Source organism: Myotis nattereri, assembly GCF_964212035.1.
Source record: "Myotis nattereri genome assembly, chromosome: 11".
Taxonomy (NCBI): domain Eukaryota; kingdom Metazoa; phylum Chordata; class Mammalia; order Chiroptera; family Vespertilionidae; genus Myotis; species Myotis nattereri.
The window spans coordinates 64,384,735-64,525,754 of NC_138086.1; the positions used below are offsets into that span (position 1 = coordinate 64,384,735).

The following is a 141,020-nucleotide window of genomic DNA, read 5'->3' on the forward strand; positions in this document are numbered from 1 at the left end:
GCCATGTGTGCTGAGTTCCTCTTTTTCGATAGTGTCTGTTCTGAGTTCAGCTTACACATGTGCCAGGATGGACATGCCATTCTCTCTCTTACCTAAATGTGACCTTTGGCTTCAGCCCTTTCCAGCTGACCAGTGTCTTCTCTTGCTGTTTTTTAGTCACATTTCAAAAAAAATCATTGGCTCAGGCCATCTTTTTGTGCCACTTCTGATCGTTATTCTTATTGTGCCACTTGTGATCGTTGTTCTTAGCTAAACTGTAAAGTGGCTTTCTTGGATCAGGTGTCAAGCCCCTTAAGGATGTCAGGGAGGGAGCAGGAGAGCAGCAGGGAAATAGCAAGGAACCATGGATGAGACAGGTCCCCTTGGTGAGTGAGGGGCAGGATAGAGCTGAATGCATCACACATTCTTTCTCAGTATACCGTTTGTTTTTTCAATAGAGTACTTCAGGTAAATACTTAGTAGTGCAGATTGAATAGCGTAGGAAACTAGCTAATATTTAGGTGTCCAGATTGCCTGAGAAGTATGCTGCTATTTTCTGTTCCCATTGTGACTTCAGTAGCATGGTGTGGCAGAAAGGCCACTATACTAGAGGCCAGCAGTCTTAGATTCTGGACCTGAGTTTGCTGTTCTGAAAGGCTGCACTTTCTTCACCAGATAAATCTTTAAAAGTAGAGTAGTTTCTAAGGTACTGCTAGGTCTAGCTAAAAAATCTGTGACTCAAATTGTTCTATACTGAGCTGGGGAAGGTAATTTCCACAGCACAGTTAGAATACAATCATAAGTTCAGGTTAATGTAAAAGAAAATGAGAAAGATATGAGAGGGATTGGGCCCTTAAATTAGAAAAAGATAGGGGAGTTTTGTAGTGAACCAAATTCTCCTCATTTGAACTTGTTTTATTGGAAATGGGATGATCTTCATAAACTGATTTAAGTTGGATATTACAGTCACAAACTGTAATATCCCAAGTTGTACATAAGTAGTATAATATTATAAGTGTAATATTGAAGTTTGAAATGCTCTTTATCTCCCATGCTTGTAAAAAAATCATAGTTGGATATTCAGAATAGTTAAGTAACATGGTTCTCTTTTACTTTTTAGGATTTAAGTGCCCTGTATGCTCAAAATTTGTACCCTCAGATGAAATGGATTTACATCTTGTGATGTGTTTAACAAAGCCAAGAATAACCTATAATGGTAAGTCCTGTGCTTTAATGTTTTAAATGAGGATTACTTAGATTTAATGAACTTCATGTTTCAGGTAACATTTAAAAGGACAGGAAGCACCACCATGAGCCTTGGAGGCCCACTGGTGCTCTAATTAGGCCTGGTGCTTTAAAGGGTTGTACCATTATTTTCTGACCACAATGTCTCTAGATATTCAAAACCCTGGAAGAGATTTTCCATGTGGTTTTGGTACATTTTGGAATAGACTTGGAAAAAAAAAATCAAATAGTTCACTCCTGACTTTAAATAAATGGGATAAAATAAAGGAAAAATGAGAGCTTTTCCCAAAATTTCATGAATAGAAGGACAAACTTCAAAAGTGTATGATAAATTTTAGATTTTTGAGATGTACAATTTGGTTTGAAATAGAATAAGTCGGAAGAGTTCCAGTAAACAGTGAATCCAATTGATAGGTTGACTTAATTCAACAAATGTTTTGTGAATACTCTCAAGGTATGGTGTTAGGAACTTGAGATGAAACTGACTAAAACAGAGATGGATCCTACAATCTGGGATCCATCCAAAGGTTGATCAATGTAGGAGCATTTAACAATCTGGGATTTCTACTCATTAAAAAAATAATGTTGGGAGAGGTAGAATTTAACACTGAAATGGTCATGTTACTTTGAGTAGCTTTTTTTTGTTGTTGTTTTTCAAATTGGTTTAGGAGCCTCTGATAAGATAGTGTTTCAGCCACACTGTTATAGTGGTGACAGTAGAGCACTTTGTCCCATTCATTTTCCGTGAGTAAGTAAAAAGTAGGGTTTAGTAAATGTACCTGTTGATTATATCCAGACCTTTTTATATTATAAAATTGAATTGGCTACTTTGCATAATCTAGTTGAATTTCAGTTACTTAAGAAATAAAAAGCATTTCCATTTTACCTCAAATTTGAGGTAAAAGTGATTGGGCTTGTTTCTTATCTTTACTCCATTATCTTATTGTTACTCTATTATTATGTTTATTATCGGTCTCTTTAAAGTAAATATCCTTAAATCTTAATACTCTGGCCTTGAACTTTAAAAGCACAAATGTATTTCTTTTGACCATGTGAAATAGTTGTACACAGTCTTAGTATTCTGTACATTTACTTTTTGTATAATATATTTAGAAAACAGTCTTTTATGTGTCAATATTTGGCTAAAGTCATTAAAGTTTCCTATATCACTTATTTGGTATCTTAACCAATAGGTAGTCTTCTACTTGGAGATACTGTAAACAAAAGATTTAGGTGAGTCAGAATCTTTGAAACAGACCCTTTTTAGTCACTTGGACTCCTCACAGCTTTATATTTGAATTCATAGAAGTTGATTCCTTAGAGAAATATGCATCTAAATTGTGTTGTTAAACAAAATTCAGCTGAATACATTTGAAGATCTAATTGACTTTATTCAGTGATTCAGGAATCAGGCAGCATCCCATCTAGCGGATACTGGGGCTGTACATAATGAAGGGCTTTTATAGGCAAAGGTGGGGCCAGATAAGGAAGTTGTTAGGAAAGAGCCAGTAGTTTCAGGCAAGGTCATCTTTCTTTGCAGCGGTTCTCAACCTGTGGGTCACGACCATCGGAACACACAGATAGCATATCAGATATTTACATTACGATTCATAACAGTAGCAAAATTACAGTTATGAAGTAGCAACGAAAATATTTTTATGGTTAGGGGTCACCACAACATGAGGAACTGTATTAAAGGGTCCGTGCATTAGGAAGGTAGAAAACCACTGCTTTAGGGGAAGATGGGTCTGTCTGACAGATTACCTCACTAGTGTTGATCAGCTAATTTCAGATTGACTGGTTATAGGTTACATTCCTGAGAGAGGCTGAAATTGCAATTACCGTGGGGCCTTGACTTACGAGTGTCCTGACTAACGAGTTTTTCGAGATACGAGCCATCTCTCGGCCGATTTTTTGCTTTGAGTTGCGAGCTAAAATTCGAGTTATGAGCCAGCTTCAGATACCCCACCCCTAGTTGGTGCAGCGAACATCAGTGAATGCCACAACATCAGCCCAGCATCATGTGTCTCACTCGTTCACTGTTAATTTGACATATGAGTAATTTGAGTTACGAGCTCGGTCACGGAACGAATTAAACTCGTAAGTCAAGGCCCGGCTGTACGTGAGGTTTTAAGCCTTGATTTGCTGACTTGGGACTTAACACAAGTGACTCCATCTTTGGCCTGTTGTCTCTTTTTTAACATCTCAAAAGAGAATTTTATTCAGCATAGTGCTTATTAATTTATACCTTTTGCAGCCTTATCTAAAGTAGCTAGATCTGAATTTTTTAATTTTATTTGTTATATGTATATTGACTTAACTATACAAACATTCACAGTTAGCAAGGAGAACTGGACTTGTTTTTCATGCTGGATATATTTATAGTCAAATTCCAGAAGAGGATGAATTATAGAAATTTGAATATAAGTTGGTAATATGGAGTTTCAAATTCATACTCACAGAGATGATAGTCTAAATGTTAGACTAGCCCACAACAACTTAAAAAAAAATCTGTGAATATATCAAAATACCAAGTCCAGTAACTGAAGAACAGAATTGACTGACTAGGTGGAAGCTCCTCAGGGTTTAGGCAGCTGGCTCAGCAGAGGTTCAGATAGGAGGTCCAAAGTGATCACAGTGGGAATGATTCAGAGTGTTGTGAGTGGTTATCTACTGCTGGTGGCATTTTGGCAGGATGGGAAAAATTTCAAAATGCCACAATGAGTGTCCGTATGTATAGGCTGCCCTTAAATCAGGGACTGCCTATCTCATATACCTTTCCCTCTTTCATGTTCTTCCGTTTATGCACCTAGTAATTCATTGTGTCGTCTGTGAGCATGATACAAATTTTATGAGCATACTCCCTCTTCATTTCCTTGTCCCCCATCTTCTGAAATGTTTAAGAACAAACCAAAAACATGAGATAAATATTGTCAGCAAATTCTTAGTCTTGGTTTTGTTGGTTTTTAAACTTCACTGGGTCTTAGCATGTTTTGTGTCTATTATAAAGTTCAGTTTTTATTTTAGAATTCTGTGATTGAGGGCAGTAAGATTTGTATTTAAGAAAACTTTGTTTTATTTTTAATTGGTATTATTTGTGTGTGTGCACTTGTGCCTGGAGGAGGGGTAGCTTGAAATAAGTTTGTCTTCTGAGAATTCATTATAAACTCATGTAGTGAATCAAAGCAGAGCCTTTTCAAGTCATCAGAAAGAAGTAAGATGTTAAATTGACATATTTGAAGAAATATGCATTGAGTCATTTGGAAGGGAACTTGTTCTGTAATGAAAGTGAGTTATAAGGATCCCACCTTGTGAGAAAGTGCTGTCACGCTCACTGGAATGTGGAGGTAGATTGCAGCGGGCGCTCTATTCCAGTGTGCTCCTGAGCCTTCAGGTGGCCTGGCTTTCCATGTGCGCTGGTGCAGGCAGGAACATGCTTTCTCCCTCTGTAAATACTGTCTGGCTTTTCAGCCAGTTGTGGTTCCCATTTTAAGTTATAAACTTGCTTTCTGCCTTATATACTACATTTTCTTGGGTTTAAGACACACATCCTTTACCCCCCCACACACACATTTTAATGTTTCTGAGTTCAGGATGTTTCCTGAATGGGCATGTCTCTTAACAAGTGAGGTTAAAAAAAAATTGCCAGCAACCTCCAAGCAGAATTTTAAATAAGGAGGTGATTATTGCCTGAGTTTCTGTGAACTTGCCCTTCTGTGGAAGATTTGTTATGTATTTTATTTTTTTTGTAAGAGAACATTTATTTGATAAATTATAGAGGTAGAAGAAGTAATTTCTAGAAGAAATGTGCTTAGGAAACAAGTTATAGAGGTAAAGGAAGGGCCAGTGGAGCTTAGGAGTGAGGAAGCTAATAATTACAGGCCTAGAGGGGTGGGGATTGGGGGGAGGTAAGGGAAAGGGAAAGGCAGGGATGTGTTCCCCGGAGAGAGAGTGCCAGACTTCTGTTATTTGATTTGGTGCCTGTGTGCATTTATTTGCATTGGTGATTTCTGTGGTTGAGTTTTAAGTGTGATTCCTGGTTGCAGTTTTAAATGACTTCATAGATTATAGGGCGTCATTGAAGTGAAGTGATTTTTTTTTTTTGTACTATAAATTGGCTGTCAAGCCATGAAGTAAAAAAATTAATTCAGTAGAAAGTGTCACATCTCTTATTCCATATTATGGAAATTTCAAAGTAGACAGTGTCCCAGAAGAGGTTAGAAAAACTATTCTAAAACCTACATGGGATTTCTATAGAAAAATAGTTACCTTCTGTCAATGTACCACAGCTGCTGCTGCTGCTTCTTTTTTTTTAAAAAAAAATATATTTTTATTGATTTCAGAGAGGAAGGGAGAGAGATAGAATCATCAATGATGAGAGGGAATCATTGATTGGCTGCTTCCTGCACACTCCCTATTAGGGATCGAGCCCGCAACCAGAGCATGTGCCCTGACCAGAATTGATCCTGGCATCCTGCAGTCCACAGGCCAATGCTCTATCCACTGAGCCAAACCGGATAGGGCTACCACGGCTTCTTTATCCACTCATCTGCTGATGGGCACTTGGGTTGCTGCTGATGGGCACTTGGGTTGCTTCCAAATATGGCCTATTGTAAATAATGCTGCAGTGAACATAGGTGTGTATATTCTTTTGAATTAGTGTTTTGGGCTTCCTCCATCAAATTCCCAGACATGGAATCTGTGAGGCAGAAGGCAGTTCCATTTTAAATTTTTTGAGGTAACTCCATACTGCTTTCCACAGTGGGTGCACCATACTGCATTCCCACCTGCAGTGCACGAGGGTGCCCTTTTCTCCACATTCTTGCCAACATTTGTTATTTGTGGATTTTATTGATGATAGCCATTCTGACAGGTGTGAGGTGATCTTACCTTTTGTGATAGTATGGATGGACCTGGAGAGTATTGTGCTAAAAGAAATAAGCCCGTCAGAGAAAGACAAATATCACATGATCTCACTTACTTGTGGAATCTAATGAACAAAAAAGTCCAGAGACATGGCTGCATGGAACAATCTCACAGATTTCAGAGGGAAGGGGAGAGGAGGGGAATTGGGAAGAGATTAACCAAATAATACACATGCATACTAGAGGCCCCGTGCACAGATTCGTGTACCAGTGGGGCCCTTCGGCCTGGCCTGTGCCCTCTCGCAATCCGGGACCCCTCGGGGGATGTCAGAGAGTTAGTTTCGGCCCAATCTCCGCAGGTGCACCGGTGGGGTCCCTTGGCCTGGCCTGTGGGGATTGGGCCGAAACTGGCATATTAGCCTTTTATATATATAGATATGCATAGCCCATGGACACAGACTGTAATGCCTTGAAGGCCTTGGCGGGGGCAGGTGCCGGAAGAAGGGGGAAAGTGGGGAACATCTGTAATACTGTCAATTATAAAAATAAATATAAAAAGTTTATTTACAGACCAGTTTGGAGAATAGTATGGTACTTTATGTGGGAAATGGTTATGATGTGCTGGGAGGAGGAAGTTATCACAGAAGCATAGGAAGAATTGGGTTTAGTGATTGCTGGACTTGGGGAGGGAGGAGTCACCAGGACCGGAGGATTGGTGGTGGAGTGACTCACTTTGTGGTAGAGAGCGTAGGAGAGCACCTAGCTGTTCTCTACAACATGCCAGGGATCGACCTTTCAGATGTAAAAATTAAAGGATTTTTCTCAAGGAGAGGAGTTAAGGATTTTACAGAGGGTCATTGAGTATTTTGTTCACTTCAAGAAAGATGTTTGAACTGTTAAAAGAAATGACTTGTGAATATTTTTTCAATGACCACTTATTGCTTGTATAACGTTTTTTTAAAAAATGCCTTTTCTCTCCTCCCCCTTCCCCCATAAGTCACTTTGGCCCTGATAATTCAGAACACTTCCTGGATTTGCCTAGAGTGGCCTTGAGAAGTATCTCCCCAGACACTCACTTAGGGCTTGGTTTCAGGGTAGGCTCTGCCTTTGGAGAATTGTATTTAACTCTTAACATCTTAACAGTGTATTAAGGTAATGTAAGATTAAAAGTAAAAAAGAAAAATATTCTAGATAGTCTTATTCCTTTGCCGTCTAAATATTTATAGTATTTTAAAAAAATATATTTATAGTATTTATGATTTACTTCATTTCTTTCATTTTCTGCTAAACTGATTTTGGGATCCCCAGTGTTCTTGATCCTTTAGCACCTCCTAGATCAGTGGTTCTCAACCTTCCTATGCCGTGACCCTTTAATACAGTTCTCATGTTGTGGTGACCCCCAACCACAAAATTATTTTCGTTGCTACTTCATAACTGTAATTTTGCTACTGTTATAATCGTAATGTAAATATCTGATATGCAGGATGTATTTAGGCGACCCCTGTGAAAGGGTCGTTCGACTTCCAAAGGGTTGCGACCCACAGGTTGAGAACCGCTGTCCTAGATTATAGTTACTTTTATCTTAACCCCTTTAAACTGTACTCCTTAGCATTCACCTCACTTCCTAGCACTTCCCTTGTAATGCTTTTTTACTGAAAAAATCTTTGACACCAGTTCTTGGTTTTGAAATACCATTCTCTGGTAGAGAGAACCAGGGCTCCTTGAAGAAAGGGTTCGTTCTAGGCTGGCGATCTGTATTGTCTGAAAGCCAGGAGTTGCTCAAAACCAAAAAGATGAGATTAGGTCCAGGGACACACAGAACAACCTGAAAGAGATCCCAGTGAACAATGTGAGCAACACAATTAATATGGCATGGTATTGGATTACAACCCAGAGTATGAAATAAATAAATGCGTGGATCAGCCCATCAATAAATCATACAGAAGTGTAAAAGTTTAACCCGAGGCTTAATCCTAAGAGGCAAGTCATTTATTTCTTCAATAAAAAAAAAGTTAACGTTCCCATTTGTTGTATGTATAAGATTTTTTTTCTTCCAAAATGTTCTAAAGTGCTTTCTAGAAAGATTTTTAAATATCCCCAGATCACACTAAAACATACTATATGTGGTACATGTATAATTTGAAGTACAAAATCTTAGTGTATTATCAACATTATAATAGTTGATGAAACGGATTTAGGGTGATGAGAGCCACTCTTAGAAGCCCCAGGTTTCAGAGGGAAAATGTGAGTTAATTTTGTTAGGTTTTATATTGTGGAATTCTCTTAGTGAGGGTTCCTATTCTTACTCTCCAGATATTTTATGTTAATTAAATACAGTGTACAGATGAGTGCACATAAAGTATAGTTTATTATTCATTAACATAAGACTCAACTGGACTGTGTGTTTTACCCTTTATTAAATCATAAATAACTATAAGGAAGATACACACAGTTTTATGCTCAGTGCTGCTTTTTTTTTAAAGTTTATGTCTGGTATTTTATAGTTTTGTTACTGATATGAATGGCATTTGTTTTTACCATTTGAATTTCAAACTGGTTTTGCGTAAGTTTTTTCAGGTATCTTTTGGTTAGCTGAAATTCATCCGCATATAAATCTTTTGAGAAGAGCTCATGGGAAATAATACCCTACTTACTGCATGTTTAATATTGCTTGTCTGTAATTTGTTTTTGAGTAACAGACTACCAAGTGCCCAGGTCACTGCAGCAGCAAACCCCTGGCTTTGGGGCATTTTCTTTGTCCATTGGCTGCTCATTGGTTGTTTTGTGTTTTCTCTAGTCTCCTGAGATCTTGTGTTTCATTAGCTGTTCAAAAAATATTTATTGTGAACTTACTGTGTGTAAAACACTGTGCTACTTGCTAGAATATGCAAAATCTAGGTTCTGTTCCCTCGTAGAATTTATTCTTATTTCTTTAATACAGAGGTTGCAAAGTATTGGCTACATCTGTTTCACAGACATTTTTTTGTTTGGCTTACACAGTATCAAACATGTTTTTTGAATCAGTATTTTGAAATTAAGAAATATCACCTAAAAACTTTGCAGCTAGCTCCTTTCGATACATAATGCCTCTTTAATAAGACTGTGTGTACCAATTTACCACGGTTACCTATTAATCCCTGAAACCAAAGCCAAATTCAGTTGACATTTATTGTCACAACTGGGCTGTTTATAAACATAGTTTTTTAAAGATGAGCTACTTTAATGTTTTCTGGCAACTCCCCTATAGGCATTTGAGTTTGTGATCCTTGTACAGTATTTATCACTCAGCCTGCTAATTTTCTTACAGATCAGGTGGAAGCAGAAGGGAAAGACTGCAACACTCTAGCCTCCATCAACAAAAGCAATAGGCATACACACTTGAGTTGACCTTTTTCACTTTACTTCAATAAGGTGATAGGTAAATTTTTTTATATTTAAATATTTTTATGTTCATTTGCTCTTTTATTTTTAATCATCAATATTGAAGACAGTGTCAGATGTAGGTATTATGACCTACAATTTATTTGAAGAAGATGAAGAAGTTGGTGCCAAGTTCAAGCGTGTTCTTTTTCCATGAGACTGCCTTTCATTTGCTTGTCTCATTACGGCCTCTCAGCAATCTTGAGAGACAGGTACAGCCTGCAGGTTTCATCGCTTGTTTAGATTGGAGAAAGCAAACTCAGAGGAAGAGTTCTTTCTTGCCATTAATCACGTAACTAGTCCTCAGAACAAACCTGCTCTTGCCAGGTACAGTGCTAGACATGTAACAGGTAGTACCCTATTTAAATCTTACCACTGCCGTATGAAGTAGGTATTGTTATCCCCATTATTTTCCTGAATAAGATGGAGAGTTGGAGTTTGAACCTAGAACTGTCTATAGTAACATATTATCCGATTGTTTGGTTCCTTTTTTGTTGCCATTAAGAGGCTACATTTGGTTTGGTGGAGTTTATTTTGGAATGTTGTTTTGCTCTGTAGTGATTCAAAACAAAAGGGGACCTGAAACTAAGTTTAGTTCAAAGTATACTTACTCTATTTTTTTATAGATTCAGCAGTTTCTTTTTATGTGGGCAGTACATTTAAAAATACTTGTTTAGGGTTTAGCAAATCAGTGTAGCAGTTGGTTTTAAATTTTGGTTTATTGTTGATTTTTGACAAAGGGCATATGAAAGTTAATTTGATTTGAAGATTAGGCAGTGTGATAATTTCTTAAGTGATTTGTATGACTTTTTGCAGCTTGTGAGATAATCTGTATATCTATAAAAGCCTAAGTGACCAAACCACCAGTTGCTATGATGCGCACTGACCACCAGGGGGCAGACACTCAATGCAGGAGCTGCCCCCTGGTGGTCAGTACACTCCCAGAGCCAACCTCCTGTGGTCCCTCCCTCCCCGCCCCCCGTGGGCCGGCCCCCATTGGGGCTGGCCGGCCAACCTCCCGTGTCCCTCCTCTCCACCCCCAGCCGGCCAACCACCCATGTCCCTTCCCCACCGCCGGTGGCCACGATTGGACCCTATCTCTGGCTGGCCAACCTCTGCAATACCAACTCCCCCACCCCCCGCCCACACACACCCACAGACAGCCCCAATGGCCCTAATCGGGACTGGGCAAGACAGCTCCAGTCGGCCAACTAGGCCGAGGGACCCCAGTGTGCATGAATTCATGCACCAGGCCTCTAGTTAATTTTATAAAGTACTTTATCCTGAGCTAGCTTTTTTAGGTAAGTTAAGAACAAAAAGGCCCAAGAAAGCTAAATATGTAAGTATCGAGTTAGTGTTCCTTTTGTATATTTTACTTTCAGTTTGGGTTCTATTTTATTTTACTTAAATTTTCTTGGAGAGGGTGCCCAATGGTGATTTTCAAAATATTCCCAAGAATGCATGTGTTTTTTCTTAAAAGTCATCAGAAGAGTTACAAGTTCTATTCCCTTTTGAGGAATTAGTCTTAATTTAAATATATATATATATACATATATATATATATATATCCATATCTATCTATCTATGTATTTTTTTTATTGATTTGAGAGAGGTAGGGAGAGGGAGAGAAATAACAGTTGGTTGCCTCCTGCATGCCCCCCACTGGGGATCAAGCTCCCAACCCGGCATGTGCACTGAATCCAACTGGCAGCCTCTTGGTCCAACCAAGTTGCACCAGCCAGGTCAGTCTTAGTTTTAAATTAAGTTTCTAACAATGCAGATGAAAAGTGGCTTATTTTTTTGGTCAATTCTCAGTTATATTTAAACCAAAGAAAGTGTTGATGCAGTAATTGTCAATGGCATCTAAGCAGAGGAAGCTAGTAATTCCTCCTGGAAACAGTAAGTTTTGTAAGAAGTTATAAAAACTGACACTGACTAGGAACTTTGAGTTTTAAATAGTTTAATGAAAGCTATCCCATGTTTTTATTGATATATTTGTCTTACACTAAAAAAGACAATTTCCTTTTGTTAAAATATCATTTCTAATTCTCCTGAGTATATTTGAGTATAGTATCAGCTCTTGGACCTATAATCTAGAATAATGTTAACTTCTTTTAAGTTCATTAGAGATAACTTTGTCACAAAGTACTTATTAATAAACCTTGCAAGCCCCAATTTTTCATACTTTGAGTAAATGCTTCTTACTAATGTTGTGAATTTTTTTTTAATTCTTGATTTTTCTAGGGATTATTTCACATTTCAGCTGCTTTTGTTTTCTACTGCTATCATTGAGGGTTCAAGAACAAAAAATAAGTCTTCAGGTAAAACGCCTGACCCATAATAGTGCTTGGCATTGTATTTTGCTGAAAAGATCATATACCTGTTTGGATGCTTGATCTGAAAATAGAGTTGTGATGATTATGAAATTTTCGCATGGAATTTCCTTGGCTGCCTTAAACAAATTTGGTTTTATTTGTTGTTTTTCTTTTCCTTTCCCCCCCCCCACCCCCCAAAAGGATATTGGCTGTCTGCTTTTATTCATGTGCCTCGATCTGCAATTTACTGTATGGATATGTGCTTGTACTTGCTAAATATTTTAATTTTATGTATTTGGCTGCTTGAATTTTAAATAATTTCTTTGGACAATGAAAATTAAGAGCTTGAGGCTACAAGTGAAATATCAATTTACGGAAGTTTTTAATTAGTTTATAAATGTATGCTCCTTCTCTATATTTTAAGGTTTCATATTTTATGAAAATAAAATAAAATTTAAAATGCAATTCCTCAGTTGCACTGGCCACATTTCAAGTGCTCCTTTTGGGCCATATGTGGCTTGTAGCTACCATTTGGGGCAGCACAGATGGGAGACTGTTTCTGTGGTCACAGAGAGTTCTGTGGACAGCACTGTTTTCCTGTCCAGTAGAAGGAAGTTAGCAGAAACATGTAAGCTCATTTCTCATACCAGTTTTTATAACAGTTTAGTAACTTTCGAAGATGAAGTATATGACTAGCCTTGAGCTGTTTTCTTTACATAGGGTAAGCCATCTCCATATTGAGTATTTCAAACTTAAAGTTGCCTAAAACAGTTCATTTGTGTAATTATGTTATTTCAAAGTGAAATTGTTTCTTGTAGCAAAATTCATGAAGTAGTAAAAAGGCCAAGTAATTAGTTTAAATTTGAATTCTGAGTCCAGGACTCACTAGTTGTAACTTTTCTGGTAAGTTACTTAACTTCTTTGAGCCTCAATTTGCTTATCAGTAAAATGGAGGTAACATTAGTTACCTTGTAAAATTAAAAAATTTAAAAGACTTAAATATATCTAAAAGCATGTAACAAAGTGGACATTTATAATACCTTTATCTATAGAATGAAGCCAAAACACTTAAATTAATTAGGCAGTATCATTTGAGGGGGTTGTTCCCAGCCTGTCTATTGTAATAGGTCTCTAGAAGTCGCTAGGTCAGGGAGTATTCCATAGAAGTTTCTGGTGGCCAAGGCATTATTTCTGACATTGTATAAAATTAAAACAACTAGAATACCAGAATGGGGAGGGGGAAAAATAGAAAAATGATAACTTTGTTATTGGAGAAGTCTGCAAAGTACTTTCTAATACTTTGTATAGTTTTACAACAAAGTTTTTCACATAATTCTTTAAAATTTCATCTCCATAATATGTGGAGTTAAAAAAGAGTGAAAGGAAATTCAAGGTTTACCAAGATTTTTCGGTTGCCTAGCTAACCAATAGTGAGAACGGAAATTGATATTATGTTTTCAACTTTAAGTCTTATGCTCTTTCTGCTTCAGTATGCTGTTTCCTTAATAGTAGTTGTGATTTCAGGTAGGTGTATATTTCAGAATCTCTGGGGATGGGTCCAGGTATATGTAATTTTTTTTCTTACGTTGAGACAGAATGCATACCCAAGTGATTCTGGTGTCCACCTCTGGCTAAAAATCATTGCTCTCTTCCAGGTTTAATTTTCTATTTCAGTACATCTAAATTAGTGCTTAGACCACACAAATAAGACAAAGAATGAAACTGATATTTAGGTAGATGAGCAACAACACTTGAAAAAGCAATTCAGTTTAGTTTCCTGTTCACAATCTTGATGGCCTGCCTCTCCATTTGATCAGTGCTGGTGGCGAGGAAGGTTCCAGAGTAGCCAGCTCTGGAAGTTGAGTCCATTAGTGCTCCCCCTTCCGCTTCCCTGAGATCAGTTTTGGCTCCTTAATACTAGTAGTCTGCTCTCATTGTGTCCAGGTCCTCGGGCATCGCCTCCTTATCACCATGGGTAATAAGTAGCCTCATGAATGTTTTCAGTTGTTTGACTGAAGTTTTTTTGTTTGTTGTTTTTTTTTAATCTTCATCCGAGGATATTTTTCCGTTGATTTTTAGGGAAAGTGGAAGAGAGAGAGAAAGACAGAGAGAAACATCCATATGAGAGAAACACATCGATTGGTTGCTTCCTGCACAAGCCCTGACCAGGGCCCAGGCCCAGGGGTCCTGCAACCAAGGTACGTGCCCTTGACCAGAATCAAACCCAGGACCCTTTGGTCCACAGGCCAATACTCTGTCCACTGAGCCAAACCGGCTAGGGCTTGGCTGAAGATTCTTAATAAACTTTCCTCAGCTGTCTTGAAGATGCTTCAGTGTCCTGGATTTAGTGGTATTTGCAGGCCGTTTTTAATGCTGAATGCATCACATTACTAATAAGCTCAAAATTGAATGAAAAGACCATGTCATGATGGGGTGGGATAGGTGCATACTCTAGCAAACCCTCAGGTAGGCGACAGTTAATCACATTGTGTAGTGGATTTTCAAAAAAAAACGTATTTTCAAAAATACAAAGACAGATTCTATTGGAAATTACTTTCAAATTTGAAAATTAAGCATTTGCTATTTGAGGCAGTAACTGAGGTTTTGCAATGAGTGAACTGTCTTAACTCAGAAATGCTTATCAAAACGCAGTTGAGCAGGAGCAATAATATGCTAACATTGGCTTTTAATTTTCTGAGCAGAGATCGTGCCACTAGAAACTATTTACAGTGAATAAACAGAGGGCTACTCCTGTGTTGAAATGAATGTGCTTGGAATGTTCTTCTATATAGGTGTACCTTTCTTAACATAAAAAATACAGCTCTGATAATTTTTCATTACTAAGATTTAGGGAGCCTATGATTAACATGACTGATTTTAATAATGGCATTCTAGATTAAACAAAAAGTTTTTAAACTTAATACCTACAAAGTATAACATAACATTCTTATTTTTCAAAATATATTGTTACGATAGATATATGCAGATTAGATTTATCCTTGTTGCACTGTAAATAAATGTTCTTATAAACAAGATAAAACCAAGGCCTTTTAAGATATTAAAGTTATCCCAAATCAAAGATTAATAAAAAAAAAAACTATTGCAATAAACAAATGAGACTTGACAATCATAGATCAACTTAAATGTATTGTAAGACAGTTACTTTTCTGTGAACAATGTATTCAGAAGCCTGTACTTAGTGGATTTCTACTTACTTTCATTTGGTGTTGAGAATCTGGTACATAGACTTCTATAGCAAAAATATGTTAATACTTTTTCTTCCTTTTTTTAATAAATATATATTTTTTTTATTTAAGATATTACATATGTGTCCTTATCCCCACGTTACCCCCTATCCCCCCGCTCCTGCCCTCACCCCCCTGTTGTCCGTGTCCATTGGTTAGGCCTATATGTTTGCATATAAGTCCTTTGGTCGACCCCGCCCCCCCTACCCCCACCTTCCCCTACCTTCCCTCTAAGGCCCGACAGTCCAATCAATGCCTCTCTGTCTCTGGATCTGTCCTTGTTCATCAGTTTATGTTGTTCATTATATTCCACAAATTAGTGAGATCATGTGGTATTTATGCTTCTCTGACTGGCTTATTTCACTTAGCATAAAGCTCTCCAGTTCCATCCATGCTGTGGCAAATGGTAAGAATTCCTTCTTTTTTACAGCAGCATAGTATTCCATTGTGTAGATGTACCACAGTTTTTTTAATCCATTCATCTGTTGATGGGCACTTAGGCTGTTTCCAAATCTTAGCTATGGTAAATTGTGCTGCTATGAACATAGGGATGCTTATATCCTTTCTGATTGGTGTTTCTGGTTTCTTGGGATGTATTCCTAGAAGTGGGATCACTGGGTCAAATGGGAGCTCCATTTTTAACTTTTTGAGGAAACTCCATACCAGGGGTCCTCATACTTTTTAAACAGGGGGCCAGTTCACTGTCCCTCAGACCGTTGGAGGGCCGGACTATAGTTAAAAAAAAAAAAACAGTGAACAAATGCCTATGCATACTGCACATATCTTATTTTGAAGTAAAAAAGCAAAACGGGAACAAATACAATATTTGTATTTGCATGTGGCCTGCGGGCCGTAGTTTGAGGACCCCTGCTCCATACTGTCTTCTATAGTGGCTGCACCAGTCTGCATTCCCACTAGCAGTGGAGGAGGGTTCCTTTTTCTCCGCATCCTCTCCAGCACTTGTTGTTTGTTGATTTGTTGATGATAGCCATTCTGACAGGTGTGAGATGGTACCTCATTGTTGTTTTGATTTGCATCTCTCAGATGATTAGTGACTTTGAGCATGTTTTCATGTCTCTTGGCTTTCTGAATGTCCTCTTTTGAAAAGTGTCTATTTAGGTCCTTTGCCCATTTATTTGATTGGATTGTTTATGTTCCTTTTGTTAAGTTGTATGAGTTCCCTATAAATGTTGGAGATTAACCCTTATCGGTGATAACATTGGCAATACTTTTCCTCTTTTAAAATCTGGTCCATCTCATTTTCTTAATTTATGACATTTTAGATTCTGTGGCTCTTTTAGACTTAAATCTAGATGCATTGTTAATGTATTCCAAATATAGAAAGTATGATACCCTATTTCATCAATTTTAAGACATGCTTCTTCTTCATACTTTGAAAAATGAGATGCATCTTAAAATTGATTTGTATCATAGTTTAATGGAGGCATTTTTCCCCTTGGTGGTATGTAAAACTAGTAGGTAATCATTGATGTTTTATACTTGATAAAAAGTGATGGTTCTTTTTAAAAAAATATATGATTTGTGGTATATCTTTGTGGTAAAAATCTAAGTGGTGAGAATATACTAGTATTATACTAGAGGCCCAATGCACGAAATTTGTGCAAGAGTGGGCCTTCCTTCCCCCAGCTGCCGGCACCAACTTCCCTCTGGCACCCAGCACCCAGCACCCGGGATCTGGGCTTCCCTCACAGCCCTGGCTTCGTCCGGAAGGTTGTCTGGTCTAATTAGCATATTACGCTTTTATTATTATAGATTATTTGGAATTATAGACTTCTAGTGTTTTCTTCAGATTTCTTTCTTTTTGTTCTCACTATCATATTCCTAGTGTCAAATCTAAAACAATTTTGTAATAAGTTTGATGTTCTTTATTCAGTGGAAAACAGTCCGGGGATTGTGGGTGTACATTGCCTACTAGCACTTTCTGAGGGATTTTGGGCAGGAGCAAGTTTTATAGAGTGTTCAAAGAGACAACAAGAAAGGGCACGTGTGGCGGGGAGCTCCATTAGCAGCTCCTACTTCCTAGGGTAGGGTAAGCTGGCTGGAACTGAGTTGGAGGACTGATTGGTGTTAGGTTCCTTTGACAGTGAGGTGTTCCCCTTAGTGCATGCTGCTTTTGGGTTAGGTTTGTGACATGGATGGGGCCACTAGGGTGGCCTTCATTTTGTGGGTCTCCATATACCAATTAACTTTATCACTGATTTCGTAGGTGTTTTACATTAAACTGGTTCCCTATCTGTGGAAAGCTATCCAGAATTTAAAAAAAAAAAGAAAAATGGAGATCAAGAGAAGGAGGCAAGACTTGGGGTTGGAGATGGGGTGGAGTTAAGGTAGTGGGTGGGATCTCCAGGATTAAGAAAAGAAAAATGGGGCAGGACACTTTAGGGGGCCATTACTAAGCATTTTTCACTTACCCAGCTTTACTTGTCTGGAAATCCTTTTCAGGTTGAGTCTCTGGTTGTGACATACTAGCTCATGCGCTACTCAGTAGTTATCTAGGGAATACTCACCTCAGCCTATTCCCTAGATTCCAAAAGCACAAATCCTCTGCCAAAGCCTTTTTTCTGCAGAAGTTGCCCTGGTACCCCCTCCAGCCTTTCGGGTAAATCATCTGCTGCTACCTTCTCTTTTATAGGCCACATGGAGTTGTGTTTCCTCATAATCTGCGGTCTCAAAATTAATAACTAAAAGGGGAATGCTTAGGGAATATACTTTTCTACAAGGAACTATTATATTTATGGGAACAATTAAATTTGTTGGTTTTTATAGTACAAATACTTAATTTTTGGAAACTTCCTTACCTTACTCTGTCTTTCAGCATTTAGGTAGAGATTGGTGCAGTCTTTCCGCTTTACTTCAAATATGAGTGCTGAGTTTTATATATTCCTGACAAAATATGCCAGTCATCACTCTTCATCAGTTAGCATTCACGTGGTTCTTTTTCTGCTTATTGTCCTGCCTTTGTTTCCTTTTTCCTCAGAGGATGTCCTGAGTAAAGATACTGGGGAATGTGCGATATGCCTGGAAGACTTGCAGCAAGGGGACACGATAGCACGGCTGCCTTGTCTGTGCATCTACCATAAAGGGTGAGTTTATCTCTGTGCTCACACAATGATTTTAGCGAAGATCTTCCTCAGAGTTTCAGACATTGTAGTGAGGGCGGAAAAGGTTTCTTCTTCACTGAAACTCCCTCCCCCCATTTCTTAACAAATAATGCCCCCTTTTTTTACTGCTAGAATTAAGATTTAAGCCCCTATCTGTTTGTACCCAAAAATCTATCATTTGTCCAGCATTTACTGTGACCCAGGTATTGTTCACAGCTTCTAAAATCGGTCGCTCATGTAAGCCTTGTATCAGCCTCATTTCACAATAGGAAATAAGCTGAGGGACAATAGTAAAAAAAATCTCTCCAAGGCCACCTGGCTAGTCAATGGAAGAGCCGAGGTTCTACCCATATCTGTTTGACTCCAGATTCTACCTGGTTTCTTCTAAAGTATTTGTGGTTTCAGAGCAACACAGGAAATATTTTAAACTAACTGCAAGAAGAATATTAGCCAAGCTGTCGTGTGTGTGTGTGTGTGTGTGTGTGGTCTGTGTTAATCCTCACCAAGGATATTTTTCCATTTTTTTAAAGAGAGTGGGAGATGGGGAGAGACAGAGAGAAACACTGATTGGTTGCCTCCTGCATGCGTCTCAACCAGGGCTGGGGGTCGTACCTGCAACCAAGGTATGTGCCCTTAACCAGAATTGAACCTGGGACCCCAGGCCAACCCTCTATCCACTGAGCCAAACCAGCAAGGGCCAAACCATCTTGGTTTATGGCATGTGCAGATTTGAAATGTGTCAATGGAGAGAATGTTAAATAGTTTGAATCCTGCTGGGGAAAATTCCTGGCTGTTGGGCAAGTTACTTAAGTTTATCATTTGCCACAGGGAGCTTTCTGTGGTGATAGAAGTGTTCTGTATCCGTACTGTTAGTAGAGGAGCCACCAGCCATGTGGCTGTTGAGTACTTAAAGTGTGGCTAGTGTGACTAAGGAACTGCATTTTTCTTTCATTTCACTTAATGAATTTAAGTTTAAACAGCCACATGTGGTACGTGGCTACTGCATTGAACAGTGCAGATCGACAGGATAATGGTGTGCACCCTAATATTTAACTTCCCAACAAAATCATCAAATACTTCATAAATGTGAGTGGATGATGATATACTTATTTGTGTATGTATATGTACTACAGGATGGAACAGAGTTAAAATAAGTATTTAATATTCACATATAAATATGGTCTTTTTAAATGTGATGCAGTATTGTCAAGAATTAAAATTTAAAAGCAGTTTTTGATTACATTGATAGGTGATATGAACAGGTTGATATTTATATAAATGAATATTTTGAAGCGAAACACAGCTTTTCAGATTTGTCATTTGATTTTGAATATTGGTAAAGTGGTAGTTCTTTTGATTCTTTTTATAATGATTGTTGCTTAAACTTCAAAGTATTTTATAGCATAATTTTACAAAGATTATTTCCTTAACTGCTTAGAATAAGCAAAATGTAATAAGCACATTTTTATCTTTTACTTATATGTATATGCCAAATATGATCACTTAAAAGTATTTCATTTTTCTTTTGCAAAGAGGTAAGCATTTTTTATTATGCCTGTCATGACATTAATAATTAAGCATAAATGTTTCACTTTTTCTGGTTTTATTATTTTCTAGCTGCATAGATGAATGGTTTGAAGTAAATAGATCTTGCCCTGAGCACCCTTCAGATTAAGCATCAGCTTCCTGTTTTATAGGTAATTCTCCCTTTTTGTTTTAATTGCCTTTTGAAGTGTTATTTGGATTATACATTCTTAACCATTTTCTTTGCTTATCCAAACTACTCCTCATCCGTTCAGGTGTTTCATGAAATTGCCACAAGTCAGTCCCACTTCGGGCTCTACTTCTAATCCTGGTTCTCTTGCTGTTTCCACCGCATCTGCAATTACTTCCTCCACTGAAGTCTAGACCCCTCAAAGTCATCTATGAGGGTTGGAATCAACTTCCTAACCCCTGTAGTGTTGATGTTTTGCCTTCTTCCCACAAAGCACTAATTTTTTTTAATGGTGTCTATAATACTGAATCCTTCCAGGGGGTTTTCAGAGGAATGACTGTCTGGCAAATACAGCTTTGCAAAATGTATTTCTTGAATAAGACTTGAAAATCAAAATTAGTCCTTGATTTCCTGGGCTTCAGAATGGATGTTGTGTTAGGCAAGAAAACAGAAGTCATCTCATTGTACATCCCCATCAGAGCTCTTGGGTGACCGGGTACATTGTCAATGAGCAGCACTGTTTTGAAAGGAATTTTTTTTCTGATCAGTACGTCTCAGCAGTGGCTTAAAATATTCAGTAACCATGTTGTAAACCATGGTTTACATGCTGTTCTCCAGGTTTTGTTTTTCTGTTTATGTAGCAGAGTAGATTGAGCATATTCTTCAGGGCCCTGGGACTTTCAAGTTGGAAAGGAGCATTGGCTTCAACTTAATTGCATTAGCCCCTGGCAAGAGTTAGCCCGTCATTTGAAGCTTCAAAGCCAGGCACTGACTGCTCCTCCCTGGCTATGGAAGTCCTAGATGACATCTAAGGCTGTGTTGTTTACATGCAAGTGTGTTGTGGAATGTAGCCACCTTCATCACCTTGGCTAGACTTTCTGAGTAACTTGCTGCAGCTTCTACATTAGCACTTGCTGCTTCACCTTGCACTTTTATGTTATGGGGACGGCTTCTTTCCTTAAACTTCATAAACCAACTTCTGCCAGCTTCACGCTTTTTCTTCTTCCTCCTCACCTCTCAGCCTCCATAGAATTGAAGAGAGTTGGGGCTTTGCTTTGGATTAGGCTTTGGCATAGAGGAATGTGGCTGGTTTGATCTTCTCTAGACCAGTAGAACTTTGCCCATATCAGCAATAAGGCTGTTTAGCTTTCTTACTCGTGCATTCAGTGGAGTAGCACTTTTAACTTCTTAAAAGAACTTGTCCTTTGGCCTGGCCAGCATGGCTAAGTGGTTGAGCATCAACCTATGAACCAGGAGGTCATGGCTTGATCCCCAGTGCAGGGCGTGCAGGAGAAAGCTAATCAGTGATCCTCTCATCATGGATGTTTCTGTCTCTCTCTCCCTCTTCCTTCCTCTCTGAAATCAGTAATTGAAAAGAAGAAGAAAAGCTTATCCTTTGTATTCACTATTTGGCTACCTGGTACAAGAGCCTGGCTTTTAGCCTGTCATCTTTCAACATGCCTTTCTCACTAAGCTTCCTCCTTTCTGGCTTCTGGCTTAAAGTGAGAGATGTGTGACTCTTCCTTCCACATGAACCCTTAGAGGTCATTGTAGAGTTATTAATTGGCCGTTGTTCAATATTGTTGTGTCTTGGGGAATAGGGAGGCCCAAGGAGAAGGATAGAAGACTGGGGAACGGGCAGTTGCTGGAGCAGTCAGAACACATACAACATTTATCTATTAAGTTTGTCTTATGTGGGCATGGTGTGTGGTGCTCCAAAACATTTACGATAGTAACATCAAAGATCACTGATCACTGATCACAGATCACCATAACAAGTAGAATAATGACAAAGTTGAAATGTTGACATAGTCTTTATTGTAGAGGAGAGATAACTATGTGGTGGTGATTTTTTGTGATATTTTAAGCTTTAATTGGTCCTTCTGTGTGTCCTTGATCTGTTCTTTTGAAGAACACTACTTTTATGAGTTTTTAGAATAGTAAGTGTGAAAATTTACGGTAACTAAATCAATGTTCATGGGGAAATGAATGTTTTGATTTGTATTACTAGTGTGGACCTTTGCTTAAATCAAAATGTGTCTACTTTTACACAGGTTTTCTTCTCTTCTCAAGATGCTTAAAAAAACAAGAGGAAATGGGGATCTGTCTCTGGAAAAACAAAAACAAAAAATGCAGGCATACTCAGCCAAAAATCTGAGTTCTGTGCGACTCAGTTGATGCAGAGGTGGACAATCATATAGGGAAAAACCCTGCTGGAGGGAGGACATTTGCCACAGAACTCAGTGCACCAAACATGACATAAGGACTCACAGGGATTTTGAAAATGCTGCACATCCCTTAATAGTCATCTACATAGGTAATGCTGATAAACATTTTGTATGCAGACGCCAAAGTTAACTGATTTAAAAGTTGATTTACTTCTTATTAAGCTCTCTAGAACTGCGCAACTAGTGTTTTGATTTGTTGTGTTTTTTAGTTTGGGGGTCTCTTTGTTTTCCCCAACATGATTCTGCATTCATCTATTTTAAAATTGAAGACCACATATACTCTTCTTCCTATAAATTAAAGTCTTAAATGTGAAACCAAGAAATGTAATCAAGCAGTGAAACGTTCTCTGAATGTAGACCATGATCTCAAGTTCTAATATTTTCTCCCCAAGAGTGGAAAATAGACTTCTACATAGGAAAGCTAAAATACTTTAACATTTTAAGTTAAAAGTTTAATGTTATCAGAATGCAGTCCAAAGAGTAAATCAGGTTACATAATTACATTTTAATGAATTAAATATTGGATTGTCTACTGAATTGTAATTTCTTAAGTATATTCTTTCCTCTTAAATAAAACTGCTCAACAGCTAATCAGCATTGAATCATCTTGCAGCTATGCAACTTTAAAAGAAATACAAATTACCAGTTTTAAGTGCTGCCAGGTACAGTAATGTTGTTTTAACGGGTATTTTCATTTGTTCTTTTCATGTAATTATTTAATTGTGCTTTGCATCTCCAGGCAGTTTTCCCACATTTGGGTAAATGTTTTAGCAGGTTGTAAGCTTCATAACTTATGAAAAGAGTAAAATAAAATTTTCTTGAGTGAAACTTGGAATAATTTGAGGGACTTTTATATACTTTTAAAAATCAGAAATCAATTAGGATGCCAGATTTATAGCAGTTTGCATCTTTAATTTTCCAGATAATCTGGAAGTTAGTGTTTGATAAATGATTTTTAAAGCAAATATGAAGATTTTGTTAATTTATAATTTATTAGTGTGTTGTTACTGTAATTGAAAATGTTATAGAACATTTAAATTCAGTCTTGTGTAGAAAGAAATGTATTAAGCAAAATTATGTGAATAAATATTCCCACAAAATACATCTGAATGGTTAAAAAATACTGGAAGAGAGTTACTAGGGCTGCAATACAGAAATGTCCTATTTTTTCTTTTTTTGTGTTTCAATATCAGAAATCCCAATAAGTAGATTCCTATTTTCAACCTGGGGAAATGTTATCAGTGAGCATTTAAGCAGTGCACTTTATTTGGCATAAGTGAAAGTTGCACAGAAACATTTCCTTGTTTTAAGCCTTCTTTCATGTATTTAAGTATTTGTCTTTCTACTTAATGCTGCTATTCTTTATTCTCTTTTTTTCTCTCTATTGTTTTTGTCCCCCCCCCCCCCCCTTTGAAGGGCATGTACAGGAGCAACTGCTGCTACTCAGCAAAATGTGTGTATTATAAACAATTAAAGAGTTCTTCATTGCTTTCTGTGTGATTCTAGACCGAATAACATTTTCCCTAAAGTCATGCTGTGAAATGCCTTTGTTATGCTGCACTTGATAAAGGAATCCCAAAACTCCAGTGTGACAGCCGACAGCACAGTTTCATAGGTGCTTTTTAAACCAGTTTTGGAAAATATTTTTCTCTCAAGGAAAATATTCTTTTCTTAAATTTTTTCTGTTATCACGAAATCTTAATATGAATCCACTTTATTCCACATTTTCAATTTTGTAAGCTTTCACACACACGCACACCGCAGGAAAAACCTGTTAGAATGTGAATAATTCATTTTTTTCTACCTCTGGTATAATGTTATTTTGTTGTCTTCCATTCTTGAAGGGAAAGATTTATTGTAGCTGTGGGGGTTCACTGCTCAAGTTCTTCTGGAAGTTGACTTTCTGATATGATTTACTCACTGACTTTTAGAGTGTATCGGCGTAGGTTCCCCTTGGTTCCCCTCTGCCTTGATCCTGGTCCGCACCTTCGTCGTCTTCTGTGAGGTCTGTGCTGCAGCTGCTCAGCGTCTGTCAGTGTCAAGCGCAACTTGTCACTGCGTTTGTCTGGAACAGTATTGACTTAACTTGTTTATAGCAATCCTTTTTTTATTAAAACTTACAAAAGTTAGCATTTTTACTTTAAATTCAGTCTCCATCAATACTTCCTAAAAAGAACTGAGAAATTGAAAAGAAAATGCTTTTCAAGCCCCGATGCTCCAAAGATGCTCAAAGTTGCTCTTCTGGAAAATGCTATAAGTAATATTCTACATAATGCCACATAATATTTGTAACCCTGTATGCAGACACTGAATAGTGTAAGTAGGACATAAAATGACGTTTGTTATTTAAATGTGTAGCTCAAAGTACTGGCAGGTGCATATTAGGGAAACAAAGTAAAGATTGAAAGCCTAGGTCATCAAGTCGGTGATAGCTTTCTAGAATCTTTGTAAACACTTGCAAATATAGGGAACAGTATCCTCTGAAATTTCACTTCAGTGTCACTCTTTTCTTCATGATGGATTTAACTGCCAGTTTTGACTCTTCGTCTTACTGAGATCTGACTTTTTTCCCCCTCAAGATGTGTAAGAGCAGAATTATTGTCTGACTTTCGGCTCTTTGCCAGAGAAAAAGACTAAGCAAGCACATTAACCTGTGTTTTTCAGAGATGGTTATAAATCAGATATAGATTGTGTTTTAAGAGCAGTGTTTATGATTGAAATATAAATAATGGTTTCTATAACTGATTTTTCTGTAGTAGCTGAAACATTTAAAAACGTACTGTTATCTGTTGCATACTATATAGGTTTTCTATTTCTTTTATAAGCCATAAAATTATTTCAGTTTTCACCCACTAAATTAGTAGAATATGTAGCCCAAATGCCTGAGGGGCACCCTCAGCATATTTGCAATATGTATTTCAGTTAATAAAAGTGGCAGATTCCATTTCAAAGCTTATTTTACTTTCAAAAGTTGGATCTAGTAACCTGTAAGAGCAATCATTTAAATTAACATAATTATAACAAGACATACGGGTCTTCCTTTAAATGAAACAGATTGTAAATTCAATGTAAATATTGCCTAATTTTTTTTACTGACTTGGAGAGTGGAAGAAGGGAAATTTCCTAACAATAAGCTACATTTGAACAAAGCATGAGATTCTTTTAATGAAAAACTCGTGATAATTGAATTTACCATCTGATTGACATCCATATTATGCTTTGATAATATCAAAATCATCTTACTCTTTGCAGAGGAAGTTTCCATATAAATTCGGTTATTGGGAACTTTATAAAACTACGTAGAGATAAGTGTTGCTTATTAAATATAGTACTGTTTGTTGCAGGAAGTCTTCTAGTTCATTTGGGCCATTTTCTTGCAATTTGATTTATTCTGAGGTGAGCTCAGTACGTATTGACAATGGGTGGTTAAATGTGATGTGTCCCTTGTTCTTGTACAGATATTTTCTAAGTTAAAAATTCTGGCATGCCAATATTTTGTGTTTGGCCCGTTCCCCCTTTTTTCCCTAAGGTATGTAACTTCTAATGTTTTCTTTGCTATGTTGTGAATAACAATAGTCCAGTTATCTTTTTTACTGGGATCTTTTCATCTCTACTGGGATCTTTCCATTCTGAAACTAAATTGCCACTTGTTTCTTCAGAGGAAGTAGCTACTTGTTGTGCTCCTAGTGGTGAGTTTTACTCAGGAACAGCTGGTGAAAGTTTTGTAATGATTTACCCAGAGAATACTTTGAGTGCCTACCGTATTCTGTGAATGCTGTGCTTAAGATAGGGAATTGAATGTTCTTTTTAAATCACAGAATTCCTGCATTGCATGGGGAATACCTGGTCTTTTAAGTCAGGTGATTCTCTGTGGAAAGTAAAAGGCATTGAAGAAAACCAGATGTGTTGATGTTGATGAAAATACAGCATTACTTTCTTTATGGAGTCGATACATTTTCAGGTATTTAAGCCATCATTAGTTTTATTTTTTTTAAAATATATTTTTTATTGATTTTTTACAGAGAGGAAGGGAGAGGAATAGAATTAGAAACATTGATGAGAGAGAAACATCGATCAGCTGTCTCCTGCACACCCCCTACTGGGGATGTGACCCCAACCAAGGTACATGCCCTTGATGGGAATCAAACCTGGGACCCTTCAGGCCACAGACTGACGCTCTACCCACTGATCCAAACCGGTTAGGGCGCCATCATTAGTTTTAGACCAGTGGCTAATAATAAGATAGGCTGTTGGTTGCTTACTTATACAGAGGCAAAGAGCAGCATGGTATAAACTTACACCCCAGCAATAAATGAAATTTTTTTAAAAAATATATTTTATTGATTTCTTACAGAGAGGAGGGGAGAGGAATAGAGAATCAGAAACATCGATGAGAGAGAAACATTGATCAGCTGCCTCCTGCACACTCCCCACTTGGTATGTGCCCGCAACCAAGGTACATGCCCTTGACCGGAATCGAACCCAGGACCCTTGAGTCCACAGGCCGACGCTCTATCCATTGAGCCAAACCGGTTAGGGCTATAAGTGAAATTTTTAAAAGTGGTATTGTACTGTTTAGCTCTGCCCTAGACTGTGGGGCACCTGTCAAGACCCCAAGTCTTAGAGTGACTGGTTTCTTTGATTCCTAGTTCTTAACTAAAATGGAACAATTCATTATTGATATTTTTAATAAATAAAGCTTCCAAATGATCTTGCCAAATTATCCTATAATTTAGAAGCAGAATATAAGAGAAGAATGCTTTCAAGAAAATCTGTCATTTCCACCTTTATGTCTACAAGTTGACAGTACATAACAGTAAAACTGAGAATTATCTGAATGCTGAAAGGTTACCATGAGTTAACTAATGTTACAGTTTCTCTACTTTTGTATAATCACCATCACAAAATTGAATCCAAAAGTATTGGTTAAAATTTTGTGGTAACGTAAGAAATGATTGTGGTGGTAGTGGAGAAAAAGCTCTTTCTTCATTACCTTAACCATATGTAGAGATATACTTTGAAAGTTCTAATGTAAAACCTATTTGTAAATTTTGTACTTGCAGCACAGTTTTCAGGATGAAAAGTATTGTTTGTAGCGTAGTGGGTAAGTGGTTAGGGGCATGGATTCTGTCTGGAATCAGACTACCTAGTTTGCCATCTCTGTGACATAGGGCGAGATACTGAGATACTTAAGCTTATCTGTGCCTCGCCTTTGCCTGTAGAAAGAGGTGATACTGCTGCCTACCTCAAGGTTGTTGTGAGGATTAAATGCACCAAACAATTAGAGCATCTAATAATGTTAAGTGGTTATGAACAGTAAAAATATGTGTGCCATCTATGAATAAATAAGTTTTGTTATTCTCTCCAGTCATGAGGTGTTGGAGCAATGCCTTAGACCTTAGCTGATGTGTTTAAGAAACCTAACTATAATAGAGGACATTGTGAGGTCTGATCTTCCCTCTTGCAAAAATCTAGAGATTTACTATTTCGGCAATTATATATTAAGTACTACTTGGTTCTATGGACTGTTGGGGACCAAGAATATTGAAATCAAAGATAGCCGACCTCTAGGAACTAATCTTTATTGGGTGAAGTAAAGGAGTGCAACTTAATAAAGAATAATAAATGTTGTGATAGGTCCACAGGGTGTTGTGCAGGTAGTAAGGAGGGTCATGATTAAACCAAGTCTTTATGAGCAAACAGATCCTGTCTAGGAGATATGGATAAAAGGACTTGTGGAGTGGGAAGTTTGGGAAGGGTATTCCCAAGGCAGAAAGCATAACTCAGCCAAACATGACATTCGTGGAATTGCTATATCTAGATAGTTAAGCAAGTGAAAACCCTGAAGGGATGTATGTGCCAAACTATTATTGAAGGATTTTAAACAGGAAAAAGACAAATCAGGAAGAAAGGGATGAGACTAGCGGTAGAAAATTTATAGTAATCCAGGCGAGATGATAGGGGCAAAGCTAAAGCAATGACAATAGGATGGAAGAACTTCGAGTGCTGTGGAAACAACTCACCTTGGTGGTCATTTAGTGTAAGGCATGAAAGACAATACCAGGACAACTCCCAGTTGTACTTTTATCACATCTTAATACATTGCGGACCAGTAGTTTTATTGCTAGCTTTACCCAGTGGCCAGATAAGTTTCTATTGAACGACTACAAAAAACGTGTTACATAAATGTTAAAGGCTCGCTTTAAATACTCATTGCATTTTGAAGTTATTTACTACATGGTCTTACAAGCTAATATCTATTTAAAGTATGATTGGCCACAAGCCTTAGAACAGAAAACACGAGAATTCTCATGATCCATCTGCAATGTGTTAAGGACAAGATCTCTGCCTGGGAAAAGCTGATTATGCCAGAAGTAGCTGCTGGAGAACCTGAGATAAAGAACACCAATTCCAACACCAAAGATTGGATCTTACATGGAAGGCAGAGCCTTAAGAAGCCAGTCAGGAATACTGGGCAAGTTGTGAGAAAGCAGGAGTGTGTGTGTGTGTGTGTGTGTCTGTTAGGGTTCAGGAGGTATTAGACACAATAGTTGTCAGCACCATTAGAGCTCTGAGGCGGTAAGTGCATGGTAAGTACACTGAGCGAGTGGAAGGTCTAGGCTGGCTGAACTGGACCTTTCCCGGCACCCTGCCCCCCTCTTACCCTCAGATGCCCGTTGGATAGGGCCGTGCTTCCCCGGGGTTGCTCAGTGCTGAGGTGCCTCCAATGAGCAACCCTAGGGTTTTCTCTCTGGTTCATCTGTCCCATATCTTTCCATCCTACCAGTGTCCTCAGACATTCACACCAGAAGAAAGCTGTTGTTGGAAGCAGAATTTGTGGAAGTAGACAGGAAGGGTGAATCCTGCTGCCCAAGGGATGCTCCTGTTGGGATGGCTGGGTCAGGTTGGCAAGAGGAGGACCAGGAAACATGGGTCAGCTCCTGGGGAAAATTATAATTCCAGGCAAAAGTTGGTAATGTGTATGGCATCGCAAATATATGACTAGCGTGGGTGTGCAAAGCCTACTTCCTGAATAAGCATTTGTGTCAGACCTTTTAAGGGGTAAGAGTAGTAAAGTCACTGGAAAATTCTTTATCTGACTGGTAAGTGTGAGTGCTGCTGAAACAAATGAAAACAGATGAAAGTATTGCAAACACAGATTGTGGTCGAGACAGCCAGACACAGATGTGGGAACTCATTTTCGTTTTTAGAGTCTTGTTTCCTCAACAAGAACGGTGTTCTATTTCTAACCAGTTTTCTTTCACAGCTTTTTAAAAACAACTCGAGTAAGTTCTAATTTTCATACAACAAAAACATCCATTGGAAGGGTGTGGTCTGATGAGTTTGGACACTTGTATACACCTGAGCAACCATCACCATGACAGGGAACATTCTTATCACCCCTCAAAAGTTACCACCAGCCTCTTTCCACTCGGATCCCACCCACCCATCCGTCCTCAGCCCTGGGCAGCACAGACCTGCTTCGTTTCGTGGCACTGTGGACTAGATGAAAACATTCAAAATGTCCTTTATTTGTGTAAGGCTTGTTTTGCTCATTGTGTCTGTGATAGGCATCAGTTTATTGCTTGAATCAGCTCTTTTTTATTGCTGAGTAGTATTCCATTGTATGAAGATACTACAATTCGTTACCCATTCTATTGCTGGACACCTGGGCTGTTTCTAATTTGGGCTATTATGAATAAAGTATCTGTAACATTTATATATAAATCTTATGTGAACATGTGATTTCATCTCTCTTGAATAAATACCTAGGAGTGGAATTACTGAGTTGTAAATATTTTTTTACCTTTGTAAGATGCTGCCAAACTGATTTGCCTATTTCTGCCCTCCCCTAATACTACACTGTCTTGATTATTATAACTTTGTGCTTTGCAGTAATCTTGAAATTAGGTACTGTAGGTCTTCCAACTTCCCTCCTTTTTCTTTTATTTTCAAAATGTTTGTTTTTCTAGTTCCTTTAGTCTTTCATGTAAAGTTTAGAACCAATCTGTCAGTTGCTACAAAAACTCCTGCTGGTACTTTGAGATTGTATTGAATCTACAGATCAGTTGTTTTAGTTACAACATGAACTCTTCCAGCCATTGAGCACATAATATCACCATTTATTTTGGTTTTTTAAATGTCTTCAACATTTTATAGTTTTCAGCATATGGATCTTGTAACGATGCTGTTCTTAAATTTTTAATTTCCAGTTGTTTACTCCTAGTACATGAAAAACAATTGAATTTTGTACATTGATTTTGTATCCTATTATCTTTAACTCACTTATTCTAGTAATTTTTTTGTATATCTTTTGAAATTTTCTACATAGTCATACTGTCTCTATAAATAGATCATTACTTTCTTTGTAATCTTTTATTTTCAGTCCTTTTTCCTTTATTTTTAGCTCCTGTCACTTCTTCCTTCTTTATTTCCCTTCCCCTTCTCTTTTTCTTTCTTCTCCTCCCCTCTTCTTCCCTCTTTTCCTTCCTTGCTTCCTCTTCCCTTCTCTCTTATTACACTGGCTAGATCTCCAGTGAGATCTGAATGAAAGTGCTAAAAGTTGAGAGCGTAAAGGGAACACATTCAGTCTTTCAGTATTAAATTTAACTGTAGGGTTGTTTTGTAGATGTCCTCTAAAAATTGAGGGATTATCTTCTGTTCCCGTTTCCTAAGAGGACTTATGAATAAATGTTGAATTTTGTCTAATGCTGCTTTATTTACTGAAATGATCATATGGTTTTTCCTCTTTTATTTGTTGATATAAATTTTGTTGATTTATTTTTATTTTTACTGTTGAACCAATTTTTTTAAATACATCTGGATTCAATTTGTTAATATTTAGTTAGGGTACCCCCACTCCCCAGTCTATATCCACGAGGGCTGTTGGTCGATAGTTTTTTTCTTGCAGTATTGTTGGTTTTGGTGTCAGGGTAATGGAGGGCTCATTAAAAGGGTTGTGAAGTGTTCGTCTTTTCTGAAAGCGTTTGTTCAGAATGCTATAGGTTTTCCTCTATGCCCTACTTTAGCCATATCCCACAAATCATGATATTGGTTGAAAAGAAGAATGAAAGCAACACTGGTTGAAAACAAGGATGGGGGTAGACTATATTAGAAGTGTAAATAACATTTATCACATTAGACATGAGCCAGCCATCTGTCCTTTGAGGCAGGCAGATTCCCTGAATGGAGGTAAAGAGTTCTTCCAAATCAGACTACAGCGTCCCACAGAGGACAGACTGGCCATTGCCACAGGGATAGTCCCAGTATTTGTTCCCCCTCCTAGTGAGCTTGTAATGTCTGTACTGTAATAATTTCAGCAGAAGTATTTACTTGATTTGAGGTTCAAATTTTTTTTTAAATATATTTTATTGATTTTTTACAGAGAGGAAGGGAGAGAGATAGAGAGTTAGAAACATCGATGAGAGAGAACCATCGATCAGCCGCCTCCTGCACATATCCTACCGGGGATGTGCCCGCAACCCAGGTACATGCCCTTGACCGGAATCGAACCTAGGACCTTTCAGTCCACAGGCCGACGCTCTATCCACTGAGCCAAACCGGTTTCGGCATGAGGTTCAAATTTTTAAAATACTGCAGGTTTGGTTTTAATCAGTGTGAAGAAAATGCAAATATCAGAAGGGACCTGTCTTTTGAGGCATATAAAGTAATAGCTGTTAATTTTTTGTCAGGAGGTAAGATAGGATGAAAATGATCCAGCAGTCAGATCTAGAGCAGTAGCGGTGGACTGGGAGAAACGAGAGAGCTTTGCCTTTGCTTGTATCAGGGAAGATAGGAGAGTGCAGTACCCCCTTGAGAATAGGCAAAAGCAGTCTGTGAGACCATTAGGTGACTGCTAGGGGGCACCAGAGGGTAATAACGTGAGATTTGCAGTAAAGCAGAAAGAGGACAATCTGAGTTATCAAAGGTTAATCTTGTTCCGTTGTGCTGGGTAGAAGCTGTCTCCTTTGTCCTCCTCTCTCCCACCTTCACCTGGTGGGATCTGTTCCAAGAGGACTTTCAAAACCCGTGAGCCAAAGAGCTCCTGGGAAGGTCTCGTTCATCAAGACTCAGGTAGTTTTTCTCTGATTTCCAGTCATTTTTTAAAATGTCTATTATGAGCCGAAACCGGTTTGGCTCAGTGGATAGAGCGTCGGCCTGAGGACTGGAGGGCCCCGGGTTTGATTCCGGTCAAGGGCATGTACCTTGGTTGCGGGCACATCCCCAGTAGGAGATGTGCAGGAGGCAGCTGATAGATAGATGTTTCTCTCTCATCGATGTTTCTAACTCTCTATCTTTCTCCCTTCCTCTCTGTAAAAAATCAATAAAATATATTTTTAAAAAAATGTCTATTATGACTTGTCAGGTTTTGTTCTCCTGGTCTATGTTTGGAAAACTAAAGAGCTCTCGTAATAGTTCCAAGTTAGTTAAAATTTGAAATACCTGCCCAGCTGGTGTGACCCAGTGGTTGAGCGTTGACCCATGAACCAGAAGGTCACCATTGGATTCCCAGTTAGGGCACATGCCCAGGTTTTGGGCTCAATCCCCAGTAGGGGACGTGCAGGAAGCAGCCAATCAATGGTTCTCTCTCATCATTGATGTTCCTATCTCCCTCTCCCTTCCTCTCTGAAATCAATGAAAATATATTTTTTAAAATTGGAAGTACCGAACAAATTTAGTTATTTCTATTCTTTCTTTTATAAGGTGAAGAGGCAAATCAAGGGTTACCTTGTAGTCATCCCAGGATACCCAAGAACATTTAGCTGTAAAAGACACGGCGGTTTTATTCTCAAATTGGGAAAGGCAAAATCAAGAGTTACAGAGACAAAATGGAAACATAAGAAATATCCAAATGCAAGAAACTTTTATGTTGATAATGTAAAAACAAGTAATGTTTAAAAGAAATTATTTCAAAATGAAGGAATTTTGTGTTAAAATAATTCAGGAGTATGCCAACAGTATATTTAACTGTTTATATAAGCAGTAGATACACTTTCTGTTGTATGTAAGCCATTATGTATTTAGGAGTCCCATTTATTACAGCAGTTAGCCTTCCTTAATTTTTTTGATACATTTCGATTATGCTTTGCTGGGTAACAAACCAACCCAAATTTAATGGCTCAGAACCACAGTTTTAATTAACTCATAATTCTGTGTCAGAAATGTAGGCTCTTGCCTGTACTTCTTCCTGCAGCTACAACAGCAGGTGGGTCCACTGGGGACCGATTGGTCTGGCGTTGCCTCCTCACTCAGGCTGGAGAGAATTGCTGGCTGCTGGCTGCTGCTGGGTCCCGTGTCCCCAGCAGGTTTTCCTGGGATCAGTCACATGATAGTTAGTGGGGGGGTTCTCGGCAGCAAGAGAGGGCAAGTCCTCCTGCAATGCCAAGGCTTCTGCGTGCGTGTTTGGCAGTGTACCATTATCCAGTGCAAGTCACAGAGGGAAATGTAATTATTGGGGAGCATTTACTGCAGCAATCTGCCGTACCTATTAACAGTACTCATGCGCAAATTAGGCAGGTCATTCACATATATCTAACATCTGAGTCACATTGGATGCATCCAGCTATGAGACTGTTTCTACAACTCCTGAATTAAGTTCTAGTATCAGCATTGGTTACAATGAAAATCATATTGGTTTTGTTTTTAAATTGTATTTCAGGTCTGCATATTGAAATATTTACCAGTACATCCTAAATTTAGGGTAGTGGAATTGACATTTAAAAAATGGAATCTTGCCCAGCTGGTGTGGCTCAATGGTTGAGCATCGACCTATGAACCATGAGGAGGTCACTGTTTGATTCCCAGTCGGGGCACATGCCCGAGTTTCAGGCTTGATCCCCAGTAGGGGGTAGGCAGGAGGCAGCAGATCAATGGCTCTCTCTCATCATTGATGTTTCTATCTCTCCCTCTCCTTTCCTCCCTGAAATCAATAAAAATGTATTTTAAAAAAGTAAAGAATGGATTCTTATTTTTTGAAACCACTGTAGCCATGACGTTTTAGCTTAAAGTCCAAATGAAGAGGCCTCTTTACCTGAGGTTTAATGGGTCCAATTTCCCAAAGCCCCATGGACTTGTGGCCAAATCCATACTTCAACTAAAGCAGTCTTTGAAAAGCTAGACTTAGACTTGCCCATATTTAAAGTGCCATTAAGTGAGTGATGACGTAACAGCGCCATAGGTCGCCCTGCATCCCCCTCCGCACAGGACGCGCTCTCCTCGCCGGCAGAGCTCTCGGTTTTCCCTGGGATGGCAGGGACTCGGAAGTGCTGTGGCGGCCAAAGGCCTGAGGTCACAAACTGTCACTTCTCATCAGTTATGTGACCCTGGGTCATTCTTCAGCACCTCTGCCTCTGCATCTGTACAATGGAGATAGTCACCACAACCTTCCTCAGAGGGTAGCTGTGAGGGTTAAATGAGATAAAATATCTAAAGCCTTTCATTCAGAGACTAGCCCAGCTTATAGGAAAAGTCATCCTGGTTTTCAATTTTTGTAAATTTCCATTCTATTGAGGTGTAATTGACAATTTTATTCAGTTACTCTTCGGACCTATATAAATGCGAATGGAATGTTTACCAGTATCTCCTAAATCAGGTTTTGTAGGAGATTACCTATTTAGTTAGGCAATACATGCTAAAATACTGAGTGAGATAAAGTTATGTGATATACCTTTTAAGTGTCATCACAAAAAGAATACATTGAAAATGTATGGTGAGAAAGATAAATATGGCAAAATGCTAATACTCATTAATATGTGTAGATATGAATGTTCGTTGTATTTTAAGTTTCCTGAGCATTTGAAATATTTCATAATAAAAATTTCAGGGAGGATGGAAATCGTTTCTTCATTTCTCTCACTCTCCTGTTTGTCTTTTCATTTTCCCCAAACTGGCGCCCAGATCTCCCCCTGCAGGGCCTCGAGTGAGGTGATCCCTCATTGTGGTTTTGGCTTGCATTTCCCTCATTAGTGATGCTGAGCATCTTTCCAAGTACCTGTTGGCCTCTTTCACACACCTGTATGTCTGTTTTGAGAAATGTTTATTAAGGTCCTCTGTCCATTTTTTAATCGGATTGTTAGGAATGTTTTGTGTTTTTTTTAGTTGTATAAGTTCTTTTTATAAATTGTAGGTATTCATCTCTTACTGGATTTATCAGTTGCAGACATCTCCCATTCAGCGGGCTGGTTAAGATTTGCAGGGATCAAACCCTTTCAGAAGAGCCAACCACGTGCTGGGATTGCTCTGGGATCGGAGGGAGGTGACAGGAGACAGAAGTTCCCCTGTTTGTGTGTCTACCTGGGGAAGGCTTTGATCAGCCAGCTCCTCTTCTGACGTGTGAGCTCTCCATCAGGGCAGTCCTGGCCCGCGGCCACATTAACTCTGAACCAGTGGATTGTCCTGATAGCTCGCTGAGCTCAGGAGCGGTTTGTGGTGAGGTGGGCAGAGGCCCGGGTTCTCTTTCAGAAGGGGATTCTGGCCATTCCCAGGCCTCTTGCAGGGGGGGTGAGGGTGAGGGAACCGGGAAGTGAGAAAGGGAAGTGGGGCAAGAGCAAAGGCGAATGTGGTCACCTCAGGTTCCGCCCGGAGCCCTGGTGGCAGTCGATACGTCAGGGAACTTGGTCTCTGAAGCCGCTGCCCCAATGTTTCAGACGGCAGCGGTGCAGCAGCGACTTCCCCTTCGCAGTCGGCGTTCTTACAGCATGAGCCACGCGCTTGCACACAGATCCCAGCTTCCAGGGCAGATGAAAGAGTGAGGAGGACGAATGAGAATGTTAAATGTGTAGCATTTACGAAGATTTGTGGAATTGGAAGCTGAACAGTAAATGTGTAAAAAGGCAGACAGCCCTTAGGGTGACGGGAGCTATCAAGCGTGTGCCTAGACCAAGCAGTCTCAGCAGGGCGATGTCACCCCTAAGGGGTGGAAGTTGGTTCTTGGGGGACAGGAAAGAACTTGGGTATTCAGTGGGTGCGGCCTTCCACAGAGCCCCAGTACATCAAATCCATAAATCCAGTTTGTGGTGTCAGAAGTTCATGGTGGGAGCAGGAGGATGGAAAACGTCTTAGGAAATCCTCAGGGGGCGGTCATGAGCACAAGGTTGAGCTGGGCCAGGTGATGCAAAGGGCAGGGCCTCCTGGGAAAGGGGAGTGAAGCACGCGCTGTCTCAGCACGAGGAAGCCCTGGCACGCTGCCTAATGGGCACCCCCGGGGGAATCTGGAGGCAGTGGTGGGCGGCCAGGCACCCGGCACAGCGCGAGAGCTGCCGGCTCCACTGGACTTCCACGTCCAGGAGGCAGGCTGATGGCCCAGACACGCGGGGCCGGTTCCCGGACACGGCGACAGCAGGGTGGAAGTTGGGGTTTCAGGAACTAGCCCATCCCCCTCCACCCTCCTGATTTGTTCTGTGTTGTCTGTCCTCGCCTGCTCGCTCTCAGGACGCCCCTCTTTCTCGTCTGCTTCAGGCAGAGCCACGGTAATGAGGGAGAGAAAGAAACGCTAGAACCCGGGAGCCACATGTTGACAGCAAAGAAAGCAATGCCCTTCGGCCACAGGGCACAGCCAGCTAGTGAAGTCAGATCGGGATACAAATGGTCTTGGCCTTTCCTGATCCAGCTTCTGAGCAGCCTGGACGTGTGCCCCTGTCGGGACTTTCCGGACCTGCTGGGGTCAGACCCCAGCAGGGACTGTCTGGTTCTCAGCCAACAGGTGTTCAGCCTGGGGCATGGCCTCCGGTCTCCGGGCTGCTGAGAAGTCTGGAGCTTGTGCTGTTTGAAAATATCGATGTTGTTTTGGGGGACTCTCAGGATGGGAAGGATGGCCCTGCTGGCCCTCTGCTCTCGCCTGGTCCCTGATCCTCGTTGAGGCCGTGCTGGAGGGAAAAGGTGCGGGGAGGTAACCAGAGTGCCTGTTACTGGAGCCCTACCACACGTCGGGTGTTAAGTGCTTTACATACACTAATTTACTTCATACAACAGCCCTGTGAGGAAACTCAGAACTTCTATGCGGAAACTCGGGCACAGAAAAGCTGAGTCACTTGTCCCAGGTCACACAGCTTGTGGGAGCCCTGGGATTTGAGCCCAGATCCTCAGCACCCCGAGAACAGTCTGTAACAGTGCTGTTCAGGGTGCCTCGGGCCAGCCCTCCCTACTTACCAGTGTCTCTGAAGTCAGATGAATGGGCTGAAGATGCAACTGCTTTTAACACCATGTACTTTGGACAGAGTCTTACTGAAATAAAACCCTCCTTCACCAGGCCCCTTGACTCCTCCCGGCCATGTGCGGAATGGGTCATCGCTAGGCATGTACTGCTCTCTGGTGATGAGAATCACCCAAATCTGACCTCCAGCTTTCCCTGCGCACCCACTTCCTGTGGTCAGTCCGGGGTTGGGAGTTGGAGGGTGTGTGGTCAGCGGGGAAGCTGCTGGCTCTGTGGTCAGACGCTTGCATCACCCGACACTGTCCAGGAGCTCCTGTCCTTGTGACTCTCAGACAGCGAGGCCTGTAAATGGGACTCTGGATCCTGTCACTTTTAGCACCATGGACCTAGGCTTAAAGACCAGGCTTCCCAACAAGTCCTAGGGCAGGGAGGTCATTGTTTAACCTGCCCTAATGGCTTGGACCAGGTTTATAGGCGTGGCAGAAAGGTCATTTGCAGAGTGAACCGAAGGTCACACAGTCTATCAGAACGGAGGGAAAGTAACACCAGCAGAAGGCCCATGTTCTAGTTCTTGCTCCGCTGGTAATAATGTGTGTGACCGTGGGCGTGCTTTTGCGCTCCAACACTGGCCATACTAAGGGGGCTCAAAATCTTAGACTTTGTCAACTTTCTACGTTTGCCAAGATCTCTTTTTCCTGAAAGGTTTTGCCTTTTATTCCATTTAAAAAAAATTTTTATAGAGAAGAGGGAGGGAAAGAAAGGGATTTGAGAGTCAAACATCATTTTTTTAAAAAATATATATTTTATTGATTTTTTACAGAGAGGAAGGGAGAGAGATAGCCAGAAACATTGATGAGAGAGAAACATCGATCAGCTGCCTCCTGCACATCTCCTACTGGGGATGTGCCCGTAACCCAGGCACACGCCCCGACCGGAATCGAACCTGGGACCTTTCAGTCCGCAGGCCAACGCTCTATCCACTGAGCCAAACCGGTTTCGGCAGAGAGTCAAACATCATTTGGCTGCCTTCTGCACAACTGCCCACCAGGGATTGAGCCAGGAACCAGGTCATGTGTCCTGACCAGGAATTGAACCCATGACCTCTTGGTGCATGGGACAGTGCTCAACCGAGCCACACTAGCCAGGGCTTGTTCCATTTTTACATGCATCCTGATTAGTATGACACGATACCTATCCACACTCACTAGGTCTGTTTCCTTATTCATGAGATCAATCCTACTTCATGGGGTTGCTGGGAGGAAGTTGCCATCAGACCCAGTGTGAATGGGTTCAGTTAGATTGGGTTTGTTTAGGCAAAGCAAGGGCACATTCATACATATGTATACTTTTATTTTTTGTAAATATATTTTTATTGATTTCAGAGAGGAAGGGAACGGGAGAGAGAGAAAAACATCAATGATGAGAGAGTATCATTGGCTGCCTCCTGCACCCCCCACCCCCTTACTGGGGATTGAGTCTGCAACCTGGGCATGTGCCCTTGATCGGAATCGAACTCAGAACCCTTCAGTCCACAGGCCAACGCTGTATCCACTGATAGAGCCATACATATGTATACTTTTATATCAAGGAAACCTGGTGTTGAAAATATAGCTGTCCTGTCCTACTAAGTGGTTCTAGCACAGTATCACCTTCAAAGAGATGCCAGCTTGTGGGTCTTTCATCTTCCCTGCAGCCCAGCTGTAGTTACTGCCTGTGCCCGTCTCAGCAATGATCTGTGTGGGGAAGTGGGGGGTGGGGGTGGGGGTGAGCCACCGGTTGGTGACTGCCGATCTAGGGCAAGCATGTCAAACTCGCGGGCCGCATGTAGCCCACAACGAATATTTTTGTGGCCCAGCCAGTATAACGGTGTGAGCAGTTGTTTACAATTATGAAAGGAAATAGGTCTCCTGTCAGATCCGGAAATACTGACATTTCACCTTGGGTCAGTTTTGAAAGTAATCACTGCGAACAAGATTTCCCCCGAAGTAGGAAAGATGGTAGCAGAGAAGAGATGCCAAGTGTCAGGAAGAAAACATTAATTTTGTCATTGCTCTTTATATATATATATATATATTGATTGTACTTTTCTAAATAAACCTACGTTTCTGTGAAAATTGAAGCTTTTGTTTTTTTGTGGCCCACATAAACTTAAACCTTGTTCATTTGGCCTGTGTTAGCCTTTGAGTTTGACATGCTTGATCTAGGGCAAGAGTCCAGGGCAGGAGTGTTGTTCCTATTCAAAGGAGACTGCTGGCTTCCTACTACTATTCTCTAACTCTGCCTGCTTCCAAACCACTGCTACACCCCTAAATTGCATGGGCTCACATAGGCTGGAAAAGAAATAAGCCAGACACAACAGATAAACACTGCATGACTCCCTGTATATAGGGTAATTAGAGAAATCCAATCATAGAAAGTAGAAGGCTTGTTGCCAGGGACATGGGGGTGGGGTTTGGGGGCAAGAGGATGTGGTGTTAATGAGGACAGAGTTTCGGTTTTGCAAGAACACAAGAGTCCTGGTGGTGGTGATGGTTGCACCGCAGTGTGAATGTATGTAATACCATTGAACTGTGCACTAAAAATGGGTAAGATGGAAAATTCTATGTTACATATTTTACCACAGTAAAAAAAAGCGGGGGTGGATGGGGGAAATGCCTCAAAGAAGGCAAAACCTGGGAAGATAATATGCAAAAAGTAAAATACCTGTGTTAGTATAATGTTATAAACAGTTTAAATTTTTCTTTCCATAGTGTGATATTGCTTTTATAATTAAAATAAAGCAATGAGACAGAAAAAAAAAATCAAGAAATAATTTGAGCTATTTTGATATTTGTTATTCCCCAAGAAAGCACCCAAGTCATTATGGGAAAACCAGAAACTTGTTTAGCATCCTAGCACTTACTTTATTTTATAATTTACTATTGTTTATTTTATGTTACAGATCCTTGGGGGCCCATGACCTTTTCAGTCTTAGTGCCACTAAAAGTTTTAAGCTGGTCTTGAGTGCAGCTGGTTCAGTTTAAGGCTGAGGGAATCGTGCTGGGATGGCCCCTGGGCCCCGCAGCTCTGCCTCGAGCCCATCTGTGGGGTAACTTGATTCAGGGCCTCCTCAGGAGCTAATTCCATTTTTATTAAAATTCTTACCCATGGGCCTCGGATAATGGTCATGGCTTTGCCTCTCAGCTCTACAGCAAGGTTGGTTGGTTGGTGGTTGTTTGAGTAATTACTGAAGTAGATGAGTGCCACCCCTGCACGTGGACCGAAATAGCAATGAGCCAACTGCTGCTTCCCAGTTCAGGAGCTGAAAATGCGCTTGGCAAAGGCTCCTGGGAGGCTCTGTGGTGGGGCTGGCTCCCTGCTGTGCCAGAAGACATGGGCCCGCCTCCCGTTCCGTGAGTGACACTTACATGGTAGGACTCATTGGTAACAATGACGGAAACTAATGCCTTGTGGTTCTAATTGCCCCGGACTCAGGCAATTAGAAATAGTGTGTTCAGTATTTATTAACAAATGGGTTGGCGAAAGGGCAGGTCGTCTGGTCCTATCGCCACCCTCCCCCATTAGCACCCACCATGTGCCCGTCACTGTGGTCGGGGTCTGACATGCTAGCGGGTCCTCGGAGCTGCCTGACTCTTGGCTCCAACTCCGTCACCCTCACAGCCACTGGGGCAGGAGACCTCCTGAGGAGGGCGGGGGAGAGGAGGCTCAGTGGGTGCCAGGACCACAAGCACTTTGTCAGAGCTTTTCACTGACAAAGCTAGGCTATTGCAGGAAACTCAATGCTGAATATTTTCGGAGACTTTGAGACCTTCCAGCCCCATGTTTGACCTTGTTGAGAAGTTCCCTAAGCCTGAGAGAGAGATGAGAACAACCTATGGTTTCCACTGTGAGCAGAAAAGAGAAACATCGGTTTAATAATAACCAGCGCATGTTGAGCAGAGGCCCTGTGCCGGTCTGTGCTGCTTTCCTCGCACCAGCTCCTTTCATCTTCAAACCGCCCTGTGAGGCAGGGCCCTCGCATTCCCATTTTCGAGGAGGAAATTGAGATTCCAGCAGCCTTAGGACCAGCCCGAAGCCGCCCAGTGACTTGCTGCCCAGTGACTTGACGTGGCTTTTCAGTAAGTTTGCTGTCAGCAGGAACGTGCCAGAAATGCACGTCTGAAAGGTGGGAGCCATGGCTTCTTTCCCAAAATCAACTGAGACGTCCTGTGAAGAGAAATAGCTATATCCGAGTTTGTGGAATTCTCTTTTCTTTTCCATTTCCAATTGTGTCTTTCTTGCCTAGGAACAGTCCCCACGTCTCTGCTCAGCAAGTTAAGGCCCTGATTCCACTTTTGTAAGAGAGAGAAAAATCTTTCCTTCTTCACCTAGAGGACCAAGGTATTTCCAAACAGAATTTAAGCCAACAGCACATAAATTTTGCTAGTCTCTAAAAGCCGTCATCTGTGGTAGTTTCTGAGTATATTGTAGGCTCGAAAAGTTGAGAGTGAGCGGTGTGATCAAATCCTGGTTTGTCGGCTGAGAAATGTGGTTCTCTGGCTCTGCATCCGGGGTGACTGTAGGTGAATATGCAGACCTGGGGGGAGGGGGAGGGGTGGGTAGGAACCCTCAAAGCAGCGCCTTAAGGGAATGGCCACCATGTGGCTGGATGACTGCACAGAATTTTCCCCGTAACTTCCAGGGGGACCTCTAGAACTGCGCCCTTCCAAACAGGGCAGCTGTACCCAGCAGGCTGCACCTCTGAACGCAAAGGTACTGCTGGGGGCCTTCGCCCCTTCCCCTCTCATGTTCGACCACTCAGCTCGGTGCCTCTTGCCACAGTGGGTGACGGCCCATCTGGGTCCTCCACTCAGTCTAATGGCCGAGGAACGTTGTGGACATCGGACCTGGCCTGCCAGGACCTCTCATGGCACAGCGGGGAGGCCATGAAATTTGGCCCAAGCCAGTATACCCTGGTCCCAGCCCCCTGCCTCAGTCAATTCCTCTGAGCAGCCACCTGTTTGGACTTGGTGGTCGGATGGAAAGGCCTATGAAGGACCAGAATGAAGATGCCTCTGTCCAGTGTGGGGATCAGGAAACAGCGAGCTTACAGATTTGGTCCCCTTAGAGCACCCTGGACTCAGGCAATTAGAAATAGTGTGTTCAGTATTTATTAACAAATGGGTTGGCGAAAGGGCAGGTCGTCTGGTCCTATCGCCACCCTCCCCCATTAGCACCCACCATGCGCCCGTCACTGTGGTCGGGGTCTGACATGCTAGCGAGTCCTCGGAGCTGCCTGACTCTTGGCTGCAACTCCGTCACCCTCACAGCGACTGGGGCAGGAGACCTCCTGAGGAGGGCAGGGGAGAGGAGGCTCAGTGGGTGCCAGGACCACAAGGTAAGCCACGCCTATTCCTCTGGGGGCAGGCAGTCTTCCTGGGGCAGAGCAGCTCTGCCCAGTGTTAGTCCCCGGAGGAGGTCAGCCTCGCGAGGGAAACCCCTGAGTGGAAAGGCAGCATCATGAAGGCATCGCCCTTGCTCTTAGCTAAGAGCGCAGCCAGTGGTCTCGGTTGGCAGTGAGGCCCCAGGATGAAAAAGCCTGTGCCGGGTCTTTTCCTTGGCACCCACTACCACCCCACACGGGACACCCCTCAGTATCTACAGCTGTGAAGTGGGAAGGACAGCAACACATGGGGAGGCACCGAGGAGGAAGATTTCAGGCAAAAAGCTTCTTGTTCATGGAGCACCTCTCTGCAAAAAACTCGGCACCAACTCTGCAGCACGTCCTCGACGGCTCAGTGAGGACAGCAGTGACCGCTCGCTCCCCCAGCCGCCAGGGCAGGCGCTGTACGAGCTCAGTCATTCCTCCTGGTGCAGGTCACAGCGATCGTGGGCACTCAGGAACGTCTCCATGGCATGTTTCCAGGAACCAACATGGCTCACAAAGCCCATGCTTCCCTGGGAAACTGCACCAGCCGTGCAGGGAGCTGGCCTATGGGAGCATCTGTGAAGGCCCTGGGCTCCCGGCAGGCCCCTTGCGAGACGACACCTCAGACAGGTGACCGCAGGGTGGCTGCTGCCGCTAGCGCCCTCCCAGGGCCAGATCCTCGGACAGGAAGGCGTCCTCTCAGGAAAGGACAAGCCGCTTCTCACCCTCAAAGCCTCCAGCCTCCTCGGGCTTCATTAAGTTCCCATTGAGGCTGTTGGAGAAAAAGAAAACGAGGAAAATGCAAATCTGATCACACCCTCCTTTGCTTCAAACCTTCAATGACTTCCCATTGCTTTTAGGACAAACACCCGCCTGTGCCACAGGACACACACATCTTTTGTGGTCTAGTTTCCCCGTCCTCCGCCCCTGTGGACCCTCCTCCACACTGTCTGCGCCCCGAGACACACAGCTCCTGGACATCACGCTCCTTCCTGCCTCTGAGCCTCTGCATATGCTGTTCCGCCTGCCTGGGACACCTTCCCTCGCACCTCCACGGACTAACTCCTAGTCATCTTTCACGGCTTAGTTTCCATGCCACTTCCTTAAGGAGACCATCCCCGGAACCTCACCTGTGTTAGGTTCTCTCCCTAGCTTTCCCCTTTATAGCACTCACCACGATTTAATTAATCACTTGAATGATTTTTTAAAAATTAATTTGTAATGTTTTCATTGATTTCAGAGAGAGGAAGGAAGAGCTAGAAACATCAATGATGAGAGAGAGTCATTGATCGGCTGCCTTCTGCACGCCCCCTACTGGGGATCAAGCCTTCAACCTGGGCATGTGCCCTGACTGGGAATCCAACCTCGACCTCCTGGTTCATGGGTCGCTGCTCAACCACTGAGCCACACCAGCTGGGTTTGAATGATTTTTTTTCACTGTGTCACCCTTAATAGATGGTAAACCTATGAGGGCAGGTCCATTTCATTCGCTACTGGATTTTCAGTGCCAACACAGTGCCTGGCACGCAAGCACTTGGTTATTCAACAAACGAATGAGGAGCAGCACTAGTTCCTGGGGACACAGCGGTGACCAGGACGCAGGCCCTACCTCACAGTCTGGCGGAGACGGCCACACAGGAAGCTGTTGCAATGCAGTGTGGTGACTGCTAGCAACAGAACCCGCAGGAAGGGACTGGTTCTAGGAAAGGGATCACGGTGTGAGGGTGGCTGGGAAGATGGAATTACCCTCCGGGGTACCTGGCACACAGCCATTGGTGCTGAGTACGCACTGCCATCACCACAAGGGGTGGGCGGGTCTTACCAAATCTCCTTGATGCCAGTGTTCTTCTGTAAGGCGTCTGCCAGCTGGGCGACCCCCTTGGCTGTGATCTGGTTCTGGATAAGCCTGAAAGAAGAACGTGTGTCATTTATACCAGGTGCACAGTGCCGGGTCAAACCTGCCCCCTTCATCGGGGTAACTGTAACAGGCTGGTGGGGGAAGAGAAAGGGTCGGGAAGAACTGAATCCACGTGACTTTTAATCTGGCTAAGATCATGTACATCCAATCCACCAGAATAAAGGAAAGTCTTTTAAATGCTTGATTTCTCTGTAGTTTTTATAGTGAGCATCCTATATCTGTGTTCCCATAGAGACAGTTTAATGCGTGAACATACATGAGCATGTGTGCTTGGCACATTTCCCTGCAGAGGAGCCCAATCGGAAATGTTTGGAGACCCCAACAGATTCCAAGACGCGCACCAGGGAATAGGCAGCCAGGTCTCCTTCCGGATGGTGAGGGAAAGGCAGGGCAGTTTTTAAAGTTTAAGTAGCAACCAGCTGGCCATTCTCTTCTTTGGGGGAAACAAAGGCTTCTAAGAGGGGGCCATGCCCTCCCCGACATCTGAGAGGGAGAGAGGAGCAACAGTCCTGATGCCGCTCGGGGCCCCAGTGGGAAAGCAGTGATAATGGGGCCTCGAGGAGCAGCCCCATCACGTCGGGCAGCAGCGATCCAAAGGGAGCCAAGGGTGCAGACCATTGGGAAGCCCGGCAGCCCCTGAAATGCTCCCCTGGGCAGCTCCTCCGCACCCACTGGGGAACGGGTGCAGCGCGAGGCAGTGATGTGTCCGCCTCCATCGCAGGCTCGCCCCTCCCTCCTGGTTATCTGCAGTGAGAGGCTGCTGCGGAATCTGACCCTGAGACGTCCGGGGCTTGGACCCAAGCACGCAGCCCTACCTAAGTGTGAAGGGGCCAACCCCTTAGAGAGGCAGCAGACCACACACACACTCCCCACTTCCCAGCTATGTATGGGCCCTTGAAGAAATAAGCAGGCTCTCTGTGCCTCGGTTGCCTGATCTGTAAAATGGGAGTAACTGTAAGAGAACCTCCTACCCGCAGTGTGTGAGGTTTGAATGGGACGACGTGTTTGAAGCAGTTCTCGCAACTGTGCTACGGTGCCCAAGGGGAGGGGAGCCCTTGTCCCCATCACTGCCCACGCACACAGGACAGTGGCAGCAGCCTGCAGCTGGGACCCGGTGTTCCAGCCACCTCTCCCCAAAGCTGGGACCCCGGGCCCCGTGCAGAGGTGATGACCTAATAAGCATGACTACATGTAACTTGACATTTTTTGCCAAAAGAGCAGAACTAGCCCCTGGCAGTGGGTGCAGAGTTCTGCGTTCAGTCCAACAGCGTTCAGTTCAGCTCTGCCGCGTTCTAGTGACTTCCTTCACGGCAGCCACCACTGGCCTTGCTGGGGCGGGTGAGCTGCTTCCAGCCCAGACTTGGCAAGAGGCGAGCTGTCTGGCTGTGCTCAGGCACACACGCCCTCCAGGCTGCCTTCACCAGGGCCCTAGGGTTGTGCTCGCTCCATGCAGCACAGAGTCCCTCTCCAGTCCTGGCCAGCTCGCTCCCGCTGGGGGCTGGCCTGACCTCGGGAAGGGTTTAAGAGGCAATCTACAGGCCAGGAAAATAAAGGAAACCAACCAATCCAACAAAATTATGTACACAAAGCACAGTCCGGCTGTTTTTACCGACACTGACATGGTGATCTAAAGTTCATAAGGAAATGCGAGGGACCCAGAATGGCCAAGACAACCTTGAGGGCGAAGAACACAGCCAGAGGACTCCCAATTCCCGAGTTCAAAACTTACCAGAAAGTGACACTAATCAGCACAGTGCTGCTGGCACAGGATGAACATGTGCATCCGTGGACTAGAGGGAACACCCAGAAATAACCAAGAAGCGCTACATTTGTGGTCGACTGATTTCTGGCAAAAGTGCCAGGGCCATTGGAAAGGGGGAGATCATCCTTTCAGCGAGTGGTGCTGGGACAACCACGTGCAAGAGGACGAAGCTACACCTTGTCACCTCATTCCGTACGCAAAGATTAGCTTCACGTGGATCAAAGAGCAAAACTACCACCCTCAAGGAAAAGCTAGGGGTACATCCCTGGGACCCGGGATCAGAAAACGATTCCTTAGTAAGATACCTAAGGCACAAGCAGCCAAGGGGGAAAACAGACACACCGGACTTCCTCAAAATTAAAAACGTCTGCTTCAGGTCACCCTCCAGAAAGTGAAAAACCAGAAGCAGCCCTGGGTCTCTTCCCGTTTGCGGCCATGGCAGAAGCGCCCTCCCGCGGTCAAAATGAAGCTCAATCTCTGTGACTTCTGACGGGAGCCAGAACCGTCCAGGGCGTGTCCATGCTCCTTCCCGCATTCGCATTATCCTCTTCCCAAGGAGCTGAGAGAGGTGTGGAGTTCGACCCACGCCCGTCCGAAAGGGTGATGAAGTTCAAGTGTGTGAGGACACTGCGAAGGGCCACAGAGTGGCAGGAAGTGTAGGTTTCCAGGGAGAAATATGTGGTCTCCGCTGGAGGAGTGGGCGGGAGAAAGCTCACGGTACAGCTGTTCACAGGGGCATCCCCAGCACGCGGTTATCACCGCTAAAGCTGGACAGAGACCACAGAGAGGTCCTCGAACAAAAAGCCAAATTGCACCAAGTAGGAAGAAATAAGGCAAATACAAGGAAGAAACTATTGAGATGATGCAGGAATAACCTTCTCTACAACTTTCATTAAAAACAAAATAAAAAAGCGAGAAATCCCACAGAGAGGAAATATTTGCAAATCATATCGATAATAATAAAAGCATAATATGCTAATTAGACTGGATGGCCGAATAGCAGAATGACCGTCCAGACGACCTTCTGGAGGAAGCCGGGGCTGCGAGGGCCGAGTCCCTTGCATGAATTTCGTGCACCGGGCCTCTAGTATCTAATAAATGTCTGGTACCCAGAATATATCAAGAACTCTTAGAACTCAGCGATAAAAAGGCAAATAATCTGATATAAAAATGGGTAAAGGATGTAGAGACATTTCTCCAAAGAAGATACACCAACGGCCAACAGCAACATGAAAAGACACCCAACACTTTTAGTCATCAAGGAAGTGCAGATCAAAACCACAATGAGACACCACTTCACACCCAGGAGGAGGGCAAGATTCAGAAAGAGGGTTGGAGAGAATTTGGAGAAAGGGGAACCCTCCTACATTGCTGATGGGAATGCAAAGTAGAACAATGCTTTGGAAAGCAGTTTGGCAATTCCTCAAAAGTTAATTGTGATCGCGTGACCCAGCAATTCCCTTGCTAAGTAGACACCCAAGAGGAATGAAAATGTGTGATCACACACAGGCATGTACATGAATGTTCACAGCAGCATCTACACTAATAAAAGAGAAACATGGTAATTGGCGTACGACCGCTACCCTTTTCATTGGCTAATCAGCAAGATATGCAAATTAACTGTCAGCCAATATGGCGGCCGGCAGCCAGGCAGCTTGAAACTAACATGAGGCTTGCTTGCCTCAGTGACGGAGGAAACCAACGTTCCCCGCCTGCGGCTACAGGCCTCTAAGCCTGCAGTTTAAGAAACAATGTAACAAATACCTCCCGACTTCAGCCAGCAGATTCGCAACATTGTAAGCAAAGGCCAGAAACCTACTTTCAGCCGCGGAGGTCTAAGAGCTGGAGCCAAGCCTCAAAGCTAAAGCTGGCCCAGAATAAAAAAGAAAAAAAAAGAAAAAAGGAGCAGTTGGGAGCTTCAGTCACCCCCAGCCTGAAAACAGCCCTCAGCCCCTCACCCAGACTGGCCAGGCACCCCAGTGGGGACCCCCACCCTGAATGGTGTGTGACCAGCTGCAAACAGCCATCATCCCCTCACCCAGGCTGGCCAGGCACCCCAGTGGGGAACCGCACCCTGATCCAGGACACCCTTCAGGGCAAACCAGCTGGCCCCACCCATGCACCAGGCCTCCATCCTATATAGTAAAAGGGTAATATGCCTCCCAGCACCAGGATCAGTGGAGCCATGAGGCCTCCCGGCACCGGGATCAGCGTGACAGGGGGCAGCGCCCAAACCCCCTGATTGCCCTGCGTGACAGGGGGCGGGGCCACAACCTCCCTATCTGCCCTGCTCTGTTTGTGACAGGGGAAGGCTCCCCAACCCCCTGATCAGCCCTGCTCTGTGCCTGATAGGGGGGAGCTCCCCAACCCTCCCCCCCTTGGGCCCTGCTCTGTGTGTGATGGGGTAGAGCCATAACCTCCCCATTGGCCCTGCCCTGAGTGTGAGAGTGGCGGCGCCCCAACCCCCTGATCGGCCCTGCTCTGTGGGTGATAGAGGGCGGTGCCCCAACCCCCTGATGGGCCCTGCTCTGTGAGTGACAGGGGGCAGTGCCCCAACCCCCTGATTGGCCCTGCTCTGTGCATGACAGGGGGTGGCGCCGCAACCTCCCCATCGACCCTGCCTTGAGTGTGACAGGGGACGGTGCCCCAACCCCCCAATCGGCCCTACCCTGATCATGACTGGGGGTGGCATCACAACCTCCCAATCTCCCTGCTCTGTGCATGACAGGGGGCAGTGCCCCAACTCCCCAATCGGCCCTGCTCTGAGCCCGACCAGGGGCTGCACCTAGGGATTGGGCCTGCCCTCTGCCACCCAGGAGCAAGCCTAAGCCAGCAGGGCGTTATCTCCCGAGGGGTCCCAGACTGCGAGAGGGCACAGGCCGGGCTGAGGGACCCCCCAACCCCCCGAGTGCACAAATTTTTGTGCACCGGGCCTCTAGTTATTCATAATAGTAAAAAAGGAGAAGCAACCCAACTGTCCAGCAGCTCACGAATGGACATATAAAATGTGGACTAGCCATACAGTGGAATATCACCCCTCCATAAAAAGCAATGAAGTATTGATACATGCTAGAATGTAGGTGAACCTTGAAAACTTACACCATGAAAGAACAGAGACAAAAGGCCACACACTGTGGTTCCATGTCCATGAAATGCCCAGAAGAGGCAAAGTATAGTAGTGGTTACAGGACCAGCGGGGGAAGGGAGGGTGTGGGGGAGGGGCAGGGCGGGGAGAATGAGTGTCTAATGCATACAGGTATTGGGGGGTGCGTAGGTAAAACTGTCCTAGAATTAGACCAGTGATGGCGAACCTTTTGAGCTCGGCGTGTCAGCATTTTGAAAAACCCTAACTTAACTCTGGTGCCGTGTCACATATGGAAATTTTTTGATATTTGCAACCATAGTAAAACAAAGATTTATATTTTTGATATTTATTTTATATATTTAAATGCCATTTAACAAAGAAAAATCAACCAAAAAAATGAGTTCGCGTGTCACCTCTGACGCGCATGCCATAGGTTTGCCATCACTGAATTAGACAGTAGTGATGATGGCACAACCTTGCGAATATACTAAATATTACAGAGGTGAATTAAAGGGGTGAATTGTATGGCATATGCAGTTTAAATCGAAAGTTCTAAAAAGCAGCACAGTGTGGAATTCCAGGGTTCTGAGTTACCATAAATGTGTCAGCGTCTGGTTGACTTTCAACATCTCTGCCATGCTCTCTGCCACTTCGTCGTTGAGTTCATTCTGGGTGAGCCTGGAGAGGAAAGGGGTGTTTACTCGGAGAGCCCTCCCTGGCACATGTTTCTAAAGGGGTTCTCAGCCTTTCCAAAGGACTCTGGCAATTACCAGAATATTCTCAGCGACGTGTTCCAGTGCAAGGCCTGCGCGAGGCTCTTTCCTCCTTCTGTGGAAATGCCGTTGGAAGCCAGACTAGGAAGGAAGACACGTGGGGAGGATTATTACACGAGGCTTTGGCTTCAGCAGCCAGAACAGCCAGGAGACTCTGGCTGGTGGCCCGGCTGCCTGGAGGCCGGAAGCCTCGCAGGCAGCCACCCAGGCGCTGCTGCTCCAGGGCACAGGCACAGAGCATGAGGTCAGGTGGGGACACTGGACATGGGGGAGACCGGGTCACCGGGCAGACCGGAGGCTGAGGCCTGGCCAGCTCTGCTTCAGGGGCTGACATCCTCGTGAGCGCTGGAGAAGCCTCCTGTCCTCCCAGAGCAGGGACTGCCATTGTCCTGCCGTCTCAGATTCACTCCAGTGGCAGGAAGGACGCGAGCAGCGGGGGACGCCGAGGCTCTGAGGTTTGGCCAGAAGGACAAAGGGTCCCCTCTGTCCCAGCACCCGCCTTGAGAATGAGGAAGGGGCAGGAATCCGCTGCCCAGTGTCCCTCTCAGTTGTATCTGGACTTAAGAATTCCTCCCACCCCCACGGGGCATGGGGTCACGGCCGAGGGGCTGGCAGTGTCCTCTGTCTCGACCTGGGGGGTGGTTATATGGGTGGGTGCCTGTGTCAAATCACCGAGCTGAACAGAGTCGTGGACTTTACTCATTTAATGTGATGTCTCCTATATGTCCATAGAAACGTTTAAAAAGAAAAAAAAATCATACACACACACACACACACACACATACACACACACACACATACCTCTCTCAGTAGGAAAGCCAGCCGCCCTCTAACCCTCAGCTCCCCCCCTGCAACCCCAGGGACACACGAGTGACAGGCTGGCCCCTGGAGTCCACAGTGTCAGACACAGCAGTTACCTCAGGTTGGTCAAGCTGGGGTGGTTCCTCAGAGCCTCTGCGAAGGCCTTTGCTCCTTCATCGCCAATTTGATTGCCCCACATCCTGAGGGCAGAGGCAAGACAATGAAAGGGAGCGCCTGCTCCCCCTGGCCTGTTGGTGGGGGCCACAGCGAGGCTGTCCACTTGCAGGCCGGCGTTGCTGCTCCATCCCTGGAGCTGTGGTCTGGAGGCAAGTCCTACGCCAGCCCCTAGTGAGCTGTCATCCTGTAGTGAGCTGTCAGTCCCGTAGTGAGCTGTCAGCCCCTGGTGAGCCGTCAGCCTGTAGTGAGCTGTCAGTCCCGTAGTGAGCTGTCAGCCCCTGGTGAGCCGTCAGCCTGTAGTGAGCTGTCAGTCCCGTAGTGAGCTGTCAGCCCCTGGTGAGCCGTCAGCCTGTAGTGAGCTGTCAGCCTGTAGTGAGCCGTCAGCCCCTGGTGAGCTGTCAGCCCCTAGTGAGCTGTCAGTCTATAGTGAGCTGTCAGTCCCGTAGTGAGCTGTCAGCCCCTGGTGAGCTGTCAGCCCCTAGTGAGCTGTCAGCCCCTAGTGAGCTGTCAGCCTGTAGTGAGCTGTCAGTCCGTAGTGAGCTGTCAGCCTGTAGTGAGCTGTCAGCCCCTGGTGAGCCGTCAGCCCCTAGTGAGCTGTCAGCCCCTAGTGAGCTGTCAGCCTGTAGTGAGCTGTCAGCCTGGTAATGAGCTGCTTGGGGTTTCAGAGTCAAAGGGACCCGTCAGGATAAAGAGCGTTTCCCAGGCAGAAGCCAGTGGGGCCCCTGAGGGCCCCTGAGGGCTCCTGTGCCTCCCCACGGCTTGCCCAGCGGCCCTGTCGGTGTATTACGAACAAGAAGACCAGCAGGTGCTCACGGACAGCCCAGGCTGGGTTACGCACACACGTGTGCAGTTGTCTTTACTCACCCGATTTCCAAGATGGATTTGCTGTTCTTCACAGCCAGGGCGAGACACTTTCCTCCCTTGCTGGTTATCTGGTTTTTCCCCAGTCTGCAGAGAGAGTTGAGCCCATGTCAGCCTCCTGCTGGGAGGGGACTCAGTCACCCTCATCCCCAGCACAGAGCCCCTCTGGTCCCTCTTGGGGGTGTGGCCTTTCTCTGGGACCCACAGCAGCTATGCCTCACACTCCCACTCGGAAGGACCCAAAGGCCGGAGGAGACCAGTCAGGATTCCGCTCCAGGTGATGGTAACAATCTGCAGAAGCTCAGCGACCGGAGCGGTCCCCGGGGTTCTTTAAATGACCGCCGAGCGTCACTCATTTCCATCAGCAGAGTAAGGAGGTGCTGGCGTCAGCCACAAATGGCCAAGGTGAGTGTCCCATCACCAGGGCTCCTCCAAGCCTGCTGCTCTGTCACCAGGAAAGGCAAGCTCTTCCTGGCAGCTAGATGGGTGCTGTGGTCTGAATGTGTGTGTCCTCCCAAAAGGCATGTTCCAAAATCCCCACCCCCAGGGTGATGGCATTAGGAGGTGGGCCTTTGGGAGGTGCTTAGGTCATGAGGATGGAGCCCTCAGGATTGGGGTTAGTGGCTTATAAAAGAGGCCCCTCTCCCCCTTTTCCACCAGGTGAGGACACAGCGAGGCCCCATCTATGGACTAGGAATCGGGCCCTCACCAGACACGTAATCTGCCACCACTTTGGTCTTGGACTCCCCAGCCTCCAGAACTGTAAGAAATGAATTTCGGGTGTTTATAAGCAGCCTAGCTTATGGTAAACTGTAAGAAATGAATTTAGGGTGTTTATAAGCAACGTAGCTTATGGTATTTTGTAATAGAAGCCTGAAGGGCCAGGCTGGTGTGGCTCAGTGGTTGAGTATCAACCAGGAAGTCAGTTTGATTCCTGGTCAAGGCACATGTCCGGGTTGTGGGCTCAATCCCGTGTGGGGCGTGCAGGAGGCAGCCGATCAATGATTCTCTCTCATGATTAATGGTTTCATCTTTCTCCCTCTCTCTTCCTCTCTGAAATCAACTAATATCTATCTATCTATCAAATATATCTAAATATGTATACATATAGGTATATATAGATATAGATAGATATAAACATATAGATATTTATTAAAAAGCCCAAAGGGAAAAGGAACTTCAAAAATGGTGATAGCTGCAGCCTTTCTTCCTGTTATTAATTAATGTCATTAAAATGCCAAGCTTTCTAGCCACCAATTGTAGGAGGTCCCTCCAAACTCCGAGCCTCACCCACAGTTGATAAATCCTGCACGTGGCCCGTTCACCTGCCACACACACGTCTCCTAATTCACCAGTAAGGCCCCCGTGGAAGCAGAAGAAGGCTTTGGGGTGAGAGTCTTCATGGTGACATTTACGTTTTTGAATAAAGAGCCTGCCACGCCCGCCCCACTTACTTAAGATGTGTGAGGCCTTTGCACTCATCCACGATGCTGGCGATGTACCCGGCTCCGACATCAGTGATCTGGTTGTTGTATAAGCTTCGAGAGAAAGCACAGTCAGAAAACATGAGGAGACCCGATGTCATCTTAATGAGCCCAGTTGTAAAAGCTGAGTATGTGCCGTCTGGGTTGAAAGAAGAAAGAAAGGGCACGTGGGGACCAGAGTTTGGGGCTCTGGGGCCTCACAGGCTGGGTTCAGAGCCGCTCTGCCGCTCTCCAGCTTTATGACCTGCGGCAAGTTCCTTAACACCTCTGTGCCTCAGTTTCTCCCTCTGTGATACTGGGGTGAGAATGATAGCTCCCCAACAGGGTTGTCATGAGGACCATGTGAGATCACTCCAAGCCCTCGCACGTCACATAAGTGCTCAAGAAATGTCAGGCGACGGGTATTTTTAGATGAAGATACTGATGAGCATCTTGACGGGGGAAGCTTCTGAGTATCGGGACCTCCTCGGTGTCTGCCTTTTTGTCATTTTGCCACTTGATACCAATTCAACAAGTCGCCCCAAGAAGTGGGAAGTGGGAACTGCATGGACGCACAGAGCTCCGAGCTGAAGGGCAGCAGCGTGTCTGTGCTCCCATGTCCTCGCTTCTCAGCTTTGGGAACCGAGGCCCAAAGAAGCTCATGGGCATCAACAGTGGCTGTGGGGCTGGCTGTGCGGGCCCACAGTCTCTTATCTCAAGCTCCAAAATGCCAAACTCTGAAAAACCAGTTTTTCGTCACTACTTTGGCAACTGATATGGAGCTGTTCACAGTCCGCATCCAGCTGGCTTGAATAGTCATACGCTTGGCTGCAGAAATATGAAAGGATTTAAAAAGGGGTTCCCGCCCAAGACCCCACTGGCCATGTCACCACTACTCAGCATGTGCATTGGATTCTGACCGCTGTCTTGCTTCCAGGGTTCTGGACATGGGATCATGGGCCAGAGCAGTGAAGCCTGATGAATAAACAGTATTCTAATGTTTAGAAAACGAGCCCTAGATACCTTCTCATTGCATCCCCCGGCCACCACTCGTAAAGCCACATGCCTATATTATTAGGATCCCAATGATACAGCCAGTGAGGCTGAGGCCCAGCGTGATTTCTCCAGCGACTTGCTCCAAGAGTGGGCTGCTGGCTGGATCCAAAGCAGAACCCGGACTCCTGGTTCCCCGTCCAGCGCTCTTCCTGTGCCCTTGGCCATCAGTCCCAACCATCTGATCACTCACGGGAATGGCAGTCTCCTGCTGCTCTGTATTTTTACAAGAACCCTGTAGCCAGCCCAGGGCTCTTCAGAAATACGTACCCTAAATACGTCAGAATTTTGTACTTGGTCAGCTCTTCATATAGCACCTTGACCCCACTGTCAGTGACTTGGTTTACGCTGAGTCTGAAACAAAACAGCAGAGAAAGTTACACATCTGAGCAGCTGCTCGCTAGGAGGGAGCATTCACTCCACCAGGATGCAGAAGCCTCCAGGTCCTGGCCTTTTCCAGCCGTAAATGCTCCGAGAGAATGGCCAGAACAGTGAGCCACACAGCCCCCAAAGCCCCTGGTCATTGTGGGGCCGGCGGACCCACCCAGAGCCAGCCCATCGGCGAGGGGACACGTGAAGGCCACGTGCGGACAGCCTCCTCTGATATCCTGCGTTTGGGGACAGCCTGGTGAGAAGGAGCCAATATGTAAACAAATGGTTGCGGCTGTGTTCCAGTAACACTTCACCTACAAACACAGCCACACTGGGCCACAAGTTGACCTTTTTATACACCTTGTAATAAGTAAAAGGCTGAGGAGGTAAAAGCTTGATTTTTAGGCCTCATCCAAATGACCAGGTCAGACACTCTGGGCCTCTCCCCCAGTGGTACCCACCTTGGTGCTGGGGCACAGTGTGCACCCACTTGCATTGCCATCCCATATCTATGCTTTCTTAGAAACATACTCCCCCCCCCTTTTTTTTTAGCTAGGCACATGTGATCAAGTTATGCCCAATGAAATCTAAGCAGAAGAACTCATTAGCAATAGCCGAGGAGACTTCTTCAAACAATGAGGTGTGTCCTTCTTTGCCCTTCTTTCTTCCTGGTGGTTAGGATGTTGACTGAATGGCTGGAGCTTGTGCAGCCACCTTGGGCCAGGAGGTGGAAGTCAGGTAGTGGGGGGGCAGGTAGTGAGGGAGCAGGGTAGCAGGCAGAAGAGCCTGGGCTCCTGAGGCCATGGAAGCTCCCAAGCAGCCCAGAACTGCCCTCTGCTAGACTTCTGCATGAGAGACAAGTAAGCTTGCAAATTATTTAAACCACCACTATTTTGAGTTTTCCTCTCAGCATAAATTAACCCTAACTGATGCCCTCAGGGAGCTCAAAATGCTTCCCTGGGGTAACCCATTTCCTCCTGCTTTCCCCTTCACTGGTGGAGTTTTCATCTGATGAGAGGAGCACAGGGTGGCACTGAGTGTAAGACGCCTGAGGCTGCGGACGGAGAGATGCTGGCTGAGCGTAGAGAAAAGACACAAGGCCTCCCAATTCCCAGGCCAGGGCAGCTTTGGGCTCCCTATATCGCACTGTCCCCACACAGTTTATACTGTGGTACTGGTGTAACGGGCGCCCAGAAGCAATTCAAATCCCCTAGGCTCTCCAGAAATGCATGAGCCAAGTAAAGGAGAACTACCCCGCCCCCAGGAAAGATTCACAAGGTGTATACAGGAAGTGCTATTAGAAGAAAGCAGGCTGGCCTCCCTTTTCTACAGATATAAAAGCCTAAGAAACTGAATGACTGAACAACTGGTCGACAGGTCGCTATGACGCGCACCGACAACCAGGGGGCAGACGTTCAATGCAGGAGCTGCCCCCTGGTGGTCAGTGCACTTCCACAGCCAACCTCCCCCTGGCCAGCCTGCCCAGATCGGCCCAATAGCCGACCCGGCCGAGGGACCCCAACTGTGCACAAATTCATGCACTGGGCCTCTAGTCTTTAAATAATCAAACAGGAAGCTAACCAAGAGTCAACAATAAGAGTCATTGTTTTTTACTGAGATCCCTGGAAGCTCAGGGCTGCTGGCTTTGATCATGGGAAGCAACTAATGCTAACTAGCAAAAAGTCTGCCTTTTCTGCAATCACAAACATGGGCTATCTTGGAGCCTCACATAAATCGTAAAGGGCAGGTTCTTTTTCATTCTGGCTCCGCCATGGCCCAGCTGTGTGACCTTGAACAACTTACTAATTTCTCTGTGCTTCTACCTCCTCCTTTGCCAAAATAAAGACGATAACAGTATCTACCTTACAAAATTGTGTTTCAGATTTTTTTAAAAAATTAAATGTATTTTATTTGTTTATTGTTTTTGAATTTATTGGGGTGTGTTAAGAGGATTAAATTAGGTAACATTTGTAATGACTTCATCTACTCAATAAATGCTTGATTGATCTTACAGTTGACCTTTGAACAACATGGGTTTGAACTGTGCAGGTCCACTTATATGTGGATTGTTTTCAATAAACATATTGAAAAAATTGGGGGCATTTACAAAAATTTGAAAAACTCACAAACGTTATAGCCTAGAAATATTGAAAAAATTAAGAGAAAGATATATCATGAATGCATAAAATATATGTATTTTCTCTTATGACTTTAATAACATTTTTGTTTCTCTAGCTTACTTTAAGTATACAGTGTCTAATACATGTAACATACATAATATGTACAGGGGTGAGCAAAAGTAGATTTACCATTGATCATATGGAAAATAATACAATAATTAATAACAATACAATTATAAACTGTGTTTCGCATATGCACTACTGTAAACCTACTTCTGCCACATGCTGTGTTGATCAATTGTTTATGTTCTCGGTGAGGCTGCCAGGCTATTAGTAGTTAAGTGTTTGGGGAGTCAAAAGTTATATTATGTGGACTTTTGGCTGCAGGATTTTTGTCAGCATCCCTAACCCCTGCGTTGTTCAAGGGTCAACTGTACTGCAGTTGCTAGGATACGAGCATCTCCTTTTCCAGATGAGGACACTGAAGCTCAGAGAGATTAAGCAACTTGTTCAAGGACACCCAGCCGATGCGGGTCTGCCTGACTTCAAAGCTTTGTTCCTTGGCCAAAGTCACCCCAATCAATTTAATAATAATAATTAATTAATAAATAAATAAAAGCTTTGTTCCTTGCTCTCAGCCACCTGAGATAGAGAAGGTCTGGAAGTTCCAAGACCGGTGCCAGGAGACCCCACCCCATGACATTAGTCCTGGTGTCGCCTGGCCCGCCCCACCCCGGCCCGCCAGTGCGCCCGGCGGCCTCACCTGATGACCGTGAGGCGGCTGAAGCAGGGCTGCAGCTCCCGCACGCCGTAGTCGTTGAGATTGTTGTTGTCCAGATCCAGGGCCAGCCGCTTGCGGAAGTGGTGCAGGACGAAGGAGAGGGCGCTGCAGTCGGCCGAGTAGGCGTTGCAGTAGGTCAGCTTGAGGTAGTTGGCGCAGATGCCCTTGGCCGCCAGCTGCCCCACCTTCTCGCTCTGCGTCTCGTAGATGCAGCGCAGCATCCAGATGAAGGTGGGCATGGCCTGCACCTGGTTGAAGCCCCCAGACCGAGTGCGGGGCAGGTTCTTCAGGTAGGTCCGCAGGCTGGCGAACAGGTGCGCCCACAGGGCCTTGCGCTTTCTCCTCAGGGCCGCGGCCGGCACCAGGTGTCGCAGGAGTTTCTGTTTGGCTTTGGACAACAGCCCGCACAGGAAGAGGTTGGTGAACCGAATGTGGTCCTTGTTCCTGAAGGGATTGTCCCCCGCCGGGTCGCGGGCCCCCAGGCACAGGAAGGGGAGGAAGGGGGCCGAGCAGGCCGCCACTGCTGCCTCCGCCGGAGGCACCCACTCCTGGAAGAACCTGAGCAGCGCCCGCGTGCCCACCTTGGCGTCCACCACGAGGGAGAAGGCGGTGAAGAAGGCCTGGAGGGTGGTGTGGAAAAACTCATAGGACAGCTGGTCCTCTCCGAGGCCCGGCTCGGGCACGGCCCGCAGGAAGCCCAGCTGCAGGTCAGCCTCCCGCATGGCGGCGGCCTGGACCTCCTCCTGGCTGAAGACAAACAGGTCCCTCTCCATGCCCCAGCGGGCCAGCTGCCCCAGCGCGCGCAGCGTGGCCAGGCCGGCGCGGAGGGCCTCCGTCTGGCTCTGCGTGTTCCTCTGCACCAGGCTGGTGGGCTGCGTCCTGTTCAGGTGGACCTCGGTGACCAGCAGGAACACGTCGGTCAGGGTCACCGTGCAGTCGGGCAGCTCTGGGGGGCTGTCGAAGGCGCCGTGGAAGTGCTGGAAGCAGCGGAAGATGATCCAGCAGAAGAGGGGCACGGCGCACAGGCTGCAGAGGTTGGGGTTGGCCTCCAGCTGGTCCAGCAGGCGGTCCTGCGTGGCCCGGTCGGGGAACATCCTCCTGGCGTAGGTCCGCAGGTGGCTGCGGGAGAAGCCCCGCAGCAGCACCTTCTTCCGAAGGAGCTGGCGCGGGACCTCGATGCCCGTGCGGGCCGTGAGCAGCTTGGTGGCCCCCTTGAGCAGCACCCCGCTGAGCAGGTTGGCCAGCAGGACCAGGGGGTGGGCCGGCTCCCAGGGCGACGAGGTGTCGGGCACGCGGCTCAGGTCGAAGTCCGAGTGGAGCTCGTCCAGGCCGTCGAAGGTGAAGAGGGCGGCGTGGGGGAAGCGCACCAGGAAGGCGAACACCTCCTCGGGGTCCTGCTCCGGGTAGCAGCAGTGCTTGAAGAGCAGGTCCTGCAGACTCAGCATGGCGCCCTCCTTGAAGCAGCTGAACATGCGGCAGCGGAAGTGGAAGGAGAACTTGAGCCGCGCGTCCAGCTGGCCGGCGGCCCAGAGGCTCTGCAGCCGCTGCAGCAGCATGGACTTGCCCACGCCCGCGTCGCCCGAGACGAAGATGGTCTCGCCCTGCTCGTTGAGGACGCCCGTGGAGTGGTCCAGGAGGTGGGCCAGGCTGCCCGGGCTGCCCAGGCTCTCGTTGCTGAAGCTGACCAGCTCCATGATGGTGTCCGTGTACACCTCCTCCAGCAGCACCTCCTCCTTCTGCGAGTAGCACAGGATGAACTTGGAGTCGCGGCCCAGCTGGTGTCGCAGCTTCTGGATGTACCTGCTCACTGGAGGGGGGTGGGGTGGATGGGGAACCCGCATCCGGGGGTAGGGGTGGGGGTGAGGGAGCCCAGGAGAGGGGGAGGCAGAGAGAGAGAGAGAGAGAGAGAGAGAGAGAGAGAGAGAGAGAGAGAGAAGCAGAGACCAAGCAATCAACCAGGGAGGCTGCAGGAGAAACAAGCACACAGATAACCCCACAGCCTGGACCCTGAAGCCACAGGCCAAGATGCTGCAAATGCAGGCCCTGAAGACACTCGGGGAACCAGAGCTCCAGGATCTGTAGGTCGTCAGCCTGAACAGCTCTGCCTGACCTCAGACTTAGCCAGCCAGAGTGTGACAGCTTCAACTGGGCCCAGAGTCTGGGACAGGCTCCCTGGTCCTCTGCACAAGTGGTCATTTTTAAAACTCCAGCTAAAAACTGAAGCTCCCTCACATTCCAGGGCCAGGCCACGCCCCCCCCCCCCCCCCCCCCCGCCCACCACCCCATCCCCAGGACCCTGTTTGACTAGCCAGACCAGCTGTGGGCAAACTACGGCCCGCGGGCCGGATCCGGCCAGTTTGAAATGAATAAAACAAAACAAAAAAAGACCATACCCTTTTATGTAATGATGTTTACTTTGAATTTATATTAGCTCACACAAACACTCCATCCATGCTTTTGTTCCGGCCCTCCGGTCCAGTTTAAGAACCCATTGTGGCCCTCGAGTCAAAAAGTTTGCCCACCCCTGAGCTAGACTCTAACAGCGGTTCTCAATGTGTGGGTCGTGACCATCGGAAAACACATATAGCATATCAGATATTTACATTACGATTCACAACAGTAGCAAAATTACAGTTATGAAGTAGCAACGAAAATAATTTTATGGTTGGGGGTCACCACAACATGAGGAACTGTATTAAAGGGTCGCAGCATTAGGATGGCTGAGAACCACTGAGCTAGAGCCAGACCCCATGGAAACCCGTGCTGTTGAGAAATTGCCCTGACCTTCCTATGGCTTACTGTGCTGCTCTGGAGGCAACTCGTAGTCTCACAAAATCACATGCCAAGACTTTTGGTGATGAAATGAGCACTGGATGTTACTCTGGGTGACAAAGGAGCTGCGTCTCCTCTGAATCACCCCCAGAGAGTAAAGGAAGATGAAAGCAGCCTTCTCACCCTAGGAAGGGCACACCAGCCCTGTTCCCAGAGGAGACCTGGGCCACACTGATGTTTAGCATGTGCCCCAGGGTGACCCCTCTGCCTGCCCCAGGGGCGTAGACGCAGTGACATGCTTATATGGCGCCATGCCCGCAGCAAACCAGAGCTCAGAAATGGGGCTCACACCAGAAGGGAGGTAGTCCTTCCCCACACTCAAGGTGTCCTGGGCCCTGGCATCCAGCACCCCGCCCTGGCACATTAACAGCTGTTGCCTAAGGGGGTGCCACGGTGCTTTGCAAATAAGGACTGGCAGTCAGGGGTGACAAAAGAATACGTTGCCTAGAATCAAACCTGGAAAGATTTTTAAAAAGGAAAAAAATGCAACCTTAAACTTGTGCAACTATGAGAATAGGAAGAGAGCAAGAGGCCAGAACAGAGGCATTCCCCACTTCCACAGGCCCCTGCACAGAGCAGACCAGCTGCCTGTGGTCACTTCCATGACAGGCCCCCTGGGCTGCATGTGGGCGACAGGGACAGCTCTCCTTTGCTACAAGGAGCACAGCACCCGGGCAGGAAGGCAGGGCTGGCCGTGGTGGACCAGCTTCGTGTCCTCTTGAGCCTACAGCCTTTCCAAACCTTGGGCTATGTGCTTGGTGTCTGCAGTCCACAGACACCGCCCCCCCCCCCGCCCCCCAATATACACACACACACACCCTGTCCCAGCTGACTCATACCTGGATCAGTGTTGACAACAGTTTTGCTCTGAATGAGCTTGGAAGGGGAGAAGCCGATCTCCATCAGCCAGGGCCTGAGGTCCACGTAAGCATCTGCGAGTCGCTGGAGCACGAAGAGGAGGAACTCGGACACCTCCTCGCCTTTGCTCTGTACCAGGTCCAGAATCTTGCGCACCTGGTGGTGGCACAAGCATGAGAGTGTGAGCGTGGCCCTAAGGGTGCGCGCCCATCGGAAAGGCCCACAGCTCTTACTACAGCCTGGGGCTTGACCATCCAGTCAGCCAGAGGAGATGCTACGCATCGAAGGCCTAGAATCTGTGGATTGGGCCACCTTAGCTGGAAATAAAGCCACGCAGCTCTACAAAACCAGGAGGCTCCCGTGGGCCTAAAAGTAAGGTTAGACTCACAGCTAGAGCTGTGCCCACCTCTGCACTGTGCTCCGTGTCTCCTTTTCTCTCTTAAACTAACACCACTGCTCTCTAGGAATGCATCTCAGGGGAGAAAGTCACCCCTTCGGCATATGAGGTGGGCACTGGGCCAACCCGCCAGGGTACAGTAGACCCCCATGTAAGTTATACCATTAGAAAGGCTTTTTATATTATTAAAACCTAGAGGCCCGATGCATGAAACTTCACGCACTGAGGGGGGTCCCTCAGCCCAGCCTGCCCCCTCTCACAGTCCAGGAGCCCTCAGGGGCGGGAGGCGACCCAGCGATCAGGGGAAGGCGACGCCCCCATCACACCTCTGCTGCTGCCACTGCTGGCAGCGCAAGCCTCGGCCAGCCCTGGTTACCTGCACCTCGGGTGGCCCTGGGTGGCTGGGGGGCTGAGGAGACCGGGGGACTTTGGAGGTAGGCATGCAGAGTAGCTGAGGGGACTGGGCACCACCATCTTGTGGCTGTGGGCACCGCCATCTTTGAGGGCAGGGCAGTCAATTAGCATATTCCCTCCTTATTGGCTGTAGGTGCCGCCATCTTCAAGGATGGGGCAGCAATTAGCATATTCCCTCCTTATTGGCAGTGGGCACTGCCATCTTTGAGGAGTGGGATAGTCAATTAGCATATTCCCTCCTTATTGGCTGATCTCTGCGACAGCATGAGGGTAAATGAGCATATTCCCTCTTCATTAGATAGGGTGAAGGGGGGAAATTACAACAGTGAGCTACTGTGCTTTCCCAGAAACCCTTCAGGTCTCTTCTGAGTCCAGCAGGCTCGCGTGTCAAACAGGTCTGTCACTCCTCTAAGCAGGGAGGGGTGTGGGGTCTTGCCAGTTTTATTTTTCAGGTGACACAAGGCTGGAGTGAAACGAAGGGCTGTTCAGACTTCCCACAGGGGAGTGGGGAGAATTCTTTACTGTGGACCCGGCTTCGAATGCAGTCATCCGGACCAGAGGGCCATGCTGAGTCTCAGCAGCGAGCAGCTTCCCGCGTTTAAAGGCCCTGATCAGGGGTGGGGAACGTCCGCCCACAGGCCGTATGAGGCCCATGGAGTCATTTGGTCTGGCCCTGCCCAGGCAGTAGGGGCGAGTTAATTAAATGTTTGACCAAATAGAGCAGACTGATTTTTAAGTTGATAATTCTATATTATCAGCCATGATCAGCGAATGATGCTATAACTATCCAAGTGGCCCCTGGCAGAAATAGGTTCCCCGCCCTGCAACGTGCAGCTGGTGCTCTATGCTTGTTTTCTTTCTCCCTTCTACTCAAAGTGAAGTTAAGAATGGGCTGGTGGGGGGCCAATGCGCACGGCCAGGAGAGGGATGGGCGGCTGCACTTGACATGAGCACAGAGATACAACACGTAGTTGTGTAACAAGCCCATCAGACAAGGCCTTATGTTCTAGAAATGACTGCGATGGGCAATTCTGCCCAACGTACTTGGCATCCTGCCAAGGCCACCCCCCCCCCCAGTCCCCATCCCCACCCAGCACCTTGTCGGGCTGCGTGGGGCAGGCGCCCACGATCTCCGCATCTTCGGCTGAGAAGTACTCATTCTCCAGCAGGTTGTCCACCAGACACTGCGTGCTGCGGATGTGAGTGACCAGCAGCTCACGGTTGGTTTTCAACAACTTAATGTGGGAGTGAAGAGGCTCCGACGGGGCTGTGTCCATCTCACCGCGGTCCCGCGTCTCCATGGTTAAAGCAGCAAGTGGCCCCGGGTCCCAGGTTCATCCTGGCTGCACGTGTCTTCCCGGCGGAGGACAATCGGGACCCAGGGCCCCTGCCTCTCAGTGCGGCCCCTGAAGGGACGAACGCAATCACCAAGGAGGCCTGGGCCAAAGGGTCCCTCCCTCTCTTCTGGTCCCGGACCACGTCTACCCAGAGCAGGCGGGAGTCATGCTCACACAGCGACCTGAGGCCACGGCAGAAAACATCCTCACTGACTGGGGGTGCCATTGCTAAGGTGGGTGATCAGAGGTAAACAGGCCTTTCTGTTGGCTTGTCTTAGCAAAACTTTTAAACGGTTATTTTTATTTTAAAGTGTGCCTCAATCCTAGACGAGAATAGAGATGAAAAAGTATATTATTTTCCATAAAAAGGTGAACTGGGACTGGGGACTGGGAGCCTCTTCAATACCATACAGAGTCGGTTCACACATATTTTGTATGTTACATGTATTATATACTATGTTCTTACAAAGTAAGTGAGAGAAAAGAAAATACTGTTAAGAAAATCATAAGGAAGAGAAAATACACTTACAGTATTTACTGAAAAAAAAATCTGTCTATAAGTGGACCGGCGCAGCTCAAGCCCATGTTGCTCAAGGGCCCTTGGTACCTGTGTTTCCTGTACCTTTCCCATCATGGCGTGTTTCTTGGAACCACCGAGACCCCCTTCTGCGCTGCAGAAGCTGGTTTCTGACAGATGCTCTGCTCACCTGGTGTTCAGTTTATCAGGAAGAGTGAGACCCACCCACCAGCCCTTGCTCTGTGAAAGCCCCGCACCTGGGAAATCCCATATGCCAAACGGAGGATCAAATGATGCTCAATGGGAGCACCTTCCTTGGCCAGGCCCTGCCTGCCTGAGCCACCAAGGCAAACCTGAGAGCCTCCGCCAGCTGCCAATCACATGACAAGATGCTGTCACCAGGGGGACCGAGGCAGGCGGGCCTGGGTGCTGGGGAGCCTCCAGGAGGTGGCGGGCCCTGCCACCCTCTCCTGAGGGCTGTGTTGCTAGGGGACCCCAGCAGGGCACAGAGTGATCAGAGCTCACACCGAGTAAGCGTGCTGCTGGGCCCAGCACGAGTCTAATGCTCTCCTCTCGCTGGGAGAGGCAGGTTAACACTGGTCTCTACATCGGCCCGGCTCATCAGCCAGTTAACCATCCTCCCCGTGCCTCAGTTTCCTCACAATGAGAATCCCTACCTCCAAGGGTTCCTGTAAGGACTAAGTTAATATTCACCAGGTGCCTAGATCAGGGCTGGCCTACAGCAAATACTCAGTAACTATCACCTCATTTAATCTTCAATCACTCCGTCCTTAGGATAGCCGTAGGTGGCCACTGGTCCTGTTGGTTTACAAACCAGGAAACTGAGGCACACAGAGGTTAAGGCGCTCCCTCCCTGCACTCACAGGGTTTGCAATCCGGCAGGGCAGACTGTGGTGAGCATCGGGGATGGATGAGAAATGGACGGAGAGGGCCAGGGCATCCATAGCTCTACCTCGGCTGCCTTGTCCCCCTGGAGCCCTCTGTAGTGGAAGGGAGAGGTGGGTAGAGCCCTTGTTTTTAGGGAACTTGAACTTGAGACATCCAGAGAGTCCCAATAGCCCCTAACACACGAGTGGTGGGTCAAGGTCGCCCACTGCTGAGGGACATAGTCTCCAGGTCACCCAGACCTGCCAACCCTTCTCCCGGATGTCAAGGGTCGTTTCCGACTCTCCTCACAGCCTCCTCAGACCGTTTGCCATGAAGAAGATAGTGACACCATGTGTGTTGCCAGGAACCACTTGGATATTCAAGGACAAAGTGGTGATGGGAACAGCACGGCCTCCCCGCTTGCCAGCTGCCCCCCGGCAATCGACCAGGAAGCTAGCCGCGGGCACACACCACGCAGCACGGACAGAGCTGCACACAGGACACGTCGCACCGGGGGCCACCTCGAGTGGGTCCTGCTTTCCCTGCTGCACAGCCCACCCCAACATCAGCTCACTTACGCTCCCAGGCTCCAGAAACCCAACAAACTCGAGCCACCATTCTTCAGGGAACCCTGTCTCTCCTGGTTGGCTTTTGTCTTTTGTGGGATTTTCTTTTTTTAATCTATTCCTTTTCCTTGTTTGGTTTTCCATCTCTTCACCTGGAACACAAGTCCAGGCCCGTATGCCTCTGCCATACCAGAAACGAAGAGCGCCCTCCGGAGAAAAGTTAGCAGGTGGATGAGGCTACAGTTATTATTTGAAGCTTTTAAGCTCCATTAACACTCATTTTCTTGAAGTATCTGAAAGCACTTAATTCCTCAGAATTTCCAAGCAGATTCGAAGTCTCTCTCAATCTCTCTTCTCCTTTTTGCTCTGCCTCCCCGCTCTCTCCCTCCATCTGTCTGTCTCCTTTTCTCTCTCTCTTCTTAACGTACCCGACAGCCTGCACTCCGGACACAGACGCTGTCACCCTGACTACAAAGAAAGGCACACAGAGCCGACGGGGCCAGACACTGACAGAACACAGACAGCCTTTCCCCGCTGCCGGGCCTTCTGGGAAGCCACGTGCCTGGCTCATTTCTCAGAGCCAAGCATGTCTTTCTGGTCAATAAACTCTGCTGAGTGCATGCAGAGCCAGCCCCGCCCTCGTCTGCCGAAACCACAGACTTCTGGAATGGAACAGAGTGCTGTCCAACCCCCCCATTTTAGAGACGAGGAAACAGGCCTGGGAAGGGCCGAGGATTGTCTGGATCAACTAGAACTGGAGCCCAGGTCTCAAGTGCGTCTTCTGCTTCCCTCTGGTTAGAGGGGCTCCCTCAGCAGCTGAGGGTGTCATACCCCCCTCCCTCACCCCCAGCAGAGAGCCAATCGGAAGCAGGCACGGACAGGGGTTCTACCTCACCCTGTGCCTCCCTCAGCCTCTCTCTCCCGCTGGAAGCTCCCAGGACACTTTATCCCCCCCTTCTCAGAGGACGTGGTACTTTCTTTCCTAAATTCCCCCTTCTCACCGATGGGTGGTGGCAGTGAGGACAAAGACTCTAGGACCAGGAGACCTGGTTCCAATTACCTGCTGAGTGATTTGCACAAATGACAGCACCCTCCTGGGCTTCAGTGCTCTTACCCGCAAAATGCAGAGAATAACAGCGCCTACCTCGTGGGACCCCGTGGGGATTGATTCATGAGTGAATACACACACGGCCCTCAGAACAGCGCGGTCACATTGCATGCACTTAGCACGAGCGAGGAGCAGGTGGTCTAGGCCAGGACGTCCATCTGCTTCATTGTTGGGGCCCAACGTTTGACTATGAGGGACAGTGTCCAGCTGGCTAGTCACTGTACCTCCAGCAGAGATGCGGAGGAAGCCAGATAAAAAAGGGTCAACTGAACGAACCTGGCACAGGGCACTGCCACAGCAGGTGCCTCGTCGGTGCCCGCCAAGGAATCTGTAGGTTTCCAGAGCTCGTAGGCTCTCAGGGAGGGTTTACTTAATTTACTGAGTTTACTCCTGGATAATTTCCGATGTGCAGGCCCCAGTCGTTTCACTGCTCCAAGTTTAACAAGTTTGCCCAGAGCCCAGCTCTCAGCTTCCAGAGCACCGTCCTGGCACGGAAGGCCCTCCTGCTCTGGGACGGTGGCTCACACAGTGCCTTCCGGGGCTGCTATGTCTTTGTTGGCTGCCATTTTCCTGGGGTTGTCAGGTTTTGAAAACCAAAGCTCCAAAAACACCCGGCTTGGTACTCATCTCTGAGGGGCCGGAGAATGCAGACACCTTAATGAAGACAGACGGCCGCGCCTGGAACCAGACCCGGTCTGGAGCTCTGTAAGTGGATGTAAGTGCTTCTGCGGAGGAAAGGGCTGCACGGCCACAGGCCCGGAAGCCAGGGGACATCCGGAGATGGCACTGAGGACCGACACAGAGGGTGTCTGGGGTTTCTCAAGTGAAAGGCACTCGGCAAGAACAACATACATTAGTCACCTCAGAGGCCGGCGGTGAACTTGGCCTTGGGCACATAAACAAACACTCTGCTGATTGCTGGCCGAGACACTGAGCCCGAAACTGATTCTCCCCACTTGGGTGTGTGTCCGCACTCAGCAACGGTCTCGGACACAGAGGACCCCGCAGCTTGGCCGGAGGGTACCTGCGGCGTGCCGGGGCGGCTCCAAGGGGCACTGAGAGGTTGGGAAGATGCCAAGTTCTCCCGAGGTGGCACACCCTGGGCCTGGACCGCCCCGTGGGGTGCTGTGGTAGGAGCAGGCCGCCCAGCCAGCCGAGACACACCTGACCTGCCGCTGCCTCTCACTCTGTGACCTGACAACAACTTCCCAGGAGCGAGGGGGAACGGGGCGTGTGGGCCCCTCCACACCAGCGGGCACGCACCGTGGGTTCTCGGCCCCTCGCCATTCGGAGGCTTTTTCTGTGCCCTGAAAGCCCCAAATAAACAATTTTTTCCTCTAAACCCTGTACCTTTCAAGTGTATGCAAGTTCCCCGGTGAGCACTGGGGTGTAAGGAAGAGGGTGATGAGCAAGGGACTTTTTAAAAGGTGGTGAGTGTGCGTGGAAAAGTCCCCCGCACCTCTGATGGGATGGTGTTTAAATGCTGTTGTGCCCATCTGAGCCCCATCCTGGGAACTGCCAACCCCGGTTTCTGTCTTCCCAAATACCCCACACACCTTTCTGGGGGAAGGTATGTTTTATTTCAGATGACATTTATCTGAAAATAAACATCATAATCCACTTTCATAACATCAGTTGATGCCAGTATCAGGTTCCCCCACCCTACCCCACCCAGCGGCTATTAGCTCATCCAGTGTAAGCAACGGCTGAGGTTAAAAGTTGCAAATCTGGGTGGATTCATAAACAGGAAGCTCTTTGGAAGTGGGGCCCTGTGTCCAGAAACACAGCTCTACAAAGAGCATCAATAAGCACGCCTGCCAGTCAGTGACAGGAGCTGAGCGTAGAGGCTGGGGGACTCCCTGAGCGCTGCTTCAGTGCCTAGCAAATGGGAGCCTGTTTCAAATCCTGGGTGCAGCACTTGCTGTCCGGTGACTTGGGGCTAGTTAGTTAGCCTCGTTGTGCCTCAGTTGTCCCATCTGTAAAATGGGGAAAATGATAGCTACTGCATAGGATTGTTGGAAAGATTAAATGAGAGAGAGAGAAAAAAAAACCCCCAAACCTAAAGCCTTTGGAGCAATGCTGTACACAGTAAGTCGTGTAAGTGTTGGCCATTATTATCCAGGGTCTACCAGGTCAGCTGCATCATCATTTACTTCCTTTCAAGCCTCACACCAACTTTCCAGATGGGTCGAGTTAGCCCCATTTTACAGATAGAAACCGGGGCGCATGAGGACTAAGTACCTTATTTAAAAGCAACATAACCAGGAGATGGCAAGACGAGCCCCTGAACCCAAGGAGTCATCATAACCATTATTAACATAATAATGGCCATTTACTGAAAGCCAGTTGGTGTGCTAAACACTTTACACCGATTATTTCATTAAATACTCAAAACTGCTCTAAGGAAAGAATTAGTGTAACTATTTTACAAAGGAGGACATGGGGCTGGAACAGTGAAATATGTTGGCTGAGGTCACACCGTAATTTAGGGACTAAAGCAGGGGCTTGGTCCCAGTTCTGACACCAAAACCCATGGTTTCTTCCACGAAAGGCCTGCCTGTCTGGTATTTTGTTATAGATCTTTCATCTCCACTTGAAATCATCAATGTGCCTGAGTTCACATGACATGTAAGACCCTGGCCTTGTTCAATAAAATCCAGGAATGGCCCTCTCCATCCGGGGACCCATCTATTGTCCTGGATTGTAAGGCGTCAAGCTCTCCCCCCATAAAAGCCTAGTTTTCTATCCATTTCCTTCTAGAAAGTTTGGGTTGAGGATCTGAGATAGCAATTGGGAAGTGGGCTAAAACAAATCACAGGAAGTTCTGAGTCACTAGACTTTTATCTTTTGGGAATTAGAACAACCCAAATATTTTCTCAAGTAAATCATCATCTGCTCACAGATCTTCTTCTTCCATGGAAGGATTTCCCTCAGCAATATGTGACTGCCCTACCCAGTTACACGTGGCTCTGAAAACACCTACCAGTCACTACATCTTTACCGCCCCAACCTCTATGGTGGTGCGAACACATGGACGGGCCAGGGATATCTGCATCCCGAAACAAAGGTATCACAGTGGCGACTTCATGTTTTATCAAAACATGAACCAACCAAAACCTGGTGCTATCCGGGTGCTCCCTTTGCAATTATGTGGGCCTTCATGCTGACCTACTTATTAGCTCTTTAAACTACAGTTTTCTATAACTTACTAGAAGCCTGGTGCACAGATTCGTGCACCACTGGGGTCCTTCAGCCTGGCCTGCACGATGGGGCCGAAATCGGCTCTCTGACATCCCCCCAGGGGTCCTGGATTGCGAGAGGGCGCAGGCCAGGCCAAGGGACCCCACCGGTGCACGATTGGGGCCGGGGGGGGGAGGGACACAGGAGGTTGGCCAGCCAGGGAGGGATCACAGGAGGGCTCCAGGGCATGCCCGGCCCATCTAGCTCAGTCCGATTGGCTGTACTCTAGCCACAAGCTAACCTACAGGTTGGAGTGTCTGCCCCCTGGTGGTCAGTGCATGTCACAGCAACTGGTCGACCCGTCAACTGTCTTCCCCCTAGTGGTCAGTGCAAGTCATAGCGAGTGGTTGAGCATCTTAGCACATCATTAGCATATTATGCTTTGATTGGCTGAACAGCCGAACAGTTGACTGGACACTTAGCATATTAGGCTTTTATTATACAGGATAGGAACATTACTATTTAGGAAAACAAATTCCAAAGTGGCAGTCTACTCAGTTTACTAAAGATACCCTATTGGTTTTAATGACGTGTAACACAAAACAGCCTTGCTGACGCTAAAGAAGCACATTTCTTGCTAGGGCACTCTGCCCCATCAGAGGGCCAGGCCACCCTCGGAGTGACAGCATCCCCCGTCCGGCTGGCTCCCTGGCTCCAGAGGCTGGAAGGATGGCAAAAGGGAGGGGGGGTGGCAGCAAGTTTGCCTTGGCCGATTCGGCTCTGTAATCTCGGCCCACAGTCTGGTCTGGGGCAGTCCTGGATAAAACACAAGACTAAGAATTCAAGCCAGGAAGTCTTGCTTCCTAGCACTGGGTGAAAACCACCAATTAATGGAAATGCCAGTGACTACTCACTCCTCAGTACAAGAGTCAGGTTTGGGAAAAACACTTGCCCTCAGTGAGCATTTGATGTGCCAGAGTTTTCCCCCAAAGCAGTTCAGACTCTGCGTGTGGGTGAAAGGAGGCCCTTGGTGTGAGACACAACTGACTTTGCCCAGAAGATAAAGGAAAACAGGACTTCCAGAAGCCTGCAAAATACTTACAGCTTCTGCACGACAAAAGTTAGTACAGGTAAAAATTTTAGTTTTTCTAATTTCATCTTGCCTAAAATCCTCCCCAAAAAGAAGAATCGTAAGGAAACTGGTAACTTAAACCTCTAATCCCAGGCTTATGTCTTAGATTTTGAAGAAATATTGAACTCATTTATTTGGATAAAAAGAGACAAGAATTTGATATTCTTCAATTAAATATCGTGATTGCACATATACTGTAAAAACACTTGGACTTATACCTATATTATGTCACTGTATGTCTAATGACTTAACAGGGCTGCTGTTACTATCCAAGTGATCATCAGTGGCAGATGGAGTGGATACCAGGGTGAAATACTCAGCTGGAATGCCGTCATTGACAATTGTCGGATGTGGGTCCCCTCCTCCCCAAATTCCTGACTGTTTTTGGTCTTCCAAGAATTCATTGTTCCTAGGCCCAGAGTCAGGAGCAAAACACCAACAGCCTGGATGTGGTCTAAGGACGCTGCCAGCACATCTGAGACCCTGCAGGCAGCTCATGTGACATTTGATACACAGTTTCTCATTTAACTATGTAAGCGCCGGGACAGGTACAATGTTAACCCTCACTGTTCAGGTAAGAAAACAGGGGCTCTGAGAGTCAGATAACTTGCCCATGGTCACATGTCACATGTGGCAGATTCTGAATCTGGGTTCAAATTTGATGCGCTCCAAAGCTTAAACGTATTTCTCCTTTCCACAAAAATAAAACCTACTTCACAGACCCTTTGGAAGCCCACGCTTCTCCTAGGTCTCAGGTGTTGTTTGTTTTCAATCCACCTTTCTTATCTGCCCCGCATGTTCGGTAGAAGCCTGTCTCTTGTCCAGAGGCCCTGCTTGGTGGGATCACAGCTATGTGCCCCCAGGACCTACCCCAGGGTGAGGCGGGTCCATCCTGTGCGCTCCTAAAATCCATGGTAGATCATGGTTTCCTGGACACGGTAAATCTTAGGTGTACTTTTAGCCGGACGGACCTGTGGCAAGCTTCATCCCTAAAGCAGGAAACCTAGAAGTTGTCAGGCCACGGGTTTACTGGTTTCCCCAGCTAAATGTGAAATGCCAACAACTGAGGCATTTCCCAGAAGGCAGAGCAAGTGGGCAACGTAACCGCATTCCTCCTGTTTTTCACAAAGTGCGCAAAGGCTGAATAGCTGGAGCTCTTTGGAACACACCCCTTCTTTTCTGCGCAGGAAGCCGGAGGGAAGCCCTGCCTGGCTGCACGTTGGAATCACCCGGGGAGTTTCAACGACGCCAAGGCTGGAGTGCGGCCCTGGCATCTGGATCTTCAAAGCGCCCAGGAGATTCTAAGGTGCAGGCAGGGCTGAGCAGCCCCGGCCGGACCAGCGTGGGACAAACCACTCCGCTGAGGCTCCGGTTCATGCCTCCGGACTTTCCCCGCGTTCCTCACTCCCGGTTTCCCGGCCCTGTGCCCTGGGAGCTCTCCCGGAGCCGCTCTGCGTTCCGCCCGCATGCGGGACCCCGCCGCCCCGCGCTCAGGACCCCGGAGACGTCTGCCCGCGAACACCCGCCCCCGCGCTGGGACTTACGTGGCCGCCAGGTTTGCAGAGCGGGCGCGCGGGCCGGGCGCGGAGGACCGGGCGAGGCCGGCAGCGGAGGGGAGCAGGGCGGGAGCCGCCGCCCGCCGCCCAGACCGGGAAGTGGGGGAGGCAGCGGCGGCCGCGCCCCCTGGCAGCTGCGGGAGGGGCCGGCCGCGCGGGGGCGGGCCTGGCGAGGCTGCGGGGCGGGGGCGCAGGAAAGCGGGCGGCGCAGAAGGTGGCCTCGGGCAGCTCCTGGGGCGCTCCCCTGCGGAGCCCGGGTGGTCAGGCCGGCAGGGGCGAGGGGCGAGGGGCGGGGGGCGGGGGGCAGGCCCGAGAGCCCGCCTAGGGGGGACAGGGGGACTGTCGCTCCAGCTAGGCCAAGGCCGCCGCGAGCCCAGGGCCGTCACCCTAAAAGTGCCAACCCAGCAGCTGCAACTAGAGGCAACGCCTGGGCACGACAGTGAAACTTTTTTTCCCTAATTGAATTTAGTGGGGTGACATGGGTGAATAAAACCACAGTTTTCAAGTGTACACCTCTACAAGTGTTCACCTGCACACTGCATCGTGCCATCACCACCCACAGTCAAGCCCTTTCCTCCACGGGTTACCCCCCTGCGCCCTCTTCCAGCTGCCTCCAGACGGCGAAACTTGTTAAAATGTGACACATGCTCTCTGATGAATCCGAGCTCAAAGTAAGCAAACTTTTAAAAGACAGAGCACAGACTTGGAGTTACACTTTTTAAAATCTAAGCTTTTCTTCCTGTCCTTAAATCAGCTCGTGGTGGTGTACATTTTATATTCTGTACGTTATGCTGTAATGACTTGTAAAGGAATCCTTAACATAATAAATTTCCCCATAAAAATATTGTAAACTTTTGAAATGGGGAAAGTCTACATCAGGCATAGGGATGCTGTAAAAAATTGTCACTTATTCACACAAAAATGCATTCAATTATGGGACCACGCATGCTCATGAATACTGGCATTCCCATCAAAGGCTGCCTTCTGGGAAAGAATGTTCATAACTCAGAAATGAAACTTGGCAAAAGTAAAATTGATAGGATACATTGTGCAAACTTCTAAGCACTAAAAAGATGCTAAAGATACTAATTCCTTCAGTTTACCCTTGTTTGAATCTCTAGGATTCTGCATTTTATTTTCCAGGTCTTTTTAACTCTCATTTTTCCCCCCATATCCTGTTTTATTGCATTCTGAGTAAATTCTTCTGTTCTGTTTTTCATTAATTATTTTGTAACCATTTGAATTTGCTGTTTAACCTGCCTGGGATATAGTCCCTCCACCTCCTCCATGAGGTCTACCTCCTATACCTGGAACCTGTGAATGTGGCAACGGAGAAGTAAGGTAGCAGGTGGGATGAGGAAGGGCGCTAACCGGCTGACTTTGAGATGGGAAGATGATCATGGATTGTTTGTATGTGGGCTGAATGTAATCACAAAACTCTTATAAGGGGAAGAGGGAGACAGAACCAGCGATGGCAGCCTGAGCAGGATGTGGCCTGATGTTGCTGGCTTTGATGAAGGAGGAATGGGGCTATGAGCCAAGGAATGAGTGTGGCTTCTGAAAGCTAGAAATGTAGAGGAAACAGATTCTCCCACAGAGCCTCCAGAAGGAGCACCGTCCTGCTGGCACTTTGATTTTAGCCCTAGGCTAGGGAGACCCTTTTAGACTTCTGACCTCCAGAACTGGAAGATAATAAATTTGTTTTGTCTTAAGTTACTAAATTTGTGGCAACTTGTTACAGCAGCAATAGGAAATCAATATACCATTCATTTGAGTATTTAACTTCAACAATAATATATTTGCTTTCTAAGAATCTTTTGGTTCTATTTCTAGTTTTCTTGGTCATTTTTAAATAAGTCTCCTGTTCTTTGCTGGTTCCATCATTTTAAAAAAATGCATATGTAGTTAATTTTTGTAGTTAAACTTTGAGATAATTATAAATTGGCATGCAGCTTTCAGAAATAATGCAGAGATCCATGCACCCTTACTGGTAACATCTTGCAATATCACATCCAGCATGTGAGATGCTGACACAGTTAGGATACAGAATATTTGCATCACTACAAAGATCCCTCATGTTCTCCTTTTAAACCACACCACCCCCTCTTCAACCACGGGCAGCCACTAATCTGTTCTCCATGTCTATAACTTGTCATTTCAAGAATGTTATGTAAATGGAAGCATACAGTATGTAACATTTGGGGATTGTTTTTTTATTCACTCAGTGTAATTCTCTGGAGATTCATCCAGATCACTGCATGGATCAATAGTCCTTCCCTTTTTATTGATGAACAAGTAGCATTTCACAGTATTACCACACAGATCGCTTCACTGTTCACATGTTGAAGGACATCTGGGTTATTTCCAGTTTGGGGCTATTATGAATAAAGCTGCTATAGACATTCATGTACAGGTTTTTATGTGAACGTAAGTTTTCATTTCTCTAGGAATGAAAATACCCAGGAGTCCAACTGGGTAGTTGCATGTTTAGTTTCTTAAAACTGTCAAACTATTTTCCAGAGTAGCTGTACCATTTTATATTCCCACCTTCAAACATATAAGTGATCAATAGTTGGATGGATAAATTGTAGTGTACTCATACAATGAATACAACCATAAAAAAGAATGAAGTGTTGCCTGGCCAGCGTGGCTCAGTGGAGGCTTCGGTTTGATTCCTGGTCAGGGCACCTGCCTGAGTTGCAGACTAGATCCTCAGTGTGGGGCATGCAGGAGGCAGCCAATCAATGATTCTCTCTCATCATTGATGTTTCTCTCTCTCCCTCTCCCTCTCTGAAATCAATAAAAATATACTTTAAAAAAAAAGAATGAAGTGATTTATGCTAAATGTTGGTGAACCTCAAGGACATTAAGTGAAAGAAGCCAGACACCAAGTATCAAAAGAAGTTAAATGATTCACATATTGAATGATTCCTTTTATATGAAATAGCCATTGATGTTTGTATGTTTATCTTGTATGGTGTGTGTGACCTTGCTGAACTCATTTATTGGTTCTAAGAGATACTTTTGGTAGATTCTTAGGTATTTCCTACATAGACAATCATGTCATCTATAAATAGGGACTGTTTCATTTATTGCTTTCCAACCTGTATGCCTTTCATTTTCTTTTCTTGCCTTATTGCACTGGCTAAAACTTCCAGCACTATGTTGAAGAAGTCATTATGGGGAGGAGGGGTGGGAGGTGGGACTCATTACTGCTGGTGGCTTCTCTGACACCACCCTGGTAGTGGTGGCCAGGGACTGGTGAGGGTACCTTGATACAGCCTGGTGAGGGTAGAATTCTAGGTTCCCTCTTGACCTTTGCTGGCTAGAGGTCAGGGGGTCCACAATTTTTCTGGGGTTTGCTTGGAGTAAAGTATTTATTCTCTAAAAGTTTTGTCTTGCTAGATTGTTTCCTACTCATTTTGCTAGACACAGCAGGTTTTATTATTACTGTTGTCATTTTTTGTTTGTGCTCATTTGTGCTTTGGCGTTACTGGCTTCTTCGGCTACAAGTCTCAGTGAGATGTGTGAAGCAAAAGAAAACCCAGGGAATTCAGTATCATGTCATGCCTTGGGTCCTGAGGTCCCTGGCTAGTCTGCCTTCTCTCTAGCTTTCAGTCTTCTGTTTGTTTTATATAGAATGTTCAGGGATTTTAGCGGTATGTAACTAAAGGATTAGGAAAGAGTATGTCTACTCTATCTTCCAAGAAGTCAAAGTCACCATATATATATTTCTAGTGTTTTAAATTTTTTTCAAAAGTTACAATTTTAGGTGAGCTAGATCATTTAGAATAATATTTAATTTTTAGTATCTAAGCAAAACTGAGCTCTGCTCACTGTTATTACCATAACTGTATTAGCAGGTCAGTGACAAACTTCTTTGGAGGAGTTGAGAACTGGAGGAAACAAGAATATTGGAGGGTATATTTGAAACTAGTGAGGTATTAACAGCTACGAAACATGGTCTCACCTGCAGGCTATGGCTCAGTGTCACTGTAGAATCATAGCTGTAGCTGAAAGTCCTTTGGTCATTTTTCCCAGGAGAACACACTGAATCTTTATTTTATGCTCCTGCAGCTAGTTCACTCACATTCCAGGAACCTGTTTGGAGGTCCAGCTCCCTACATTTCTGAGACAGAGGATAGCTTTTTATAACCAGGATTGCTTTATTCATGACTCTTCTTTTCTCCATCTATTCAGTTAATAAATGTTAAGAAGGTGACCATTTCTTTCTAAGCCAAGAACTAATTGTATCTTCGAGAAAACACTTTTTCCTCCTGATCTTGCTTCTTCTACTTTAAAATCCCATTCCAAGGGTAGTCCTGTACAAGCTTAATTCTTCAATAAGAACCAGAATGATGCTAATACTTATTATATGCCAGGTTCTATTCTAAGCTCATTACATATATTTACTCCTCAAAACAATCCTAAGACATAAGTGTTTTGGCTGTCCCCACTCTACAGGCAAGGAAACCGAGGCACAGGGTCAAATAACCCAAAGTCTCCCAGTTGGAGAGTGATGTCTGGTTCCAGAGTCTGTGCAATAATCCTCTAACCACAGAGACTGCATATGGCCAAGGGCAGACCTACTATGTGTGATGATTGGAATCTCTAACAAAATGAAATGCAGTACTTTAGTGGGGAATGTAGGATAAACCACACATGCATGTATTCCTTGAGGAAGAGTGTGGCAGCTTTTAAATTTTAAAAAAAATTATTATCAACTGTTTTTGCAGCTTGCTTGCTCTTATGAAGCTGATAAAACAAAAACATTTCCAGAACAAAGCAATTCACCAGCACCGTCATTAAGTTGAAAATCTATTCTTTGTCACAGAGCAAGAATACACTTCAGATCCACTCAAGAAAATAACTTCACAGAAAAGTGTTTACAGAAAGACCCACATCCATTTATCATGCATTCCAGTGCCTCATGGGCCCCTTTGCAACTGCCTAACTCCTAACCCAGTTTCTTTTTATAGTCCAAAAACAAGGAACCACTCAGAGATATCCCCTCAGAGCACTGTTGAAAATATATTAAACGTAGAGGTATCCCAGATCCCTGTTCCAAATATTAAAAATATATTAAATGAGCACATAGAGAAAATATCCATAGGTATAGTCTATTTATGTTCTAATGAGTGTTTGTTTCCTTGCTTTTGATAATGTCTTCAATTTCTTCCGAGACCTTTCCTCTGTAGTCATTTGGCTCTATTGCATTTAACTTCTTTTGATACTCCAGGGGCAAACCATTCTCTTTGGCGCCCATGCAAATGACCTAGAAATAGTAAAATAAATAAAAATACCTCTTTTAGTATTTAACTTAGTATACCACAGCTTTATCTGCAGTATCAAAGCATGAAATATTAGCTTTCAGATAATTTTAGAGTAACTCTAGAATAAATAATTCTAGAACAAAATGGAGATATGGTCACTTCTTTCACAATAAGGATGAAAGTGCAGGGAATTTTCAAAGCCACCTGCTAGGCCCTAATGGAATATCAACTCTACTCAGTAGTATGACAAAGTACTTTTATATTAAGACAAAAAACTTATTTATAGACTATAATCTTTTAAGAAAGAGTAATCTTTTAAGAAAAAACTCTTCTTAAAAAAAATTAAAGTTTACAGGGAGCAGTTTTCATTGAATCCCAGAGCCTAGTCTACCGATGAATTAGACATGAGGAAGTAGAGGACAACCGTATTCAGTGGTACTTTTCAGATCCACACCAGGCTAATCTGCTAGGTTCCTTACTGGGAAATTCCAGAGCTGGCCTGGGACTGGGCCACCCCTCTGGGTGCCGTGTCCTGACTGGGCCTGCTAACAATTCCTAACTTAGGGTTTCTGAAAAGGGATGTGGAGGTGTCTACCCACATTTTTTTTCCTGTGCTTGTGGGGAGTGGTTTCCTGAAAGGCAGTGTGACTTTTTTTTTTTCTTCTATCTAGGGATGGAAAACATTTCAGCAGTAGGAAATATATATTTTTCCCAATGCATATTGGTGTTCATGTTTTGTGGCGAGAAAATCGATTACAAAAGCCCACATATAGGAAGAAAATACGTGTCTAGAATTATGAATCATATAGATTTCTAACAGCGTTTTAAAATAAAGTTTTAGGAATATAGTTCTATCATTACAAATAAATCTGAATATTGTATTTTAGGTAAATAACTATCATTTCTGTATTTAAAATTTTTTATTAAAATGAATTGTTCATGTAGAATTTAAAACACATAAAGTTTTTAAAAAACAAGATATTCTTTAGATTAGTTCAGTGAAAATTAAGAATCACCCAAACTTAGTAAGTAGCTTACCTTTTTATACTGGGGTGAAGGGGGAGCGCTCTCATAATTTCTCATCTGGTAACTTCGACAGGTTATTTTTTTTCCTTCTTGAGTGTAAACATTAATTTCCATTGGGGCATATGTTCCACTATTAACCCCTTCTTGCCTGAAACCAGAACAGCCAAGTTTTAATCATACTTGACTTAGCCAAATTAGTTTACTGGATTAAGAATTTAACTATCTATGGATGTATTTGCTCCCTCTGTATTTTGGGATATAGTAGAACATATTATATAATCCTACCACATCCGAAGTAAACTCGGCATTTTCATTAGAAAACCCTAGGTTTACTATTATTTGTTATACTTCTAACAGATCTCTATATTTATTTTATGTAAAAACATGCTTCAATGTAGCTATTTTCATCTGTATATCCCCGAGACATCAGTCTCTCGGCTACACAAAGTGGACTGTGTGCTGACAGCAGGAGGGTATCCAGCCAGAGCAGAGCAGTTGATGGCTTCCTCGTTCACAGGTGAGTGAAGCACAACGTGGGTCAGATAATCTGCTCTTTGCAAATCTACTCATTTCTGCCAACTTCCTCTGTACTAAATGCTCTGCCTCTCAACTCATGGGAATTCTAGTTATAAAAAGTATTAAAGCGCCCTGACTGGTTTGGCTCAGTGGATAGAGCGTCGGCCTGCGGACTCAAGGGTCCCAGGTTCGATTCCAGTCAAGGGCATGTACCTTGGTTGCGGGCACATCCCCAGTAGGGGGCGTGCAGGAGGCAGCTGATCCATGTTTCTCTCTCATCAATGTTTCTAACTCTCTATCCCTCTCCCTTCCTCTCTGTAAAAAATCAATAAAAATATATATATAAGTATTAAAGCATTCCTAGTATGTTAGACGTTTTCACAAATTTTTCTTTCTTTTTACTGATTCAACTGCTGCTGTAAAGAATTAGTTTTTAAAAAATGGCTCTAAAACGACTACTTCCGAAATCAATAAATATGTGTGACAATTTAAAAAATCTTCATGCTTTTTCACCATATGAAACTACGAAGATTTATATAAGCAAACAGAATGAAAATAAGAACTTCCATCTTTTACAGAAGGGTTTACACATGTCACCCCCAAATCTCAATCAGAAAGTGTGACCTTCTAGGCTTTTCTTTTTAGGAAATGCACATTATACCTTTTCTATTAACTCTGAAGTGTAAAGAATATGTCTGAAGTATATGGTTTTGAAAAACCAACACATAAAGATACACATCCTTGCATATGATCCATTTTTAGAATTTGTAATTATTTTAATTTATAATTAAAGCCACCTACTTATCCAGAGAACTTAAATTGCTTTTGTTCATTTTCCATACTACTCCCCACACTTCATCGCCAGGACTTTGAAAAATGGTGGCTATACCTCCATGCCAAGTTTCACTTGTTTTGCCTTGGAAATTGCCAAAGTCAAGCTTAAAATCCTACAAAGAAAACCAAAGTGACATGATCAATATTCTCTTGAACCAAAATTTCCTCAAGAAAGAAAAAAAAGATTTACCTTGAACTTACTGCAATTAAAATATAAACTTTGAGTTCCTTCTATGTGTAAGAAGCTGTGGAAAATAGAAAGATAAACAAAAATCCAGATCTCAAGGACTGTATGTATTTTTCATATTCTTCTTTAAAAATGAAATGTATACTGAATAGGTACAGTATCTTACCATAAACAAAAGGTTTAAGAGGGAAGAAAAATCCCATAATCCCAATGCCTTAACAACTATTTTCATTTTTGAAAATTACTTACCAGCCTACTTACAGATAGATTTTTAACTTAGAAGCAATCACAGTGTACATAATTATTGAAACTGGGTAAAAGCTACATAGGGGTTATAATATTATCTCTACTTTTATGGATGTAAGGAGCATTGACTAGTATATATCACTATGTTTGCCCTAAGGGAGCTGGCATTTGAGGGTAATTTGTATACATATGAACACTAATCTAATATTCATAAACTGTACTAATATATCTATAATTATCATAAAAGCAACTAACACACTGGAAAATTACTGGGCTCTATATACGTACCGTGCTATGAGCTTTATATGGACTCTCATTTGTATCTTGCCTAATAACCTTATTATACCCATTTCACAGCAAGAAAAACTGTGGCTTACAAAGATTAAGCAACTTGCCTAAGGTCTCATGACTAATAAGTAATGGAGCCAGGTTTCCAGTTTAGCTTCTTCCCTGACAGAGAAGGCACAGTCCTGGGGAAGATGAAAAATCCTTACTTGGCTGTTTGATCTAGGAAGATTGCTTTCCATCTTTCCAGAAATTAGTTCCCTTAATGATAAAGTGAAAAAGGATGGGCTCAATAATAAGTCTACGGTTTATATTTTATCCTTTATTTTCTTAAAAACCTTCTCAGACATTTTAGGAAAAAGGTTTTTTCAGTGACCAGTACCTTCAACTGGTATCCTGGAACAGGGGTGGGCAAACTTTTTGACTCGAGGGCCACAATGGGTTCTTAAACTGGACCGGAGGGCCAGAACAAAAGCATGGATGGAGTGTTTGTGTGAACTAATATAAATTCAAAGTAAACATCATTACATAAAAGGGTACGGTCTTTTTTTTTTTTAGTTTTATTCATTTCAAACGGGCCGGATCCGGCCCGCGGGCCGTAGTTTGCCCACGGCTGTAGATTCTAGGACCAAGTGTCCCATCAAAAGATCTGATAAAAATTACCACCACACTAGCAACTGGTTGTCTATTGCTAAACGCAAGAGACAATTTTCATGCTTCATCTTGTTCCAGTTCTTAGCTGCTTCTGACACAGTTAACCAACCCTGTCTTGATCTGCTTCCTTCCTGACTTTCAGGTTGTTCCTTGATCTCAATTACCTTTGCCAACTCCTCCTCGACTACCTGGTCTTTAAACGTTGGGGTGCCTAAGGGTTCAGTTTAGGCCCTTTTCTCTGTTCATTCAGTAGTCTGCTCAAGACAATCTCAACCCTCCAATAACTTCAAATATCATCTAATATTCCAATCATCTTTTAATCCAACCCATATCTCTCTCTGGGCTTTAAAAGTGCTTAAAGCAAGCCTAGTACATTCCGAGTACTTAATAAATGTTCATTAATATTGTTCTGCTCACTTGGATGTAAAACTAGCATCTCAAATTTAGTACGTGCAAACCGAGCTTGATTTCCCCTCCCAAACCTGATTCTCCTCTTTAAAAACATCACCCACCCTGTTATTGCACCAACAACCTTAGTCATCCCTATTATCTCTTCCTGCCTTCATCATCAATCACTGTTGACACTGTTACCTCCTAAATATCCCGCAAACAAGGTGTTTCTGCTGTCCTTGGGCAGATGATGCCACTGTTACTCCCTAAATATCCCCCAGACCCACCTACCCCCCACTGCTCCCACTCAAGGTGCCATCATCTTTAGTATGGAGCTTTTTAACTGGGCTCCCCACACCCGCTATTGCCACCCCTACCCCTTCCAGTCCATCTCCCACAGCAACCAGAAGAGGTAAATTAAAGATGTAAATCTGATCGTTCCTTTGCTTAAATTCCACGGTGGGTCTTCTCCTGCTCTCAGGATAAAACCAGTCTTCTTTGACCTGTGGTCCTGCAACATGGCCCTTCCCTACCTCTGCAGCCCTCATGCTGTATCTCCTTCACACACTCAGCTCCAGCCTCACCAGCTGGGGGACCCAGCTTCTCTCCTGAGTGAGGTCTTTTGCACACACCATTCCTTGTTTGTTTCTTCCCTCCCCTGATCATTCAGGTCTTGGCTTAAGCAATCACATTTTCAAGAAGAGCTTTACTGAGCATTTCGGTTAGGTCAGGTCTCCATGTCATACACTCTTATAGCACCTTGTATGTCTCCTTAATAATAATTTTTTTAAAAGGCCACTTTTTTAGAGTAGTTTTAGGTTCACAGCAAAAATGAGACGAGGGTAAAACTCGTCTCCGTTTTAAGACTAACAACACCTGTAACTGGATAATCATTTTCTTGACAGCTCCCCTCGTCATCTCAACTACAAAGTATCTGAACTTCTTTCCCACATTTGGGGGACTCCCTACCTTATGCACGTAGGGGGGCGGGTAGAGAGTGCCAGAGCTCAACTCCCAGTTTTGAAGCTTTGAACGCCAGAAGTTGGTTCTCCCAGCTTTGCTTGGGCACGTGACCAAGATTTAGCCAACCTGGACAGCATCCCAACCCCTCCTTCCCCGAATCTTAATTATGCCCAAGGACAGCAGAAACTCCACCCTGGTGGTGGCGGCCACATCTGGGTTTCAGGATCTGCAGGGGCGTAGTGACAGCGGCAGGCAGGGTCCAGCACAGATGGTGCTGGCACTGCATGAGGCAGTGCCCACGTCTACCCAGTGCAGCAGGGGTGCAGCCCTGGCCTCCCCGGCTGCTCCTGTCTGTGACACTGGCTGTGTTACCACTGCCATGCCTCCCTTTACGCCTGCCTGTTTTGTAAGCTTTGTGGTCCCAACTTCCTGGTCACTCTGTAAGCTCTCCAACAGCCTTTCAATGCACTCTTTTTCCTGCCTAAATCAGCCACTTTCTGTTGCTTGCAACTAAGAACCCTGATGATGACGGCAGAGGCCCTGTTTGTCGAGCTCAACAAGCAAAATGGTTTTGTGACATAATTTGTCTGTGTGCTTCTCCTATAGCCTGGAAGGTCCCCAAAGCAGCCAGCGCTACTCAATCATCTCTGTGTCTCCAGGTTAAGTGCGGGGAAAACATGCAACTAAGAACCCAGATCACAGCAGAGGCCGTGTTTGTCGAGTTCAACACGCCAAAAGGTTTCGTAACAATCTGTCCGCGTGCTTCTCCCATAGCCTGGAAGGTCCTCAAAGCAGCCAGCTCTATGCAATCATCTCTGTGTCTCCAGGTTAAGTGCTGGGAAAACATGCAACTAAGAACCCTGATGATTGAGTTCAACACGCCAAAAGGTTTCGTAACATAATTTGTCCGCGTGCTTCTCCCATAGCCTGGAAGGTCCTCAAAGCAGCCAGCTCTATGCAATCATCTCTGTGTCTCCAGGTAAGTAAGTGCTGGGAAAAAAGGAATGAATGGACTGAGCTGAAGAGCATGAGTTTTACCCAGGTGGGCACCGGTTCATCCAGCCACTTGACGGAGCACAGCCCTTAGGAGGAATAAGACATGGTTCCAGCGTTCAGGACCTCTCCGGTTTGGGGGGCGGGGGGGGGGGGCGGTGAGGGATGACGAAAGACAGGAACACGCATTTTTTACAACACCAGGTGTCAAGTCCGGTAGCAAAGATACCCACAGAACAGAAGGCAGCGGATTCCCTGACCTGGGTCAGAGACAGCTGCTCCGAGGTCTGAACGGAGTGGGTTCTGTGAGGATGCCCCTAAGTCAGTGGGCGAGAGGCGGCCGGAGCTGGGCAGAACGAGCACCTTGTGGGAAGGATAGGAGGACAGGACGGAGCCACGGCGGCCTGGGGGCAGGTTCCCTGGGGGCACCGTTGCTGGGGTGGCAGCGCTCAGTAGGGGGCCAGCACGGGGCCGCGAGGGCGAGGAGGACTTGCTCAGGAGGCACGTCGTAAAGATAAGCCGCAATCTTACGGGTTAGAACTGCGTGCCCGGCCCCCTGGTCCGTGGGGTGGTCACGTCGCAGGGGCCGGGCGGGGAGCACTGACCTGCAGGCGGGCCACGCAGCAGAACGCGGCCGAGGGGTTTCGGAGTTGGATCCGCTCGGTCAGCAGGTTGCTGCCATAGGCGAAGTACAGAAAGCTCTCCTCCTCCTGGCCCCGCAGGTCCTCGCAGCCCGAGCTCGCCATGACCCGCCAGGCGCCCCGCGTCCGCAGCAGGGGTCGGAGGAGAGGACGCGACAGCAGCGCGGCCCCGGGCGACCCCAGCTCAGCGGCCGCCCGCCCCCGGAGTTAGGGAGAAAGGTGGGAAGTGTGGGCCGGGCGATTCGGGAGCGAGCGCTCTTCTGATTGGCTGTCGGTCCCAACGATGCCAGTCGCCCCTGCTGATTGGCCAGACCCACCGCCCGCGATCCACTTTCCTCTTGGACTCGGAAATGCTCAGTCCGGCGGCGACCGGGGTCTGGTTCCTCATTGGACACGCCTTCTCTTGTCCCGCCTCCGTGGTCAAGGCCGCCTCTGATTGGCGAGCGGTCGGGCGCTACGCGGAGTCAGGTCAGGTCGCGTGGGCTCGGTTCGGCGGTCGCGGCGCGGGTCAGCACCAGGTTTCTCCCTCTCGGGCGTGGGCCGGGGCGGGGGGCGCGCGTGTGGGTGGAGGCAGTGTGTGCGCCCCAGGGAGTTCCGGGCAGGTCTGGGGCGAAACAGCGGCCCTGGTACGGCAGTTTCCTCACCCGCCGCTCGCCTCCGGCCCGGTTTGGATGAGTCGGTCAGGGCGGGTCTGTTCACCCCGCGCCGTTCCCCGCACCCCCAGCCCTGATGGTCTTCCCGATGCCTCTTCTAGGGACCCTCTGCCTCCGGGAGGAGTCCTCCTGAGCGTCCCGGGCTCCCTTCCCTGGCGGAAGTGCTGTGCCGGTTACAATTCCGACGCTGCCGGTCGGCGTAAGTATTGCCATTAAGTGCACAAACCCGCCGGGTACAATAAGATATAAAAGTATTGAAACAATGGACTAAAACCCTATCTCGCTAACTCTGAAGTGAAGGGATTACTATGACCTCCGGGCCTAGAAGCGAGTCTTCGGCACCCAGATTTGGACCCCTAAATGCCATTCTCCGCCAAAAGGTACCGGGGCGCCATGGAGAAGGGGCTGGGGCCCGGTCAGGATCTGGGAGTGAGTTCTTGGACTGTCTCCTGACAGGAAGTCGGGAAGTATCCAAGAAGAAAGAGGTTCTTTTATTATTTTCATTTAAAATATATCTTTATTGATTTCAGAGAGGAAGGAAGAGGGAGAGGGAGATAGAAACATCAGTGATGAGAGAGGATCATTGATGGCTGCCCCCTGCAGGTTCCCTACTGGGGATCGAGCCCGCAACCCGGCCATGTGCCCTTGACCAGAATCAAACCTGGGACCCTTCAGTCTGCAGCCTGGTGCTCTATCCACTGAGCCACACCAGCCAGGGCGAAAAAGAGGTTCTTTTAAAAGGACTCGGGAGCCAGCTTGACGGAATGAATGCCCACTGGCCACAGTTACAACAATTTTTAAAAAATATATATTTTATTGATTTTTTACAGAGAGGAAGGGAGAGGGATAGAGAGTTAGAAACATCAATGGGAGAGAAACATCGATCAGCTGCCTCCTGCACACCCCCTATTGGGGATGTGTCCGCAACCAAGGTACATGCCCTTGACTGGAGTGGAACCTGGGACCCTTGAGTCCGCAGGCCGACGCTCTTTCTGCTGAGTCAAACCGGTTAGGGCCAGTTAGAACAATTTGAGGGTCAAAAAGAATGACTGCAGTTGGTTGAAAATGTCAAACGTGTGAAAGTCATTTCCTGGAAAGAGTGAGCCAAATCTAAAAAAAAAAACCCCAATAATTTCTAGAAACCCCTGTTTGCTGTGTTACGTGTGGTGACTATTACACCAGCTCTTTCCTCTGAAAAGCGGTAAGTGGAGAAAATAAACATTTATCCTGCCTTTCTAGTTGCAGGTGAATTTCAGAGTCATCAGACAGCCCCAGTTGATGTGCAAAGCGCTGTTAATGAAACCATTTGGTGCAAGGGTGATAGGGAACAGAATGTTAACCTGTGCACGATTATTCCCCAGGGATTACTTGCTGGTCATCAGGAGGAAAACAAGGACAGTGGGAAAATGTGGCCTCTCCCATCTTAGCCTAGATGAATCTTACTGCCATGAAACGTGGGCCGTGACATTGTTGTGTCTCCAGCATCACCTGTGAGTATTGTTCCCCCAAATCTTTAACTTCATACTAAAGCAGGAACTACAGGATTGAAGGGGGGAAAAAAATGACACCAAGAGGAAAAATCTAAAGCAAACGATCGGACATACTGCAGAGCAAAGAGCTTAGTCTCTCACATTAAGCCGGTGTCATTTAATAAAAGTAAGTCCTTCGCTGCTGGTCCAGAACCATGGTGCCCTCGCTGTGGAAGGGGCTGGTGGGCGTCGGCCTCTTCGCTCTAGCCCACGCAGCCTTCTCCGCTGCGCAGCATCGTTCTTACATGCGGTTGACAGAAAAGGAAGACGATTCCCTGCCGATAGATATAGTTCTTCAGATACTTCTGGCTTTTGCAGTTACCTGTTACGGCATAGTTCATATTGCAGGGGAGTTTAAAGACATGGATGCTACTTCAGAACTAAAAAATAAGACATTCGACACTTTAAGGAATCACCCATCGTTTTATGTCTTCAATCATCGTGGTAGAGTCCTGTTCCAGCCTTCGGATATAGCAAATTCTTCGAACCAAGATGCGTTGTCTTCTAACACATCCTTGAAGTTACGAAAACTTGAATCCCTGCATCGTTGAGATTTTTACAAATCATAACAGCAGGACAGGACACGGAGCTGGAATATTGGCGTTTGGGGTATATAAACCCCCCCCCCCCCCCACCGATATGTATCTTGATCTTTCAGACCTAATTTTTTAAAAGTTTATGCCCCTGTTTTTATACTGTTAAATCATTGATGCAGTATAAAATATCTGTGAAATGAGTCTTCGATCTTTCATAGAGTTCTTTCTTTTTTTCATTTAAAAGAAATTGGCATCTTTTGTAAAAGTCACTGTTTTGAACACATTTCTTCGAGAGAAAAGAAAAGCTGATGTTTTTGTAATTGTTTTCACAGATTTCTTTTCCTTTGCACTACAGTTTTTAGGACCCTTTTGGAAACAGCGTGACTGCTGCATTTTGCTGCATGAATGATAATAAAACGGTCTTCAGTTCTTAACAAGTGGACTTCTCTGCAGAGATTTAAAAAGGTGACATCAGTTTTTCGTAGGCCCTCTAAAAAGGGGCTCTGCTTCAGGAGTTACTTGCCAGATTTTAATTTATCCCTCACTTCTCACCCCACCCAACTCCCATATACCTTCTAACATCAGCTATCTCGTGGCATCACTTCTCTGGAGTTCTGTGTGTAGTGAGCAATTTTTGTATCAGAAATTCTTTGTCATAACAAATATACTTAACAGATTCAACTTGCTGTAAAGCCACTTGTATTCTCTTTGTTTATCTGTAAAAAATTTCCCTAATTGGTTATGTGGTGTAAGAATGTTGAAGATACACCAAAAGACCCTTTGGGATTTAATTATTCTGCTTATGTAGAAGAAGAATCACTGAGGAAAACTGATTATTTGTCATTAGCCAGTTTAATTTATTCAAATTCTGTTATTTTATTGCGTACTATACTAGTGAATTAGTAAAAATAAACTCATTAAAGGAATTGGGCCAAAAATGTTCTAAATACTTGGAACTACTATCTTTAATTGTTTTTTCATTAATATCATTTAAGAAATTGTTTTGTGGCTTCTGACTTGTAGCAGGCTTACAGTTTTCCATCTTCATTGTATATTGCTGAAGATGATATGGAGTAGTACTTTTTTAGGAACAGTAATTTTAGTTTTAGGGAAATTTGGCTAGCCCTTTGATCTGCAGAAAACTTAACATTCCTTATTAGAGAACATTTTATTGAATTCTCAGGTATGAAAATATTGCTTATGTGGAATTGTATAGATGTAGAGGGAATAACTATGCAGATTTGAAAAGGAAATGAGCTTCAGGCAAGAGTCTCCTGATGCCCTTACACTTGATGGCTTTTTTTCCACTAGAAATTAACCTCAGCGCTTCTGTTCTGCCTGGAAACGCACAGCCCCAAAGCAGGAGATTATTTTGTCATTGGGCATTTATTTTGTTTTGTTTTGCCAACCTAGTCTACCTGTGGAATACTAGCTCTGCTCTCTAAGGACAAAGTTGGAAATCTTCTGATAACCTAGAGTAATTTAGAAGTGAGTTAAAGATGTGAAGTCGGGGGTTAAAAGTGGTGATGATAAAATCAAAACCGTGTGAGAAACAACTCCTTACATAGGTTGTATACCGTCTCCTTGGGGATGACTAGGTTCCCAAGGGCCTCTTGTTTTCTTCTCTTGGGGCTGTCTTCCTTTCCTAATATGCTTTCAGAACAACTTTATGAAGCTATAACTCACATTCCTTATAACTCACCCACTTAAAAGGTACAGTTCAGTGGTTTTGTAATATAGTCACTAGTTGTGCAGCTATGACCACAGTCAATCTGAGAACACCCAAAAGAAACTAACCCTTTAGCAGTCATCTCTCATTTCCCTCGATGCTTCCCAGCCCCAAGCAACCACTAAACTACTTTCTCCCTCTCTGATTTGCCTATTCTGGTCCTTTAAATGGATTCATTCAATATCTGGTCTTTCATAACTGGCTTCTTAAAATAATTTTGTTCTATGGAGCGTGAGAACTTCTCATCTTGAGAACTGTGACTGCTGTGAAAGGAAGTGGTTGGTGAAACCAGTAGACGTAAGACGGAGGGTCAAATTTTATTTATAATGCTATGAGACAGTCCATGACTACCTAGGGTAGTCCCAAAAATGTGATGCAAGCTAGCTCAGTCTGCAGTTGACTATTGAAGGCGCTCTAGAATATGGGAAGACTCACTTCTTAATAACCAGGGAACCAGCTACATGCGATGGGCTAACAGCCCAGCTGCACAAGTGCAGATCAGTGAGTCAGGCCATAGTGCCCTGTAACTCCATTTTTCACACGTCCTCCATCCAAAAATGGCTTCTGTGGTCCAAGCTGGGAAAGACTATGTTGTTCACTTTCTCTTGGAGAGTCCCAGGGTCCATGACCACAGGAAGGAATCTGAGAATACCTGTCATGAAGAAACCTGCTGAGCTCGGTTCAGTCCTGACTTTCCCAAGCCTTTGGTGTTGGGAAGCATGTTACCGAGCATGTGGGAAAAGCCTTGGTTTTTGAAGGATGATTGTTCAGTTCTTGAAGAACCATATTAACTAAACTCTTAAATTATCCAGAAAATTGAAGACAAGCAATGGTGTTAGCTAGATGTTATTTATTGGTTTAATATGATTTCAGAGCCATTTGTTTATGACTTAAATGAAGAAGTTGTTTTAATCCACCTGTTTATGACAAAGACAACACAAAAGTTGTCTTCAGAAGTGACGCTGTTTTAATACAAGAATGGAGCAGGCTGTGTCCGGAAGTCATCATCTCCTCTGTTGATATGCTGTCAGCAGCTCATCTGCTAGGGACCCCGCTGGGGCTTATCAATAACATGTGGAGAAGCAACTATAGCTATATTGGGTTTATCTATAGTCTTTGTTTTATATAGAGTATTTAGATGGTAAATACTGACAATATGAGAGGACTATTGAAGAGTCAGTCTGGGCAAGGCGCACTTTGCTGAGCTAACTCTCTGGAGACCTTGGGGCATTAGCACCTGTCTTGGTGAGGTGTTGCCTCGCAGACAGTGGTGATAAACCTTGCAGCACCCCTTTGAGGAATCATCCTGCCCACTAACACGTTCCTTAGCAACGTGCTCTGGCAGCAATGGACTTCTCATTTTGTGCTGGCAGCTGGAAGTCAGCTCCAGGTTGGTTAAGGGTGGCCCGCCCCAGTGCCTACTTGTAGAACAGGTCCACTTCAGCTAAATTTGGGCATTATTTCTTTCACGTCCCCTTGCCTGAATAATAGTATAATTAATCTAGCATTGCTTTGGCATATGTTATTTATTATCTTTTTAAGAGACATTATCCTGGATGCTATTCGCTTGTGACATTCCCTCAATGAACCAGTGTTAAATAAATGGCTGGCAAAGACAAAATTAGTCTCTGAGCATAATTTTACCGCCAAAACAAAACACTAGAGAGAGAAGAGTTCCAAATCTTTGTACTGTTCTGGTGAGTGCTATAATCTTTTATCACAAATCCAGTCATTGAAATGTTACCAGGCCGGGAACCTGGCCCTGAGCAGGTCTGCCTAGGGCCAGTGGGTAGTGTGTGGGTTCTTGGCTTCATGTAGAAAGAATTCACAATACAAGCCCAGGTCGCTATGAGTGTATGTTTATTAAAGCTGGGGACAGTGAAACAAGGGAAGGCCTGGACTAGAAGAAGCAATAGGGGAGCCCAGGCTGGGCTGCTTTAGTTCACTGGGAAGTCAGAGAAAAGAGGCCTTGGAGACACATTCAGGGGATTAGCCTGGGATGAGCTGCCGCTGCCTGTTGCTCCCCTGGTTGCAAGTCTTCATGGGGTCTCAGAGTTTAGGAGGTGCATGCCTGTGGGGGGAAGCAGAGGGGGCAGGGGAAGGCACAGAGGGTACTTTGTCTTGAGGGGTTTTTTCTTCTCGGGAGGGTTTCAGCAGAACATTCATCAATTTTCCATGTGTGCTCTTTCAGGGTTGAGGTCTCTGGTGATTGGTTAGTGCCAGGGCAGGGGACTGTTAGTCATTGCAGCTGCTCCTGCTGCTGCTCCTTGGTCTAGGCCTGGAGCTAAAATACAACTGGCGCCTAGATGTTATCTCTAGGGAGGTGACCTGTGTCTGCTTAAGTAAGTTGCTAGGCCAGTTTGCTCAGCTGCCTGTCTCAGTTTTCCCATTCCACTTGTCCTGGCTTCCTGGCCTGTTCGAGAAATGTTGCTTGCCTTTGCTGGTTCAATTCCTGATAATCAGGTTGAAACTGCAGTTATGTATAAAAACACCCATCAACCTCTATTAAATGCAATAATGGTTACAAGCTGGTGAAAATAAGGATTTGATTGCAAGGCTGAGTGAGAAACAAGTGTGATGGAGTCTAAAATTCTCAAACTGGAAAAGGTTTGGCTCCTTGGTCCTTAGTTTTTCCCATCCTTCCTTTGCTCCTTGTTTCCTTGAAGGCTGTCACAGCAGTTGACAGGGTTGTAGAGCGGGTTAGACGGCTTCATGGAAATGTACCTCATTAGCAGCATTGGTAGCAGTGGCGGCTCTTGTTAGGCTAGTAGTTTCTTAAAATGTTTCAACTTGCTCATTAAAACATTTTCATGTCAGTTTCGATTCATGTTTCCCACTACAAATGATAAATCTTTCCAAATTCCAATTTGGAGGAATTGGTTGGCTTAGCAAGTTCTACTCGCGTGTAATAGGATTTTCCATGCTGTCATGAAATTAAAAATCGCCTCAGTATACACTGAGTGGCCAGATTATTATGACCACGTCATCATTACAATGAAGTGAATTAGTTATGCAAATAATAATAAAACCTTGAGAGTATTTGCTTAGGAAGTTTTCAATATTCAGTATTTTTGGAAGTGTCAATGAAGTACCGATGGGGTGGTCATTTACATGAATATCGTTACATGAACTGATAAGGACAAAGTAGATGACTGCCAGTCTGGTTTAGAGTGCACAATATCTGATGGTCTCGAACTAATTCCAGTGAGCAAATAGTAGTCCATATCTATTGTGGAAGCAGGGGTGTTTTCTGGCTTTTCGGCCAGGTGTCAGAGAGGAAGGTTTAGAGGTAACAGGGAGATCATTGAAAAAATATATTTATTTATTAAGTTGATTGGGGTGACATTGGTCAACATGGACATATAGGCTTCAGGTGTGGGTTTCTACGTTACAAGATCTGTATATTGCACCGTGTGCCCACCCTCCAAAGTCAAATCTTCTGTTACCTTATATTAGGACTCCCTCTGAGGGAGATCATTTTTAGGAAGAATTTCTTCCATCTGGCTTAGAAATTATGAGGAATTAAAATATTTCTTAGGATGAAACTGAGAACACATCCTCTTTTTTTCTTGAAATAATTTCATCCACTCTCAAAAATTATCTGTTCTGTAGAGTTGTTTTGCACATAACTTTGCCGACCTCATTACCTAGGGAACAAAAGTAAAGATAAACTCAAAAGACTGAAACCCAGCAATAGTTGTTAATATTTATATCAGCAAATTAGGACTAGACTAGAGTGGGAGGAATCCTGCTAGAAATAGGAACTGTGAGTAGTTTTGGTCTGCCTGTAAAGACTTTTCCTTCTTAACTTTCCTAGAAAATTCTTATTTGAAATTAAATAAATGTTACCTCCTCTGTCAAACCACCCCTAACTTCCAGGTAAATACAGTCTTCTATATTTATAATACTTGATCGATTCCTTTACTATTTCATTAAAACAATTTTATTTATTTGTTGACATGCTTCCTTCCCCTACTAGACCAGGATGATCACAGAGGGCAGGACTTATCATTCATTCAACAAGTATTTATTGGGTGTTTACCACGCGTCAGCTGGCCATTTTGCTACTGCTCAAGACTGAGGAATAGTCATCTTTTTCTTCCCAGCACATAGTACATACCTGTCCCATTACTGAGCAGGCATTCAGTAATGAGTCGATAAATAATTGCATAACTGAGTGAAAGGATGAATAGATGAATGGCCTCTATTGTGTAAGGTAGAAAAGGTACCCATATTGCAGTGCGGTTTCAGTTTTCCCAAATGGAAAACAGAGTTAGTGCAGAGAGAAGGTAAGCTCCACAGGGACTCAATTCCTGGTGGGCCTTCGGAGAGCCCAGGGCGGTGCTAGGCTGTGCGTTTCCCCTTTTTGCAATATGCTTGTTGCAGAATACATATAAGGCTTATTGATTTTTCTCTTAACATACGCTCCTCTGATAGTGTGCCCCTCTTCCTCAGTAATGTGCTGGTCTCTATATAGTTGTTGCAAATCATTTTGACAGCAGGGCATCCTTTTCCAAGGTGAGCCTGAGCCATCCTCAGCTCTGCACTCTCATCAGCAGTTTGCCCACGTGGGCAGTGTCAGGCTGGCCCGGATTTCATACTCGAGATGAAGGCTCATTACATGGAGTCTGATCTAGCTGTAATAGCAAGTGTGATTTCTGTGGTTGAGTCTGACGTAAAGGAAGAGAGGCACAAAAGAAAACCACCGATTTTCCTTGTTTATTCACGGCGACTAGTGAATGCACACATTTACTAGACTTATTCAGTATAAACTTAAAATTACAGCAATACAGCCCTAACCGGTTTGGCTCAGTGGATAGAGCGTTGGCCTGTGGACTCAAGGGTCCCAGGTTTGATCCCGGTCAAGGGCATGTACCTTGGTTGCGGGCACATACCCAGTGGGGAGTGTGTAGGGGGCAGCTGATCGATGTTTCTCTCTCATCGATGTTTCTAGCTCTCTGTCCCTCTCCCTTCCTCTCTGTAAAATTCAATAAAATATATTTTAAAAAGTTACAGCAATACATATAAAAAACTTCTGTGAAATTAAACTTTTCTACAGACTTAATTTTAATTACACAAGCCTGTCTTCATAAGTAAAAACAGGCAAACTAATTTGCCAATTTTTTAACATATGCATATGGAAAACCTATTTTATTATATAATGGACTTTCAGCTTTAACGGACACCCCCTCCCCGAATTAGCCTGAGATCGAGGTTTTACCTATATGAGTATAAAAGAAAACATTCTTGTAAGTATAGGAAAATATACATAACCTAGTTTTTCCAGCCTTTACCAGGATGTGGGGAGAATTCGGGAGTCTTGTAGCAGTTATAACTCTTGTCCCTACCTGAGAATGCAAGACTTACAAATGCTTACAAATTTCTTTCCAAATAATCTCTCCTTCCATCCCAGGGAATGTCTGTCTGGGAGCTGATCTTGATGGACACAGTGTCCTAAATCATTATTTCCACCAGGTGGCAGCAGTAAACCAACAGCCTTCATGAAGATCACTGAGCCCTCAGAGTGTGACCAAGAATTCTTTCCTCCCCTTTACATTACTATTAAAGAGTTCTCAATGAGACAAAGGTTTTTTGTTCCTCTTAGACCAGCGGTCGCCAACCGGTGGTCCGTGAGGTCCGAAAGGTTGGCGGCCGCTGCCTTAGACTGTCGAGTTGGTTTTAGGCAGGTTTCCAGAAAGCATTTCACCTGAACTCCACATCACTCATGGCAGGAGGGTATATGGATGGGGTCATTAAGTCAGGATAAAATCTTTTTAATAGCCAAACAAAGACCCAAGGGCTAGAAGGACCTAGAGTATATGAATAGATGGTAAAAAAGGAATAGACATTTCCAGAGATGGATCATATTTTAATTTGAAACCCGTGGTGGACAGGGTGGCTGCGTTTCCCATGATAAGGAGTGCAGGGTTAACAGTGCTTACACTGAGCTGTGCTATCATTTGGTTCCTTTGATCTTCAAGTTGAGTGTGACGCTTCAGCAAAGAGCTGGTCCGGGAAAAACGCCACTCACTCAAAGGTAAGTCATCAGAAAGGAAGCCTCAAAGGATCTCTAAAGTATAAGGATCTCTCTTACATATAGTAGTAAATATATAAGCTTAGGAAAGGGACAGGCAAAGCATGTGGCAGGTGCAGAATCATCACCAGGAAAATGCTGCTGTACAATGTCACCCCAAGAAATTTAATTTAAAAAAGGAATTGCATAGCCCAGCCCACGTGGCTCAGTGGTTGAGCATGGACCTATGAACCAGGAAGTCAGGGATCAATTTCCCGTGAGGCACATGCCCAGGTTGTGGACTTGATCCCCATCGTGGGGCATGCAGGAGGCAGCCAATCAATGATTCTCTTTCATCGATGTTTCTCTCTCTCCTCTCTGAAATCAAATATGTGTGTGTGTGTGTGTGTGTGTGTGTGTGTATGGCATAAAAATATTTTAAAAAGGAAAATGCTGCCAAAGAGCAGATGAAAACTGTCACCAAACAATTGCCAGGCATTTCAAAACAATAAAATGCCTCCTAGAAGAGAGAGTACAGGAAAAACTGGAAAAATAAAATGAAGAAAAATCAAAATTAGCCCAACACATTACTTTTGTAGTCCCTCTATGCAGAGGAAATTCAGCTTTCCTGGCTGGCCAGCCCACCCCTGGGGCAGGAGGACGGGAGCGAGGCATCGCAGGGCAGTGGCCGAATCGCGGGCGGCAGGTCAGCCGATGCCAGGCCACGCAGGCGTCCCGCGCTCCCGAATGCTCATCGCCACACCCCTGCGTGGTCCTGTTCCCCAGCCTGTTATCACCTCTCTGCCCCTCGCCTTTCCTCATCTGTGCTGGTTCCAATCCTGCTCGCGCTGAAGAGTGCCGACCTCCCCAAAGCCCGCCGCTCCTCCTCCCTCTCCCCCGGCGTTGTCTTGACATGGGCGAGGCATGGGTGTGCGACGTTGGGCGAATCACCTACCTCTCTAGCCTGCTTCCTCCTCTGAGCTCGGGCAGCACTGAATCTAAGTCCCTACGTGACTTGATGTTTGACGACCCTGGAAAGCCCAGGGGTGAGAGAGGAGACGCAGCGTGTGTTTTCCCGCGGGTCAGCGCGAGTGCCAATGCCGGTGTGCACGCGGGACTTTCCTTCTGCGCGTCTCGGACGGACTGCGTCCTCGCGTGTCCACCCTCTTGGGGTGGCCTGACGCATCCCTGGGCACATATGTTCGCCGGGGGCTACCGAGTCCTCCCGGCTCTCCCGACACCCCGAGTGGACCCCAGCCCGCTCGGGGCTGAAGGATCCCGGGTCCTTCCGGGCTGCTGTGTCGAATCTGCCGGCGGCGACCCGGCGCCGCGCCTGCGTGTGGAAAGTGCGGCTGCGCGCGCCGCGGCGTTTACGCGGCGATTTCATCATGCTCCCGGCCCCGCCGCGCGCGCCGCTTCCGCCGCCGCGCCCAGGCCCGCCGGCCCATGCACTCTCCGCGCCCGGCGCTGCTTAGAGCCGCCCGCGCCGCTCTGCTGCTGCTGCTGCCGCCCCGGCTCCCGGCCCGGCCCCCGCCCCCGCCCCGCCGGCCCCTCGGCACGCGCGCCCCCGGCCTGCCCTCGCTCCCCGCGGCCGCCTCCCGGAGCAGCATGGACGGCGCCGGGGATGAGGAGGTGCTGGCACCTCTCCGGCTAGCCGTGCGCCAGCAGGTACCGGCATTCCGCGCCTTCCCCGCAGCCCCCCGCGCTCTCTCCCCTTCCCTCCCGGCTCTCTCCTCCCCGGGCATCCGTGCCCCACGCCGGTTACCCGTCTCTGGAAACCCTGGGTTTCCTGGCACCTCCTTCGCCTCCCCCTCTTTGGACCAGATCCCCGCGTGCGTCGGCCACCTTCCCTCCCGAGGACCTCCGTCCTTCCCTCCTCTTGGTCCCCGCGGACCTTCTGCGTCCCTCCGCCCGCGATCTGGCCCCCTTCCCCAGTCCCTGTCACTGCCCGCGCCTCCTCTCTCTCCGGCGGGGCTGGATCCGTGACCCTGGGCTCCCCTCCTGTCCTAGCTCAGGACCCTCAGCTTCAGTTTTCCGATCTCGCCTGTGTCCTTCGTGCACCCGGGTGGCGAGCTGCCTGGTCAGCTAGAGCTGCCGGTCCTGTCTTCCTACGGCCGGACTCTGTTTTTTAATCTCCAGCATGCTTCGGGTAGTGTCTCCCCCGTGACATCTCCTGCATTCATTGCTGGCAGGCTGAGAAAATAAAATAATAATTTTAAAAAAACAACAGTTGAAACGCGGGTGTGGGGAGATGTTGAACGGGCCCCTTTCTAATAACGATGTGAGTTCTTCGTCCTTCACTTTCCTGCCCTCTTTTCTGGGTCCCGAAAGGGCCATGTGGAATGAGCGGGCCCCTGCCGACCGTGAAGCTGGGGAACTAAATGTTGCTGAGTGACTGGGTGAAGCCAGCCCTCCGAATGGAACATTTGAAACCTGATTTTGCCAGAGGGAGGGGGGTTTCGTGCGCTGGAGGACTTGGCGATCTGTACAGGCCTGCGTGTCCTCGGCAGTGCATGGACGTTGGAACTTAGAGAAGACAAGGAAGAGGTTATTTCAGATGCATTCGCACACCCAGTCAGGTAGAGCCCAAAGCTTGGGATCGATGACCTTGTAGTAAACAACAGACACGGGCTTGTCCTGCACGAGCGGCGCCTGATGCAATCACTTGCCTTAGCTGTGGAGGGTGGCACCCTCGCCCTGAAATAATTCACTGGGGGCAGAGCTGCTACAAATTCAGCAAATCCTGCCACTGGACAATCTCTACTTCTTGCCAGTGTGAGCCTGACTCATTCAGTAGTGTTTTATGTTGCAGTTCCACTATGCGCTTAATTTTTCTCTCCTTCATTATTGGTATCAGAATCGTTATTTTCCATCTCCCTGTACCCACTGTCCCAGATCATATTAGGTGTGGTTCCTTTGTCATTCCAGTAACTCTCAATTTTTGTTTCATATCCTTCACTTTAGAAGGGAGAATGCATCTAAATTTAAAAAAAAAAACAACACGTTCCCAAACCCCTCCCTCTGCCACGTTAGCCTGGAACTGCAGTGCAAATTGTCTGTCTGCAGTAAGACTGGAAGCAGTTAAGTACACTTTGATGGGTTCCCATGCCATTACTATACTATCGCATATTGTTTATGTTGGCTTGGTTCATTCTTTTGTTTAAGGTATTTTTTGATATGTAAGTTAGTTTGTGTAAGTTAGGTTAGATTCTTTATCTAGTTTTCCAGGACCACACCATGAGTTAACTACCTGAAACTTTGAATCACACTAATTCTAGTGTCGTGTCAGTTGGAAGGGGATTTAAAGATCATATACTCACTACCCCCTCCCCCCCCCCTTTTTTTTGCTTATGATGAAATGAGGCACACATCACATCTCTATATTGTACATTGTGAAGTTTGTGCAATTGGAGACATCCTTGGGGATTTCAAGGTGCTTAAACAGCTAGTCTTGTTAGTGGGATGTGTTTCATATAATTACATGTTTCATATAAACTTGCAAATCTGCTAGGCTATGTGGATGCTGTTGCTTTTTGGAGGTTAGGTTTGTTTGACCGAATGCATTTTCCTGTGTCATATTCTTAGTTGCTTATTGGAGAATTAGTTCTGGAACTCCTAAGAGGGTTTCAGAACACCAAGAAAAATGCATTTGTTTTTTTAATGAAGGGTGCCCAATTGAATATTTTTTTAAATTAAGAATTAGCATAGGGTGGCCTAGTTTTTATTTCGCCAAATAAGGACATTAAGAAAACTAATACAATCACTAAACTGCCATCCGAATTTTGGTTTCATTTAATAAAAGAAAGGATATTTTAATACAAAAATGACAAACCATAGCTCATCTTTTATATTTAGTAGGTTTAACTTTGAAAAAATATCTAATACATTTAAAAAAATATATATTTTATTGATTTTTTACAGAGAGGAAGAGAGAGGGATAGAGAGTTAGAAACATCGATGAGAGAGAATCATTGCTCAGCTGCCTCCTGCACACTCCCTGCTAGGGATGTGCCCGCAACCCAGGCACATGCCCTTGACCAGAATCGAACCTGAGACCCTTCAGTCTGCAGGCCAATGCTCTATCCACTGAGCCAAACCGGTTAGGGCAATACCTTTTTTTTTAACCATGTATTATGAAAACTCTGTCCTGGAGTGTCTTGTTTGGGATCAGAATAGATGTGTGAATAACAGTAATTGTATTTCAGTGTTTCATATTTTTCTTTTATTGTAATTGGGAGGACAGCTAAAATCCAGATCTTAGCAGTAGTAAGAAGACTTAGGATGAAGAGCCCTCGGCCTTTTGGTTTTCTGAACCAAGAGTGCCCATTAAAAGCTCTTGCTTGAGCCGCAGTGGGCACATGAAAAGTTTATGACATCGTTGTCAATAGCTGGAGAACATTTGGAAATCTGAGACGAACTCATTAATCTTAACAAGAACCCTCCTGTGTAAAACCAAACACCTTACAAAGGTGAGGTTTTTGTTGTTGTTTTCTTGGCCAGCTGAATATGCATCATGATATATTGATCCTGTGGTATGATTTCTCATCTAATAACTACTTTGCTTTATAATCACAGGCTGTTATTTCAAATATATGTCTTTAGGTAAGAATTTACTCAGGAACTAAGCTTCTACTTGATGTTTCTTAAGGTTAATGTAGATGACGTTTCACATCAGTTTCATTCAACACACATACACACACACACACAGAGTTGGGTTGTGAAGATGAGAAGAAAAATAATTAGAAATTAGGAATCCTTAAGTACTTTCATTCATATTTAGATCACCTCCAATTCTTTTGTTTTCAGGATTGGATCATTATAAATCATGATTTTAAAAGTGATTCAGGAAGTTAATTTTAAATACTTCCTGCCTTTACCTTCACTTGTGGTGGTCCTTTCCCTTTGCCCTCTCTCCAGCCACGAAGCTCCAAAGGAAAAAGGTGGAATGTGTGGGAGCGGCAGTACTTGACACAGAGTGGGAGATACTTTACCAAGTTCAAGGCATTCGATGAGAATTACTACTTCCCAGCCTCTTTTCAGAACAAAGTTCTTATCCCCATCCAAAAGCACTGTTAGTGAGCATTTACGAGACAGCTGCTCTACAAGTAGAGGAAGGAAAAAGGACACCGAATAAAGAATAAATCAATGATATTTACTGAATTTTAAGTGCTTGGCACTGTGCTAGGTTTAGGTTGTGATATCAGTCAACAAATATTTGAGTGCCAGAATTGATGCGCTAAAATTCCTCTCTTGAGACAGGGACAGATAAAATGCATGTATGTAAGTAAGCCACTGCATGATAGGGTGACTTCAGATATTGTATGTATAATAAAGAAGCTGAGATAACGTGAGAAGGTGGCTAGAGAGGTCAGGGTGGAGCTAGTTCAACGGCTCTGAACTTTGAGACCCCGCGCCCCCTTTTACACCGGATACTTTGGAATTCCATTACTATCCTGCAAGGGACGAAGACAGTCATTTTTTTGTAAGTAGAGAGGAGAGAGATTCAAGGAGGGAATGGCCTATTTTTTCGTTCTTCTGTGTTCTCTATACTAATCTTGCTCTTTCCTTCCTTTTATCAATGCTTTTCTCTCCTCGCTCTCCACCTGTATTTTTTCTTTCCCCTAAAACAATAGTAATATCCACTGTAAACCCCGTTGGTATATTCTGCTGGGTTATAAATGCCGAGGGCAAAGACTTTCAATTATTCTTAATGACCTCTCACATACTAGACATTTGAATGGCCTTATTCATATACAGATACTTTTAAAAGGCATGCTCAAAAACACATTCCTAACTTCTCTTGATTTCTGAAACCAATCCTGAATGTGAATTCTCTCTGTTGGCTAGGGAGATCTTGTGCGAAAACTGAAAGAAGATAAAGCACCCCAAGTTGATGTTGACAAAGCGGTCGCTGAGCTCAAAGCCCGGAAGAGGGTTCTGGAAGCAAAGGTGAGCCATGAGACTCTAAAACAGGAACGTAAGTAGGTATAGGATTGTTCATCTTTATTTAATCTCTGTGGGTAGGAAAGACCTAGAAAAGTTTCATAGCAAGTCCCATTTGCTTTATCTCTATTTACCTGGGTGCCTTCCTCTCCTCCTCTACCCCATCTCATCCTTTCAGGGTGCAACTCAAAATCTCACCTTCTCTTTGAAGCCCTCTGAGCCCTGACCTACCCCTTCCCCCATATCCTAGACCAGGGGTGGGCAAACTTTTTGACTCGAGGGCCACAATGGGTTCTTAAACTGGACCGGAGGGCCGGAACAAAAGCATGGATGGAGTGTTTGTGTGAACTAATATAAATTCAAAGTAAACATCATTACATAAAAGGGTACGGTCTTTTTTTTTTTTTTTTTTTAGTTTTATTCATTTCAAACGGGCCGGATCCGGCCAGTGGGCCGTAGTTTGCCCACGGCTGTTCTAGACGCAACATGCCCAGTGACTTTCCCTGGAAGGCATAGTGCTTCTCTTCCTTATGGGATCTCCCATGCCTGGGAAGATGGTTTTGTGTTGACATTTCTGTTTTTTCTTTTAAGGAAAGGGTCTCTCTATCTGATACCTGCTCCCAAATCTTTCTAACGATAAATCTCCCATCACCAAACAGAAGTAGTGTGGAGTTTGAAGTCACTATTTTGCTACTGTGAGCCACTACAAATTTAGATATTATTTATCAGTATTTGCACCTAAGTAAGCTTAGTCTTGTAACTTGGAAATGATCACATATTCTCCTAAATAATTAAGTAAAGGTATCTTTTCTGTAACTTAAAGGGGGGGGGGGAAACCCCAAGGTTTCTTATTTTTTAAGGGTATCAAAATCTTGTCTGATAAATTTTATATTGAATTTTGCTGAGGAATAAACCAAATTCACATGTGTAAATTCATATTACTACGCATCCCTCTCTCTAATCACGTTTTCTATTAAAAATCCCTATAGGAGCTGGCATTACAGCCCAAAGATGACATTGTAGACAGAGCAAAAATGGAAGATACCCTGAAGAGGAGGTTTTTCTACGATCAAGCTTTTGCTATTTATGGAGGTAGGGGACTAGTGATAGAAAGAACAGGTGTGCTGTTCGTGGCTTTAATATTGTTCTTAAATAAAAACTGGCTTGCCAGTTGACACCTACTTGTATGAGGTCACCTAAAGCAAAGGATATTTTGCTTTCGTTTGTTTAGCGTCAACCATTTGATGTAAAACCTGTTTTTATTTCCCTCTGCCCTCCTTATTCTTGAAGACTAGATTCAAGTTTGGCTAAACAGATCTCTATTTTTTTTTTTTAAATATATTTTATTGATTTTTTACAGAGAGGAAGGGAGAGAGATGGAGTTAGAAACATCGATGAGAGAGAAACATCGATCAGCTGCCTCCTGCACATCTCCCACTGGGGATATGCCCGCAACCCAGGCACATGCCCTTGACCGGAATCGAACCTGGGACCCTTCAGTCCGCAGGCCGACGCTCCATCCACTGAGCCAAACCGGTTTCGGCAGATCTCTAAATGTTTAACTTCGTGAGGTTTATATAGTGGCTCAGATTCCTAAGAATAAATTAGAGAATTGGGTGCTAAAATTATTATTATCAGTTGAAACAAGAACTTATTGTCTAATTTCTGTGGCAGAAAACTATAATTTTTTTTCATTCTGCTCTTGAATGTGGACGAATTTCTTTTGCTTTTAGTGTTTTTGCTAATTCTACTTGAAATTCTTAATTTGAAAATAGTAAATGAGTAGGAGCTTTTTAATTTTACCTCTGTCCGCTAGTGGAGGGAAGGATCTTGGTACTGAGGAGTTCGAATGTGGACTTGAACACATTTCTAGGGCGTGTGTGAAGTCTGACAGGTCTCCGTGTCCCCTGTCTCCTTGCCTTCCCTTGTTCAGAGTGACCGTGTTTCCCTTGTTCATCTTTTGCAGGTGTGAGTGGCCTGTATGACTTTGGGCCAGTTGGCTGTGCTTTGAAGAACAACATTATTCAGACCTGGAGGCAGCACTTTATCCAAGAGGAACAGATCCTAGAAATTGACTGTACCATGCTCACCCCTGAGCCAGTTCTAAAGTAAGTTTGATAGTTTGAGGGCTGAAATTCTTTAATATGCCTAATTAAAAACTTTTTCTGCTTATAAAAAGCTACCCCATGTTCATTATAAAAATCTAGGAAAAACCCCCCAGAAAATATTCACCTGCTATTTACAGATAGTCATGTTAAGATCATTGTAGTTATCCTTTCTGTCTTTTTCCTCTTAAGTCTCTATATAGTGTATCCGTGTTGGTAGTGCACTGCTGTTTTCATGTAACATAGATGAACATTGACTTCTGTCATTAGTTTTCTAAAGCATTTCTTTTTTTTTTTAATATATTTTTATTGATTTTTTACAGAGAGGAAGGGAGAGAGATAGAGAGTTAGAAACATCGATGAGAGAGAAACATCAATCAGCTGCCTCCTGCACATCCCCCACTGGGGAAGTGCCCGCAACCCAGGCACATGCCCTTGACCGGAATTGAACCTGGGACCCTTCAGTCCGAAGACCGACGCTCTCTCCACTGAGCCAAACCGGTTTCAGCGTAAAGCATTTCTAATAACAGCATAGTATGCTGTTTTATGGGTGTGCCATGCTCTATTTAGCTAGTCCACATTGTAGGCAATTAAGTGGTTTCTAATTTTTTACTGCATTAAACATGCTGATAGATGAATTTTTGTGTATATCCCTGATTATTTCCTTAGTATAAATTCTTAGAAATTCTGGGCAAAGGTATATATACATTTTTAATCAAATACTACTATTTGTATTGAAGTTTCAATGCAGAAATTTAGATTATTCCTACCAGTATTTTTGTAAGTAGAGCAGGATGTTTTGAATATAAAACTGAAAGAGGAATTCTTACCATTTTGTATATCACTTCATTTAATTTTGCCGTTTGCATCCCTTAGGCTTTCTCTTTTTATTTTTTTAATTTATCTTTATTGTTGAAAGATTACAGATGTCCCCCTTTTTCCCCCATTGACACCCCTCCTCCCCACTTCTGACCCCTGCTTTCTCTTAATAATTTCAGCCAATTAAGACAAGATGATGGATCTAAAAGATCAGGAGAACGTATACTTTAATAGGTTGAGCTACTTGCTCCACTAATGGGAACTGTGTAGAGATAATACCTGTCCATGCAGTTTTCAGGGGCAGAGAACCAAGGTTCATTATCTATAACTAGAGGCCCAGTGCACGAAATTTTTGCATCAGTAGGGTCCCTAGTGGCTGCCTGCTGCTGGCCGGGTACTACTCCCTGCCTTCCCCTGGCTGGCCCCACCCCCTGGTCAAACTCCCAGACAAACTCCAGGTCGAGGGGCCAATTTGCATACTACTCTTTTATTATGTAGGATGAGATAAGAGTTCTTGGCTAGCCATGTTTGCCGTGGTTTGGCCTTTGCTTGTATTACTACTAATAATAGGATAGGTGTGGGTTAATTGGTTCTGCAAAGTAGCACAGATGTTCTGACAACTTGTGAACAAGTGTAATCTAGGTGATGTCTTTTTTCCTGCCGGAAGAAAGAATTTTCTCTGGCATACATTATCATCTACCATGGATGCATCACTATAGATGTGGCAGCGTCCATCTATCAGATTCACAGATACAAACTATGGATAAACATCTGGAAGGGGGATTGTCTTGCAGGTAAAAGCTATGTGTTAATTTGTATGAAAATGACAAATGGGCTTGGCATTTGTTACTTTAGGACTTCTGGCCATGTAGACAAATTTGCTGACTTCATGGTGAAAGATGTAAAAAATGGAGAGTGTTTTCGTGCTGACCATCTATTAAAAGGTATGGTTCTTCATCTCAAGTAGGATTGATCAAAACAAAGGGTTTAGATGAAACCTTTCTCATTTTTTTCTATTAAAATTTGGGGGGCGTGCATAATATACAAAGGCTAAAGTACAAGGATAAAATAAGGATAAAATCCCTTATTTTAAAAATATGTATACAGATAATTAGAAATTCTCTAAGTCAGCAAAAGGGTCAGGACAGTATCATGACTCCCTGTTAAATCAACCAAGGGATTCATATGAAGAACATTATCATTGGATTCATTCTTTTTACCTATCCAGCATTGGAACTCAAAAATACACTGTCCCCCAAAAAAGAAAAAAAAATACACTGTCCCCTTTTCTCCATTGATTGAAAATTGACGTGTATCAACATGTCTAATAGCTCATTTACAGAAGTTGATGTCTGATAAGAAGTGTTCTGCTGAGAAGAAATCAGAGATGGAAAGTGTCTTGGCTCAGGTGAGTTCTTGAGAGACGCTATCACCACCTCAGGTAGGTGCTGTCTTTCTTCCGGCATTTGATGACTGTTGAATTCCACATGTGCTGACCCTGGCTGAGGTGGTAAACAAGCCAAATTTACCTCTGCTCTCATAGCATCTCCAATTACGTTTTTATTTTCTTCTATCTACCTTTTGTGGCTAACCCTTTATTTTAGCCGAAACCAGCAAGTTTGTTTAAATAGGCATAAAATTTGTTCTCTCTCCTTGGACAGAAAAAAGTCTATTCTGACTTTTCCCAAGTGGGGGAATACCGTCCATATCAGAAGTAGTTCTTACCCTTTGTGTGGGTCACAGATCACTTGAGAATATAACCCTTTCCTTTTTTTCTCATGCGAATTTACTGGGTATTTTCCCACTGTTGCCCTAACTGTTTTTTAATGAGCTAATTTTTCTCTGTGCTATCTAGCTTTCCAACATTAGCTGAGAAATTTTCTCCTTCCTCATTTAAATTAAAAAATCTTAATCTGGCCATTTATTTTAGGTCCTCATGAAGTATATCTTATTCCTTGCTTGAAGCTCATTGTTAGTTCTTGCATTTTGACATTGTTATAGCTACACATTTATTTCTTATTTCCTTTTTTCCCCTCAAAGGCATGAACTTTATTATTCTTATTATTATTAGGAAAAAGATATGAAACACATGTCTAATTACCCCTAAATTACTGTTTCCTAATCTGAATGCTAGAGTTACTAAGGTTTTGTGTGCATGTCTTTGATCATAACAGTTTCATTTATTTCCAAGTAACTTAACAGAAGCAGGAAGTAATTAGTTGGTTTGTTAAGTCATATTTTATAGTTTGAGCACTGACTTCCTGTTTCTTCCCAGATCCACGTTCTAGGGGAGCAGTCTGTTTTCTGACTTGTCATGTCAGATATATATACAGCTGCCAGTGTAATTTTCAGTGAGAAGTTGGGGACCCGTGGGAAGTGGCCTAGTCCTTAGACATGGCCCTGTGGATGCCCAGCTGGAGGCCCATCCTTTGCGTGAGCCCATGTTAGTGCCTGTGACTCCTTCTCAGCTTTGCAAAGCATGACAGTTTCTTTAAAGGCACTGACTTACCTTTGCTGGTAGGAAGAGCTCTATTCCTATTATGTGGATTCAGCAACCAGATTTAATTCTCTTATTTCTCCTCTGTGTCCATTTTTTGTTGACCCAAAAAAATGAACATCACTGGTGAATGTTGAGTTTTAGATCATTCCCAGAAAGATACTTCATTTTTCTGTTGGTAAATGAAATCTGTGTAAATTGGTTATGGTTTTATGTGGATATCTGGAGGTTATTTTGGATGAGTTTTAATGGTGGATGGGGTTTAATATATAATACTTTATCTTATGCCTTGGTTTTTCCTCAGTCTTATATACTAATTTTTTTTTTTTTTGCATGTTCTTTAGCTTGATAACTATGGACAGCAAGAGCTTGGGGATCTTTTTGTGAACTATAATGTAAAATCCCCCATTACTGGAAATGATCTCTCCCCTCCAGTAGCTTTTAACTTAATGTTCAAGACCTACATTGGGCCTGGAGGAAACATGCCTGGGTACGTATCATTTGTTGTTTATTTATCAAAGTTATTAACATTGCTTATCATAAAAGGTAAATATCAGTATTAGCCACGAGGGAAAAATGATGAGAAGTGATATATAAAAAGTGCAGGTAAATATATTAAGGAAAAATTATGACAGACAAATTTGATTTCGTCTGATTCTTTAATATATATGTTGATTTTTTTGGCCTAGAAAATAAACATAAAAGGTATGATCATCATACCTTCTAGTTATAGCTACATAGTACAGGAAAGACAGTTGAATGATTTTGGAAGTCATTGAACTTATTGCTGAAGGAGATGAGAAACCATTCAGTCCAGATCTGCACTGTCCAGCAGACCTGCCTGCAGTGATGGGAATGTTTGTAATCTGTGCTGTCCAGTATGGTGGTCATATGGCACTGATGGGCACTTAAGTGGGCTAGTGATTCTGAGGAAAGAAATTTTAAGATTTATTAAATTTTAATTAATGTAAATTTAAATAGATATGACTAGTGGCCTACTACATTGGACAGCACAAGTTTAGATTTGATTTGAAAGATGTGATTTTCACAGAGTAGAGAAAACCTGGACCATTTATAGTATGACCCAGAGATAGACTCTGTATTTCCAGATTCCTTGTCCATTTCCATTTCATAGCTCCAAATATTTTCCTAATGGTCTCATTTTATTATATATATATATATTTTTTTTGTTATTTATTTAATGGTCTCATTTTAAAGGGCAAGAGAAGGGTAGGTTTTTGCTAGATGAAGCTAAATAGATCATGTTTTCTGGAGTAGAAACTAAAGAGTAATAAAAATTAATTGAGATAGAATGTTACTAGAATAACTTTAATAAGACACAGGGTTGACTTGGGATTTTGTGGAAAGAGGCCAGAGGTAAGCCTTTCATTTTGGCAATACATACACAGAGTCATAAAATGGGCCATATCGTCCGACCTGTCATCCCACTCCTAGGAATTTATCTAAGAAAGTAATTCAAACGGAAAGGAAGCGATACTTGTCAAGAGTGTATAAATTAAAAGTGGAACTAACCTATTTATCCTATAATTTGAGGATGGTGAAATAAATGACACAAAGTAGAACATTTCGGTAGAATACTCTGCAGCTGTTGAATATAAGGCGTTTTCAGTTATTTAGAAACTGGAGAAGTATAAAATAAATGAAAGAATGCATAATTTTTTACATCCTGCTTAAAAACATGCACATAAACTGTAGCTGTACTGCTGTTTGGGTGAAATGTGGGAAGGAGGACAAAAATCAAAAGAGCTGGGTATGTGAGAGTGAGATGAGGGTAGCATTCTATTGTTTTTGTCTTCATTGTAAAGTTGTTTCCATAAAATATGTATTGTGAAGCAAGCTGTTGAGAATGCTTTCTTAGTTGTTTTGCACAGAATATTCTCTGTGAAATTCAAAAGAGGGACGGGGCTCTACTGGTATATTTGCTTGGCTCTATCTCTAGCATATGGAGAAATATGAGAAGCCTCTGGCTGAAAATGTAAAGTACCACAAAGAAGAACATGACACGAGAAACCTCGAAAGCTTCCTGGCTCAATGTGATGCTGTGATGAGGGGGCTTTAGTGTGAAAGGGTGCCCACATGGGCTGGTTTTTCGCCCCATGGTTACGCTTTAGTATGTGGGTATACTGAGGCATGGGTTTCAGAAGGATCTGAAATGGTCATCTGCCTTCATGTAAATGATTGGCCAGGAAGAATAGCAGATGTTTTAGGGACACTATGAGAGAGGTGGCATTTGATTCACTGGAGTAGTTACATAAAATGGCATTTCTAGCAGTAGTATTGCCATACCAGTTACCTGATACATTCTCTCACACTTGCTTGGTAATGTTTGCTACCGAGGAAAAGATCTATTTCTAAAACTTTGTTTTAGGGCTCATACAGCTTTGTGTGCAAATAGTATACTTAGGACTTTTAGGATTTGCATCTAGAATTTCAGATTTGTTGGAAAACTTAATTTCTTTATAACCGACTGATTGATTTACCTTTATAGGTACTTGAGACCAGAAACTGCACAGGGGATTTTCCTGAATTTCAAACGACTTTTGGAATTCAACCAAGGAAAGTTGCCATTTGCTGCTGCCCAGATTGGAAATTCTTTTAGAAATGAGATCTCCCCTCGGTCGGGACTAATCAGAGTCAGGTACTGCCCACATTGTTCTTCTGGTAAAATTAGTAAGTGACCTTGGCATTGAATTGGACATGAAAACTGGCTATTCTGCTTCGTTCTTTCATGATTATGTAATTATTTTTATGCTATAAAAAAGCATGTCTTACATTTGTATCTCCAGATGTAACCTCTGGGGTGACTGGCAGCTGTGAGTAACTAAAGTGAACTTGAAGGGAAAGGCAGGGAGGGTGAGGAACTTAAGTCTTAAGTGTCTTTCTTGCTCCAAAATGACCTTTTCCCCTTGTTCATCATGTGTTTGTGATTAAACAAATTTAAAAAAAAATTTTTAAATTGATTTCAGAGAGAGGAAGGGAGAGGGAGAAAGGGATAGAAACATCAGTGATGAGAGAGAATCATTGATCGCCTGCCTCCTGCACACCCCCTACTGGGGATTGAGCCAGAAACCCGGGCACGTAACCTGACCAGGAATCGAACCGTGACCTCCTGGTTCATGGGTTCAGTGCTCAACTACTGAGCCACACTGGCCGGGACATCACGTGGTTTGAGGATGGCAAGATGTTGATTATCTAACCCAGGGGTCCTCAAACTTTTTAAACAGGGGGGCCAAATCACTGTCCCTCAGACCGTTGGAGGGCCGGACTATAGTTAAAAAAAAAAAGATGAACAAATTCCTGTGCATACTGCACATATCTTATTTTGAAGTAAAAAAACAAAACGGGAACAAATACAATATTTTTATTTGCATGTGGCCTGCGGGCCATAGTTTGAGGACCCCTGGTAACCCAAGGCATTTTCTGGCGGTGGTGATGCAAATGAGAGTAGTGTGAGGTAGGGATGGGTGATGGTTATGACAGGAAGATCACTCCAGGACAGCATTGTGGGGTTAGGAGTGTTTCAGTAACCAGTTGGTGTTCTTCCAGATGTTTGGGGGGGACGCCTATCTGACGGAGAGGCCAGCTAGCAAGTTTACTCCTGTCTGCTCTTGGGTAGACATCCACTGGGCTCTGTTCTAATGGCCTCCCTTTGTCAGGTGTCCGGGAATGTGTGGGAAGGCGAGCAGGCACTAGTCAGTTACATTTTCTTTTGGAAACTTACTCTGACTTATCTGTTTATGACTTAAGCTTTTTGTGATTTTGATGTATTTTCTCGCTGATGTCATCTCTTAGGGCAGTAAATTCCGTATAAAAATTAGGCTATGTAGGTAAACCCAACTTTCTTAGGCTCCGAAACATTTTCTGCGGTCCCACTGCCCCACCCATTTCCGCTCTTCTTTTCTTCCTTGCTGTAATTACAGATTTAGTCACAGCATATCCCAGCCACAGACTCTACATCAAAGCACCCCAGCCATCTGCCTGATCTCATTAGTCCCCCTGACTCCCTCTGAGGAAATGCGCCTGTGTTCTGACCAAACTTACCTTCAGGCCTGTAATCCCTTAGCCCAGTGGTCGGCAAACTGCGGCTCTTTGGCCCCTTGAGTGTGGCTCCTCCACAAAATGCCACGTGCGGGTGCGCACATACAGTGCGATTGAAACTTCGTGGCCCATGCGCAGAAGTCCGTTTTCGGCCTGGGCGAGCCTATTTTGAAGAAGTACTGTTGATATTTGGCTCTGTTGACTAATGAGTTTGCTGACCACTGCCTTAGCCTTATTATCTAGAAAGGGGAGACCTCATGGAGGAAAGAGCCTGCACAAAGTAGCAGTGACTCCAGTGTGGACCTGTATGTATTTTAGTTTCCATGGCCCCAGGTACATTCTCTGTACTCAAGACAGGAGGCAGCTGGTAACATCGGCGTTGTGTTGATTTCCGTCTCCCGTCTGTGAATGGGATGATCTGACAGCACAGAGGCAAAGACTTTGGCAGCAGATTGTTTTGGGAATCTGGGCAAGGCCCTTATTTTGGTCTGCCCTGCATTTTAGGTGTTCTGTTTCTCAGCCCAGTTCTAAGCTCTGTGAGGTCAGACACTGTGCTTCTCTCTCTTATGTTTCTGTGCACACAGACGATATTTCATAGTTGTTGAAAGACAATCTAGACATAGGTGCTGCATGACTAAATAAGAGATACCATTAAATTTAAAAATAAAGTTCTTTTGCAGTGCATTTCATGTATTTTTAGACCCATTTAAGCAATTTTTCATTACTTCTAAAACATCTGAGATAATCATGAAAGTGCACAAATGTGTGTTTTAAAGAAGAAAGATTTGATTTTACTCATAAAATTATCGTAAAACACTTTTCCCTTCAGTAGCTACTAAATTGACGTTCAGAGGAATCTCTCTGGGAAACCATTGCTATGTGCATATTTATTTCATCATGAAGCAATTAGCTTGATGTTGGCTTGTTCAACTCAAGTCTTACGTCATCTGCCTTGAATAACACTATTTAAGAAGCTGTTACTCCAAAGAAACCAGCTGTATGGTGCCATTATCAGTCACTTACTTATTCAGAGCAATAAAAAAGAAGAAATCAAACTACTCTAAAAGCTAAAGAACAATTTAAATTCACTATTAATTTCCCATTATTTGAAAAGTAAATATTGGGAGCTTGTAAATATCAGACTTAGTAATGCCTTAAGGAAAACTATTTTATTTGGAAGTCCGTTCCGTATTACACTTCTCTTTGTGTCTGATTTTGCTTAAATTTTCCTAATTTTTAAAACTGTTGATCTGTTCTTTAAAAGTTGCTTTTCATTAAATGTACTTATAGTTGCGTCTAGTGTCAAAGAAAAAACAGAAATAGATAGTACTTAAAGTGGTAAAAACAAGATTTTTATTCCGGACTCTTGCAATAGGAAAAAAGAGACCACAGTATAGAACAGGGCTCAATTCTGAGAACAGCAGTCTACCAATATTATCCATAGGAGATACGTCCCCAGACACCAGTGGATGTCTGAAACCAGATAGCACTGAACCCTGTATACACTATGTACATACTTATCTATGATAAGTTTAATTTATGAATTAGAGTAAGAGATTAACAACAGCTCATATACAACAATTATAACAATATCTATATATATAAAAGGCTAATATGCTAAGTATCCCTCCGCCTGTCCGACCGGTCTCTATGATGCGCACTGACCACCAGGGGGCAGATGCTCAATGCAGGATCTGCCCTGACACACACTGGCCATTTACAAAGAAACGGCACCTCGGACCTGGTGCCAACAAAGCAACACTTGGCTTCTCCCGAGTGGGACACAGGCCCCACCACCACCCCGGTGCAACAGCCCACCAAATCACAGCCAATGCTACCGAGACCCCATGGTGCAAAATGTGGCCCACAGCCCATCCCTACCCAGAAACAGTGGCTGTGGGTGCCGGGTAATGACGTCATGTAGCAATGCCCAGCTTCCTCTCCCTAGCCACTAGCCTCCTTGGAGTTTCTTCAGCCCAGGAACATGACTTGCTTTATAGCCAGGTGCAAACATTTTACACTTTAACCAAATATCTGGGAAGCATTTTTCCATGCCTCATCTCATTTGATCCTCACACAAGTCCTGGAGTAGGTAGATAGGAGACTCGGTGGAATCCTATTTTCTTCTCATTAGCCGGAAAATGGGGATTTAGAAAGTTTAGAAACTGAAAGAAGTAAGAAATGGTGGAACTTGAAAATGACTTCAGGTTTTCTCACTGTGCAGAATATAGTCAAACACTACTGCAGTTAAATATTTTACCCTCTGTTCTCCCTGCGTGATCTACAATAATAATCTGCTTCATGTTGATATTTACTGCTGTGTTGTTGACAGTTACCTGAAAGAGAAGTTGGGGTGCTTCACTGGGCTGGAAAAAGTTTAGCCATTGAAAGCAGGTCTAATTAAGCAAGTTTATCTATATATATAAAGCTCTTGCTGGAACCAATCGCACACATGTGTTTCCATCTGTTATTGTTGATCATGAATTTGGTTGACACTTCTATTATAGAGAAAGGGTGAATAGTGATATTAAAATATTTCTTCTAATTTCCTTTCAATGTGCACCAATTCGTAAACTGGGCCTCTAGTACTGTAATAAAAGTTATGTGAATGTGGTTTCTCACTGAAAATACCTTATTGTACTGTCCTCACTCTTCTTGTGATGATGAGAGATGATAGAATGCCTGTGTGACGGGATGAGGTGAGGTGAGTGACAGAGACATTGTTATGGGACATTAGGCTACTGTAAGGGTGACTTGAACACAAGCACTGCGATACCGTGACAGTCGATTTGATAACCAAGAGGCTACAAAGTGACTTGGCAGTAGCATATGCAGTGTGGCTACGCTGGAAAGCGGGATGCTTCAGATCCTGGCCAGGAGAGAGTGGGACGTGTGAGATTGCATCTCAGTACTCAGAGTGGCACGCAATTTAAAACTGATGTTATTTATTTCTGGAATTTTCCATTTCATAATTTTAGACAACACTTAACTGAGGGTAACTAAAACCTTAGAAAGCAAAACCAAGGATAAGGGGAGACCACTGTACAGCAAGGGCAAGTGGGGATTTATAGCCAAGGAGCAGGGTGGCGGTCAGGGGTGGGGATTACTAAGAGGGAACAGCAGGGATAAGGGGATTCTGGCTGAACTGCCCTGACAGGACTCTTGCTGAAGACAGGCCAAGGCATCAGACATCGCCTGGGGGATGGTGGAGGAGGAGGTGATCAGATAGCAAGCGGGAATGGTTCTGATTAAACTATCTCAGGAGGATTCTTGCTAAAACTGGATTTTACAAGGAACTGCACAGATGGGCCTAGGTCTAGGAGAAGGTTCCAGAGCCTGACTAAAGCTGGGTGAAGTAAAGAATCTTTGTCACTAGACAGAAGGAATTAATATCTGAGAGAAGTTTGATTGTGTTTATTTATTTAAAATACTAAGTGAGTAGTAAAGTTTTCATGAATGTGATTAAAATTAACAACCACCTAGACCAGCGGTTCTCAACCTGTGGGTCGTGACCCCTTTGGGGGTCGAACGACCCTTTCACAGGGGTCGCCTAAGACCATCGGAAAACACATACATAATTACGTATTGTTTTTGTGGTTAATCACTGTGCTTTAATTATGTTCAATTTGTAACAGTGAAATTGGGGGTCACCACAACATAAGGAACTGTACTAAAGGGTCGCGGCATTAGGAAGGTTGAGAACCACTGACCTAGACAAACCTAATCCAACTTTTTCTTTTGCCATTCCCTTAGGAAATAATTTTCTGTTTAGTGATGAGATTCCTGTAGTGTGAGGGCATATCATTGTAGAATGAAGTTGAAAATAAGGGCCTTGTTTGTTGTTTTTTTATAGTTAAGCATGCAACTTTTGTCCCTTATATTTTTCTTTCAGAGAGTTCACAATGGCAGAAATCGAGCACTTTGTAGACCCCAGTGAGAAAAACCATCCCAAGTTCCAGAACGTGGCAGACCTCCACCTTTATTTGTATTCGGCAAAAGCCCAAGTTAGCGGACAGTCTGCTCGGAAAATGCGCCTCGGGGATGCTGTTGAGCAGGTAAGATTCCATAGGTGACTTAATTTGCCTTATATCTACTCAGGGTTTGTAGCACTTAGCAAATTCTGTGTACTGGATGACAAAGCGTTTTATCTTAGCAGTCACTTTATTGTTTTTATACAGTCTGACTGTACACTGTTATTACAGTGGGAGCAAATTACCTGAACATGACCATTTGTGGACGACTGGGCTAACATGAAAAAGAATGTTTAGGAGACCCCTTGGAAAAGAGATCCTGGATTGAACTGTGCCTTCTCAGTCCGACTTCTAGCAATATGTACTTCTAGCTACTTTTGGGGAGGCATTTTCACCCACAGAGAGCAAGCCCTCTGGTTTTTAAACTCTTCTCTATTACCCATAGCAATTGGGAGAGTCTTACATATAATAGAATTTCTCTAATTATTTGCTTAGAGAAATTCATGAGTGAGAACTTTTCTAACAGTAGTGGCTTCCTGATAGTGGAGTGAATTACCCCAGGGAACAATAAGATTCCTGCCTCTGAAAATATTCAAGTAGAAGCTGGGTGATAACCCCTTGGCCACTTTGCTGAGAAGAGTCCTTCAGTGGGTAGGAGATGGGGCCCGATGACTTCTAAGATCCTTCCAGTACTAAAATGGTGAGATTACATATGCTGTATGGGGCTCACAGATTTCAGTAGCTAAGAATACATTAAAATCCCCTCAACATGTCCTATTACTTTTGTTAATTCAGAAGGAATATATATGTCATTCCTAGGTCATTACTGTGAATGTCATTTTTAGCATTGTAGATCTAGAAGGTATAGGTATTAGGCTGAATTTTTGCTAACTCAGGATGGTAGAAAGATTGTGAATAACCCCATTATTATCATTTTGTTAAGTTGACATTAACCCCTTTAAAAATAGCCACCTACTGGGTTTTGAGATTATTCTGAAAGCTAGATAAATGAGCTTACCTTGTATTTCAAATATTTTTCAGTAGATCATGAACAACTCAATGGAAAATGGCATTCCAAAGTGCTAACGTGTTTTTTCCATCCTCTCTGCTTGCTTCCATAGTTATTTACTCACTTGTTGATTCATTTATTTTAGGGGGTGATTAACAACTCAGTATTAGGCTATTTCATTGGCCGCATCTACCTCTACCTCACGAAGGTTGGAGTATCTCCAGATAAACTCCGCTTCCGTCAGCACATGGAGAACGAGATGGCGCATTATGCCTGTGACTGTTGGGACGCTGAATCCAAAACATCCTATGTAAGTAGTGTGGGATGGCTTTGAGTATGTGATTTTCACACTGTTATCTTAGAAGCATGGATTCAAAATCGCCTTTTGTGTGCTTTATGTCAGAAAGTGAAAGTTCCAATTGTATGCCTCTCCCCCAAAACGTTTCATGTTTCTTCTCTAAATCAAACATTTTCTGTAGTAAATCTTTCTGGCTTTGAGGATCTCTGTTGCCAGTCTTCTTTGGTGGTGGTGGTGGGTGTTGTTGTTTTTTTTTTTTTAACCCTTTAAAAATGTAGAAGCCATTCTCAGCCCCATGGGCCTGGGGTTGTCAGCCCCTGATCCAGATGTCGTTATATGCATTTCAAATGTGTAATGACATGCATATATTATTAGTGGCTGTTATTGATGTTGTTTTTAATATATTCTTTTTCTTTGTGGCGTTAAGAGAGACTTTCTGTAACCTGTTAGGTTTTTCTTGTTACTTTATTTTCTTCGCAAGCTTGTTTGACATATGTTTGCCAAAAGGACAGCAGCAATTAGTTTTGGATTACAGGTGATCATTCCTTTCTTTAAATGTTTTAGATTTTCTGGAACTTTTTTCTTTTCAAATCAAACCAAGGAAATATTTTCTGTTTTGTGTGGGGAAAGTTTACTTCTTTTCTCTTGTCCCATACTAGTTCCCTTTCTTAGTTTGCTTTGACTCTAAGTTCAAGTTAAACCAGACGCAGGTTCTTGCTGCCTCTATTCAGATCCTGAATCTGGCCTGGATTTAATCTTACTTAGTGTTTGTTTGTTCATTCAACATTTGTAATTGTTAAGAGCTATATGTCATTCTAAGGGCTTCTTCACCTGTTATCTATGCAATCCTCACAATAATCTGAGGGAACCGAAGTGCTGAGAAGTTAAGTAGTTTGCTCCCCTCTATAGCTAGTGAGTGGTGGAACTGGGACAGGAGCCAGGCTGTTTGACACCGCCCCACACTCTTAACCATTGTGCTACGTTACTTTAGTAAACCCTTCTGCATTCTTGCTCATCCTCTTCTGAGTGCCACCTGAGCTGTGGCCGCACCTTTAAGGATTGGGGATCAGAAAATGTGGGCCTAATAAGTCCTGGGGATGTAAAAGGTACAGCATGGTGACTACAGTTAATAATACTGTAGTGCATCGTTGAGATTTGCTAAGAGAGTAGATCTTAAATGTTCTCGTCACAAGAAAAAAATTCTGTAACTATTAATGGTGATGGATGTTAATTAGGCTTACCGTATATACTAGAGGCTCAGTGCATGAATCTGTGCACCAGGTCTCTAGTATGCATATAAGATCTTTGGTCAATCTCTTCCTGCCTTTCCCCCTTCCCCCTTGCCTCTGAGATTCATCAGTCTGTTTCATGTTTCCATGCCTGTGCGTTGAGTGTCTGCCCCCCGGTAGTCAGTGAGCATCATCGCTAATAGTTGAATGGTTGAATGGTTGCTTAGGATTTTATATATATAGATTGAAAAATTGTGATCATTTTGCAATATATAAAAATAGTAAATCATTACATTGTATAACTGAAACTAATATAACATATGTAAATTATTCCTAAATTTTAAAAAATTAAAGAAAAAATAAATTAAGAAAATGATGTTGGCCTAGGATTGAGATCAGGCTACAGTGTTTTGTGTAAGGTCATTGGAAGACAGGACAAACAAACCAGAAGCTCCAAGGTAACAGAATCTAGAAGAGGGGAGAACGCCTCTGAAAACTTTAATACTTTCTTTCTGTGCCGTTAATATTTATGTTCTTAAAATAAAAAATAGTTACTGATACTGCTTCTGCTCCATCTTCTCTTCTTCCTTCTCAGAGGCAACCACTGCCCCAAAGTTGCTTACCTTTGCCAGGCATGATTTTGTAATTTTACCTCTTAGTACATAAGTAGGTTAATTCGCATCTTTGGTAAATGATAACCACCAAGTTTATACAGTTAAGCATGTACATTTAAGTTGACATATTAGTGAATATCATGTTACATGTTTTCAGGTTTTGTTCTTTAATTCCTGTTTTGTTGTTTTGTGTTGCGGTTTCTGAGCTTATATGAGTTTTATATTTGCTCTCTTTATTTCAAGCACCCCATGTGGTAACATGCACTTAGGAAGCTCATGATGGTTGACTTTTCCCAAACTCTTCAAATCAAAGGCAAAAAATAAATATTCATGAGGACTAACTAGATACTTAACTAAAATAAGGCTTTTACCTCTTTTGTTCTTATTCAAATAACAAGTTCTTAAGAGTCTTTGAAAACAATTTAGATTGTGCTTTTGAAAAGTATCTTAGGTTTTAACAAGAAATGGAACCTGGCACCCATGCTGTTATTAAACTTTCCTCTGTGACCTAAACATTGCCTGCTCTTAACTGAGTGTTCTTCTGGTGGGTGGGAAGCAGCCAGCTGATGCCAAGTGGTGAGAGCTATAGACACTTCATCCGAAGAGCGGAGGAGTTTTTGCCAGATTTATTTTAAATCCTGCTCACAAATTTGAAACACACCTGTTTTTTTTCTAGGTTCACATTTTATAACCACAATTAAACCCTAGAATTTGTTAGTTTAGCCCACATTCACAGCATGGCAAAATAAATCTGTCCAGAAAATAACAGATTTACTTTGTGTACATCTGTGATTTATGTTTGATAGGGTTGTTAGCCGCCTGGTGTGTAAGAGAATCCCCATTTCAAACATTTGTAAGTTAGGAGGAGAGATTCTATAATTGAGTCATCCTTGAGTATGTGAAAGAGTTAGTTACAATCTGCATGGGTTTGTGAATGAACCTAAAGTAAAGAATAAATGTTTTTATCTATTCCGTCTTCTTAGGGCTGGATTGAGATAGTCGGATGTGCTGATCGGTCCTGTTATGACCTTTCTTGTCATGCGCGAGCCACCAAAGTCCCACTTGTAGCGGAGAAGCCGCTGAGAGAGCCCATATCCTTTCTAGTTACTTCTCAACTCAGGATTGATGCGCGAACATCTCGCAAGTAGACAAGTCCAGCTCTTTACCTTGTTCCTGTGGATAAACGGAGGTATTTGATATTGGGGCAATACTTAAACCTATTATTTCATCCATTACTGCTACGTTCCTATTCTCTCTGCTTAAAATCTGATGTGTGCCCACTCAGTGTTTGGTTTTTAAAAGAAGTATTTTAAGAAAAATGCTCTAAATATCTTTGAGGGCATTTCAGCCATTTCCAAAATGCATCATTTCTCCACACTTGCACCTACCGACATGCTCTTTGCATAAAGAGTACCTGGTGAATACATTTTCTAACAAAAGATGGGTGCCATTTTATGGTAGATAAAATAATAATTGAGCTTACTTGTTATGTTAATCAGCACAGTAGGAATTTCCTTCCTTTACCAGACAGTGAAGTGAGCTGATCTTAGGGCTGGTGTTGGGACGTTTTAGAAATGTATAAATTATTATCAGAAGTTATGTTATGTATCAGCTTCTATTGCTATTTGGATAATATATTCCTGTAACTTTGAAAAAAACTCTACTGATGGTGTTTACTTATTTTGAATGATTTCGTGGTTCTCAAGATCATTTTCTGAAATACTGAGGTAGTTCTACAATTTTGGATTCCTTGACTACTTCATACAAAACAGTCAACGTTGTTCAGTTTGAACCCAATAAGGGAGCGATTGGTAAGGCGTATAAGAAGGACGCGAAGCTGGTGATGGAGTACCTTGCCATTTGTGATGAGTGTTACATTACAGAAATGGAGAAACTACTGAATGAAAAAGGGTAAGATTTAAGACGTGTGCTCTACATGGGCTCCAGGCAAATACGTCCTCTCTGCCAGGTTCTGAAGGTTAGGGTGAGGTTACTGTCTTTACAAATTCTTTGCAGGTAAGTGCTATCTCTGGCTACTTTTAAAGGACTGAGCTTGCCAAGATTTAGGTACTGTTGCCAGAAATAGATTTGAAATGGACTACAAAGATTCCCCCCACCCCCACCCAATAACTTTTTTAGAGGAGACTTGTCCAAGGTAGTGACTGAGGAAGGATTAGAAACCATATCTGCCTTCAAGTCAATGCTCTGTTTTTGAACTTTGGAGTAGTCTCTGTAATTGTTTTAAGCATAAATGAAAAAAAATATAGTAGAGAAGAATCTTTAAAGGAATACAACAAAATCTAACACTAAAGAGTATAAAATTTACTATGTCTGAAAAGCAATAAAAATGTGTAGACATATGAAAATGTGACCTATAATGAGGAAAAGAGTCAATCAAAGGAAACACCCAGAAATGACAAACATGATGGAATAAACACATAGGGTCTTAAAACAATTATAAATATGCTTTATATGCTCAAAGACGTAAGGGAGCATGTGAGCTTATGAGGTGAGAGATGGAAATATATACGGAGAAAGAACCAATGGAATATCAAGAGGCAGTATCTCAAATAAAAACTCACTGAATGGGGTTAACAGTGAATTAAACATTGCAGAAAAAAGAGTATGGAACTCAGTGTAGCAATAGAAACTATTAAAAATGAGGCATAGAAAGAGAGACTGGGAGAAAAAAATGTCCTTTGGGACAATAAGAGAAGTATCTTCAGTCTAACGTGTAATTGTGAGTCACAGGGAGTGTATATAGCGAAAATATCTGAAGATACATCAATAGCTGAAAATTTTCCAAATTTGATACAGACTATAATAAACCCAGGGGTTCAAGAAGTTCAACCCCAGCAGAATAAGCAAAGAAAGCCACATATAGGCACTTCAGAATCAAATTGCGGGAAACTAGTAATGAATAGAAAACTCTAAAGTAGCCTGGGGAGAAAAGGTTCCTTATATGAAAAGGAACAAAGATAGGAATGATTGGAGTTCTCATCAAACTCAAGGCAAGCCACAGTACAATAGAATGAAATTTTTTTAAGTGCTTACCGACAAAAACCCTAGACCCAGCAAAAATATTCTTCAAAGATGAAGAGGAAATGCTTTCAGACAGACAAAAGCTCAGAGAATATATTGTCAGCAGACCTACCTGCAAAAAATGTCAAGGATGTTCTTCAAGCAGAAGCATGGAAATCTCTTCAAGCAGAAACGTGGAAATTTAAGTTTACCCAAAGAAATTAAGAGCTCTAGAAATGCTAAATACATGGGTAGATAATAAATTACATTTTCATTGATTTCATTAAAATGATATTTCTTAATTTCTTTAAAAGATAATGCACTGTTTAAAGCAAAAACAATAACAATGTGTTGTGAAACTTACAACATATATATAGAGGTAAAATGTATGCCATCAATAGTTCAAAGGATGAGAGTGATGCATTGGGAATAGAACATTGTAAGGTGTACCAGGTATATTATAAGTGAAATGTCATAATATTACTTGAAGTAGCCTATGATAGATTAATAAAAGTACAAATAGTAAATTTTAGAGCAATTTACTGGAAAAAAACATATAAAAACCAAAGGGATATAACTAATAAACCAATAAGGGACATAAAATCTCTCTATATAAAAGCCTAAGCGACCATTATAACCGAAAGACCAGAACAACCAGACAACTGGCTGGTAGCTATGACGCGCGCTGACCCAGACCTTGCTGCTGGGGCCCTGACAGCTCCGAATCTGGTTCACCCGCACCCCGGACCCAGACAGGAGGGAGGAGGGAGCCCGATTCCTCATGGAATCAGCTGTTGGCAAGCTTGCTACTGGGTCTAATCTCCCTAGGTCCCTCCCTCCGGCAGGCCAACCCCAATCGCCGCCCGGCCCGAGGGACCTGTGCAAGAATTTGTGCACCAGGCCTCTAGTAGAATAATAAAATATACTCTAGAAGAAGACAGAAGAGGAAAAATGAACAAAGAACAGATGTAACAAATACTAACTCATGAGATGGTAGACTTAAACTCAACAGTATTGATAACTACACTAAATATAATGATTCAAATCAGCGATTTTCAGCCAGTGTGCCACAAGAATTTATAAGACATGCAATATCTGACTGACCCTCCCTTAAATTGTCAAATAAAAAAAATGACAACAGCCAACACAATAGCATTCTAGTATGAATGCCCTGCCTTAAACATAAATATATAGGTCATACAGTAGAGTTGCATCTTATTAGTCATGTAGCATAATAAGGTTGTATCTGATTGGTTAATTCTTGGTACCAGAAATCTTATACACAAGTATAGGCACCTGATTTTTTAAAAAGTCACTTTGGAGCAAAAAGGGTAGGTAATTACTGTTACTAATTATTATTATTATTTGTAAATCAAAATATACCTTTGTTGGTCAGGTTGGTAAAAATATATTTTTTGGTGTGCTGCAGAATTTCAGTAATTAGTTTATGTGTGCCATAAATAAAGAAATGTTGAAAATCACTGATCTATAAACATTTAAATCAATAGCCATGGTCAGACTATTTAAAAAATTCAAGACCCAATTAAATGCTGTTTTTAGAAAACTTACTGTAACTGTAATACACAAGTAGGTTTAAAAAAATGTTCCCATGTAAACATTAATCAGAAAGTTGGAGTGGCTCTATTAATATCAGGCAAAGTAAACATCAGAACAAGGAAAATTACCAGGGGTAGAGTTGCATTTCACAATGTTAAAGGGTCAGTTCATTAGGAAGGTGTATCACTTCTAACTATATGCAACTAAAAACAACCTCAAAATGTGTATGGCAAACTTGACAGAACTAAAACAAAAAATAGACAAATCCACAATTATAGTTGGAGATATTTTCACCCCTTTCTCAGTAATTGTAGAGCAAGTAGACAAAAGTTGAGGATCACTATTAATTTAGTGTCAGTTATATAATGTCTAAAAACCAGAATACACATTTTTAAGTACACTTCAAACATCGTTCACACTGTTTTAAAATATATTTATTAATTTCAGAGAGGAAGGAAGAGGGAGAAAGAGAAACATCAATGATGAGAGGGAATCACTGATTGGCTGCCTCCTGCACGCTCACACTGGGGATCAAGCCTGCAACCGGGGCATGTGCCCTGACCAGGAATCGAACCGTGACCTGCTGGTTCATAGGTCGACGCTCAACCACTGAGCCATGCAGGCCGGGCTTTCATACAGCCCTCCAGCTAAGGATGAATTTTGCGTTTTCAAAGGGTTGTTTAAGAAAAAGAATACAAGGGACTGCATATGGCTTGAAAACCTTGGAATATTTTATATCTGGCCCTATACAGAAAGTTTGCCAACAACTGTCATAGACATTAGGCTAAGTGAAAGAAGTCTTACACAAAAGAGTTTATGCGAAATCCTAGGAAAGACAGCGCTAGCTTACAGTGATAGGAGGCATAGCAATGATTAACTGGGGCTGGAGGGGATTGAGATAAGGGACAGGGCCACCCCAGGAGTGATGGTGGTTGCATGTGCATGTATATATCTGTCAAAAGACCTATTGCAAGATGAGTCCCTGTAAGTTGAGAATACAGTTATCCATTTCAAATCTTAGTAAAACGGACATAGATCACTAGTTAGATATTATCCACAAATAAGACAGTTTCCTTTTTTAATTATTCTCAAATAATGGCTTCCTCTTTGCTTATTTCAGCTTGTTAATAACCATTACCTACTCTATAGTTAGGCCGTGCTTGCAGAGAGAATATATACGATACGGTTTGTGGAGTGGGATCTTTAATGCACACGCACAGACTTCAGACAGAATGTACCGTTGGAGGGGGTCGGTGAAAGTCACTCATGTAATCATGAGATCATCCCTGCTAGAAACTAGCAGAACGCAGTGCAACCTGCGTCAGCCTCACAGCTTCAGAGACAGCCACAGGGGGCCTCTCTCTCCCAGCACTAAGCTGCTTGTGAGAGACCCTACCTGATCTTCATAATGGGAGGAAATGCCTCATGAGCGCATTGTAAAGGTGAAGTCTTCTAGCCCGAAGCAGAATGGGTGTATCTCAGGATGGGAACATACTGCAGCCAGTTATTTGGGGACAGAGGGATAATATTTTATATCGACATATCAAACAGAATCATCCAACTTTTAGCTGATCTTCATCAACATAAATGTCAAAGTTTATTTGGGAAATAGAGTGGGAGTTTTAAGATTACTTTGCACAATGACAAGCTGGTCATTCTTACATTTGTTGGGACAATAAAGAGAACAGTGGTCTTTTGTCAGCAGGCCTGTGTTTGACAAATTTATTGTAATTATTCCAAAATTGAATTTTTAAAACATTGTTTTTGGTTTTACCTTGATGTCAGAACCAAAGGAATTGGTTATTAAGCCACTTACGGAATTTTATAAAACAATTCCTATTTTGGGGTGCCTCCCACAATACTATTTGATGCCTTTGAATAATACTTAATTTGGTGTTTCTTATGAAGTAATTTAAGTTTGGCTTCAGCTGTTCTATCCAAGAGTTGAGTAAGTTGTATTCCACTTGAAATGGAGAACAGGTAGTGGTCTGTAAAGCTCCTTTGAATGAAGGCGCAGGGATGCCTGTTTTCACTAACGTGTAATGTTTCTTTGTAGGGAGTTCACTGTTGAAACCGAAGGGAAAACATTTCAGTTAACAGGAGACATGGTCAGTGTGAAGAGATTCCAGAAAACACTACATGGTAAGTTTGTAAAAATAATTAAGAAACAAACAAAAAAATATTATTATTCCTTAAAGGCTTTTTTGTTTGTTTGTGTTTGTTTTTTTACTTTTATAACATCACCAGTTTACTGAAAATTTGAAGAGGGAAAATAAATTTTTAATGCCATAACCCTAAGTTTGATGATATGTTTAAGGCATTATCTTGGGCCTTTTTTTAAAGAGCATAATTGTACTCATACTGGAGAATAATTTATAATGCCACCTTTATATTTCCTATGATCTCAGGTGCATATGAAGAATATCTCTGATTTAAAAGATCTTTTTTTTCTTTTTTATTTTAAGGAAAGGTGCTTTTGTTTCCTAAGCAAAAGAGGGATTTCACCCCTTCTACTTTTTTTGGCAGATTAACTTGTTAAACTTCACTTAGTGATCTTTAATGCTTTTTTAAATGCCAAGGTGGTGACTTTTTAAAAATAGAACAAATTCTGTGAATTTGGGAGCAAGTATTTTGGAACTTATGAGGATGCTTATGGTTTATGGTGGCTGCATTAAAACTCCTGGGAGCAGGGAGTGGTGGGTAGGGGAAGCTCCTGCCAGGGAGAGAGCAGACCTGCTTTTCCACTGTGCCTGGCCTGCTCTGGGGCCAGGCCTCGGGGAGCTGGGCAAGCGGTCTGAAGTGGTAACAGTGAGCAGGGGGTTCTTCATGGCCTGGGCTACTTCATCACCGTCCTGTAGCTGGTTCAGAGCCATTGCTCGCACGCCCCGGAAGGATGGGCCGAAAATGCCTCCATGATGTTTCTAAAATGATACTCTTTTTTTTTTTTTAATATATTTTATTGATTTTTTACAGAGAGGAAGGGAGAGAGATAGAGAGTTAGAAACATCGATGAGAGAGAAACATCGATCAGCTGCCTCCTGCACATCTCCTACTGGGGATATGCCGGCAACCCAGGTACATGCCCTTGACCGGAATCGAACCTGGGACCTTTCAGTCCGCAGGCCGACACTCTATCCACTGAGCCAAACCGGTTTCGGTGCTAAAATGATATTCTTACTCTTTATCACAGACAAACGAAATAGGTTCTTTTTTCTTTCACATATGTGAGTTTTTAGTTCTAGTTACCCCATTTTCCTTGCAGCGTAAACTCTCCAAGGTTAAAGTCAGTTAGTTACCTTAGACCTGGACAGTGCGTAGCCTGCTGTTTTTCTGATGAGTACACTTCCTGTGGGTCCCACAGGTACAGCCTCCCCCTGTGGGAAATGCTGTGGGCCCTGCTGAATGTCTTTGAGTGAGTGCTGATCCCTGAGCACACTTCTCTCAGGGCCTCCTGACCCCAGAACCTTGGACACGCAGGGGCAGTAACTTGGCTCTCTCAAAGACTTCTCATCCACATCGCAAGATGGGAAGCAGACAAACAAACCACTGGTACTTGTGTGTGTAGGAATCATTCTTGTTAATTTTGCCAGCTGTCATGATAGATTGTTCATCCCAGCAAAATCGTACAAAAGCTCTAGAGTTTTCATACTGTCTTCATAGGCAAGGCGGACGTTAGAGTGTAGCCGCTGTTGTTCATGGCTGACCAACTGGGGAAGAAGTACCTCGGGGCCATGTTTCACTTCTGTCCTATATAAACAACTAATGAAATTTGATGAAGTTGTTTTTCATTCCAACTTTCTCTTGCAGTGGTTCTCAACCTTCCTAATGCTGCGACCCTTTAATACAGTTCTTCCTGTGGTGACCCCCAACCATAAAATTATTTTTGTTGCTACTTTATAACTAATTTTGCTACTGTTATGAATCGTAATGTAAATATCTGATATGCTATATGTGTTTTCCAATGGTCGCGACCCACAGGTTGAGAACTGCTGCTTTAAAGGCATCACATTTCCTACCAGCAAATAGTTCTCAGGGATGTGTCTTTATTCTGATGTACAGAATCAATCAAAATTCATCTAGATGAGAGAGAATTTTAGTGCTAATGAGGATTACTTATCGAGGCCTTGAGATGCGTCACATGGGGTTTCAGAGAATGTTACTGAGTTTCTCTCTCTTGCAGTGGAAGAAGTTGTCCCGAATGTAATTGAACCCTCCTTCGGGCTGGGCAGGATCATGTATACAGTATTCGAACATACATTCCACGTGCGCGAGGGAGACGAACAGAGAACGGTAAGCTGTCCCGCACATGTGTTTTCTCTGACAAGGCCAGAAATGAAACTGGCTAATGTAAGACTGAGTGACCAGTTAGCTGCTACTACTCATCTTTGTGTAACTGTCCACAGAGCAATGCACTGCCTCATGTTATTTCGTTTGAGCTTCAGGGTGTGCGGGTTATTCTTGATGCCACTGTTTTAGTTGCTTGGTGATCTCTATTCTGAGACACAACATACCACTTTGAGGGAACTATCTTTGTTGCATCAATGGAAGGAATGATACTTTCTGGATATACTCATGTTTTCAGAGAATTGGAAAGGAAAGAATGGCTCTTAGAATTTGGCCAAACCAAGAAACTATGTCTGCACGCATAAAGCTTTTCAGGGAACCTTAAAGGGCATAAAATTGTCTGGGGTGCTTTTGGGGTAAAGACATAAATTCCTAGGTTCTTTCAGGGATACTGATTCACTAGGTCAAGGGATCTGTGTTTTGTTATAGGAGCCCCAGATGATTTCAGTGTGGGAGAGTAACAGATCTTAAATTGGGCATTGGCTTTTGGGGGATAGCCCTTCCTGTCATCCAAGCATTGCTAACGATCAGTATTTATAAGAAGTCTTTGTTAACTTCGTAAGCTTCCTTTCGTTCTGCTGTTTCTGAATCGCTGCCCACGTCTGCCACTTAATCCCTTCACTTTGCCTTCCTTCACCTTCTCACCTCACCTCTGCCTGCGGAAAGTATACTCCTTGATTTATAGCAGACGCTCAGTCAGAGGGAGAATGGCCAGAGAAGAGCAGCTATAAATGTCAAGTTAACTGAGAGGAAGGGTCTCATCTACATGACCATTCATTCTAAAGCTGATGTGTGCATCATGTTGGACATCGACTCTTCCTGGGACATTTAACCTTAAAGAATGGACCGATGAGCTCTTGGTGCCAGTATTGTACATCTGACATACTTACTATTGGTAGTAGGTAGCTATTAAAGTCACCATTGTATTCTCTGCCCTAAAGTTGCATCTCCATTTCCTGACATTGACGGAGCAGCTTTTCATTCATTCAGCAGACAGTGGGAGCGAGGCTGACACCAGGCCTGCAGGCTGGGCTCCTCCAGCAGGGATGACGTCTGTAACGGAATGTGCTCTTTGCAGATGTCAAGTTTGCTTCGAGCTTTTCTGTTTATTTTTAAATCGGTTTTTAAAAAGCCTTTTAGCTGTTCCTTTGAATCTAACAATATTGATAAAACTAGAGTTCTGGTAGAAATGTTGTAAGGGCTAAGCCAGAGGAAATTAGAGACAGCTTTTTATGAATTGCAGAGATTCCTGTCATGAAGAGACATTTGATTAGGCTGTGGGAAGCCAAAAATGTTTTAAAATTATTAGCACGTAGTTCCTAACCCATTTTCCTAAGGCTTTGGTATAAAAACATTGTCAGTGAGATAACATTTTTTCCAGGAAGGCAGGTCCCCGTTTCTCTCTCACAAATAGTTGTCACAGGTGGCGGCGAGGAGTCGGACTTGAACATGTGACCGCGACAGCCGCAGCCCTGGAGTCCGGGGCTTACTCCCCACGGGTGTTCACTGTCGCTGGGCATCGGAATTTTATTAGGTTTTAGGGTGGGCTGCACTGGAACCTGTGTCATTTATTATTTTTATGGGACCTATTCATTCTGAGTTTCATAGTCTTACCTTCAGGCGAACCTTTTGTTTAAATATTACTTAAGAACTCATTTCCAACCCAGAAAGGCAGGCGAGTCTGCCTTCCACAGAATATCCTCGCTTTCTTTCCCGTCTGAGCACCGCGCAGCCTGTTGAGGAGCGGTGTGAGGGGCTGTGCTTTTCCTGTGGGGCTACAGAGCATGCTCGTTTGTTTCATATGACTTCCTTTGGAAGGCAGCTGTGCTCACCGCTACTCCACCAACACTGCATTGTGTTACTTCTTTTGGACATACATTTGTGAGCTGATTAAACTTTCTGGTTTTACTCGGTCACTAAGGCTCATAGATCACCTGCTGAAACACTTTAAGGACAGAATGGGGCCCTCCCACTTATTATTTGGTGATTTGAAGGGAGATTCTTTAGGGATCTCCACAGAAAGAGGGAAGGCTGTAAGGCTTTTTGTTGGTTTTTAGAAAGAGGAGGGGAGAGGGATAGAGAGAAACATTGATGAGAGAGAAACATCCCTGATCGGCTGCCTCCTGCAGGCCTCCTTCCGGGGATCAAGCTTGCAACCCAGGCATGTGCCCTGACCAAGAATCAAACCAGTGACCTTTTGGTTCTTAGGCAGATGCTCAACCACTGAGTCACACCAGCCAGGTTGTAAGGCTTTTTATACATTTCCAGAAAATTGGCATCTTCTGTGGTGGCTTTGAGAGTGCTTTCCCATCATTTAACTTCCACAGTGGTGAGGCCCGTGGAGCAGGTGGGAGAGACCTGCTGTGTAGATGGCGAGACTAAGGTCCAGAGAGAGCGCTCAGCTGAGTGGTCCGACTTCAGAGCTAGAAGCAGACCTTTCTGGTCTGTTCTGGTGAGCCTGCTGCTCTCTTCCGTCACGCTGCTTTTCCGAGTGTGTCCTGGTGTTTTGATAGTGAAGTTTGGACAGTAACACTTAGATTTTTATAAACTAACACATTTGTATTTCTCTCATCTAGTTCTTCAGTTTCCCAGCGGTGGTAGCACCATTCAAATGCTCCGTCCTTCCACTGAGCCAGAACCAGGAGTTCATGCCATTTGTCAGGGAATTATGTAAGCAAATCCAATTGAGCAACCTTCATGGGAACCCTGTCGAGACTGAATTTTAGGAAGTGTTTTTTTAAGAAAATAAAATCCCAGTGGTGCTAGCCTCTGCTCTTATTTCTGAGAGAGAGTGTGCTTGCTCGGGAGGTTTCCTCCTAGTGTTTGAGTGAGTAGAGGTGGGACCAGGTGTCAGACTGAGAGCAGCCTCGCTCTCCAGCTACTTCCTAGGGGTCTCCAGCCCCTGAGCCCCCAGCACCGACAGGAGCCTTGTGGTCCCTGGGGCAGTTCACTCACTTCGATGTTGGGAAACGGAGAGTTCATTGAGCAGCTTGGGGTCCTGCAAGGGGAAGTACTGGAGTCGTGACTGGCCTTGGCCGTGGATTCTGATGCTCGTTCCCCACCCGGCAGCTGTGTGAGGTGCCAGTGAGGGGTTGGGGTCCAGCAAGGGACTTACTCAACTTTGGGGATTTTTCTCTCTATTGGGGCTATAACTTAATTACTCTCCTGTCTTAGTTCCTTTTATAAGTTTCCTCAACTTGTAAGTCAACATTTAGATGACACTGGCTCTCCATTATTTTATTTTGAATTTGTTTAATTGCTTTTGGATAGCGGAAGCCCTCACCAGGAACGGCGTCTCCCACAAGGTAGATGATTCCTCTGGGTCCATCGGGAGACGCTACGCGAGGACTGACGAGATCGGCGTGGCTTTTGGCATCACCATTGACTTTGACACCGTGAACAAGACCCCGCACACGGCCACCCTGCGGGACCGGGACTCCATGCGGCAGATTCGAGCTGAGGTGCCCGCCCTCCCTTTGGCCGTTGTAGCCTGAGAAATGTGTGCTGGTTCCTTCTCGTTTGAGCTGGATGTTGATGCTCCCCTTTCCTTTTTTCTTTTTAATTTTAATCAGGCTTATAGCAGACAGAGCACAGATTCCCAAGTCCCCTTGGTTTCATTATGAAAATATCCATGAACACATCTCTAATGTTTTATAGCCATTCGGGTCGCTCTGGGCTCATTCTCCGGCAGTTTGCTTTTATAGTTGTTTGATTATTTGGGCAAGAGAAATAGAATCCCAAGCGGTTGTTGCCATAGTTTTATTGGCAGGCTTTGAGGGACTTGGACATTTCTATATAAATGTATACATGTGCGTGTATAAATTTTCCCATGTTAACCCATTTAAAACAGTGCATATGTCGTAGTAATTTTACTTAATGAGAAGGTAACAGTGGAGACAGGAGAAGTGCAGGGGGGTGGAGGGGGGGAAGAGTGGCCACCTTAATTGACAGCCACCTGGCTAATTTATTCATCTTGAGGAGGCTTTTATTTAGAGCCTGGTAATCGCTCAGCCTGATACAGCGAGCTAGCTAGGTGTGGGGAAAGCAGAGGGAAAAGACTGCTTTTCCCAGAGGACATTACAGTCTGGTTCGGAAGTCTGGCTTGTCCTTTTACAAAACCAGGTCTCACTCCTCTAGACCTGCATTCCCATCTGTCAGTGGTTCTCAGAGGCTGGGCCTGGGCCAGCAGCGTCCACATCACCTGGGAGCTTGTTGGATGAGCAGAAGCTCCGCCCCAGACCTACTGAATCGGAAGCTGGGGTGGAGAGGGCTGTCGGGGGGAGGGGTGGGCAAAACTGCTCTTTGGAGATCTCCAGGGTGTCCTGGGGCTCAGGCTTGAGAAAGGCTGCTGCCTGGCGGCCAGTGTGTGCTTATGGCTGAGGAACACGCTGGCCCCTGAGCTGGGGCTCTCCCGTGTACCAGCCTGCCCTGGCTCCCTGAGTGGCCCCTGGGTGACCCCTGTTCTCAGGGTTAGATTTGACACACATGAAGTCACTGCATGCGACACAGAGACTTGGGATAATGAAGGAAGGCTGTGTGGGTGAACTGGGTTTTGTGGGGCTTGGCAGGCGTTCTGGGCTGGAGGGAGGTGAGGATGGGTAAGTGAGGCGGCTGCAGAGGGCAGGACAGGAAACATCCTGTGGGGACTGGTTTTAGTTATTGTTAAACACTGGTGTGGCTGCGAGGGTTCCTGAGTTCAGGGTGACCCTTTCTGACAGTCTGATCGAGTTGGTTGACTCTTGGACTTCTCTTCCCTTTTACCCCAGGTCTCTGAACTGCCCAGTGTCATCCGAGATCTGGCCAACGGCAGCCTCTCGTGGGCCGACGTGGAGGCCAGGTATCCTCTCTTTGAAGGGCAAGAAACTGGTAAAAAAGAGACAGTGGAGGAATGAGGACAATTTCAGCAACTTTTGACCACTTGTGCTAATAAAAAAATAACTCTTATCATGTCCACTTTACAAAAAGCAGCCTTGTGATTGCTCCGGGGACTGCATTTTATCCTCAGCGGCTGCCTGATCTCGCCCCACAATTAAAGTTGGAGGAACTCTGAACAGTCTTGTCAATTTGCTCCTGCTTCCGCGTCCTCGGCAGAGCTGTTGCTCCCACTGGGGACACACGCTCATAACTTACTGTTAAACAGAACTGATGCTTTTTTATAATTAGCCTTATTGGGGATAATTTACATACCATAAGACTCAGCTGTGTGAAGTGTGTAATTCCGTAATGGTTAGTAGATTTACGGTGTGCAACTGCCACCACACTCGGATTTTAGAACACTCCCCTCACCCCGAAAATAAATCTGCACTCAGCTCACTCCGCATTCCAGCCCAAGCAACCACTTGGGTACTTTCTGTAGATGTCTTTTCTGTTCCTGAGAAAGTGATGGCGTTGTGCTGAGGCAGCATGGACGGCCTGTGGGAAGGCCCAGGTGGGGCGGGGAGCAGAGAGCAGGAGGAGGAGGTGTTTTGGAGGAGGTAGGGAGCAGGGCTGCCACCGGAATGTTCTGCGGACACAAGTCTTTGCTCTTTAAAGTCTCCAGGAGGTGGTCTGTGGGCAGGAGATGCTGTGGCCTCCCCAGTAGCCCTGGCACTCACTGAACTCACTGAGCCCATCCGTCTTACCTGCCTCAGTGACTCTCAGCCACCAGTGTCTGCCTTTCAGCCTAGGAGTTGCCTGAGGGCCTTCACTTCTATTACATTTTTATGGAACACTCAGAGCACAAGGGGTTATTAGGAAAACAATTCCAGGATGTGCGAATTTGTACAGCTCTTCATTTGCAGAGTTGAGACCTTGCCGAGTGTCCCAACTTCCTCTCACTCAGTGGAGGGGGAGGGGTATGATGTAAAGCATGTTGACCTTTGTCTCGGTGCGAAGAGCGATGGACATGGAGGATCCCCAGGGCTGCTCTTCTTCACGTCACATGTCGGTGATGCCCACCCGGCACTGCCCAGCGAGGCATTCGATACGCAGACTAGGGGTGAGTCTTAATTCTAAACCAACCTCTTGGGGAAGAAAGTCTTGTCCTGAAGCAGTTCTCTCCATCTGCTGCTTTCTAGAGCATTCCTTGTTAGAAGGGAGATGTTAAATACACTTGCGTTTTCATTTCCTAGGGAGTTCCTTTCACCTCCGATTCCTGATAGCCCGTAACTTGGTGGGTGCTGCAGCTTTCTCCCCCGGGGTGTGGTCTTTGCTTCTCCTCATTCATTCTCCTCTTACAGCAGCGCCCCAGAGTCCATCACCACCACCTCAGACGTTGTTAGAGCTCACTAACAGGAACGATATATTAAACACGTGATGGGATTTGCCTGCTTTGGATCATAAAGGGATTGGAACCAAAGCTCTCTTCACTTCTCATTGGAAAATACATTTGTCATGAGTAAGATGCTGTATATTAAATCCGCAGGCCCTCCCTTCCCCGTCTCCAGGGGCATTCCTCCCGAGAGCATGCTGTCTAGAAAGTGATGGATCACCTGAGTGGGGCGGGCATAGCTCGCTGCTTCTGTCTGCCGCGTGTGCTTGCTTCTTAGCACGAGAAGAGGCTCTGTATGCAAGCAAGCGGTGTACACACACACACACACACACGCTCTTTTATTCAAGCCCAGTGTGTAGTTCAAGAAAGCCAAGGTCTTTCTGGCCTGATGCTCTGTGAGGCCTATGTGATGTATCGGACTGGGTTCAGGGAGAGCTGGCTAAACAGCACCATCTCTCAGAGAAATGACTCCTGAAATCTCTCCCCCAACCAACAGTGATGGCGAAGGCTCTGATTCTTACTGGTTTCCATGGAATGTACATAAGAACACAGTCGTTTCTGCAAAACTTACCTTGGCTTGGAATCCAGGGCATTCAGTCAGGTACTCTTGAGTTACACCTAGAGAGGTGGCCAGTGCCTGATTCCAGGAGGCGAGAGCCTGGATGACGCTTCACAGCTCATAACAGTGAAGCACTGAATAGAGATGGATGACTCAGAAAAGGGATTTATTGCCTAGAAACGATCTTACTCATTGCATGAGGCTGTACCAGAGATGCGGGATGTCCAGAGTTCATGGCGACAACCACTTGTGAAAGTTTTTTCAATGAATCACTTGAAATAGGTTCATTCTAGACGAGCCGTGGGCAAACTATGGCCCGCGGGCCAGATCCGGCCCGTTTGAAATGAATAAAACTATTGAAAAAAAAGACCGTGCCCTTTTATGTAATGATGTTTACTTTGAATTTATATTAGTTCACACAAACACTCCATCCATGCTTTTGTTCCGGCCCTCCGGTCCAGTTTAAGAACCCATTGTGGCCCTCGAGTCAAAAAGTTTGCCCACCCCTGTTCTAGACCTTTCTTTACTGTTCCCTTAACCAGCATAAACTTAGGGTAGTGGCAGTGACTGTCTTAGCCAGTGGAATCTATTCATGAGAGAACCAGATGCCTGGGAAATAGATCGAAATTATCTCTGGATATCGCTGCATTGAAGTTAGCCTCCCATCACCAGGGAAGTCTTCATCTGGACCGCTTGAGGGGGGTAGGATGAGAGGTTTCGATAGCATTGCTCCTACTAAAGCAGTGGTTCTCAACCTTGGCTGCACATTAGAATCACCTGGGAATCTTGTTTAAATCCTAATTTCTGGGCCTCATCATTAGAAACAAAGAAACAATTTCCAGAGGATGAGGCCAGGAATCAGGAGTTTAACAAGATTCCCAAGTGATTCTAATGTGCAGCCAAGGTTGAGAACCACTGTACTAAAGAGCCTTGCACCAGCATCTTTGCTGATAGTCTCTATGTTTAAAGCAGGTTTTTTGTGTTAGTTTTGTTGTTTTTGGCATTTGGCCAACACCACAGAAATTTAGTTGAAGATGCAGTAAGAGAACAGATGAATAATTTTGTTGCGCCTCAAAACTCACCTCTTTTTTTTTTTTTTTTTTTTTTTTTAAATATATTTTATTGATTTTTTACAGAGAGGAAGGGAGAGAGATAGAGAGCTAGAAACATCGATGAGAGAGAAACATCGATCAGCTGCCTCCTGCACATCTCCTACTGGGGATGTGCCCGCAACCCAGGTACATGCCCTTGACCGGAATCGAACCTGGGACCTTTCAGTCCGCAGGCCGACGCTCTATCCACTGAGCCAAACCGGTTTCGGCAAAACTCACCTCTTGTTGCCTCTTCAATAATTCTTGGTAATTGCGCGGCCTCTAAGCAGTAATTGTGTTAGAACACGTGGATGGAGTTAATGTTTCCTCCAGAATCAGGGATATGGTTGGGAGCTTGGGCAGGAGTGGCCTGAGAAGCAGCCCATGGCTCTCCCTCCCACTGTTGAGGACTGTTCTGGCTGGATGGGCATCTTCCCTGCAGGTCCAGGGACACGCCCTTGTAACCTGCTGCAGCCGTGAACGGTGCCCCGACAGTGGTCCTCAGTCCTGGCTGCACAAGAATACTCCTATCTCCGTCCCCTGAACCCTGTTTCATGAGGGTGGGGCCTGGGCATCAGTGCTATTTAGAAAACACATTAGGAGTTCTGGGCTGGGACCATGCCACCGTGGATGCCTCAGCTTGAGCCATAAAGAGCCTGCTCCCCGACCCCACTCCAGAATGGAGAATGGTCTGCTGAAGAGGGGTGTCTTCTGACAATAGGGGTCAACTTGTTGCTTTTGTGTTGCTCTACTGCAAGCACGTCAAACTCGCATGCCATGAGGAGGCTTGCGGTCCGCCGGCCGCGAGTGTGACATGCTTGCTCTACTGAGATGCTGTGAATGTGCCCCCACCGACCCCAAGCATCTCTACTGCTGTGCCCTGCTTCCCTTGCGTGGTGTGGGGTGACTCCCTCTCTGCCCCAGTAGCCGGCCTGCTGTTTCCCCGGGACTTCGAGGAGGCTGTAGGAAGCGCTTCCAGCCAGAAAGGCTCTTGGTTAACCCTTGCAGGAACTTAAGGGTCAAAACTGTCCTCATCCCTCCACCAAAGGAAAGGAAGCCGAGCCCTCTCAGGCTCACTTTGCTAGCAGGGGGCGGGGGCCGTGGGAACCAAGTTCAATACATGATTGTGTGGGGATGAAGAGGCCTGAGAAAGGGTGCTGTGAAGGCTCGAAGAACCCTTCCTTTGGAAAAGATGCTCCTGGTCACCAGCCTTGGTGAGCAAGGGCGCCCCTTGTCCTCCGACAGCTGTGGTCACTCCTCACACGCGGGGTTGGCTTGAGCCTTGGGGTGGCTTTTGTGGGGGGGACAGGCTCCCGGGCGGGGTGTGCGGGACAGAGCTGGAGAAGCTGCCACCCCTTCCCGTGCCGTCACTGTCCGCACTGCGCCGGGCCCTCCCCTCCGAGTCCCTATCACAGGCTTACACTGTTTCTTGCTGTCGGGAAGCACGCACCTGTTGGTAAGCTTGCCGACGACTCAAGGCCTTTCCTCTCATCCCGCACCTTGCAGTTGGCAAAGCAGCTTCTCAGCCAGGCCAGGACGTCTCCATCTTCCCAGCCTCTTGTTTCAGGAGGCGCTGTGTCTGCAGGTGTCGCCTCGGGGAGGGTGTGGCTAACCCTGGAGAGGACCTCTGGAAAAGGGGCAAGAAGACTGTTCGCAGGCCACCACTGGAGACAGCACGGCTGCTTTCTGCCCCCATGCACCCCAGCTCTGTCTTTTCTCTCTCTCTCTCTCTCTCTCTCTCTCTCTCTCTCTCTCTCTCTCTCTCGCCCTTGCTCATTTTCCTACTTTGGTGTCTTGTTCACTGCTCAGCTCCAGCCACTTTGGGTAGTTACCACAAGCACACACAGTCTTCCCTGGCATCCGGAGGTCCTTTCTGAGCGTCCCAACCTGCCTGGATCCCTGGGTTTACAGAGCCGTTTAGGCATCGTCCGTGAAGCCACGTCAGGTGCTCTGGGCCGGGTGAGGCACGCGTCTGGGTGCTGCGTCGGCGGCCCGGGCGCTGGGTCCATGGCCCCGCAGTTAGAGCAGAACCTGTGCAGAGCGGCTGTTGGGAAAGGAGCTGTGCGGCAGGGCCCTGGCTTGGCGAGAGGAGAGCTGGTTGGTCACCTGAGTCCCTTGGTCCCTTTCCCTCTCTTTGAGGTTGGTTTCCTTTTCTGAAGCTGGTTGAAGAGAGTGAGTTCAGTGTTCGGTCAGTGTGTCCGTGAGACGGCTGAGGAACCCCGCGCTCCCCGGAGTTCCCACGAGAGCTGGTGGACGGGGCTCCTCCCTGGGCCTGGCTTCTCGGTGCTGGTTAATAGTCGGGTTCAGAATCTGCAGCCACGTTCGTTTTTCTGCCCGACATCACTTCCTGCAGGCGAGGCAGGGGTTATAATAGTTAAATGGCCGACGTTGGAGACGGACATGTCCACATGAGATCGGGCTCTGACGCCATGCGTGGTGCTGCCTCGGGCAATTGCATAACCTATAGCGGCCCGTCCTTTGCCATTTCAGAGACTTTGTGTCCTCAGTTAAAAAGAAAAGAAAAAAAGCCCTTCCACCATCAGAGGTGTAGGATCTGTTTAGGCCCAGTGGGCTGGTGGGTTCTGTGTTAAGGGAACAAGGCTGACATGAGCCATTTGTGGCTTCGGGTGTGTGTGTGTGTGTGTGTGTGTGTGTGTGTGAGAGAGAGAGAGAGAGAGAGAGAGAGAGAGAGAGAGAGAGGGAGAGAGAGAGAATCCAAGGCCACTTGATGCCAGCCAGAGAGGACGTTGCGGAAACACAGCCCTGGACACTGGGTGGAGAGGCATCGCTCTGGGTCATGTGCAATTTCAAGAGAAGGGGCCCCCTTGAATCCACACACATGCACTGGCTGTTGGCGTGTGGGAGCCTGATCTGTGGATGGTGCGTGCTGGGGGCCAGAGGACATAGCCACCAGGAGCTGTGGGCACTCCCTCAGGGGGGCTGTCTTCCTTCCAGTGTTTCCCGCCCTTGCCCACTGGGAACTTTTTGCCATAAGCAAATGCTGGACCATTGCTCTCCTGAAGGGCTTCCCTTTGAGATTATGAATTTACTAGTATATGAGCCTTGTGTTTCCTGAGACAATTAGGCAGGCAGGTATGAGGTGGTGGAGTGAGCAGTGGGATTATAGTTTCCCAGGGTGGACTGACCCAGCCATGATTCTGTTGGATGGGGTGAGTGGGGCTGAAGAACGAAGGGTTTGGGGAGCTCGGTGCTGGAAATAGTGGATCCCAGTCCTGATTCTTCTAGAATCCAGCTGGGATGGCCCATTCTAACCTGCCCTGCCTTGGTTCCCGGCCACAGCCCTAGTCTGAGGTTTCATGAGCTTGAAGCTGGAAGGAGCCCTCCTCTCTCCAGGAGCCAAGCTCTGCCCCCTCGTTCAGGGTCAGGCCTTGGTGCAGAAGTGACCCACACAGAATTTTCCAGCCAGTGTCTGCCCTTGTTAGGCCTTAAAACTCAATCACCAACAATTAGTGCAACCACAGTTGTGCTAACTAAAACCAATTGCTCTAATTAGAGCTTTTCTTGGCTCATCAACACCCACTGCTCCGCATCTAAGTGCGAGATAATTGATAGTGAGATGAAGCAAGATGAGATTGTGGGAAGGGGAAAAAACACTGACACGCTTTAAAAAATCTTTATTAACAGTCGTTTTACAACTAAGACCAGACCTTCCATTTTTCTGAAAAGAATTCTGAAGCAAGCGTGCGAGTTGGCACACTCCCTTTAGCTGTCCCCTCGGTTAGTGACAACCCCAATGCCAGTCTTGAACTTCTCTCACAGGCCACGTCCGGGTCATCAGCTCCACTTTCAGTCAATGTTCAGAACCAGGCCACCACCCTGATACACCTGGACCTACTGTGTGCACTAACTGTGAACCTGAAACACCTGGACCTACTGTGTGCACTAACTGTGACCAGTCTTGTTTCTTTCTACTGTGCTTCTGGAGAAGGTCTCTCACTTAGAAAACAGCTTCCTACCCCCAGGCACTACGATTGTGTGCATCCTCGGTCTGATCCATGCGTTTGGAACCCTTTGTTCAGATGAAACCTGCCTTGGAACCCTAATATTTCTCCAGCCCTCGCAGTTCTGGGCTGGGACACACAAGGTCCTGCCTCCAAGCCGTTCACAGACCCAGGCTTGTATCCAGTCCGGGAGCGCCACCAATGAGAGCGTGGCTCTGGAAAGGCCCATTGTCCCAAGGCAGGGGTGGTGGGCACAGTGCGTGCTGGTGGCTCCCAGGACCCTCCTGTGCGAGGCCCACCCCCCGGCCTCCTGAGTCAGGTCTGGAGTGGGCTCACAAACCCGGAGGCTTAAGCCACCTGGGCTCCTAATTCTCGGGCAGCCCGAGCACCAGCAATTAGGGAAAGATTATTAGCTACATGAGAGCATTTTCATATTCTCCCGAGGGCAGTGGCTCTTCAACTTGGCTCTCTGGTTCCTTTGAGGATTTCTGTAGAAACTTCGTGCACTATTTAACACGCTGTATTTTTACATTTTATACGTTTATATTTTTCTAAGGAAAAGAACCCATCGTTTCCAAGGAGGGACCTTTTCCTCCTCATCCCTTCAGCTGGGAAGGCCCATTAGGTCTGCAGCGCCGGGAGAGGGGTAGCCAGCAGCTGTTTCTAGCTGAGGAATGAGGTCTTTGGAGACGGGGCAGGGGAGTCCGTGGCTTAGGAACTAGAGGTGCAGGCGTTGGAAGAGCCCTGGGAGGACAAGGTATTTGGGTCCAACGGGAAGAGGCAGGGAGGGCGGTGGTGGCGGGGTGGTTCCGGCCGACACCAGCCTTCCCCAGAGAACGGGGACCAGGACGGGGAGGAGAGAGATGACAAGGCTGGGTGCTCTGCCTTCTTGGGCAGAGGGGCCTCCGTGGGCCCGTGACGCTGAATTGTTGATCAGCGCTGGGCCTCCGTGAGCCGGAGGGGACCTCACTCACTGCCCTGCACAACTAACTAAGCAGCACAATTAATTAGATTAATGACTGTGCTGTATTCACAGCAGCAGCTGAGGGACATTTTCTCCCGCAGCGAGAACCGCTCCTCCCGCCCATCGCTGCTCACTCATTTGTCCCACAGCAACCAGGCTGGACTCGGAGCTGCCCCCAGGCCCTCTGCTCCGGCCACAGTGGACCCTTTGCCCAGCTGCCTCTATCGTCCCTCCGTGGCCCCTCCTGTGCCCGCCAACAAGTGTGGGGTTTAAACAGGGGGACCACATGTTTGATGGTTCACCTGTGAGAGGGAGAGGGAGACAGTCACAGACCTAGATGAGGACGGGGTGAAGGCTAATCCCACCGCATGGGGCCCCTGGAGTGGGGGATGACTCCATGGACGCTGGCAGTGGCATCTCGGTAGGATGTCGGAGGCTTCCTCCTCCAGTTTGCTGTCCACGTGTGCAGCGGAGAGGTCGGGGCCCGGCCTGGGCTCTGCTGGTGGTGGGCATGGAGCCGGGGATGGATCGTCCCTGCAAAGCTACTGGACTGCTGGGTTCTCTGCGCCTTTGGTCGGTCTGGTTGGCCAGGGCTCCAGCCTGGGAGTCAGCAGCTCTGGGCGGGCCACGTAGGAAAGGCCCGTTATTCCGGGAGCCCTTCTAGGGCTCCTACTGGGTGCAGAGCTCTTGCTGTGGGGACGGGCTTGGTTGCCAGGACAGGTGCTCACTGAGGCCAACATGTGGGGGAGCCAGGGACAGGGCCTGATGGCCTGGTGGCATTTCAAGGTCAGAGTTCAGCAGGGACCATAACCAGACCCCCCCTGCCCCCCGTAATGAGGGGATGCAGGGTTAGCATGGGACCAAGGAGGGTCAACCTCCTGCTGAAAACAGGGTGGAGCCCTTGCTCATTGGTTAGAGCAGTGGTCAGCAAACTGCGGCTCGCGAGCCACATGTGGCTCTTTGGCCCCTTGAGTGTGGCTCTTCCACAAAATACCGACTTCTGTGCATGGGCCACGAAGTTTCAATCGCACTGTATGTGCGTGCCTGCACGTGGTATTTTGTGGAAGAGCCACACTCAGGGGCCAAAGAGCCGCATGTGGCTTGCGAGCCGCGGTTTGCCGACCACTGGGAGCATCGGCCTGAACACCGAAGGGTCGCAAGTTTGATTCCTGGTCAAGGGCACATACCTGGTCCCGTAGGAGGCAATCGATCCGTATCTCTCTCACGTCAATGTTTCTCTCTCTCTCTCTCTCTCTCTCTCTCTCTCTCTCTCTCTCTCTCCCTCTCCCTCCCTCTCCCTCTCCCTCCCTTCTCCCCATCCTCCTTCCATTCTCTCTAAGAATCAATGGAAGAAATATCCTCGAGTGAGGATGAACAAAAAACCAAAAACGCGGGTTAGAGACTGATGCCCTTGGGCAGGCCCTCCGGGGAGCGGGCGGGGTAATGAGCCGGCATCTGAGGAGCGGCGATGAGTGTCTGGACCTGGCGCTGAGGCTCTGCAGGGGCCTGCGTTCCGGTGGCTTCTCTGATGAGCCCTCCGTCTCTGCTGGCCACAGGGCTCTCCGGTGGCCTCTGGGGGCCTGGCCATTGCTGGCTCCCGGCTCTACAACCCCCCAGG

The 141,020-nt window shown here is 44.9% G+C and overlaps 4 protein-coding genes and 1 long non-coding RNA gene across 6 annotated transcripts; 3 read left to right on the plus strand and 2 right to left on the minus strand.

The window, feature by feature from the left end:
- Positions 1-1,099: 1,099 nt before the first annotated feature.
- LOC308526691 lies at positions 1,100-23,621 on the plus strand. The gene is made up of 4 exons (XR_013996569.1): positions 1,100-1,195; positions 18,068-18,173; positions 19,809-19,888; positions 21,960-23,621. It is a non-coding gene; the product is annotated as an uncharacterized lncRNA (long non-coding RNA).
- Positions 23,622-41,172: 17,551 nt separating this feature from the next.
- NOD1 (nucleotide binding oligomerization domain containing 1) lies at positions 41,173-63,659 on the minus strand (the record flags this gene model as incomplete). The annotated part of the gene is made up of 11 exons (XM_081101703.1): positions 41,173-43,463; positions 44,514-44,597; positions 50,051-50,134; positions 50,227-50,310; positions 51,147-51,230; positions 52,072-52,155; positions 53,523-53,606; positions 54,855-54,938; positions 57,840-59,664; positions 61,529-61,703; positions 63,456-63,659. 11 exons carry the CDS (start codon positions 63,657-63,659, stop codon positions 43,391-43,393), a joined length of 2,865 nt encoding a protein of 954 aa, XP_080957829.1. The 3' UTR covers positions 41,173-43,390.
- An 11,955-nt stretch (positions 63,660-75,614) lies between these two features.
- Positions 75,615-84,847, minus strand: GGCT (gamma-glutamylcyclotransferase). Of its 2 annotated transcripts, XM_081102353.1 has the most exons (4): positions 84,615-84,847; positions 80,259-80,404; positions 78,954-79,089; positions 75,615-77,917 (listed from the first exon to the last, which is right to left on the minus strand). In XM_081102353.1, exons 1-4 carry the CDS (start codon positions 84,753-84,755, stop codon positions 77,774-77,776), a joined length of 567 nt encoding a protein of 188 aa, XP_080958479.1. In that variant the 5' UTR covers positions 84,756-84,847; the 3' UTR covers positions 75,615-77,773. The 2 variants fall into 2 exon arrangements, with proteins under 2 accessions (XP_080958479.1, XP_080958480.1); XM_081102354.1 differs by lacking the exon at positions 78,954-79,089 and having other exon boundaries at positions 77,722-77,917; positions 84,615-84,840.
- A 2,030-nt stretch (positions 84,848-86,877) lies between these two features.
- LOC308527036 (ER membrane protein complex subunit 5-like) lies at positions 86,878-87,504 on the plus strand. Its single transcript, XM_081102355.1, has one exon. The coding sequence runs from the start codon at positions 86,988-86,990 to the stop codon at positions 87,381-87,383; it is 396 nt and encodes a 131-aa protein (XP_080958481.1). The 5' UTR covers positions 86,878-86,987; the 3' UTR covers positions 87,384-87,504.
- An 8,984-nt stretch (positions 87,505-96,488) lies between these two features.
- On the plus strand, positions 96,489-131,627 carry GARS1 (glycyl-tRNA synthetase 1). The gene is made up of 17 exons (XM_081102825.1): positions 96,489-96,778; positions 100,958-101,059; positions 102,043-102,145; positions 103,020-103,161; positions 104,833-104,921; positions 105,309-105,385; positions 106,819-106,964; positions 108,984-109,133; positions 114,426-114,588; positions 115,659-115,823; positions 118,638-118,745; positions 119,420-119,565; positions 124,289-124,374; positions 126,413-126,522; positions 129,153-129,246; positions 129,847-130,037; positions 131,343-131,627. The coding sequence occupies exons 1-17, from the start codon at positions 96,557-96,559 to the stop codon at positions 131,466-131,468; spliced, it is 2,220 nt and encodes a 739-aa protein (XP_080958951.1). The 5' UTR covers positions 96,489-96,556; the 3' UTR covers positions 131,469-131,627.
- The last annotated feature ends 9,393 nt before the right edge of the window (positions 131,628-141,020 follow it).

Coding starts and splice junctions, on each gene's coding strand:
- GGCT (XM_081102353.1), bottom strand. CDS start 84,755: ATGGCGAGCTCGGGCTGCGAGGACCTGCGGGGCCAGGAGGAGGAGAGC. Junction 80,405..84,614: donor GCTGCGTGGCCCGCCTGCAG/GTCAGTGCTCCC, acceptor TTTTCTTTGTAG/GATTTTAAGCTTGACTTTGG. Junction 77,918..78,953: donor CTTCACCCCAGTATAAAAAG/GTAAGCTACTTA, acceptor TACTATTTCTAG/GTCATTTGCATGGGCGCCAA.
- LOC308527036 (XM_081102355.1), top strand. CDS start 86,988: ATGGTGCCCTCGCTGTGGAAGGGGCTGGTGGGCGTCGGCCTCTTCGCT.
- GARS1 (XM_081102825.1), top strand. CDS start 96,557: ATGCACTCTCCGCGCCCGGCGCTGCTTAGAGCCGCCCGCGCCGCTCTG. Junction 101,060..102,042: donor AGAGGGTTCTGGAAGCAAAG/GTGAGCCATGAG, acceptor AAATCCCTATAG/GAGCTGGCATTACAGCCCAA. Junction 102,146..103,019: donor AGCTTTTGCTATTTATGGAG/GTAGGGGACTAG, acceptor CATCTTTTGCAG/GTGTGAGTGGCCTGTATGAC.